The sequence below is a fragment of the Malania oleifera genome, chromosome 2, assembly GCF_029873635.1.
Source record: "Malania oleifera isolate guangnan ecotype guangnan chromosome 2, ASM2987363v1, whole genome shotgun sequence".
Classification (NCBI taxonomy): domain Eukaryota; kingdom Viridiplantae; phylum Streptophyta; class Magnoliopsida; order Santalales; family Ximeniaceae; genus Malania; species Malania oleifera.
Genome location: NC_080418.1, coordinates 135,535,251 through 135,679,429, shown reverse-complemented (window position 1 = coordinate 135,679,429; position 144,179 = coordinate 135,535,251). Strand labels below are relative to the sequence as shown.

At 36.3% G+C, this 144,179-nt stretch overlaps 3 protein-coding genes across 3 annotated transcripts; 2 read left to right on the top strand and 1 right to left on the bottom strand.

Moving 5' to 3' along the window:
- Positions 1–32,713: 32,713 nt before the first annotated feature.
- On the top strand, positions 32,714–47,505 carry LOC131149106 (cysteine desulfurase 1, chloroplastic). The gene is made up of 10 exons (XM_058099205.1): positions 32,714–33,144; positions 34,927–35,060; positions 35,290–35,449; positions 39,349–39,535; positions 40,772–40,917; positions 40,993–41,065; positions 41,181–41,244; positions 46,056–46,155; positions 46,604–46,762; positions 47,039–47,505. The coding sequence occupies exons 1-10, from the start codon at positions 32,932–32,934 to the stop codon at positions 47,207–47,209; spliced, it is 1,407 nt and encodes a 468-aa protein (XP_057955188.1). The 5' UTR covers positions 32,714–32,931; the 3' UTR covers positions 47,210–47,505.
- An 8,683-nt stretch (positions 47,506–56,188) lies between these two features.
- Positions 56,189–94,512, top strand: LOC131149579 (Holliday junction resolvase MOC1, chloroplastic). Its single transcript, XM_058100159.1, has 7 exons — positions 56,189–56,701; positions 60,893–60,998; positions 63,262–63,314; positions 66,990–67,121; positions 82,124–82,196; positions 93,525–93,794; positions 94,277–94,512. Exons 1-6 carry the CDS (start codon positions 56,297–56,299, stop codon positions 93,605–93,607), a joined length of 852 nt encoding a protein of 283 aa, XP_057956142.1. The 5' UTR covers positions 56,189–56,296; the 3' UTR covers positions 93,608–93,794; positions 94,277–94,512.
- Positions 94,513–102,206: 7,694 nt separating this feature from the next.
- LOC131149587 (uncharacterized) lies at positions 102,207–116,178 on the bottom strand. The gene is made up of 8 exons (XM_058100169.1): positions 115,954–116,178; positions 115,809–115,876; positions 107,602–107,721; positions 104,492–104,565; positions 104,337–104,394; positions 104,143–104,244; positions 103,137–103,248; positions 102,207–102,744 (listed from the first exon to the last, which is right to left on the bottom strand). Exons 1-8 carry the CDS (start codon positions 116,016–116,018, stop codon positions 102,624–102,626), a joined length of 720 nt encoding a protein of 239 aa, XP_057956152.1. The 5' UTR covers positions 116,019–116,178; the 3' UTR covers positions 102,207–102,623.
- Positions 116,179–144,179: the final 28,001 nt, after the last annotated feature.

Sequence of the window (144,179 nt, the reverse complement as noted above, 5' to 3'; positions counted from 1 at the left end):
AATATGCATAAAGTAAAGTATAAACAATAAAGCTCAAACATATTCACAAAAGAAGACACTTTAAAGGATTATGCATTCATTTTTAACATTAAAGCACATGCTCAAATATTTGCCCCTATATTTTTGCCCTTCAAGATATTTGCCCCTATGGTCATAAATATTTTGCTCAAAAATATTCTTCCCCTTTTGACATCAACAAAAAGGGTTAAGCTGAGTAGAAAATAATTTTATCATTTAAAACAGACTCAGCAAAGAGAACTCCCCTTTTTTGAAAAACTCTCCCCTTATGTGATATAGTAGTTGGGCATAAAAATTTTATAACTATTTTTAAAAATTATAGCAATGAGGCACACACAACAATTTTCATAACTAGTTATTTAAGATATTAAAATGCACATGACACACAATATTAGACCAGGATTATCCACAAACCATGGCAATTTAAACAAATCATAGGACTAGTGAAATATTTTGAGTTCAACACGCACGACATATGATAGTAAATGTAAGTTTGAGCATAAAAGCGGTCTAACTAGTTCATATGCATTTCATGAATAATCCATGAACCAGTTATGCAACACCCTTAAAAGAAATTTCATGATAAATAATTTTAAAACAAGATAGCACAAGTCATGAAGCATTTAAGCACACAAGCAAGACATAAAATATATTTCATATAAGTTCATTTCTTGCTTTTAAAAATGTATACATATATATATGTATAAAATATATCCCCTTAAAATTTTCGATAAATACTAGGGGCTTATGCTTGCTAAAAAAGAAACTTTAATTTAAACTTAAGCAAGCATTATTTTCCTGGTTAAGCATTTAAGCACAACACAAAGTACGACCAAAAAAATAAACACAACCATATAAATCCAGAGAAATTAAGTAAATTTAAAGCGAGGATCATATGGCAAATCCAACGAACTTGTGGCAAAACAATATTTTTCAAAATAAGGTTTTTAATAACATCATTACATTAAATCTTGTGTCATAAGATAAATTAAAAACATATCTAAGCCAGATGTTTGGGTGAGGATACAAGATAGAGATTTAAAGAAAAGATGCTCCCCCTATCAATTTGAATACATGCTTAGATACTGTTAGCTACTTATACTGATTCAAAGTATGAAAATTTATTAGAAGTTCAAATAGTATAAGTACCATTTTTCATTTTAAAACAAATTTTACTGGGTGTGTGTTGAACTGTTTGTATTTCACCAATAAAATCTTTCCTAGAACACACGTGTGCTAAAAATCAACAATTAAGTCATGCATGGTGTTCATGCGCCCCATGAACAATCCATATCAAATATTAATGCAATATAGATAGGATATGTTGTTCATGGTACCTAGAAGGACTTCGAACTCAAAAAGCAGAAACAATGAAAGTGAATCCATGGGTCAGGTGCTATTAATCCTTTTTCAAGAATGGGGCTTAAACTCCCCGGTATAGTCTTACGCACGCATAAGTGCATTTATGCTCAATGATGAATTTCATTTAAGCACTCTCAACAAATGTTCATCCTTCATAACAAAACTTAGCATGCAAGAGATTATAGGCATTGAGTTCTTATTCGTTTTTCCTAAAAGTGGGGCTTAAGCTCCCCCTATATATTTGTGTGTACACATACTTGTATTATAGATCAAGGATGATAGTCTTTTAAGAATGTTCCTCATATATTCATCTTTTCTAAGGATTTCAGTATGTAACAAATATCAATCATTCAGCATATAAGCATGACATATTGCATTCAATTTAATGCACGATAGCCAAATAAGGCTATACTCAGAAGTAATGCAATAGGGGTTCAAAAAGGATGGCACAACTCAAAACATAATGAGTGTGTGCAAAATGAACCCCCCCCCTAATCATGCAAATTCCTTAGTTAATGGACCATCATCAAAATATGGGACGTTCAATTTAAAAGGAATGATGCTCTACCATTTGGGTCCAGAGTGAAAGTACATAACCCAAAGAATTTGACCAAATTCATCCTAAGACACAAAATACATGTGTGCATGTCTTCAAAATATATAACGGTTTGGATTTTACATGTACTAACCCATGCAATTACTATGCATCCTAGGAAGGGAAATGTGTTGCTTATACTAATCAAAGATTGATTTCACTAATTATACTAGACAATATAAGCAGTCCTTTTAATGCAACTATATTGGTTATCTGTTAAGGCATTTTATCATATGTTCAATATAGTCTTCCTTATATGTTATTGTGCATGCATTTTTAACTGCGAATGAAAATAACTATTCATTTATCATTCACTCATCCTTTCAAAAACATATGGGCATGCAATAACTAATTATCTTGATACATGGTTTTATTTTTGGGAAAAATTCTACTGAAATTTTGACAACATTTCATCTGTAAATTGGACTTTTTCCCAATTTTTCATGTACCTAACAATTTATAATTCAGCTCAAGCATGCGAGAACCTATATCCACTATCAGCATGCAATTCACATCACTACATCTGTCATGCAAAAGGCATTCAATACAGGCATGCATTCAGTAGTTCAATCAATATATCAAATATAAACTATCCATCAGAAGATAAAATCATTACGTAAGTAATGGATAGTGGCATTTAGCTCAAAAATAGTTTATATTGAAAAATATAATCCATTCATCAAAAAATATAATCATTTAGCACAAATGGATATTTGCATTCAGTACCAACAAATCATCCAATAAATATAATAGGATAAGTACAATACAGTTTATTGCTTATTTGATGAGTTTTAAATTTTCTGCTCCCTTTTTGTTATGCAGCTAAAGAGTTTTATATTCAATCAATAGTATTTGGCATAACCAATATTTTCTAATATGGGGATAAGCCTATGAATTCCTTAAATTTAAACATTTAAGAACATTATGAGTTCAGGGTTGTATGATATACTGTACTATGATAAATTCCCTAAACCCCCATTGCTGAGTGATGGACAAAGTAGTATGCTATATTTAAAAATATTAGCACACATAACATCATTTCACGAATTAAAACCATTGTCCATTTGAAGGGGATTTTCAATCAAAATCATCCTATAGCCAAAATCAACGACTCGAGAGGCTCAGTCGACCGTATATGAGGTTCGGTTGACTGTAGTGTCCAGTTCGGTCGACTAGGGAAAAATTGAACTGAAAGTATGGTCAACCATCTTGAGGGTTTCAAAGGCGTTTTTCCAAATTCGCGCAGTTTGGTCGACCAAGTCAATTTGAACTACGAGGTTCGGTCGACCGGGCGGTTGGCATTTCCCACGTGAGGGTTTGTTCAATCAGGGCATTTCCCATATATTTTTGGTCGATCGACCGAGCGGTCAACTTGTTGACCCTGGACACTTTCATTCAACCGAAGGTCTGTGTGTATTCTGGGTTGGTCAACCGAATAGTCAACCTGCTGACCCTAGCGAGTTCGGTTGACCAAAGATTATATATAGCTTTGGGTTCGGTCGACCGAGGCGATTCAAATTGTGGATTTAAGTTCAGATTTCTATTTAAAGTCACTCGTGTTCATATATTTATAATTTCTAAGTTATAGGGGACTTTTCTTGTGATGTTTAGGGACCTAAAGTCAGTCTATAGTCTTTGAGAGTTATCCCTAAAAATCCAGCGTCAATCGACCGAAGTTTTTACAAACTTTGTTTAGCCTAGATTTTGACCCTAAAGCTATTCGAAAAACTTTGTATGATTTTAGTCTTTTCAAAAAAAGGTTTTTGGTAAAATGTGCTGGTCCCTAGGGTCTATCTACGGTCGATCTAAGCATTCATCCATACCATGCAAATGCATGCATTATTACAGATCAGAGATAAATAATTAAATGCAGTACGATTACAAAACAAATGTCTTCATCTTTGCTCTTCTATCTTTCATGGCAAATGCTAGCTGATGTGAGTTTTCTTGCTTCCATTTTCGTCTTTTGTGTGTGCATTCTGAATTGTAAACCTGTTCAAAGCACTAGACACACTCATAAGATATATGTGCTTTGTCAGCATCAAAACAGGGATCTGATTCAAAAAGTCAACACATAGTATTCCAAAACTATATACCATATTCTCATTTTCGTATACGATAAATCAACCAAATCATTTCCCAAAAAAATACCTTTTATAATTTATTCCCCTTACCTGCTTAAGGAGAAGGTGTTTGCTAGGATCCCTGAACCGATACCTGCGGCGATCAAAGTTCAAAACCGTGAAACCACTATAGACACCCCAATTTTAACTAGGCCTTTTCGAGGAGACCTTATGTCAAAACCTTCCCACACTACTTGTCGACCTCACACATCTTTGTAGGTCCCACATTGGTTGTGGACCCCACACATTCTTGTAGGTCCCATGGTGTTTATGGACCCCGCACATCCTTGTAGGTCCCACACTACTTGTGGACCCCACACATCCTTGTAGGTCCCACACTGCTTGTGAACCCCACACATCTTTGTAGGTCCTACATGGCTTGTGGGCCCCACATATCTCCATTGGGCCCCATATGTGTTGTGGGCCCCACATCTCCTGGTACGCTAGCTCAGATTCCTACATCCGATTCACGTTACCACCTGGTACGCAAGCTCAGATTCCTACATCCGATGCACGTTACCCCCTAGTATGCTAGCTCGGATTCCTACATCAGATGCACGTTACTCCCTGGTACACTAGCTCGGATTCCTACATCCGATGCACGTTACCCCCTCTCGGTACGCTAGCTCGGATTCCTACATCCGATGCACGTTACCCCATCTGGTACGCTAGCTCGGGTTTCTACATCCGATGCACGTTACCCCTTGGTACGCTAGCTCGGATTCCTACACCCGATGCACGTTACCCCCTGGTACACTAGCTTGGATTCCTACATTCGATGCACATTACCCCATCTAGTACGCTAGCTCGGATTCCTACATCCGATGCACGTTACCCCCTTTTGGTATGCTAACTCGGGTTCCTACATCCAGTGCACGTTACTCGCTCTGGTACGCTAGCTCGGATTCCTACATCCGATGCACGTTACCTCCTTTGGCATGCTTGTGCCTGCTGGCTCGGGTTCCTATAACCCTTAAATGGCTCGTGGACCCCACATTGCTTGTGGGCCCCACATATCTCCATTTGGCCCCACACGGTTAGTGGGACCCACTTCTCCTGGTACGCTAGCTCGGATTCCTACATCCGGTGCACGTTACCCCCCCTGGTACGCTAGCTCGGATTCCTACATCCGATGCACGTTACCCCCTGGTACGTTAGCTCGGATTCCTACATTCGGTGCACGTTACCCCCTCTGGTACGCTAGTTCGGATTCCTACATCCGATGCACATTACCCCCTCTGGTACGCTAGCTCAGATCCCTACGTCCGATGCACGTTACCTCTTTTGGCATGCTTGCACCTGCTAGCTCGGGTTCCTATAACCCTCAAATGGCTCGTGGACCCCATGTGGCTTGTGGGCCCCACATATCTTCATTGGGCCCCACATGTTTGGTGGGCCCCACCTCTCTTGGTACGCTAGCTCGGATTCCTACATCCGATGCACGTTACCCCCTTTGGTACGCTAGCTCGGATCCACATATCCGGTGCCTTGCTAGTTCGGGTTTTTGTAACCCTCAAAAGGCTTGTGTACCCCACATGGCGCGTGGGCCCCACACATCTCTGATGGGCTCCGCACAGCTTCTAGAACCCTCATATTATTATTATTATTATTATTATTATTATTATTATTATTATTTGTCAAAAGCAAGCATACTTTGTCCCCATATCATCACTCACCACATGTCATGTTTTCTCCCTTTATCATTCTTCCCATACTATATTCCCTTCATCATTTTTCATCACATACTTTGTCCCCATATCATCACTCACCACGTGTCATGTTTTCTCCTTTTATCATTCTTCCCATACTATATTCCCCTCATCATTCTTCATCCCACACTTTGTTCCCCCCATCATCACTCACCATATGTCATGTTTCCTCCCTTTATCATTCTTCTCATACTATATTCCCCTCATCATTCTTCATCCTATACTTTGTTCCCCCCATCATCACTCACCACATGTCATGTTATCTCCTTTTACCATTCTTCCCATGCTAATTTCCCTTCATCATTCTTCCCCTCATACTTGGTTCCCCCCATCATCACTCCCTTATGTCTTCTTTCCTATGCTAGCCCCAAGCTAAGCCTATAAATAGCCCTCTCATTCCAAGCACAAAGGGAGGAGAGTTCTTAGTGGTGGTAAGGAGAAGATTTCAAATATTAAAATTTTCTATCATGAGTTTGTGAAGCTAGTTTTTTTTTAGTAAAGATCAAGAGGTCGACTGATCCCGTTTCCTATCGGTGCTGAGTCACCCCATTTGAAGAAGGCACCCCGTAGTGCCTCAAATCAGAGCTCAAGAACAACTCTCGAGAAGACGTTGTAGAGCGGCCCTAGTAGACTCATCAACAGGAAAAGAAGATCGGAGCAGAGGAAAACGAAAGAAGATCAAGTGATCGATTGATCCCTTTTCCTACCGGTGCCGGGTCACTCCATTTGAAGAAGGTACTCCCTAATGCCTCGAGTCGGAGCTCAAGAACAACCCTCGAGAAGGCGCTGTAGACTAACCCCTGCGGATTCACAGACAGGAGAAGAAGACCGGAGGAGAAAAAGACGATAGGTAAGACCAATGAACTTTCTCTTCCTATGTTACATCTCCGCCCCCCTTTCCCGAACCGACCTTTGCTGGTTTATTGGATTCTATTTCATTTCTTATTTTATTTTAAATGGCTTCTTTTTTAACTCATAAAAAAATAATTAAAAAAAATTTATAAAAGACACAAAAATTCAAAAAAAATTGTCAAAGAAAATTCAAAAATTTTTAAGGCTTTGAAACTTATTTACATTTGAAAATTTTTGAAGAAAATCCAAAAAAGTTTCCAACATGTTTGGCAAAAGTTAGATCTGTTTCCCTACATTCAAGATTTTCAAAAATACATTCTAAAGTCATATCTTTAAAACTATGACTTTCATGATTATTGTCTAAAATTCTGTTGTATTCGGAAGAACATTGGAAAGCCCCGAAAAATCAATGGTCTCGACCAAGACCTTAAACTGGTTTTCCCCCAAACTGGTCAACGTTTGACCGGCTCACCATTCCTGAACTAGTTCACCTCGGTTTTCTCCATTTCGCTTGTATATTATTGTTGTATCCATAAAATTCACAAAAATCATGAAATTTTCAAAAATTCCAAAAATATTTTCACATTTTGATTTCAATTGATTTCATTTGTGTTATTTTGAAAGTTCGGGAAAAATCACAAAAATCATTTTCACACTTAGGAAAAATCACAAAAATATCTTTTTAGGCACAAGAAAAAAATCATTCCAATTCCGAACAAATTTCAAAAACCTCCCGAAATAGTATTTTTGATACTTTTAAAAAAAACCTATAGATTTCAAAATCCTTGGGAGCGTATTTTGTATCCTATTTTCGATTTTCCTTCCCGATGATTGCGATCAAGAGTATTGGCTCTTTGGGGTATTGGATTGACCCGGTTATGAGGGAATACCTATATAATATTTTCATTCTTTTGACTTTTGAAAGGGAGTAATCTTTAAAGACTTATTACATTTATTTCGGGATAACTCTTTATTAATCTGGTACCGTTGGTAAAAACGGGCGTGTAGGGGGTGCTAATACCTTCCCCTTACGTAACCATACTCCTAAGCCCGACTTTGGTGACGCAGATCGATTCTACCCCTAACGGGGTAGCAATCAAATGTTCTAACCACACTTCAAAAGATTAGTGGCGACTCCACCACACATCATTTTCCACAATAATTCACATTTTCAAAATACACATTCATTTTTCCCAGTTCGCAAGCCGAACCCATTTTTTAACCAGAGATTGGTTCTCTGGGCCGGGTCCGGGACGTTGCAACAACCACATTTTCCAATTCAATCAGCTCGACCCCAGAATTAAAATTATCTTAATATTCCTAGGCTCACACGCTCCCATTAACCGGTTAAATTCTAAAAACGCGAGTTCCCATATTTAAATTAAATTTCTAACATATTAGAAACACCAATATGATCAAAATATTCCCAGAAATCTAATTTAATCAAATTTCTGCAATTTAACTTAGTTCCAAAATATTTATCAAAAATTATACTTAATCAAGTCCCTACAGTTTAACTTAATCCCAAAAATATTTTCAAAAATCTAATATAATCCAATCTTGCAGTTTAATTTAATCCCCCAAATATTTCCAAAAATCTAATATAATCAAATACTACAATATAATAATTAAATACTACAATTTAATTGGTTAAATTTTTAAAACAACAAACATAATTTGTACACCTCACCTTAGCCCAGAAGTGGTGCCTAGGAAGCCCAAATCACAAATCCACTCCGATTAAAACAACGAGGATGGAAGTTAGGACCCTAATATCGTGTATGATCATCAATTTAGCTGAAGATCTGAAGAGAAATTGAGAAGAGAGAGAGAGAGAGAGAGAGAGAGTTACCTTATCCTTGGAGTGATGCCTACGACGACCCTACGACAAACCCATTCCGGTTAACTTGTTGAGAATTGAGGCCGAGACCTCGTGGCAATATTTGTTTTTTGATTCGGCTTACGGGTGGAGAATAATTTTTGAGAGAGAGAGTGAGGGAGAGAGAGAGCATGAATGGGGGTGAGAAATTAAATCCGAACTCAATTTTGGTCTCTGGAAGTTGCTAACTTCCAGATGACATATATATATATATATATATATATCATATTATTCATTTAATTAATTCAATTCAAAAATAATAATTAATTAATTATTTAATAATATTTATTTATTTTATTTTATTTTATTTTTCATTTTTATTGTTTTTTTTTTTGAATTACACTTACTTATATATTATTTTTGGGGTCGTTACATAAGCGACAAATTTTGATCATTAATTCGTTTTGGTCAATAAATAGGATCGATTCGATTTGATTACAATTTTAGTAATTTTTGGTTCATCGGTTATCAGTTCAATTAATATAAATTTTAATTCGATTAACCAAATTAAAAAAATTAATAATTAATAACAAATTGAGTTTATAAAATAAAGCTACTCTGAAGTGTTTTGATAACCATTTAGTCACTATTTTATACTTTACTAACTTTTTTAATAAAATTAACATGCATTAGCTACATAATTAAGCTGAATGATTAGTGATGGTTCAAAAAACTGTCATTGATATAAAGACTATCAATCAGTACACGATCTTTCTTACTGGACAATATATATCAGCAACAGTTCCTATCTATCCACTGGTACGACGATAGCCTTATACTGGCCCATCTGAATTGTAATCATCTTCACGAGCAACCCACCCATGCATGCACCGACATGCCTGCTGCGTATGCAGAATCTCATTTTAGCTTAACTGCGATCGATACGAACCTCGAATTCATCCACTCATACGGCTACTAGTAATCCGTATATACGCCTGGTTCACTATCAATGATAGCTCTTCCATTTTTTTTGTCCACTATGCTAAGAACAATCTCAATCCATAGCCATACATATAGATCTTTCCTTCATATTTGAAAATGGTTGCTTCTATTAGGAAAAATGAGTGAAGACCTTCAAGACCTGATTCATTGAAGAATCTAAAATTGAGTAATGCTTCCATGAAGCCTTTGCACATTAACAGTACTACGAATTTTGTCTCAAAGAAAGTACAAATTAATTAAAATCATCAGCAAATAATGAAAGTGGGACTTCCTAATTAGGGGAAAAGCTATATAATATGATGTGTAAGGGGTCTGGTCCCATTAAACCTAGGACATGCTCTTCTCATTGTATTTTATTTTCAACTCATCCTGATTCTCATTTGTGGTGTCAAGTTTTGCTTACTAGCTGGGCAATATCAGCAACTCTTAGCTTACTAGCCCTTTTGAATTGTAATCATCTTCACGAGGAACCCACCCATATAATATATATATATATATATATATGACATTTGAACGAAAGCGCGTTGTTTCTCTTTCGTGCATCCCATTCCTTTTACTGTACGTGATGAACAACTTCAAAAGATCTCTCAAATTAACTCTATTGCATTTGAGAAATCAGTCCATTAATCATTGCGGAACTTCATCACACCAACCTTGGTCTGTACATGGTCATTCCAAAAGGTATGAACTTGAAAAGGTTTAAATTTAAAGAATCTTTTCAACCAATATTCACTATATATCAATGACAGATCTTCCATTTTTTTTCTTCCACTATATTAACAACAATCTTAGCCCATGGCCAAACATGTAGATCTTTCCTTCAGATCATTTAGTTGAAATAGTTTGCTTCTAATAGGAAAAGTGAGAGAAGACCTTTAGGACCTGATTCATTGAAGAAGCTAAAAATGAGTAATGCTTCCGCGCATTAAGCCTTTGCACATTAACACTACAAACTCTGTCTCAAGGAAACTACAAATTAAAATCTTCTACGGATGATGATAGTGGGACTTCCTACTTAATTGGGGGAAAATCTACATAATATGATGTGTAAGGGGTCTGGTCCCATTAAACCTAAGACATGCTCTTCTTGTTGTATTTTATCTTTAACTCATCCAAATTCTCATTTGTGGTGCATATATCTTTGCCACTTAGGTGACCTAGAACACTAATGGGCCGGGGTAGGCATATATGTTTGTCTAGCGCACAACAATCGAGGTGATTCCTTGGCCATCTCAATCTTAGTGGGAAGGCCTAACTTTTAGGTTTGGATTATCTATAAGCTAATCTACTTGTTTTCCTGATCAACAAATGCATTATTAGTGGCAGAACTAAAACAAGACTATTAGTGACAATTTAATAAATTTGTTGCCAATACTTGACTATTAGTGACGGTTTACCAAATCGTCACTAATATTGTTGAATAATTTTTAAATATTTTTTAAATAACGAATTTTATTAGTGACGGTTTAACAAATTCATCGCTAATAATGGACTATTAGTGACAGTTCACATACACCGTCACTAATATTATACTATTCCTGAAGGTTAAATAACCGTCACTAATATGTTGTTTTACTGACGACTTCAATTCCTCACTAATACCCCACGAAATGTCACTAATATTTTTCCGGAATAGTTTCCGCGCAAAAATTAGTTTCCCGAGATGGTTTGAGCAGAAGAGCTTGTTTCAGTGATGCAAATATTAGTGATGGTTTTAGTTTCATCACTAAAAGTATATTATTGGTCACGATTTTGAAAACCGTCACTAATACTTGAACTAGTAGTGACGGATTTTGAAAATCTTCACTAATATATCATTTTTAGTGACGAAATTCAAATTTTCACTAATACTTTCGTCACTAAAAATCAATTTTTTTGTAGTGTTAATCTTTGAAAAGAAGCAATTTTAACTATTTGTCATGTTTTGAATAGAGCGTCACACAAAAATACCAAAGTTATACCTTTTGAACTTTGAAAAGGGCACAAAACTAATTTAGGTTACCTTAGAGTTTGGGGTTGTTTTGTATTTGTAAGGCTTATAGAATCTAAAAGACATATATTGGGTGATAAAGTTTCTACTTATATTTTTATTAGATATGCTATTCATAGTTCAACTTATAAATTTTTAAATATTAAAAATATTGTTATTTTTTAATCAAGTTATGCAATTTTTCATGAGAGAAATTTCCTTTTAAAACTAAAACGGTGGAAGCCAAAACTTTAGTAATAATGTTACTTTTGAATGTAACTCATCTTAGTTTAAAGAATAAAATAGATTTTGAGATTTGACTCACTCAAAAAATGAGCAGCGCAAAAGTTATCCCAAGTTTAGAAGTTATATCGTGTAATAATTAGCCCAAAAATGTCAGTTCGTCTCTTCAGGAAATGTAGATTAATTTCAAACACGCGTAAAATAAAAATAAGAAAATAAGAAAACAAATTTGCTTAACACAGTTCAAATTCAATTTCTGAGTTTTTGAGAGTTTGTGACGAAATTAAAACATAGCAAAACATAAACTACGAACATCACATGTATAAAGTTAACGACAAGAAAAGAGAAACGGTAAATAAATGATGAGAAAATCAACACAATTAATATTTCTACTCAATTATCCATCCACACAATATAATAGACGATAACAAAATTAAATAAGTAAAACAATTCTACGTTTAAACATTCAGACAAGAAATAAATCATACGTTTGAAATTTCAGACAAAAAACCAAAGATGAAAACTTTATTACTCAAATTAAACATTCAACCATAAAATCTTCAAGTAAACATCAACTAAAAAAAAATAAACTCAACCCGATCAAATAACTTAAACAAAAATAGTACAAAATCCAACAATATATTCAAATAAAAATAAATAAATTAAACTTAAACTTCAACAATGGCTTAAATAAAAATAAACTAAACTTAAACGGTGGTTTAAACAAAAATTAAACTCGAATAAAAGTTTGAATAAAAATAAATTTAAACAATATATTTAAAGAACAATAAAGTAAAGAAAAAACAAAGAAACAATGGAGAGAGAGAGAGAGAGAGAGAGAGAGAGAGAGAGAGCAAGCCAAATGTGTGAGAGAATGGTCCCAAAAATCCTTAAGTGTGGCTGCCCTCTTTCAAGCTAGCTGCCAAACCTCCTCTTGCTCACGGCTTCTCCCCCCAAAAAGCAATTCCAGTTGCTGCCCTAGCCTCCAATTAAGAACCTACGGCCAGCTCCTTTTTGCTACGCATGGGCCTCCATTCGCATGGCCCATGCATAGGTAATGCTGCCCTTTTCTAAGCCCAATTAAAGCCTGTGTTTTTATACCAGCAGCCCCACATTGAAGCAGTTCATTCCTTTAATTTGTTTTTATTTCACGGCCACATGCAATATATTACGCTCACATGCTTCCTTATATTGTGCAAGTACAGTAACTTCAAGTTTGATTTTGACCTTGATGCTGTCAGTATCTTTCAAAACTCAAAACATGAAAATTGTAGAACTTTTTCTTAACATTACACAGCATCTTGAATCATTTCAATCGGAACTCGGATGAGAGAGTTATTCCCAAATTATGAAACAATATCGAAATTATCCATAATCGCCCAATTAGCTTCGTTTTGCATTTAACACCTCCATTTGCATCATTTTGCTTCACTTCTTTAATTCCCATAATATCTTGCAATAATTAAATATAAAAAATTATAAATTTTTTAATAAAAAAGGAACAGAAATTCAAATATTATAAATTGAGCTCAATATTAAAATATTGGGCATAATTAGGCCTTTAAGTAAAATTGCAATCCTTAATTCATGATTTTAAATGCTTAATTACTCAACTTTGATGCGTAATCAAGATTGAACCTAGGAGTTAAAAAGTTAGAGTTCAAAAGGATTTTTGTCCTAACTATTTTATTTATATTTTAGAGAAAAGTCAAATTACCTTACAAGACACATGAACATTACCTGAAGCCAGTTTTTGAAAAGAGATTGTTAATAATGAGATGGAATCTCTAATTTCTAATAAAACATGGAAATTGATAGATTTACCATCACATTACAAAACCATTGGGTGCAAATAAATCCTTAAAAAGAACTCAAATCATATGAGTCAATAGACAAGTCTAAAGCTCATTTTGTAGTCAAAGACTTTAAACAAGAATAAGACCTTAATATTTTTTATACATTTTCTCTAGTTTCTAGGAGTACATCCATTACATTATAAATTGTGATTGCTGCAATTTATAATCTATAAGTTCATCAAATGGATGTAAAAACTATTTTTTTACACAGAAACCTAGATGAAGAAATTTATATGGACCAATTCGAACGCTTTATATAGTCTGACCAAGAAAATAAAGTGTACAAGTTAAATAAGCCATTTTATTACTTAAAACAAGCTGTAAAATAGGGACATGAAAATTTTGATTCCTGCATGATTGAGAATGAATTTCAAACAAATGAGTCTGATAAGTGTATCTATTATAAATCTTGAAAAGATTCACATATTATCATTAGCCTCTATATAGATGACTCACAAATTTTTTATTTAAATTTGCATGTCATAAATAAAATAAAATAAAATAAATATGCTTAAAAAGCATTTTGAAATGAAAGATTTAAGTGAGACAAATGTTATTTTAGACATGAAAATTATAAGCGCATGTGATGGTGTAACGATCCAAAACACACACACTTCTAATACCACATTTGTAACGTATCTCTGATACCATAGCGGTCACTACCTGAAACCTAGTGGGGTCCAGGGAACGCCTTTTCATAACTAAATTTAAAACCAGTAGCGGAGACAAAATAAACCTCAATTACCATATCAGAGTACTAAACTCATCATCATTATTACATAAGCATCACCCAAAAAATAATATTACATTGCAAGGTACACAAAAACATATCTAGTTCAATTTCATACAAACACTTATCCTAACTATACTATCTACACCCCACTCTGAATTAGTAGTAACGGTAGATAAAGCAATCATTTTAAAACCGTCACTAATAGTATTAGTGACGAATTTATAAGTATTAGTGACGGATTTGATCCTTCACTAATACCCTGATTTTTTGTAGTGTGTGAAATAATTATTGGGGTGAGACACCTCTCAGTAAGAAAGAATAAATTATTATCAGTGTGTGGCTAACATGAGTTTCAGTGTGAGCAGAAAACCTCTATTAATCTAACTTTAAGTGAGATAGCATTTATAAACTGCACTCACACCCATATAATTGAAAATACATATTTTCTTCTCAAAACATACTTCGACTCAATAAATAGCCATGTTTACATAAATCTACATATATGTAATTTACATAATACAACAGAATTTCCATACTGAGCATCACTCCCCATCGTTCTCAGTACAAACTTCACAACAGAATTTCCATACTGAGCATCCCTCCCCATCGTTCTCAGTACAAACTTCACAATAGAATTTCCATACTGAGCATCCCTCCACATCATTCTCAGTACAAACTTCACAACAAAACTTTCATACTGAGCATCCCTCCCCATCGTTCTTAGTGCAAACTTCACAACAGAATTTCCATATTAAGCATCCCTCCCTATCGTTCTCAATACAAACTTTACAACAGAATTTCCATACTAAGTATCCCTCCCCATCGTTCTCAGTACAATAAACTTCTCAACAATGACGTGACCAGTATATCACCGTGAAATTCACAATCCCCGCATTATTCCCAACATTTCATAAACTCAGTATAAAACCGGAATTTTCTTTATATGAAACCATAACAATTTCAATAGGTTTAATTCTACAGTAAACTAAACCATTCTCATGCCACTTAATTGAGTATTAAATTATAACATAATTGGTATAGTTTACTGAAAGTAAAGGTATGATCACCTCCACGGTTTTAGTTCAACTCAAAATATGTGTTTTACAAGAAAAAGGAGATGATCACCCTACTCCCTTGAATTTTTCCCAAATACATGTATAATAGCAAAACCATCCACACTCTCAAGTTCAATAGGTTCAATTAACAAAATAAACTGACATAATCTATTCCCTTTACCTAATACCGAAAATAGGCCTACCACATTCTCGAAACCGAGCCTACAACTTTCGGGAGATGGAACCCTAGTTTTCCTAAACTTTGCTGAGGAGAGAGCGACAATTGGAGAGGAGAAAAAGAGGATCGGGGAGCAAGAGAGAGACTCGGGAGAGCTTAGGAGAGAGAGAAACACGAGAGAGTGAGAGTAGGGAGGGGGAGAGAGATAGAGAGAGAGAGAGAGAAAGAGAGAGAGTAAATGAAAAATATAAGATCTTTACCCACTTATAGACTCCCAACCGTTTGAAACTGTTAACGGTTTCCCTGAACTTTCTGAAACTGTTGACGGTTTAGTCTTGTACCATCTTTACCCACTTATAGACTCCCAACCGTTTGAAACTGTTAACGGTTTCCCTGAACTTTCTGAAACTGTTGACGGTTTAGTCTTGTACCAAACCATCCGACTGAAATCGTCAACGGTTTTTCCTGGGCTCCTTGAAACATGCTAGGGCAGAGATGATGTATTATGATATTAGAAGTATTTATGTACAAAGAACATGCTATGATTTGGGCAGGGCGTATTCTTCGCCTGAGGGCTTGCTGAGAAAGGCGAGTACACTAGTAGCTTCAATTGTGGTTGTAGCCGCATAACGTACTAGGGCAGAGGGAACCTACTTGTATGGGCGGGTAGATTTCCCTGTCCTTAGGGCCTTTGCTGGTAATTTATTGTTGAACTGTGTGAGTACGAAATCAATCTAACACTTGAGGGCTTACTAAGTAAGGTGAGTGCCCTGGTATGCTTTAATTATGACCTTAAGATTGCCTAGGTATCAGGGCAGATGGGTGCTACTCGTATGGGCGGGTAATCACCCCTATCCTTGGGTAATCTCATGGGTTGAATATTTGCATGTGATTATTTAGGTTTAGAAAACGATTTCACTGTTACGATAATGATTTGTAAATGTATTTAAAATGATATATTTATACCTCATGTTAGCCACACGTTGTTTTAATATATATGTTTCTTCCCTTACTGAGATGTGTCTCACCCGAATATGATTATTTCTTTTCCAGGACATCCTCGAGGTCGAGCTTAGGAAGCTCTAAGGTATTTAGCATTTTTAAGGAACTTAAAGAGAAAGGGTATATGTTTGTTAATACTTGGAGATGTATATGTTTTATTTTTTATGTCTTTATGTTTTAAGTCTGTTGAGAACAGAATGGTTGTGAACATATTGAAATGTTTTGGAGATCTGTGTATGTATGGTGATGCAGGTGTTGGATGGATAGTATGGATATTATATAGGGGTAGTAAACTCTGGTATTATTGATTATGGTTTTTATATCATATGAAGATTATGTTTATGGTTTCCGTTACGTATATCATGGATCATGGATTATCAGGGATTTTATCAGGTATAATGCGTCGGACCCGGGTTTAAGGGTTCGGGGCGTTACAAGAATTATGATCTAAGCATTAGTTTAAAAATAAGTTATGAAAGGGTATTTATAGAATTTTCAAAATCTGACCGTTTTGGGGACACACTGGCCATTTTGGATTTTGTTTAATAAAAAATTAAAAATTTTCCCAAACCCGAGAGGTTCGGTCGACTAAGTAAGGCGTCGATCGACTGAACAATGCTATTTTCAAACGTTTTTTGAAGGTCGGTTGAGCATCGTTCGTTGGTCGACCGAGCATTTTTTACTCTTCGTCGTCGATTGGCTGAGCCTTAATAAATGGCCAGATAATGAACTTGGGTCGACCGAGAAAAGTGTCGGTCGACTGGCCAAAAAATGAAACTCATATTTTACAAGGATCAATCGACTGAGGGAACTCAATTGAATAACTAGTCGGTCGATAGAGCTTTGTAAATGTTGACTTTCTAACCAACGAATGGTCGGTTGACTGAGCCATGTAAGGCGTTAATCAGTCGGTTGATTGAGCACCTTGGAAATTTGAGTTTAAGCCCAAAACTTGATGCAAAAATGATTTAACCTTTCGTAAAAGTTTGGGCAATTTATGTGAAAGGTTTTTATGAAAAATTTTGGTCCCAAGAGTCTTTCTATGGTCTTTATTTGATTTCCTACGGTCAATTTACGGTCATCCTAAGCTTTCAATCACATCATGCATGAAATGAATTATTACAGACCAAATTAAACAAAATACATTACAAATAAAACAAATGTCTTTTTTTCTTTTACTTTATAGTCTTCATGGAATACGCCGAGTTGATAAGCTTGAAGTTTTTCCTGGCTTTCACTTCCCCTTATGCGTCTGTTTGAATTAAAGGTCTGTTCACATAGTAAATACGCACAAAAGATCCAAGTGATTTGTTAGCATCAAACAAAGATCGAACTCAAAAAGTCAATATTTTTTACATCTTCAATCCTATCATCTGGGTCTAAAAAGTTTAACAATCTAAGAAAGATGTTTTTTATGAGATTTTATACTCTTCCATTTGTATATAATTGAAGAAATTTGTACGATTCAAATTAGGCTATTGTATGTTAGGAGAGACAAGTCAAGTAAAGTTCTAATGCACTTGTTCATGGGTTAAGCTGAAAAATCGTGAAGGGTTTGAATCCTCTTAAAGGAAGTGAGACATCCATGTCTCAACCTAAGTGTGAATTCTTCTAGTATTTGATTTGTATTTATGTTTCTTGTTTGTATTTATACTAAATTTGTTACATACATTATCTATAGTATAGGCATAGATTATCACATGTTGTTTAGAAATAAAAAGAGTAAAATTTAATAACACCCCCTAATTTTCTAAAAATGACACTTCATTGCCTATGTTTTCAAAAATTACCAAAAAAATCCTCTAAAGTTTAATTTTTTATTGAAAAAAATGAACATTTCCTTAATTGACCATTAGTCAATAGCTAAGTTGTAAGAACCCGAACCGTAGTATATGGATTAAATTGATTAAGAGAGGGGCAAAAAGGTAATTGTGCAAACTTCGTCGACGAGACCATCATTCGTAGACAAAGGCTAGTGGCTCCTCGTCGACGAAATTCAGAGGCTTGTTGACGAGGGAATGCCAAGAGGTTCAGAAAAATTCAAAATATCCGGCTCGTCGATGAGGCCACTGTCTCGTCGATGAAGGCAATGGCGGATTCGTCAACGAGGATGCTAATTCGTCAACGAATTCACCCAAGTCAAATGGCTATAAATATCCAAAAAGGGTTGCTTCCAAGTTAAGTTTTCTTAAAAATCTCACTCTCTTTCTCTAGAACTCAAAGAGCTCTCTCTCTCTCTCTCTCTTGATTTCTTCGCCGTTTGTCGCCTGATTCTTAAATCGGACGTTATTGCAAGGATCAGGGAAGGATTCTCTACGTTTCTAGTGAATCGGAATTTTGTTTTGAGAGATTTCAGGTTTCAGGCTAAAATCGAGGTAAGGCTCGATTTTCATTTCTAATTCAGAATATGTGTAGTAGTACGAATTGTAAGCATGTATTGTACTGTGGTTTGTAGGTTTTGGAGTTTCGGTTCATAGTTTTGGAGACCGCATAGTTCGTAATTGGAATTCGGGTTAAGGTAAGGGGATTCAGTTTATATCAGTTTATTTTCAAAATCAGGATCAGTAAGCTTATAGGCTACGATCATATGTATGTTTTGGTAACTTATTTGGGGAAAACTATCGAGTGAAAATACAGGATTTTTGGGTTATAGTTTTTGAGAAAATTTAGGGATTTCAGGTATCATCTCTACTTTGTTTGGAAAACCGTTCGTTTTGTTTAAACCGTATTATTGAGATGACTGTTATCCATATTTGCATAAACTGTATACTTAAGTTGGAAAACAAAATGATTTTCTGTAAACCAAATAAGTGTGGTATGTATGGTTGTATGTAATTGTTCCAAGTATTTTGTAAAACAGCTAGTGACGGCTAATTATCGTACGCTGATATGTATAGGAGTGTGAGCTCCAAAATGATTCCAGGTTTTGTGAAATCAGCTAGTGGTGGTTAATTACCGTACGCTGAAATAGCTATGTGGCGGCTAATTACCGTACATTGCGCCATGTATCGGTGTAAAAATCGTAGGCGAAAGTGTCCGACTCTATATCTGAGGGTGTGAAATATCACTATGTATCCCGGCTAGTCACCGAGGGGTGTGAGTTATACTGTATTGGCAATGTAATCACTATGAAGTTTCGGGTTCATGGAGTAGTTGCGCGTTGGCAATATAATCGCTGTGAAACTTTAGATTCATGAAGTAGTTGCGTACTTGTGTGAGCTACATCGTATTGGCAATGTAATCGCTGTAAAGTTTCGGGTTTCATAGCGTAGTTGTGTATTAGTGTGACGACACTAACTGTATGTTTTGGGTATCGTGTGTAACTGAATGCAATTGTGAAAATACTGGAACTGTATGGAAATGTTTTTGAACTGTATTGTATTGTATAGTGTTATGTTTTACGTAAAATAACACTGGTATGCCACACACTGATATAACCTGCTTTCTTCCTTACTGAGAGGTGTCTCACCCCGAATGTACGTACAATGTTTTCAGGTCCATCAGGTAGTTGTATTTAGCATCCTAGCAATCGGAAGCAGGGGTGTCGTTAGCTGCTATTAGTGCCTGATTAGGTATGAGATTTTGTAATCGGGTTGTCGTGATGGTTTTTGTAGACACCCGAAGTATGTACGGTATTTATGGGATTGTATACCTTAGTATTGTATAGGTTCGTGTATCCTAGCTTTGTACAAACTCTGGTATGGTATGTTATACAGATAGATGAAGCATTTTCTGCTTCGTAACAGATGAGTATGGATGTATATGTGCATGTGTATAAGGAATTCGTGTACCCCACGGGGTTGGACCCTCTTATTGTATTGTATCATGTATGTTTGAATAGATACAAAGACAGGTTAGGTTACTATATTCACACCTGGGATCCATTTGTGGGTTCAGGGCGTGATAGCTTGGTATCAGAGCTAACCAGGTTACTAGGTCTTGTAGACTTGGTTAGGAGTATTGATGTGTACATACCAGAGTATAGGATGTAGGAAATGGGTAGTGTTGGTCGAGGGTTATTCTGTTGCTAGACCGGGGTTTGTCGGTGGTATTCCATGTTTTTCCTGAGATGACGGTTCCAGTAAAGGCAGGGCAAACCATTGGTGGATTCGTTTCGGTGTAACGGGGCAAGCTTAGACCCGTGAGAGTAGTAGTTGACATGGTTAGTTCTATGATTGTGTTAACTGTGTACGATATAGGAATTCTAACCAATTCCTATTATGTTTTCAGAATGGAGCCCAAGGATAATAATTTGGAGAGTGGCTCCGAGGAGACAGCAAGTGATGAGTCTCCTTCTGTGTCTCGTCATTTGGCGAGACAGGTGATCGGAGAGATTAGATGGAGTGTTAGGACACGCGAGAGCTCTCCTACTGATGCGGGGTGTACCATCAAGAGGTTCACACGTATGCACCCTCTGACATTTATGGGAGGACCTGATCGATAATGGCGCAGGACTGGGTTGAGAAGACCGAGAGGATTTTGGAAGTCCTCCATTGCACTGAGAAGCAAAAGGTCTTGTACACTACCTTCCAGCTGACTGGGGAGGCAAAACGTTGATGGACGGTGGTGAGTCTACTTGAGAGGCAGAAAGCTGGTCCATCTGGTATGATGTGGGGCCGCTTTAAAGAGTTATTTTTCAAGAGATACTTTCCGGTCTCCACTCGGGATGCGAAGGCCAATGAGTTCTCGAGCCTGACGTAGGAAACTTTGACGATGCAGAGGTATGCTGCCAAGTTTATCGAGTTGTCTCGATTTACGTCGTACTTGGTTCTGAATGAGCACGAGAAGGCTCGGAGGTTTGAGAGGGGTCTGAGGAAAGATATCCGCCGTCTTGCGTGGATGTTGCAGATCCGTGAGTTCTCTGTCCTGGTGGATAAAGCCACCATAGTTGAGACTAATCTTTGGGAAGATAAGGTGGTGCAGGATCAGGGGAAGAGGCCAGTATCTTATGGTCCTTAGGTTGGTCCTTGGCAGGGACAGTGGAAGAAGAAGAAAAGCTACAGTTCTAGTTATCAGCAAAACACTAAGCGACAGAGTTATTAGGGGGATCCATCCCCCGCACCGTGTGCCGGGTGTCAAAAGGCTTGATGGTGAATGTCAACCATTCTGGGGAAACTGCTACAACTGTGGCAAGCAGGGCCACATGTCACGGAGTTGCCGGGCACCGAGGAGAGATACACCTGCACAGAGCCAGAACCGTGGGAGTAATCAGATGCCTCGAGGGAACTACTAGGAAACCACAGCTCCGGCGAGGGTATATTCACTAACTCTAGCAGATGCAGAACACACTGGGAACGTGGTGACAGGTACCATGTTATTACTTTCGAATAAAGCTATTGTTTTATTTGATTCGAGGGCAACCCATTCGTTCATATCTACTATTTTTGTGAAGTTGTGTGGGGCTAAAACTTTTGTGATGAATGAGATGTTGTCTATGACTACACCGACTAGGAGTGTAATGATCTGTAGTAAGATGTTAGGGAACTGCCCAGTGGAAATCTAGGGGAGACTACTACCAGTGAACCTTGTAGTATACGACATGTATGGTTTTGATGTCATACTGGGGATGGATTGGCTATTCTCCAGTTTTGCAGTGATTGATTGTCGTAGGAAGGTAGTAGTGTTTAGACTTCCTGGGGAACAAGAGTATGAGTTCGTAGGATTGTGTGTGTGTTCGATGCCACATGTTTTATCTGCATTACAGGTAAGGAGGCTACTATTGGACGAGTGTCAGGGGTACCTAACTTGCGTGAAGGAACCGCCATGGGATGAGTTGAGACTCGAGAATATTCGGGTAGTAAACTAGTTTCCAGATGTGTTTCTTGATGATTTACCTGGTTTACCTCTAGATCGTGAGGTGGAGTTTGCGATAGAGTTGCTGCCTGGTAAGGCACCAATCTTTAAAGTTCTGTATTGGATGGCTCCAGCAGAACTTCAAGAGTTGAAGGAGAAGTTGCAAAAATTACTGAACTAGAATTTTATTCGATCGAGTGTTTTGGCCTGGGGAGCTCTAATTTTGTTTGTGAAGAAGAAGGATGGATCGATGCGCATGTGCCTTGATTATCGTGAGATCAACAAGGTGACGATGAAGAACCGTTACCCTTTGCCTCGTATAGATGATCTCTTTGACCAGTTGCAGGGAACGCAAATCTTTTCGAAGATCGACCTACGGTCAGGGTATAATCAAGTGAGGGTTAGATCTGAGGATGTAGCGAAGACTACTTTCCGAACCAAATACAGCTATTATAAGTTCTTGGTTATGCTGTTTGGGTTAACCAATGCGCTAACAGTGTTCATGAATCTGATGAACAGGGTGTTTCATGAGTACCTGAATCAGTACGTAGTGGTGTTCATCGATGACATCCTGGTATACTCAAGGAGTCCGGAAGAGCATGAGAATCATCTGAGGTTGGTGCTACAGATTCTGCGAGAGAAGAAGTTGTATGTTAAGCTGAAGAAGTGTGAGTTATGGTTGAATCAGGTCGCGTTCTTAGGCCATGTGGTGTCTAAGGGCGGTATCTCAGTTGATTCTAGCAAGGTTGAAGTTGTAGTTGACTAGGCAAGACCGAAGAGTGTGCAGGAGGTTTGGAGTTTTTTGGGACTTGCAGGTTACTATTGTCGGTTCGTAGAGGGTTTCTCTAAATTGTATAGGCCTCTAACACGATTTGTGACAACCCGAATAATAATGAGATTTAAATAATAAAGAAGAAGAGAAATGGAAACAGTAATAGAAGGAGGAAGTCGACTTCATCGACGAATGCAAATTTGGAAGGAATAACCGAGGGAAATTGTCAGGGCCTCGTCGACGAACACAGGGGATTCGTCGACGAGGGTATAAGAGGACCTCGTCGACGAAGACAAGATTCGTCGATGAGGAAATACCGAGAGAGGTTTTGAGCAGTCTGAATTTCGTTGACGAGGAGTGGGTTTCATCGACGAAATTGTTAAAGGACTCGTCGACGAATCCAGTCCTATAAATATCAAAAACCCGAATTTAAATGTCAAAATTTAGAAAAATTTCACTCTCTCTCTCTCCCTTCGATTCCCTCCCCTTCTTCTTTCGATTTCGGGCCGAATTTTCGTCGGATCAATGATTTGAAGCCACCATGACACTCCTGGAGAAGTTCTCTGCATATCTGCCGAAGCGGATAGTTGGTGGAACTCTGTTGAAAATCATCCCTGAGTTAAGGTAAGGCTTTTTAAACCAAATTTGATCCTACGGTAGTTATAAGAAATGATATACACGTGAAAATATTGAAGTTTAGTACTGAGAGTTTTCATTTTCAGGGTATTGATCAGGAAATCCTACAAGTGTGAGTCAAGAATTTATAGGGGCTTTTCTCAGTAGCCAGGTAAGGGAATAAACTAAAGTAGTCATTTTTCATGCAAATTATTATTATGTATGAGTAAATTTACTTTCAGAAAAGCATATATTATATTTGTATATTACGAAAGAATTGTACATTTGAGAAAATACTGCTAATATGTTGAAATTAATATATATGTATGAGATGTCAAAAACTATGATTTTAGAATACAATGTATGGTTTTATACAGCAAATGTGTGGCATGAATATTATTTTACGTGGAAAAATATCATGATATGACAATGATATGAATGGAATATGTTTTGAGAAATTAAGAAAGAATACAGTACATTATGATGTTGAAAATACATGATAAATTGATTATTTTCATAATGATATGCATATATAAAATGATTTCGGCGCGAGGCCATATTTATGTATGATTTTGGTGCGAGACCGTATTTATGAAATGTTTGGCGCGAGGCCGTATCTATGAAATGATGAAAAATGCTATAATATCATGTATTATATGTTATCAGAACCCCGGATGTTAGTTTAGTTCAATTCAAGAGCACGGTACCGTAACTTATAGATCAGATATCTATGATCATATTGGTGCTAACCACCCCACGAGGGGATGGGAGATGGATAGTCGATGTGGCTTTCAGTAGAGTATGGACGTCCACCTATCATTCCAGAATAGGGTGTGGCGGGCCCATTGTACTTACAGACATTTTTGACTCGGCAGTGGTCAGCCAACTATTGTTGGGTCCCACCTTCGGGCTGCACAACCCGTCATGGGGGGTAATACATAACATCAGCTAACTATTGATCCTATGTATGTTTTCAGTATTATCAGTTATAACAGACATTTTATGAATGATATGATTTATTAGCAAATATGAAAGTATATGACTATTCCACCATATTATGATGTATGTTTTTAGATATATGAAATGTACTGAGTATGTATAACCACAATAAATATTCATGTTGCCACACAACTATATTCAGTTTATTTTCTTTTACTGAGAAGTGTCTCACCCCAAATATTAAATGATTTTCAGGAGACCAAGAGAGATCGGCGGGTCAAGGCTGCCATTGAGCTTATTGAGTTACCCCACTAGGAGGGTAAGATTTTGCTCTAGGATCAAGATATTTTTGTTGTATGATCCTAGAGTTATTTCGATGTTTTGGAAGTTGTATATAAATACAATATTTCGATGATGTAGTAAACTCTGGTATTATGTTTTATGGTTGGATGATTGAGATTTTAAACTTACTGCTGCTCAGGTTTCCGCTATGATTGACAGGTATCCTCATTACCCACGGGTTCGGGTTGACTTTTCTACTTATTATGTTTCATTTTATAGTAAGATTTTTGAGGTCGTTACACGATCGACTAAGAAGGGGGTGAAGTTTGACTAGACTAGTGATTGCGAGTAGTGCTTTCTCAAGTTGAAGCACCGGCTGGTTACTGCTCCAGTATTGACCATTCCTTCGGGGGATGGGGGTTTTGTGATCTACCCTGAAGGGTTTGAGATGTGTGCTTATGCAACAGGGTAAGGTGGTAGTTTATGCTTCTCGGCAACTTAAGGAGTATGAGAAGAATTGCCCTACACATGATCTGAAATTGGTTGCTGTAGTTTATGCCTTAAAGATTTGGAAACACTACCTATACGGTGTTCAGTGTGAGATTTTCATTGACCACAAAAGTCCTAGGTACTTTTTCACGCAGAAGGAGCTAAATATGAGGCAGTGGCGATGGCTAGAGTTGATCAAGGATTACGATTGCACGATCAGTTATCACCCGGGGAAGGCTAATGTGGTAGTGGATGCGTTGAGTCGGAAGTCAGAACATGCAGCAGTATCTGCAGTTGTAGCTCAGCATCATGTCAGAAGGGATCTGGAAAGCCTTGGTGTGGAGTTGGTGTTTGGTGGTCATTAGGCTTTCATTTCTAGCTTGGTGATCTAGCCAACCTTGTTTGAGCATATTAAAGCCCCACAAGCTAGTGATGCGGAGTTAGCTGGGATTGTGGAGAAAATGCAACAGGGTTTGATTGTGGATTTTAACATCTCTGATAGAGGTGCCTTGAGATTTGGGACCAGGCTACTTGAGATTTGGGACCAGGCTATGTATTCCAAACGACGATGAGATCAGAAGGACGATTTTGGAGGAAGCGCATTATTATTTGTATACGGTACATCCGGGTAGTACGAAAATGTATCAGGATTTGCGTGAGTCCTTCTGGTGGAGTGGTATGAAAAGGAAGATTGCCTAGTTCATAGAGCAGTGTCTGACGTGTCAGCAGGTGAAAGCTAAACATTAGAGGCCGGTAAGGCCGTTGCAGCCTTTGCCTATTCTGGTGTGGAAATGGGAGCACATTTTTATGGACTTTGTTACCAGATTGCCGTTAGCGCTTCAAAGGTAGAATGTTATTTGGGTAATTGTGGACAGGTTGACGAAATCTGCTCACTTTGTACCGATGAAGGTTAGCTACCCTTTGAGTAGGCTAGCGGACTTGTATATGCATGAGATAGTGAGAATGCACGGAGTACTGGTGTCCATTGTTTCAGATCGGGATCCGAGATTTACTTCTCGATTTTGGAAGAGCTTGCAGGAAGCACTAGGGACAAAGCTTACTTTCAATACATCGTTTCACCCCCAGATTGATGGATAGTCGGAGAGGACAATACAGATCTTGGAGAATATGTTACGGGCTTGTGTATTAGACTTCGGTGGTAGTTGGATCCAGTTTCTGCCACTAGTGGAGTTGCCTATAACAATAGTTTCCTAGCTAGTGTAGGGATGGCACCATTCGAGGATTTGTATGGTTAGAGGTGTCGATCTCCTTTGTATTGGGATGAGGTCGGTGAACGTCAGGTTTTAGGACCTGAACTTGTGCAGCAGGTGTTTAAGAAGGTAGGTTTGATCCGAGAGAGGATTAGATTGGCTCAGAGTCAGCAAAAGAGTTACGCGGATGTTCGCCACCGTGAGTTGGAGTTTGAGGTGGGGCGTAAGGTATTCCTTAGGATTGCTCCGATGAAGGGAGTGATGAGATTTGGAAAGAAGGGCAAGCTTAGCCTAAGGTTTATCGGACCATTCGAGATTCTAGAACGAGTGGGTCCAGTAGCCTACCGGATTGTAGTTCCCCCTGCGCTCTCGAAGATCCATGATGTATTTCGTCGTATGTTATCAGTTACGAGTCTTTGGGACTTGGGGATACTTTGACATATGAGGAAGTACCTGTTCATATTATGGACTGGATGGTTCAGAAGTTGCATACCAAGGATATACCGTTAGTAAAGGTATTGTGGCAGAATCACGCGATTGAGGAAGCTTCTTGGGAATTGGAGGCAGAAATGTGCCAGAAGTATCCACAGTTGTTTTGAGTAGGAGTTGGATAGCAAGGTTGGTATGAGTATGTATGTATGTATGTAATATTCTGTTATCGTATTTGTATTGGGGTGGTTAATCTCTAGGAGAGTCCTGTGGTATTGTAAGCTCACGAGGCCACATATGTATGTGACCACGGTATTCCTCCGCCATAAGTGAGGGAATGTATGTATGTATGTATTGTATCGGGGCTGTGTATAAATGGCCGCCGTTTTCTCTAGAGTATGTATGTATGTATCATGACGGGGCTGCGTATAAATGGCCACTGTTTTCTCTAGAGTATGTATGTATGTATCATAACGGGGCTGCATATAAATGGCCGCTGTTTTCTCTAGAGTATGTATGTATGTATAATGACGGGGTTGCATATAAATGGCCTCCGTTTTCTTTAGAGTATGTACGTATTGAGAGGGGCTGCGTATAAATGGCAGCTGATTCACCTCAGAGTGTGTATGTATATAGTAGTATGAATGTGTTCATAATGAGAGATTGCAATTTTTGAGGATGAAATTTTTGTAAGGAGGGGAGGTTGTAAGAACCCGAACCGTAGTATATGGATTAAATTGATTAAGAGAGGGGTAAAAAGGTAATTGTGCAGACTTCTTCGACGAGGCCATCATTCGTCGACCGTCTTGTCGACGAAGGCAATGGCGGACTCGTCGACGAGGGCGCCAATTCGTCGACGAATTCACTCGAGTCAAAGGGCTATAAATATCCAAAAAGGGTTGCTTCCAAGCTAAGTTTACTTAAAAATCTCACTCTCTCTCTCTTGAACTCGAAGCTCTCTCTCTCTCTCTCTCTCTCTCTCTCTCTCTCTTTTGATTTCTTCGCCATTCGTCACCTGATTCGTAAATCGGACGTTACTGTGAGGATTAGGGAAGAATTCCCTACGTTTCTAGAGGATCGGAATTTCGTTTTTGAGCGATTTTGGGTTTCGAGCTAAAATCGAGGTAAGGCTCGATTTTCGTTTCCGATACAGAATATATGTAGTAGTACGAATTGTAAACATGTATTGTACTGTGGTTTGTAGGTTTTGGAGTCTCGGTTCATAGTTTTGGGGACCGTAGAGTTCGTAGTTGGAATTCGGGTTAAGGTAAGGGGATTTAGTTTATATCAGTTTATTTTCGAAATCAGGATGTAAGCTTATAGGCTACGATCGTATGTATGTTTTGGTAACTTATTTGAGGAAATCTATCGAGTGAAAATATGAGATTTTTGGGTTACAGTTTTTGGGAAAATTTGGGGATTTCGGGTATCATCTCTACTTTGTTTGGAAAATCGTTCGTTTTGTTTAAACTATATTATTGAGATGACTGTTATCCATATTTGCATAAACTGTATACTTAAGTTGGAAAACGATATGATTTGTCGTAAACCAAATAAGTGTGATTTGTATGGTTGTATGTAATTGTTCCAGGTATTTTGTAAAACAATTAGTGGCGGCTAATTACCGTACGCTAATATGTATAGGAGTGTGATCTCAAAATTGATTCTAGGCTTTGTGAAATTGGCTAGTGGTGGCTAATTACTGTACACCGAAACAGCTATATGACGGCTAATTACCGTACATTGCGCCATGTATCGGTGTGAAAACCGTGGGCGAGAGCATCCTACTCTATATTTGAGGGTGTCAAATATCACTACGTACCTCGGCTAGTCACTGAGGGGTGTGAGCTACACTGTATTGGCAATGTAATCACTATGAAGTTTCGAGTTTCATGGAGTAGTTGCGCATTGACAATGTAATCGCTGTGAAACTTTGGATTCATGGAGTAGTTGCGTACTTGTGTAGGCTACATCGTATTGGCAATGTAATCGCTGTGAAGTTTCGAGTTTCATAGCGTAGTTGCGTATTAGTGTGACGACATTGACCGTATGTTTTGGGTATCGTATATACTAGAATGCAATTGTGAAAATACTGGAACTGTATGAAACTATATGGAAATATTTTCGAATTGTATTGTATTGTATAATGTTATGTTTTGCGTAAAATAACACTGGTATGCCACACACTGATATAACCTGCTTTCTTCCTTACTGAGAGGTGTCTCACCCCGAATGTACGTACAATGTTTTCAGGTCCATCAGGTAGCTGTATTTAGCTTCCTAGCAATCGGAAGCAGGGGTTTCGTTAGCTGCTGTTAGTGCCTGATTAGGTACGAGATTTTGTAATGGGTTGTCGTGATGGTTTTTGTAGACACCCGGAGTATGTACGGTATTTATGGGATTGTATACCTTAGTATTATATGGGTTCGTGTATCTTAACTTTGTACAAACTCGGGTATGGTATGTTATACGAATAGATGAAGCATTTTCCGCTGCATAACAGATGAGTATGGATGTATATATGCAGGTGTATAGGGCATCCATGTACCCCATGGGATTGGACCCTCTTATTGTATTGTATCATGTATGTTTGGATTGATGCAAAGACAAGTTAGGTTACTATATTCACACTTGGGACCCATCTGCGGGTTCAGGGCGTGACATAAGTAATGTGAAAAAAAAAAATTGCTATAATAAAATGATATTTTAAAATGACACTTGTTTAATAAATTAAATTGAAAAAATTAATCAACATAATATTTTGAAAACTAACTAAACAACTCAAAAACTTAATCTATTCTCAAATTAACTTGTTTATCTGATAGACATCAGCATAACCCCTAAATTTTCTAAAAATGATACTTCATTGCCTATGTTTTCAAATACTATCAAAAAAATCCTCTAAAGTTTAAATTTTTATTGAAAAAATGAACATTTCCTTAATTGACCATTAGTCAATAGTTAAGTAATGTGAAAAAAGAAATTTAGTCCTATTAAAATGATATTTTAAAATGACACTTGTTTAATAAATTAAATTGAAAAAATTAATCAATAAAATATTTTGAAAACTAACTAAATAACTCAAAAACTTAATCGAATTTCAAATTAATTGGTTTATCTAATGGACATCAACATAACCTTTCTATTATTATTTCAGTTTTTTTTTTTAAAAAAATGTATGCAAAAATTACTATTAAATAATAAAAAATACTTGGTAATTATAATACTACAAAATGTTTATTAGATGTAATTTTCATAAAAAAAAATAATGGCAAAATAATCATAAAATAAATAAAAGCATAGTATTTTAAATTCAACTAACTTATCAAACATAGTATTAAAAAAGTAAACTAAAATTTTAAAAGCCAGTTTAATAAATTAAATTATAAAATTATACGTTAATTCTTCTCTATCTAATATATGAATGCTAAAAGGATAAAAAAAAACTCAAATTTATATTAATTGGTTGACCATTGTTCTAGACAATTCACCGGTTTTTCCTGATTCTATTCAAGTTGTTATGTTATTAAATATGATATTTAACCAGACCCAGAAAGGAAGCTGCAATTTGACCAATCGTCTGATCTGAGTCGATTTTTTAACTATATTTTAGTTGTTAAAGATATATTCAATCATTTAATTTTCATAAAATGTGTATAGCTAATATTTGGTAACAATATAGTTATTTAAGTATTTTTCTGAATTGCTAGTATTATTTATTTATTTAATTTTATACTTCTAATTTTTTTTAAATTAATAATTTAATTATGTTGTCATTATTATGTCAACTGATTGTCTTAGTTGATTCACTCATAAGTATAATTTTTAAAATATTTTGTAATTAACTAATCAATTTTTGTAACATAATTTATTAATTTAATGTCATTATCTTAATTTATCCCCATTAATTATTTAAAAATATTTCTTTAACTACTTAAAATTATCCCAAAATATCCTTCTAATTACCCCCTAGGCATATGGTCAGGTGATAAGTAATTACGCGCTTAAATTGTATAATTAGATGTTTTAATTCATGCATTATGAATTATATTTTTAATTAAATGCCTAATTAATCTCAATAAATTAACATAGTGTCATGTTTATAACACTTGGGTTTTATTGAGTAAATTATGAATTTTTGGTATTTTTTTTATCGTAGGGTGATTATTGGAAGCTAAAAACTGACGGTACTTCGTAATATGTGCGTAACTCTCTTATCCGATCTCTGATTCCGATGATTCAAGATGCTGTAAAAAGATAAGAAAACGCTTTACAACTTTTATGTTTTGAGTTTTGAGAATACTAGTTGCATCAAGGTCAAAATTGGACGTGAAGTTATCATACGCTGTTTTATGGACTGTTTCGGCATTACTCCGTAATCTGGGTGTAACTTTCTTATTTGAGCTTCGATCGAGACGATTCAAAATTTTGAGAAAAGTTGAAAAAGAGATCTATGAGCTTTGAGAGTTACGGACCGTAAGAAGGTCGAAATTGGGTTTGTGCGTTGGGAAATAAAAAAAGAAAAAAAGAAACAAGAAAATAAAAAAAATAAAAAAGTGGGCCGGGTCTTGATGTGACCCGGCCATGCAAGCCCAATATGTGTGTGTGTTTGCTGGAGTTAGGTGTTGGCTGGCAGTGGACAGCTGGAGTAAATCAATTGGGAAAAGAAAAGAAAATAAGGTAAGACATTTAATTAAAAGTAAGGGCTTCTTTTGGGTGAAAGAAAAATAGGAGAAAAGGAGGCCTGGAGCTGATGTAGGTGCTGGGGGGAGTCTTAGGAAGGCTGGTACGCTGGCAAGAGGGGGAGGACTGAAATTTAAAGGAAAATAAAGTAAAACAAAAAGGGAGGCTAGGGAAAAAAAAAGGGGGGATATAGTTTTTGCTTTAGTAGGTGGAGTAGGGTTTTGGAAGAACAGGAGGAAGTGGCGTGGGGGCTTGTTTCTCTTGAAGGAGTTGCGCCGCACACACACCAAGAAGCTCCTCACAGCCACTCTCTCTCTCTTCTTGTGTATTTAAATAGTTTTGTTGAATTATTAATACTTTTTTTTTTTATCATTTTTCATAAATATTTTAGTGTGTGGTTTGAGTTATTTATTGCAACAAGTATAACTGTGGATCTGGGGTTCGAAACCTACTGCTTGCACCGCATATCCGAATTTACCTCTTTCGTGTTAGCTATAGGCACAGCTGTAGTAGATGTGAGATTAGTTTGGTGCGTAAGCTCAGGACACCCAACGGTAAATATATATATATATCCTTCTAATTATGCAAATTTATGTCTATAACTACCTATTATTTTTTTTTTAAATTACTACAATTATCTTAAAATGATGTTATACTATTTAATTTTTTTTATTTTTTATATATTTTTTTAAAAATTTTAAAAATTAGAAAGTATAGTTAGGTGTGCCTAGGTATCACGGTCCGACTATTTTCATACCGTTGTGAAAGGGTCTTGTGGCGCTAACTAAAACACTCTTATTTAACTAGCCAACCTATCATTTACTAACATTTATCCAAAATACTTTCATTAACATTCAATCAAATGGCAGGGAAAACAGTAAATATTCATAAAAACAGTAACAAACAAACAGTAAATATTGAATCTATATAATTCATTAACAATACCTTACAATTATAAAGATACTGTTAGCAGAAAATTAGTGTTTACATAATGAAATTCATCCCAAGCACGAGCACGCGAGACAAGGGCAGATCAGGCACATGGGCGTGCCCATACTAGTTTTAATTAAATAAAAAATTGCGATGTCATTTCCCAAGCGCACCCTTGTTTCAGTACCATTCCTCCTTTACCTCCATTGCGAACGGAGCAAAGCGGTTTGTTCGATAACAGTCTGCTCCCTCCGTCTCTCAACCGTTCGATTATGGAAGTGATGGTTCCAGGACTACCTTCATTCAGAGTGTTAAACCCCAACGCTGCAAATCGTAGCTTCACCAGACTCCGTTTAGGGTTCCGAAAATTCTCGTCTTCTTCGTCTGCTGCATCAGCAGCTTCGACGCTCAGGCAAGACGATCCAGTTTGTGGACCCGTTTCCCTCGGCCACATTACCCGACCCGATTTTCCCATTCTCCACCAGGTGACTCCCTCTTTTGGTTCCCTTTTTGGTGATTGCTTGCTTTGCCGATAACCAAACAATCTAGAATTTTGTGATCTATGAGCTCAAAGCTCTTTAGGAAAGAAGAAAAAAAAAATGAAAATTTGAGTTTTGTATTATATTTTGTTTGGGTGTTGAAAGAAGTGAAGAAAATAAAGTAATTTTTATCTTATGTTTTATTCTTTTTTTTATTTCTGGACAAAAGGGATACGATGCAAGCCAAGCTGGCAAAGCTTTAAAGCTGGCAAAGCTTTAAAGCTGGCTGGACTGAAATTAATGGCATGCTTTTATCTGTTGTAGAAAGGAAGCACATGTATATTTTACTTACATTGTTGGGCGAGTCTGATTTAAGCCACGCTTTGACATGGGGATTTTTCAAAATTCTGGTTTTTTTAGAGTACACAAGAAAGAAAAAATGTTAGGGTGTTAGCAATTTGTAATACTTGAATCATTTTAAAAAAAATCTAGAGTCTAAACTATAGGATGAAATTTGAATTTCAATTAGAGGGTAAGACTTTGCATTCCTTTGATAACCATTTTGTTTTAATTTCAAAATATAATTGCTTTGTTAAAATGTTTCTATACCAATGAATCAGTGTCCCTTCTCTGAGTCCATGCAACATAGATTGCCGTCTTTAAGAGGTCCCACAATTACCATTCCTCAATGAAAAGATTATTATTATTGTTATTATTATTATTTTATTTTATTTGGATTACGCATCGGGTTTCCACGTGTCCGTTTTACGGTTCTCGTGACTAATCCCGCGCCCCTTGAAGCCGACCCCACAACTCCAAAGGGAGGTAAATTTCAGAAATTCAGGGGCGGAAACGATCCCGGGAGGGTTTGAACACCTGACCTCGTGAGAGGCACTCTCGCAGCCCGCACTACCACCTCAACCACACCCTGGGGGTTCAATGAAAAGATTATTAACTTAGACTTGGATATGTTTTTTTCAATTTAAGGGGAACCCTTACCCTTGTCCTGTATTTGGAATCATATGGATTTGGGCAAAATGCTCTAAAAATTGTTTGTAATTTCATTAAATCCCACACAAATCCAAATGCAGAGTTCGAAATATATTATCTCAAATGTAGGGTTAGACTGTTTTGACTTATTTTTGTAAGTTCAAGCATAATATGAGATCTCTTCAATTGACTACTTGAGTGTAAAGTCAACTCACACCATATTGACATCTTTTGCCTGACTCATGGTTGCTTTGGTGTCTCTATTTGACTCCCCTATAAGAGACAATATTCTTGTAATTGCTGATGAAGGATTAAGCACCCTTAAAATAGTAAGTATAATCTATACTTGCTTTCATGCCTATTTGCCATTGAGCTGGGACTAGGGAAGATGGACACAAAGTACATTGGCAGATTAAAATGGGTGCTTTTAATTAGGGTCAGCTTCCACCTTTGGAAAGAGACTTGGTTTGCTACATTTCTAGTCTTCTCCAAATCTCTCTTACTGGTTCCTGCTTTCCTACACCTCTTTCTTTATATCTAGCATGCAGGGACAATCCCAAGTAGGAGATAGGAAGGGCTGCATGTACATCATGCCCCTAGATCTTTAACAGGCAATCATGTTCCATAGAAACAACTTGAGGGGGTCAAACTTCAGAGTATCACTTTTTAAACTTGAGGGGTCAAAAGATGTTCTACCAACTTTGGGGTCGATTTGAGCTTCTCTCTCTCTATAAATTTTTGTGGATAGATTTTATAATTCTTGTTTAGAAACTTGTCTTTTTTCGGTATTGCTTTCAGGAAGTAAATGGCTCAAAGCTGGTCTACTTGGACAATGCTGCTACCTCCCAGAAGCCCACAACTGTTTTGAAAGCTTTGCAAAGTTATTATGAGGCCTCCAATTCAAATGTGCATCGTGGAATTCACTTTTTGAGGTCTTAAACTATTTAGTCTTAGTTATACTTATGAATTTTATAAATAGGATGTGTACTCCAAAACAAAATAGTAGAATTTAAGGACTCAATGTTTGTACTTCCATGTGATTTTTCTTCTATGCTATTTTCTGATTTTTTTTCCCAATAGGAAACTTGGGAGTTTACATTGAGTATATCTGTATATTATATTATGATTTTTACCTACATCTATTTTTTTCTATAAATATAGTGCAAAGGCAACAGATGAATATGAGCTGGCAAGGAAAAAGGTGGCTACTTTCATCAATGCATATGATTCTAAGGAGATAGTTTTCACAAAGAATGCGACCGAAGCGATCAATCTAGTAGCCTACTCTTGGGGCCTCTCAAATTTAAAACAAGATGATGAGGTAGGGTTTTGTTATCAGTTTACTTTATTTATTTAATTCATTGTTTTAAATCCACCCCACCCGACCCCACATGCACCCTCTTTGTGTGTGCATGTGTGTGTTGATATTAATAAATTTATGCTTATTTTCTGTGTGTATGCATGCATGCATTTGCTAAGATGTGCCCATAAATTTTAATAATTATGAAGAGGAGTCTTGTTTGTACTCCCTAGCCCCTTCTGACACACCTACATTTTTTGCATTTGGCCAAGATGTGCCCATAAATTTTAATAATTATTTTGACATCATTTGCATGGTGTTGGTCCCAATAGGCACCCAAGGGAGGGTTGAATTGGGTGGCCTCTTTTTTGGAAGACAATTAGTTGTTTAAGATAATTTTAAAGCAATAAATTGAGAAAACGTGGATATTGGTAGATATTGATTTAGCTCATTAAATCAAAACAACTAATTTGTATCATGCGAAACACAAAAACACCAGTTGTGTTATCGTTCATAAGTCAATAATGCACATATTACAGATAGATGAGGAGAAAGAGAGGGAGAGAGAGAGAGACGCGTTCACACACAATTTATTATAGTTTGGTCACTTGACATTCATCCACTCCCCAAGCCAACGTACTTGAGCTTTTACTAAATCCTTTTTCTTTTTTTTTTTTTAATGCAAGAGAATCACTCTTCCTGGACAATTGTCCCACTCGAGCCAACCAGGCTCACCCTCTTGACAACCTTGTCAAGTTTCATTTCTCAGGACGATCGTCCTACTCAAGCCAACAAAGCTTACTCTTTTGACACTACGTCAAGGCTTCGTGCAACTGCACTTTAGGATTGCATTCCATTTCAAAGATACCCTCCAATTTACAAAAGAAGAAGAAAAAGATAACCTCTAGCCTTTTCTAGAAATATTAGTTCAAATAAGTCAAGTTAGAGGAATTTACACAAGATATAACAACATAAGCTCACGAATCATAAATAAAATTTGAAAAATGAAGATCAGTTATACTGCAGTGTGCGCTTTTCCCAAATATATATATTTTGATTGCCTTCATGCTTCAAATGAAATCTATTGACTCTCAACCTGAGTGCCTAACAGCTTTTAAATGGGCATTAAATGATCTATGGTTGTATTTTTTTGACAGGGAGTGTAGGAATTGGACTACTTGACAAGAAAAGCTCAGGCTACCAAAAGTAGAATTTTCAATAGCCTTAGCTTGATTTGAATAGTAATCACGATTTTCATTTAGATTAATAGCTCCTTAGATTATGAAAAACATTAACAAATAGCTCATTATCGAAGAGTGTCTCATATCCACTTCTGTTGACATTTTGATCAATTTGAATTTTCAGTAGCCTTAGCTTGATTTGAAAAATAATCATGATTTTCATTCAGGTTAATAGCTCCTTAGGGTATGAAAAACATTAAACTCAAATAGCTCATTATCTATGTCTCAATATCCACTTCTGTTACTGCTTCTGCAACTGCATCTGTATGTGCATATGTCAATGCATTTGTAACCACATCAGTTACTGCTTCTGCGATTGCATCTGGATATGCATTTGTATATTCATTTGGATATGCATCTAGCAATGCTTCTCACATTGCATTCTCATATTTTCAGATTTGCTTTGTAAACTATAACAAAACACAATTCCAACTCTCTCACAACGCGCTATTTTAGTTTTGTCACACAACAAAATCCAATCGCAACACATGGCAACTACATGGTCGGCATTTGCATGCCCATGCTTTAAATAATTCTTATGACATTATTTGCATGGTGACTACATGGTTGAAATGGTCCAATATGTTATGAGACAGTTGTTTTGTTTTGATTTGTAACATCAAAAGAAATAATATAACAATATAAATGGATTTATTTATCTATTTATATGCTGACATATTCTCACTGTGCCCATCCTTTTCATTTTATTTTTCTGCATGTTGGTATTTATGTCATATCATATTTAAATCCATGGAACAGATGCATGGAATGTTGCTTTTTAAATTTTTATTTATTTTTATTTTTTATTTATAGACCTGATCCTATTATGATATTTTTTTGTTGGAAAATGGTGTCTTAAAAATTATTAGTTTTATTAATAATCCTGATCATTGGGTTGGTGATTTGGTAAATTATGCAAATATCTTAAACAATCTACTTAGCTCCCCATTAATAGAAAGTCAGTGAGAGAATGATGGTTATTTTAGGAGCTCAACAGTGTGTTCTCCTCCTTTGAGAAAGCAAGCCAAAGTCCTTTAGTTAGTAGAAGATTGAGCTTCTTATGCTTGGTACTAAGTAATAATCCTGCTTTAGAACCTCGATTCATTGCTTCTTCCCTGAGCTTCATATGAAACTTGCTTTACTGTGACGAAATCTTGCTCCCGTCAATGATATAACTTTGTTTCATCATTACAAGACCTCAAAGCCTTTTGTTTTCATCATGACTAGAGCTCAAAGCCACAATTGCAATCCGAAGTTCCAACTTTCATTCATAAACCAAATTATTGTGCAAAAAAGGGAAAAAAGACTAACGTCATGAAATAACTTCTAGAAAAGATACAAATTGAATTCCAACTTTTATATAAAAACTGAAACATAATAATAATAATAATAATAATAATAATAATAATAAATCTACTCATTATTCATCATAAATCCTAAGGCTTGCTTTCTTACTCTCTCTTGAGTAACATATGCCTGCATCCACGTGTACATAAATGCATGTATATTTGTTGGAGGCGCAGTAGGTATTCCAAATGTTTGAATCTCCAAGACTAAGCACTTCCCTGCACTCATCTGCACTTCTGCTCCAGCCCACCCCTGCCTCCACCCCACCCCCAATTATTGCTTCTAATCTTCAGTTTGCCTTTTCCACTGGGATTTTATAATTTAGATGGATTATTAGGCTTCCATTATTGTTATGAGCACCATTATTCTAATCATGGTTCTGAACTGGAAGGCCTCACAGATTCAACTTGATGTCACCCTCTGTGGTTTGTTATATTATCAACAAGGTCAGGGTAGATGGTGGGGCCTTCTTGTTCCAAACATGGTCGAATGTGTTAGTAGGCCTTAATTGCACTTTCCAATCCTCTTGGGCCACTATGATGAAGCTGGGCTTCCTTACTTCCATTAAGTTTTGAAATGTAGCTATTGTTTTCTGGCTACTCAACCTTCATGTTTCTTCTTTCAAGATTTGCATTTTGTATTTAGATTGCTCCTACTGTGCTTTTGACCTGGTTTTATTATGCAAAAAATTTTATCTTAGAAAAGAGAAAAAAGGAATGATTTGTGTCCGTCTGTAGACTGTAGTTGTATGCAATTATGGGGCCTCCCTCTCATTTCTAGGACAAGGCATGCACAGCTGCATCACAGCATCCTCCTTAGCTTCATTAAGTCTCATCTAAGTTTTTGTTGGTTCTCAAATTGTTAATAAAAAATTCATGTACTGCCAACCACCTTTGAGTTGAGATTGGTATAGGGTATATCATCCTTTCTATAAAAATAGAGCCGTTCAATTTGATGGTAGACACTAGACAATCCTTCTTTATACTTCTGACTACAGAACCAGAACTAGAACTGCTTTTGTAGTCTGCACTTGGTTGCATGGTGTCCCAAGGTACAGAGTTAACATTCTTGTATGACACTCTAGCTCGCCTCCAATTTCAATAGAACCTGTTTTGTGCAGCCCACTCTATAGAGCCAGGGGGAGCTAAAATTTCATTTTCTTCCATAACTCATTTTATTGCCACTTCTATTTTGTTTTCATAATGTGTGATAAGGTCTCTAGAAGTTCACCTAATTTGCAACTACTTTAAAATTATTCACCTGAATAGCTGGATTCTACTAGTTATGCTCTTCATATCTGTCAAGCCTTGCATCACTAATAATTTTATACAGGTTATACTCACAGTTGCTGAACATCACAGTGCTATTGTTCCTTGGCAACTGGTAGCTCAAAAGACTGGTGCTGTATTGAAGTTTGTGAGTTTGACCGAAGACGAAGTTCCAGATACAGAAAAGTTGAGAGAAATGCTTTCTAGGAAGACAAAACTAGTAGTTGTTCATCATGTTTCAAATATGCTTGGTAGGTGAATTCCTCTTTCTTAAGTTTCTTGGTGTTGACCATTTTTGTGTTCTTTCTTTGACATAGCATTTACAATTTATTTCACTGTCTTCAGGAATTTATCACCATTTGCACCACTGCTTATATGAGTGATACCAACTGCCCATTTTGGACAGCTTTCAATTGGAAGGGACTCCATGGTCCATAGTGCAAAATTAGTTGTAGGGTAGCTTTCAACAACTTGGTTGCCTCATTTTGAAATTGTATTCTTGCTTCCATTGTAGCGAGACAATCCCACATATCTTGCATTATTCTTTTTTCTTGGCGCATTTGGAACAAGCTCACAGAGTTATTGGTGTTCTTTTTCAAAAAGGGGAGGGAGTCCTTCATCAATAAAATGTTGATTTTTACTTTATAAATTTAAGGGTCATGATCTTTAGGTAAGGATGGGGAGATCCATTGGAAATGTGCTACTTTTGCTGTTGTGTAGTATGCTTGTTTGGAGCAGAATTCTAGAATTTTCAATGGGAGAACAATGTCAACCAATTTTGTGTGAAATGGAGTTAATTTATTTGACTTAGAAATGCTTTTGGTCTGTTCAAAGGAGCAGGCTGGCTTTGTTACATTATCAGTTTGTTTTTCTTTTTGCGACAACCCAATTTTAAGTGGGAAGCAATTGCATGTACTCTGGCCCGAAGGATTCTAACACTTCCGCACCACTGGTCCGCTAGTAAGCCATTTTTGCCATCAATTGCTGTCAGTCTCCATGGTTTACGAACAGTTGCGATTGCAATAAGGCTATTAGGTCACCCCTGCCCTGGTAGGTTACCACTGCAAAGCCATCATAATGTAAACACTTCTTTTTTCTTTTCTTTTTGTTTCATAGATGTTTGTCAACAAAGGTACATATCCAAAAACATGTTTAGTACATTTTTAAAAACAAATAGTTTTCTGCTTTTCTTATATACTCATGATCTTGCCCCTAGGCAGAGATTAAGCTGCATGCACATAGAAGATTTTCCCAGTTAGAAACCCACCAACCTATTGGTTTTGGATATGAGTGTCCATGTTTTTGTGTGCACTTATCCATGTTTTTGTTTTTTGCCCTTCTGTTTTTTCTGTTTTGTTTTTTGTTTTTTGTTTTGTGTATTTTGTTTTTTGTTTTTTTCCATTTGTGAGAGACGTATCATTTATAGCCTTGGAATAAAGGCAGAAAACATAATTATTATTCAATCTTGAAACTTTTATTTTTTGTAGCTTCTATTCTTCCTATTGAAGAGATTGTGCTCTGGGCACATAATGTTGGGGCAAAAGTGCTAGTTGATGCTTGTCAAAGTGTACCGCATATGGTGGTTGATGTGCAAAGACTCGATGCTGATTTTCTAGTTGCTTCCTCTCACAAGGTTAGGTTTTTCCATTTATTCTAACACTAATCCTTATGGGCAAGTATTTGAAGTTAAGGAATAAACATGCTTCAGATGTGTGGGCCTACAGGCATTGGATTTTTATATGGTAAGAGCGAGTTATTATCTGCCATGCCTCCTTTCTTAGGTAATGCTATTTTTTTTACTTGTGTGCAAAGTTGATTATGTTTTTCTATGACTTTATTGAAGTCAAGACATGGTTTTGTCACGTGCTGGAAAATTTTCTTGCAAATCAAATCCAGGTGGTGGTGAAATGATCTCTGATGTATTCTTGGAGCACTCCACTTTTGCTGAACCTCCATCCAGGTTGGTTAACTTGTTACTTCTTGACCAAGATTCATTCTTATCGTGAAAATGAAAGGAAAAAAAGAGCAGTGGCAGACGTGTGCAATTTTACTTGCATTAGGTTTATGTACTCGGTTGAGTTGGAGAGAGATTCAGAATAGGTGCAGTCCTTGGAAGATTTTCAAAACTAGAAAGTTGACAACACATTTATCTGAACCCATAATTGTAAGCAGATATGTCTTCCTCAAATATTAGGATTTCATGTGAAAATCATTGGTTAAAAGGGGTAGAGTGATTTCCCTTAGTGTGAAAGATGTGGGAGACGTGGTTAGAAAATGAGTGATGCCTGTGGAGCTCATAGGAAATTGGAGGAAACTCATGGGCATCAACCCATGTATATTCTAACCAAGGTTTTAAAGTTCAATTTCTACTAGAATTTTGCGTTTACAAAGATGACAGAAATTTTGATAGAAATTTTATGTCTTCAATTTTAAATGATGGAAAGTACTGTAAGACACAGAAATTTTTGACAAGTTTTAGGAACTTCTAATAGACATAATAATACAAGATTTAGAACCAAAATATATTGTAAATAAAATACATCAGTGACAAAAAAAAAAGAGTGTGTGTGTGTGTGTGTGTGCACACGTAGGTTGTGATATTGGTGTAAATAAAATTCATAATTCATTTAAATATCAATTCTTGTGCAAATACAACTAACTTAGACTTAAAAGGTTGGATAAAATGTTTTAGGAAATGCTTGAATTCAGTTTTGCATAAAATTTGGTCTCAAAAGTCTCGATTGGCTAGTACTATTATCCTTCTTGTAAATCATTAGTTTCAATAAAAGAGAAGAGTTGTAAAGTGGAAACAAATTTAAATTGGAACATTTTTCAACATCAAATTTAAGTTAAAGAAAATTTTGTTTCTTAGTCAAATTATTGTAAAATTTTGTTGAGACATGATAAATCTTGGATAATTTTGTAATTTTTAATTGAAATTTGTAAGATGGAAATTGACTGCTGTTCCAATTTTGAGGGTGATGGGAAGTGGAAATTTTCAACAAAAATTTTGATTGTTTGATGAAAATTTAGGACCATGATTTTAAGCAATAAAACTAATACTCAAACATGCCCATAACCCTTATTCAATTCAACAATATAAAAAATCCCATCCATTCTCAATGATCCATAGTGATGTCTGAGGACCTTCACATGTCAAAAGTATTATTGGGACTCGCTGGTTTATTTTATTTGAAGATGATCACACTAGGATCACTTGGGTGTTTCTCATGAAAGAAAAATTAGAGGTTGGGCAAATCTTCAAAAACTTCAACACTATGATTCAAACCCAATTCCATACCAAAATACAAATCTTTAGGACTGATAATGCAAAGGAATACTTCAAACACATTCTTGGGACTCGCTGGTTTATTTTATTTGAAGATGATCACACTAGGATCACTTGGGTGTTTCTCATGAAAGAAAAATTAGAGGTTGGGCAAATCTTCAAAAACTTCAACACTATGATTCAAACCCAATTCCATACCAAAATACAAATCTTTAGGACTGATAATGCAAAGGAATACTTCAAACACATTCTTGAAGATTACCTACAAAGTCCAGGCATTATACACCAAAGTTCATGTGTCGATACTCCTCAACAAAATGGAGTAGCGGAAAGGAAAAATAGACACATTCTAGAGGTTGGTAGATCACTTATGTTTTCCACTCATGTCCCAAATCACTTCTGGGGGGAAGCCATACTCACAGCAACTTATCTCATTAACCGAATGCCTTCCCGTGTCTTAATCTTCCAAACACCTTGTCAACTTCTTCTTAACTCTTATCCCAACAACCAAATTGTCTCAACAATACCACTCAAAGTATTTGGGTGCTCCGTGTTTGTCCATGTCCACCAATAACACAAAAGTAAACTCAACCCCAAAGCACTCAAGTGTATATTCCTTGGTTACTCTCCAAACCAAAAAGGGTACAAATGCTATTCCTCGGTTACAAAAAGACTATACACTTCCATGGATGTTTCTTTCTTTGAACATCAACCTTACTAACTGCACTATCATAATTGAAACGAGAAATAGAAAAAGAAATTTTTGTAGACTGATTGTTTGCCTTGTCCTAATCTACCTTGTGAGTTTGTTGTTCCGGAAGATCACCAACCTTGAGGATATAGAGCCCTGAGCACATCTTAGCATTGCCAATCGTCTTCCCCGAATTCAAGTCCTGAAATTCACATGAGTTAGGGAATAATTTAGTAACACAGTTAAGCTCTTGAGTGAGTTTGCTAATAGAATGGACCTGAGGGCTAATTTAGTAACCTGGTTGATCAATTTTTGCAAAAGTTTCATTTGTTCTTTGCTGAATAGACTGTGTTCTGGCTGTGTGTGGTTCTCGTCACAGGAGGCCTGATGTCCATGGCTTTCTCTGTTGTTGAATGGACCTAGGGCTTCCAATTGGTGGGTTTTCCATGAATCTTCCAGCAGGTCTCCTTGGTGTGACCAGTCTTGCGGCAGTGATCGCACCAAGTTCATCCTTTTTTGGGTCTGTTGTTTCCAGCTTGATGTTGAGGCCCTTGAACCGACAGTGCAGATCTTTCAGGGCTGTGAGCCGTAGTTGGTGGTCCCATCATCACTTTCTTTCGACTCTCTTCCATGTGAACTTCTGAAAACGCCTCTCGAATACTAGGTAGCGGTTTCGACCTCATGATTCTTCCTCGAACTTCATCAAGGTCCTTGTTGAGGCCTAACAGAAACTTATAGAGTCTTTTCTTTTCAATGATTTTCCATTATTTGATTCCATCTTCTGGGCAGTTCTAATCGTATTCTTTAAACATGTCTAATTGCTACCAATTCCGTGTGAGAGTGTTGAAGTATTGAGTGACTGTGAGATCTCCTTGGCGTAGATCGTGAAGAATACTTTCAGCAGCGAACAGTTCGGATGAGTTATCAAAGCTAGAATATGTTTCTTTGGCTGCGTCCCAGATGTCTTTTGCGGTCACATACAATAGGAATTATTTTCCTATTTCGTTTGTCTTTGAGTTGCTAAGCCAGGACATCACCATGTTGTTCTCTAACTTCCATGTTCTGTACTTCGGATCTTCTTTACTTGGTGGGGCTGCTACTCCGGTGAGGTAGTTGTCTCTTCCCTTTCCGCAAAAGAACATCATTACTGATTGTGACCACTGAAGATAATTCCTGCCATTGAGTTTGTGCCCTGTAATGGGCAGAAGATTGCCATCTGATCCTCCATTGCTGCCTGTGGCTGAGGTTTCAGGATGGAAGCTGACTTTGTAGAAGGATTGACTTTGCCGAGCCATTGTCATCCCGTATTTTGTCATCTATCTGCGGTTCAGATGTGACTCTGATACCATGTTGCTTCTAGAGAAGAAAATAGTTCTCTTATTTCATAATGATAAATGTACAGCCTGTATATAATGGAAGGAAGAAAAGTTCCTTTCACTATATTCAGTAACAAGATACTAATTATCATAAAATGAGTAAACTAGCCAAATATAGGAAACTCCAAAATAGGAAACATCTGAAACAAACTAATAGAGATATCAGGAATTTTCCAGAATCTCTTTATTCCTAAATTGACGTTGTCAACTAATAATAAAATCAGAATTGCTGCAGCGGTATCCCTGAAAATCAGGGATCAGGTATTTCCACACTTTTTTATTATCATTTTGATTTTTGTTGATATTTTCTAGGGGGTTCCCCCTCCATTTTGACATTTGATCCTCGTTTCCTTTCCTTCATGCATTATTTTTTGCACGTTGATATCCTTCCCTATATTCTGTGCAAGTGAGATATATTTTCATCTTTTCTTCACCCCCTCTTCTAATTTTTTCCCAATTTTTGTTTGGAGATTCCCTTCGGAAATACTTCCTGGCTAAGTTGTAATTACTATATATATTATGTGAGCCAACATTTGTTCCACTAAATATCTCCGTTTTGTGATCCACTGTTTGGCCTGGTTCATCTCGTCTCAAGTAGTCCAATAACAGCATTCTGCTGTATGTCTACTATTTTTAGTCAAAAATATACAAGATTGGAAAAGAATAATTTATATGTGGTTACTGTGCCCTAAATTTAGATACTATCTCTTCATGGTCACACATAAAAGTGTTGATACCCTAAAGATTTAATTTAATGTTAAATTAAATTTCAATTTTAACTGTGAAATTTAATTTGCAATATAGGTACATTTTTGAGATTTTTATTCTGTAAGTTTTTAAAATCCAACAGTCAATTCCAATTTCCCAATCCAAGCACTCTTGTACAAGTATCTTTTGTCTGGGTTTGGTGTTACCTGCAACTTATAAATGTATTCATTTTGAATTCTGTCCATTTTTATATTACAGCTCATTTGTCAAATCATGTACTGTTTTTTTTCTCTGACCCCGAACTCATGTCTTGAAAATATTAATATACAGTATGCATCATGCATCTTTTGTCATTGTATTTTTGAGAAATACTGGAGGGGAAGGAAGTGTAAGTAGTTTTTTTTTCCCCTAGTTTCTAATGGAATTTGAGTTTTCTGAGTTACACCTTATCCAAGTGCATAGTGAATAGAGACTCTCCTTCCATCCTACTTTTTGAGTCATTTAGGAGAGTGAGGAAGCATAAATTACTCTAATTCTAGTGGAATTTGAGTTCTCTTTGGTACCCTATAGGCAAGCATAAGATGAAAAGGACCTCTCCCTCTCCGCCCAAGAAAATATTACTGTTGCCTTGATCCTTGTGTTACTGAATATATGTGCTATGTTCTAATTTATGTGTACTGTTTTGCATCCATTTTCAACTGGATCAGGTTTGAGGCTGGAACACCAGCAATTGGGGAAACAATTGGATTGGGAGCAGCAATTGATTATCTATCTGGAATTGGCATGCAAAAGATTCATAATTATGAAGTGAGTTGCTTTTTCCTGCCATTTGCTTCCCATTTTTCACTTATCATTTGAACACGCAGACTTTTGCCTCATATATCAGGGGGTTGAATCTGTACAACATGTTGTTGAATACATGCTTGAGTTGCATTGAAGTTGTAAGAGCATTTAGCCCTCTATGTTGGCTGTTATCTTAGAGTTCAGATAAGTTCAAAATGTTGATCTCAAGAAAAATCAACTTATTTAAAATTTCTGCTAGTATAAAAAGTTGGAACCCAATATATGGCAGTTATTCTTAGGTGGCTGCAATCCAAGGAAGGCATCCACTGTAAGTTGTTGAAAGTTACATTTCTGAGAAGCTTTAGGCGCATTCTCTTATTTAACATGGTGGGTCTTGGCAGGATTAATGTTAATTTTGGGAGGTCAATCGTAGTTATATCTTTACCAAAATCAATTGCTTCTATTTTTCCAGCTAGAGCTAGCAAATTATCTATACGAAGGCCTCAGTTCAATACAGAATATTCGCATCTATGGCCCAGTACCTTCACAAAGTGTCCGACGTGCTCCTCTGTGTTCTTTCAATGTTGAGAATATTCACCCAACAGATATTGCTACTTTTCTTGACCAACAGGTATAGAAAAACTGGGCTGTTATTAATTTCGGTTGATTTTGGCAAGTTTATTCTCTTAAATTTTAAATATATGTTTACCCTGAAAACTTGGAGCTCGGATTTTGAATTTGAATGAACTACATTTTGTCCAAACCTGTGCCAATCTGAGGTATAAAATCCAGCTTCCAAGTACAACCTTTGTATAAAGTAGCTGCTGTTGATAAAAAAGACTTGGAATAATTAAGGAGAGAGCTGAGAGGTGTTGTTGAAAACTAACACCCCTTGTTTTTTTATCAGCATGGGGTGGCTGTTCGATCTGGCCACCATTGTGCACAGCCTCTGCATCGCCACCTGGGAATAAGTGCAAGCGCAAGGGCTAGCCTGCATTTCTATAACACCAAAGAGGATATTGATGACTTCATACAAGCACTAGATGATACAGTCAGTTTCTTTGCTTCTTTCAAATAGGCTTTTACATATTTACTCTCTTTGAAATGGTATTTGATCTTGTATTGCTTGTAAAATAAATTATGTTCTAATTATATTTTAGTTTGCAAAAAAAATGTTTCTCTTTTTTATTTTGTTTGGGTGGTTTTGTGCTGGAGCTTTGCATTTTTTGCTGAAAAAGCTTAATTGGTATCGAGTGCACAACAGCAATGAAGCTAAATTTTGTCTTGAGAGAAAAAAATGGCTTTGTTGGCTGTTTACTTCATATAATCTTTCGACTTTTTTGAAAATGTAATTTTAATGACAGCTTATTTTTAGGCTTGGCTTGGGGGTTGGAATCATATAATGGAAAATTTTCGCCTTTTTTTTTTTTTTTTTCGTTGAGAATGAAGTATTCTTAACAAAATATGGAAATCTTATTTTTCATATTTTAGTGGATGTTTCATGGGAACTTTATAGGATCTTATTTTTGGGATTGGGTTGCTTCAACTAATGGGCCATTTGGACATCAACATCCCCATAATAGATAGTACTAGGGCAAAAAATATTGACCTCCCTAGAGGTTAGACAAAAAAAAAACTAACCTCTTAAATTTTCAAAAATTTTAGGGACCTATCCTAAGTTTTCAAGAATTTCAAGGACATCTGCTGAGATTTGTTTTGTGTCTTTTTAGCAAACTTTATGAGAGGTTAGTGGCACTTTTTAAGGTTTGGGAGAGGTCGATATTTTAGGGGGAGGGGTGTCTTTTGCCCTAATAGTTATATATATATTTTTAATAAAATTTAAAATATTAATTTATTTTTTGAACTTTTTAAAACTTAAAACATAATTGAGTTGCGAAAAGTAATATTTGGTTTTTATCTAAATTATCAAACAATTATAAGAGACTGTTTTTTTTTTAATATTTCAAAGCTTATACAAGAAATTCAAAATTCAAAAAATCATAAAAGATGTTATTTATTTTTTGTAAAATTAGAGCTTAATTTGATTTTCTTTTGAAAAAAATTATAAATAAAAATAAAAATATTTTTTTACACAATTAAGCAATCGTTTAAACAACTTATAGAAATTTTCTTTCATATTTTTTGGAGAAAAGTATTCATTTGAAACTTCTTTAAAAGTAATTTGAGAATACTTATTATAAGCATATTTTTAAATAAATATTTTTTAAAAAATATATAATTCAAGAAAATATTTATTTATATATATATTAAAAAAAAGTAGTTTTGGGAGATGCTTTTTCAATCAAGTACTTTTTTAAGTATAAATCAAATACTACTACTTATTAATATAAGTACTTAATTCAAGTAATTTTTATAATACGTTCTTACTTTTTAAGATGCATCAAATGGGGGCTAAATGGGTCTTCATGTAACATATATGAGTACGGATTTCGAGATATGAGTACGGATTTCGAGATTTCGATTTGATTTTTGTGAATTTACAAAAAAAAAAACAAAATTAATATATATTTTTTACTAAATTTAAAGTCAAAATTGCATTCTCTGAAATGCACTATTAGTGTTTGTTGTTCAGAAAAAAAAAAAAGTTAATAAAAATTGAATTTTAAATTACAAAAATTAAATTGACTTTGTGAAAACTCAATGCACTTCGAGCCAATTTAAAATTAAAATTGTAAAAATAATATTTGGAGAACACAATTACAGCATATGGATTCCCATGCCATTCTTTGTAAACTGCCTATCATTATTTTTGTTTCAATAATAAAAAAAAGGATATATTTTATTAAAAAATTATTCTCATGTTTGGAAGTTGAAGTAGAGACGTTAGATTTGGATTTATTTGAATTTAAGTTAAATATGTTATAAATTTATATTATTTTTTATTTAAATATATAGATATACAAATTCAAAACTTTTAAAATTTGGTCCTAAATATAAACGCTGTTTTCATCATATTTTCATTTTATTTCCATTCACTGCTCTGCTATGTAAGTTCCCAATAGTATCCATGCATGGAAATTATGGTAGAGCAATTTACATTCACATATTCAATACAAAAACCTACCAAGAATATGCACAAAATTAAATTCATATGTTAAAATTGTTACCACAAATTTTAACCATTATGCTATATTATTACAATAAAAACAAACATCACTTTCATTTTTAATTTATTTTATTATCAATGTGATAATAATAATTAGGAGAAAAGATACTAACCTCCCTTTAAATTTGGCAAAAAAATACTGACCTCTTATGAGATTTTAAAAATTTTAAAGATCTCTCTTGAGATTTAAAGAATTAAAAAAAAAAAAAAACCTCCCTTAAGGTTTGTCAAAAAAATACAAACTTTAATTGCACAACTCTTCCTCCCTTCTTCATTTGCCTCTCATTAGCCATCTCGAGCCTCACTACTCTTCCTCCTTTTTGTGGTAGTCTCTCCTCTCCAGCCGCAGAACTCGTCCTCCCTTCTTCGTTCGCCTCTCCTTGTGCTCGTTATCTACTGGAGCTTTTGCGAAGTCCTTCACACAACACTTCCTCCCCCTAGAATCCCTTCTTTGTTTGCCTCTCTGTTTGGTCATCTTCAACTCCTCATCGCACAACAATTGGGAGCCAATCCATTCATCATTGTAGCCAACAAAGCTGATACTTCACTACTTGTTTTTAAAGAAAACAACAATTGTTTATGTTTTTATGTTTTAATATATGTGGATGACATATTAAGCACTGGATCAAGTTTGGCTACCGTCAATTGAGTAATTCATTGCTTAAAAGAATCATTTGCTATCAAAGACTTTGACCCTCTTAACTTTTTCCTTGGTGTAGAAGCACTTAGATGCAGGGAAGGTATTTATCTCACTCAGCGCAAATATATAGTGGATTTGCTCAAAAAGAGCAACATGGATAAGACAAAACCATGCAATAGCCCAATGGCTTCCACTTGCAATCTTACTTCAACAGATGGCAAATCGTGTGCTGATGCAAACCTTTACAAAAGTATTGTCGGCAACATGCAATACCTTGCATTTACACGACCTGATTTGGGTTTTGCAATTCATAAAGTCAACACGGTTATGCATAATCCTCTTGAATCACACTGACAAGCCATAAAGCGAATACCTCACTAAGTTAAATATTCGATTTCAATAAACTTGCTAATCTCTAAAGCTGCAGACTTCAAACTCCATGCATTCTCAGACTTAAATTGGGTAGCAGATAGGGATAATAGAAGATCCGTGGGTGCTAATTGTATTTATCAGGGTCCTAACTTGATCTCTTGGAGCTGTAAACAGCAGCCAACAGTGGCTCGTAGCAACACTGAGGCTGAATACAAGGCATTGGCAAACACAACAGCCGAGCTAATGTGGATCAAGTCAATTCTAACTAAACTCGGAATTTCTATTCAACAACCACCTATTCTTGGGTGCGACAACATTGGTGTCACTTATCTCACATCCAAACTTGGGTTTCATGCAAGAACGAAACACATAGAGATCGATTTTCATTTTGTTCAAGATCAAGTCCACTGCAAATAATTAATAGTTCAATTCATCTCTAGTCATGATCATTAGCTGATGCACTAACAAAACCATTACCGCCAAAGAAGTTCCGAGATGTTCATTCCAATCTGAATGTTCATGATCTCCCCTTCAAATTGAGGGGGGCGTGTAGAAAATCAAGTGAGTTCAATTGAAATCACTATTGAAGATTAGGAGAATTGATCCTGCCATACGGTCAATGAATACCAAAATACTTATTGAAGTTTAGGGATGAGGAGATATGATTCAGAGGACTTCAAACTTAAATTTGAATTTGAATTTGAATATTAGGAAATTAGTTGTAAATTTGTGTATACATATATTGCATGTAAGCTACAAGCAAATTAATGAGAAATACATAAATCTTTCAAACACTTTCTCTTTTCTATTTATTTGCAAATCTCTAGTATTTTCCTTGCCTATTCTATTGCAAATCTTGGAATAATCTAACAGAAGTCACATTAATTTGAATTTAATGGCGCCCAAGGGTTTGAGCTTAATGCAACACTACACACACAGAGTGCTCTCAAAATGGAGACATAAAAGTGTTCATTTCTTCTGCTAAAGAGCATTAGCAGAGAAGATGTGTTACTAGTAATTTGTAAATGAAACTCACTAGTTGACTGTTAATGAGTAAACAAAAAATGATAGCTATGACGTAAATGCATCACAATTCGTATAAATTTTTTAACTTTTAATACATTAATGCGCTCTGTTTCGAAAGTATTGGGTTCTACTCAAAGGTTCTTTTACACTATGTTAGTATATAAATTAAATAGCATTTAACATTCTTTAAATCAAAAGCATGATTACTGCACATGAAATACAAAGAGTTGCCCCCATGGGCATGGTGTGGTGGAAAGACATCAGCACGTAAGAAGGAGTATCAGGGGTTCAATTTCAAGTAGATACACTCACAGAACCAGCGGTATCTGTGGATGGTGAGAATTTACTCTGTAAGCCAGCTGAGACCGTGGATGGTGAGAGTTCTCTATAAGCCAGCGAGGACCGTAGATGGTAATGGAGATGTGTCCCGGGGGTCAGGTTGGCCGAACGTCCAATTGATGCACGAAAGCTGTGTCCGCATGCCGGACTTTACCTGATCAGCGAGACCTAAGGGGAGGACATTGATCCATAGGTTTGGTGCCAAACCAGGTGGTTCAAAAGGCTTGTTGGGGACTGGAGTTCTTATGTAATAAAAAAAAAAAAAATACAAAGAGTTAATATTGTTCCTATGAAAAAAAAATAAATTGTGTATACAAAATTAAATTTCATCTTATCTATACAAAATATATATTCTTTTAGAAACTAATATTTTTTTAAATCAAAATACCCTATATAAGCCTAATACATAATAATTTGTTATGTCTACACGCTTTTCTCATGTTTAACCAAAATTTCAAATAGATAACAATAGCATACTAATGAGAATAGTTATTAAAAATAAACAAGTACCCCTATGCATATCCAATTGGATAATAGAATTAATGCTCTGCGAAATGTCATAGAACGATGTTTTGGAGTTTTAACAGATTTTCAATACTTTAATAAAGGCCTACATATAGCATTAGGAAACAAAAGTATAATGTAATTACATGTTGTGTTGTACATACTTTTATTAGAATGAATACTAGTCAAGATGACTTATTTGAGGAATTTGGAGAAGAAGATGTGGTTATTGGAGAATGAACAAATGTAAATGCCCCTCGACTTGAATATGATACTACCCTATCACAGCTATGCATCATGGCTCGTAAACATGATGAAATTGCTCGGAAGATGTGGGATGATTATAGTAATGAACATCATGATTTTGAATGATCGGTGTAACTTTATTGTAATAGAAAACTGCGTGATTTCTACTTTTTGTAATTGATTGATTATTCTAATTTGTAAGAATTAATAGACTTATGGTGATTTTTTCTTTCAATGAATCAATAAGTAAAAATATTTTACTCATCATTAACATTTGATTTTTCTTAATTTTTAATTATATTAAAATATTTCTTAATTTTAATAATATTTAATATAAAGAGAAGTGCAATGAAAAATGGATTTCCTTCATTTTTTTTTTCTTTTCCTTTACTCAAACAAATGAACAAGTGTAAATAACATAATAAGGGAGGTCATTGTCTTTTTCCGTTATTATAATTCTAGAAGGTAAATAAAAAAATTTGAAAGTAAACAATCAAATAGATCTTTTATTTTTAATTTTAGGTTAAAAAATGAGAACAACATCCAGACAGGTTTTTAGTTTTTGTTTTCAGTTTTAATGATAGAATCAAATACAACAACAAAACCAAGCCTTAGTCTCATTAAGTGGGGTCGGTTATATGAATCCTAATCCACCAATTTATGCGATCATGGACCATTTCTTTTGATAGATTCAAAGATATTAAATCCTTACTCACTATCTCCTCCCAAGTTATTTTAGGTCTACCCCTACTCCTTCTACTACCCCCCACAGTAACTAAGTCACTCTTCCTCACAGGTGCACTATAAGGCCTACGTTGCAAGTATCCATACCATTTGAGTCGTCCCTCCCTTATCTTATCTTCTATAGGAACTACACCTAACTTACCACGAATATGTTCATTCCTTAATTTATCTTTCAATGTTATACCACTCATCCATCTAAGCATCCTCATCTCGGCAACTTTTACTTTTTGGATATTATGTTTCTTCGTCGCCCAACATTCTGATCCATATAGCATAGCTGGTCTTATAGCTGTCCTATAAAACTTTCCTTTCAATTTTAAGGGTATTCTACGATCACATAAAACACTTGAAGCACTTCTCCATTTTACCCAACCTGCTTTAACTCTATGCATTACATCATCTTCAATTTCTCCTTCAACTTGCATTATAGATCCACGGTATCAAAATCTACAAGTGCTATTTATTTCTTCATCATCAAGTTTAACTTTGTCTCCAATATTCCTCCTATTATTACTAAAATTACATTTCATATATTATGTTTTATTTCTACTTATCTTAAAGCCTCTAGATTCCAAAGCTTCTTTCCATAATTCTAACTCAGCCTCTACTCCATCCCTAGTTTCGTCAATTAATACAATATCATTTGCAAACAACATACACCATGGAACCTCCTTTTGAATACTCTTAGTTAATTGGTCCATCACTAAAGCAAAAAGATAAGGACTCAAAGCAGATCCTTGATATATACCTATGGTAATTGGAAATTCTCTAGTTTCTCCATCTATAGTATTTACACTAGTCATGACTCCATCGTACATATCCTTAATGACATCGGTATACCTACAACATACACCCTTTTTTTTTTAAAGCCCACTATTGAACTTCCCTAGGTATCCTATCATATGCTTTCTCAAGGTCAATAAATATCATATGCAAGTCCCTCTTCTTTTCCCTAAACTTTTCCATTAATCTTCTTAAAAGATAAATAGCTTTTGTGGTAGATCTCCTAGGCATAAAACCAAATTGATTTTCTGAGATCTTCGTTTCTAACCTTAATCTTTGTTCAACTACTCTTTCCCATAGTTTCATCGTATGACTCATAAGTTTAATTCCACGATAGTTATTACAATTTTGAATATCTCATTTATTTTTGTATATAGGTATTAAAGTGCCTCCATTCATCTGGCATTTTCTTAGTTTTTACAATTGTATTAAATAAATTAGTTAACCATATAATTCCGTTATCACCCAAGCATTTCCAAACTTCAATTGGGATGTTATCTGGTCCCATAGCTTTCCCATTTTTCATCTTTTTTAGTGCAAACTTAACTTCGTTAACTCTAATTTTGCGAATAAATCTTATATTTTTAGTCTTTTCCTCATTTGACGATTCTAAATTTAAGCCTTCTATTTGGTTTTCATTAAACAACTTACTAAAGTAACTTCCCCATCTTTCTTTAATATCTTCGTCCTTAACCAAGACAACATCATCCTCACTTTTTATACATTTTACATTTCCTAAGTCCTTGTTCTTCCTTTCTCTAGCTTTAACAAGTTTAAATATATCTCTTTCCCCTTTTTTTGTACCTAATCTATCATACAAACTATTAAATGATCTATGTTTAGCTTCACTAACGGGCCTTTTTGCATCTTTTTTTGCCTCCTTATATTTTTCAAAGTTATCTCTGTTTCTACATTTTTGCCACGTTTTATACCAAATTCTTTTTGTCTTTATGATTTTTTGTACATCTTTATCCCACCACCAACTTTTTTTGCTATTTGAGAATCTTTTCCTTGATTCGCGTAAAATCTATTTTGCTATCTTTTTAATAGAGCTAGCTAATCTATTCCAAATAGTATTTGAATCTATCTCATCCTCTAAGATCCAATCCCCATCTTTGATTATTTTATCTTTAAATTTTATTATATTTTCTCCTTTTAGGTTCCACCATCTAGTTCTCCTACACTGGTTTATCTTTTTTCTTCCATTTTTTAATGCATATATCTAACACTAACACTCTATGTTGTGTGGTTAGACTTTCACCTGAAATAACTTTACAATCCTTGCATGATAAACAATCTACCCTCCTAGTTAAAAAAAAATCTATTTGACTTCTATTTTGCTCACTTTTAAAGGTTATTAAGTGTTCTTCTCTCTTCTTAAAGCAAGTATTCATTATACTAAAATCATATGACATAGCAAAGTCTAAGATCATCTCCTCAGACTCATTTTTGTCTCCATATCCATATCCTTTATGTATCTTTTCATAATTTTTATTATCTCTTCCAACGTGTCCATTTAGATCTCCTCCTATAAATATTTTCTCAGTCCCTAGTATACCTTATATAATACTATCCATATCTTCCCAAAATTGTCTCTTAAGATTTTCTGCTAAGCCAACTTGAGGAGCATAAGCACTAATGATATTTATTATCTTTTGTCCTAATACCATTTTGATTTTTATAATTCTATCCCTTACTCTAGTTACATCCACAACGCCATCTTTTAAGTTTTTGTTTATAATAATGCCTGCTCCATTCTTATGTTTTTCTTTTCTAGTGTACCAAAGTTTAAATCGTGATTTATCGATTTCTCTAACTTTCTCCCCACCCACTTAGTTTCTTGAAGGCAAATTATGTTAATTTTTCTTCTAATTATTGTATCCACAATTTCCATGCTTTTACCCATAAGTTGTTTTTTTTTTATTTTTTATTTTTAGTTTCATTCATGATTTCCAATTTTCAAATATTTAGCAGTAATACCAAATAATTTCTAAAATTTCTAATTTCTTGTCAAATTTTAGGTAACGTACTAAATTTTATTTAATTATTTATTTTTCATATTTAAACAAATGCTAGAATTAAGTTAAATTTATTGAAGTTGAGTATAAAAATCTTGATTTAAATAATGGAATAAAAAATTATGGTGCTTGAAAAATGCATCGCTAGAGTTATATTTTGAGAAATAATAATCTTTTAAATTTCGAATGTTCTACTCGGAGAATTTTTAAAATTGAATTGTTTTTGTTTTTAAATGAAAATTGTGGGGTTTAACGTTCGAAGGTTTAGCTCGACTGTTAAAAAGAAGAGCAGAGGCCACGCAGGAGCAGTGAGGATGTGCTCCTTCTCTCTCCGTACTGTTAGCGCATGTGTATTTGTTCATTTTGATGGAACTCCATCAAATCAAACCGCGGCATCTGTCATTTCCAACCTATTATATGAACTCCATATCCGCCAAGCTTGGAGCAAAACTCGTCTCCACTTCCGCTAAATTTAGGGGTATCTGTTCATCTTCCCTAAATTTGGAGAACACCCAGAAGCCAGTTCGCAGACTCACTGGCAGAAACAGTGGTTCGTTGGGTAGTGTTAGGGTTTCCGAGGCACAGCTTAAGGAAAACTGGTTAGAATCTCTATCTTGCCCATTTCCATTTCCGGGGGAGGAAGTGCGCTCGTGTGGTGAAGAAGACGAGCCCCGAAGTAATGTTGAAACAGAATGGGTAATTGGCATTGATCCAGATCTTTCTGGGGCGTTGGCGCTCTTGAAGAGCGATGAGTCAGGGTGTTCCGCTCAGGTAATGGCCGCTTGGTTTTTCGGCTTTGTTTTATTGAATTGTATTATTTTTTGTTACTTTTTTTGATAATGCTGCTGCTGCTGTTGTTATTACTTAGAAAATTAGCGTTTGTATGGATAATTTTTGAGTTTGAAATTCCTGTGACTAGTAACTAGGAAAACTATATATCAATGTGACATCTTTATTATCTTCGTCATTGCATTTTGAAGCCCTCATCGCGTAGGTGAATGGATCTTTTATTTATTATTATTTTTTGGTGGGAAAAGAAGATTTATTAAAGTGGGAGGAGAAAACAACGAGGAGGACAATGTATCCTCCTAAACAGCAACACAAAGGGGAGGATAGACCATGGTTTTAAATAACGGCCGTTACGTAGCGTAACGGCCGATACGTAACGTAAATTAAGGGCTCCGAAACCGATACGGGCCGATAATGCCGTTCGGAAAAAATTCATAGCCGTAACGGTCCGTAACGGCCGTTACCCCTACGTTACACTCCGTAACAGTCAGTTACGGACCATTACATGCCGACAACTTGCAGAATCTCTTTCTGTTGCGCAGCGTTCCTTTCCCCCTTTCTCGAGTCCCAAGCACCCATCTAACATTCAATCTACCTAAATCTAACATTCAAAGAGCGAAAAAACTTACTTGCAGTTTTGTTGGCCGAGCCGCCGAAGCTATAAGAAGGCTTCACGCCTTCACTCCTTCGAAGCCTGAGTTGATCTACTCATCTTCGTAGCCTTCGTTTCCTAAATCCTGAACCTAACTAAGTTCTTCGAAGCTCGAGAGTGGCCGAAGGCAGCTTCATCCGCCAGTCGTTGCACTCGCCGCCACCAGCCAGCCCTCTGCCAGTCGTCGCACTCGCCGCCACCAACCAGCCCTCCGCCAGTCGTCGCACGAAGCTTCGAGGCTCCTCCATCCTTTGAGTCGCCTCCCCTCTCTCGGTCTCACTCAGAGTCTCAGACTCTCTGCCTCTCTGGCCTCTGCTCATCTCGCGTATGAGATAAGCTTTATTTCAGTAACACTCAACACCCACAGCCACATCTTAAACATTTTATTATGTTTTTTTTTAATTATAATTTATTGTAAGTTATGTTTGTTAAATTGAATTAAAAAAAAAGGAGTAATTTAATAGAGTAAAAAGCTTTAAAATTTCAGATTCATTTAATATGCAAATTGGTTCCTAAACAATTTAAGCATGTCATATTCAGTTTTGATTAACATACTTTTATTCATTCTTTACGTATTCTTTCTTTCCTTTTGGTTTCATTGCATATAAAATATATATTATTTTAAAATAAATGACTATGACATGGCATTCCAAAAATATGGAGTGGACAATTTCTCATGTTCTATTTCTATGCTATTTTATATTTGTGAGTAAAACAACATTTTGCATAATTTGATGAACGTCATTTTCCTTATATCCCTACATCTCAGGCTTAGCCCCTTACTTCCCTCCACTATTCCAGTTTTTTGGAACCCAATCTTATCCGTACTAACCCCCCTCCGTTATCTCCTGCACTTCAGTCTTCCCCAATTACTTAGTCCTACTCTAATCCATGTGTTATTTGTACTAATCCAATCTAAGAGTCTTTGCAAGATACTGATTCCATTGCAGGTCCCTCTTCGCTCACTCCGGCCTCTAGCCCGCTCTCTCCAATGGCATAGTCAGCTCCTCCTAAGGCACAGATGGCTCCTCCTGCTCCTGCTCCTGCTCCTGCTTCAGCCAACCTGCTTGGTTCTCATCCCATGCTCACGCGTGCTAAGGATGGTATTTTTAAGACTCGCCATCCTACAAATCTTGGTGTCTTGCGCTCCTTTGGCCTTCTTTCAACTCTACTTGTCTCCGCTAAGCCTAAAGGCTTCAAATCTGCTGATAAGAATCCTTCCTAACTTGTGCCATGAATTAAGAAGTTCGGACTCTGCAAAATAATCACACTTGGATTTTGGTCCCTCACCCTGCCCACACCAACATTATGGGCTCCAAATGGGTGTTCCGGACCAAATATCTTCTTAATGATTCCATTGAAAGACTCAAGGCTCGTCTTGTTGCCAAAGGTTACACCCAGGTCCCTGGTCTTGACTACACTAATATTTTCAGCCCTGTTATCAAGGCTACTACTGTTCGTGTTGTACTTTCTCTTGCGATAACCAACCAATGGCCCCTTCGCCAACTTGACGTCAAGAATGTTTTCCTCAATGGTACTCTCACTGAAAATGTCTATATGGAGCAACTCCTAGCCACATTGATCCTTGTTTCCCTAATCATGTCTGTCAATTGAGGAAAGCTCTCTATGGCCTCAAGCAAGCTCCTCGTGACTGGTTTCAGCATTTCAGCTCTTTTCTTCTCTAACTTGGGTTTACTTGCAGTCGTGCTGACACATCTTTATTTGATTTTCATAAGCATTTTGCAGTTATTTATTTACTTCTTTATGTTGATAACATCATTATTACTGGGAACAACAAGTCTCAGATTTGAATTTTAAGGGATAAAGCCAAGTAAAGTGGGAGTAATCATCAAGGAAGATAAAATAATACATAAAAACCGAATTTGATTTGACAAGGGAGGGACCCCAAATATCGCAATGAACGAGGTCTAAAACTGAGGAGGACCTACGTTCATTATGTGAATAGGGCAAGCGATGATTTTTCGCAAGTTGACAAGTGATGCATAATTGAGAAGAAGGCAATATAAAGGTAAGATAAAGATGGCCTTTTTTATTTAATGAAGAGATTAGAGAATGATTTACATGTCCAAGGCGAGCATGCCATAAATCATAAGAAGTGAGTAATGTTTTATTTTTAAGAATAGAAATAAAGATCAAGTTGCCACGCTCTAGCACATATAAGCCGTTATCCCTCTTACCAATTGCTACCACCCTTCCTGTTTGACGATTCTGAATAGAAAAAAGATCATTAGTAAAAGTAACAGCCAAAGGGAAATCAGATGTTAATTTACTAATTGAAAGTAAATTTTTGGTGAGATGTGGAACAACTAAGACATCTAATAAATGAACATGAGGAGCAGGGGAAAGACAACCTGTATGAGTAATAATTTAGGATGCATCATTTCCCACAATTACAGAGTCCTTTCAATTGTCACACATGTTAATGAAAAGTGAAAAATATAATTCTTCTGTCTATAGTAGTTTGAAACCAATGTAAAATTTACCACCTTACTAAAGAATGTTAGTAATTTTAACTAAAGGATTCAAAATATTTTAAAATTATTTTCAGGAAGGATTATATATGCATATACCAATATAAGTAAGGCTGCTTTCCACTCACCCGCTATCCTACCCGCTGCTGCTATTTGAAACCTTGGATCGAGCCCTAGCTTACTTATCTCCTTTACTCAATCTAAGCCCTTCTTCTGTCTCCATTCTATTTGATCTGAGCCTAGCTTTGCTCGACGTCCATGGCAGAAACACAAGCTCTAATTTCCCAAAAGATTAGTCTATTATTTGGGTTTGAGCGCTTAACTGTGTTTGGTATTTGGAATCTTTGGTAGGGATATAAGGAAACCAAATAGGTAGGGACTTTGAGACACGAAGATCGAGAGACTTGAGTTGCTACAGATAGACATGAAAGTTGACACAAGGGTTTAAGGCTGGTAAGGCTTCATGCGTATCTGCCTGCTAGGAGTACCAGAAAAGCATGGAATCCATGCATCTTTTTAAGTTATCATGCTTATCCTTATTAGGTCATGGGAAAGTTTGGTCTGGTTCTAGCTATGCTAGGACACATAACTATATCACTTTTTTCTGCCCATGAATATGTTTCTTAGTTTATTTAGCTTCAAAGTCTTTGCACTTCCTGTTTTATGCATGCATTTAGTTGCAGGAGATCTTTGCTGAACATATGATCCCCTTGATCCATTGCTTATAATACCTTTTGGCTGCTTAAGCCTTATTTTGCTCAGTCTTAATTATATCCTAATAATATGGTTACTTTTTGACCATGCATATTTGTATGGAGTCCTAGAAAATACTAAGTAGTGACATCTTGCTTATCAAGAATGACACTTATCTTGGCATTGTTGGGGTGTATAGGATTTTGCTACCTTTGAAACACATTTCAAGGATTTCATTACATTGCCTTCAATTGTACATGTTCTGTACTTTTTATATCAAATTAAAAAATAATTTGTTTCACAAGTTGTACAGTGGTTTTCTTCCTGTCTTGGTAGGTATTTGATTCTCCTCATTTACAAGTGCTAGTTGGAAAACGAGTTCGAAAGCGTTTAGATGCCAAGTCAATTGTTCATTTGCTTCAAAGTTTCAATGCACCAATTGGTATGATATATTTCCATTGCTTTCAAGGGTTTCTCATAGTTTAGTTCTTACATTTTTTACTGTTTGACTTGTGCTTGGGCTGTGGGTTGGATGAATGCCTATTGCCATATTCATGGACAATGTAGGAATATTGTTATAGCATCCTAGTGGTACCTACTTTCTAGTTCTTCCATAAAAAATAGTTCAGAAATGAAGCAATTAAATATTCTGGAAAAATTCTAGGACTGCTTGGCTGTAATTTTTTCTCTTTTTCCATTGTGCAAGACTAGGCATGCACACTTTTTTGCATGGAAGTATATGGTAACTAAATATTTAACACTATCATAAAAACCAAGAAAATGCCAACTGAATGGAGGAAAAACACTTTGATACCTATGTACAAAAACAAAGGTGATATTCAAAATTGTAATAATTATCATGGAATTAAACATACGAGTCATAAGATGAAACTATGAGGAAGGATAATTGAACAAAGAATTAGATTAGAAATGAGGGTCTCAAAGAAACAGTTTGGTTTTATCCCTAGGAGATCGACTGCAAAATCTATTTATCTTTTAAGAAGATATATGGAAAGGCTTAGGAAAAAGAATAAGGACTTACATATGGTTTTTATTGACCTCAAGAAAGCCTATGATAGGATATCTAGAGGAGTTATACAGTGGATTTTAGAAATGGAGGAAGTATGCTGTAGTTATATTGACATAATTGAGGAAATGTATGGTAGAGTAACGACTAGTGTTAAGACTGCAGGTGGAGAGTCTAGAGAATTTTCAGTCACAATAGATATACATCAAGGATTTTCTTTGAGCCCTTATCTTTTTGCTGTAGTGATTGATGAACTTACTAGGAGTATTGAAAATGAGATCCTATGGTGTATGTTGTTTGTAGATGATATTGTTTTGACTGATGGAAGTAAGGGTGCAATAGAATGTAAGTTAGAATTATGGGGCAAAGCTTTAGAATCTAGGGGCTTTAGGACAAGTAGAAATAAGACAAAATATATAGCCATGGTAGGAGGAATATTGAAGAAAAGTTTAAACTTGATGGCTAAGAAACCAATAGCACTAGTAGATTTTGATACCTTGGATCTTTTATTTAAGCAGTGAGAATAATTAAAGAGAATGTAAATACTGTAGAGTTAAAGCAAATTGGGCAAAATGTAAGAGTGTTATAGGTGTGCTGTGTGATTGTAGAATACCCTTTAATTTAAAAGGAAAGTTCTATAGGGATGCTTAAAGACCAGCCATGCTATATGGGTCAAAATGTTGGGCAATTAAGAAACACCATATTCAAAAAGTAGAAGTTGTCAAAATGTGAATGCTAAGGTGGTTGTGTGATGTAACATTGAAGGACAAATTAAGGACCAAGTATATTCACGACAAGTTAGGCGTAACATCGGTAGAAGATGAGATAAGGGAGGAAGCAACTTATATGGTTTGGGCATTGCAACACAGGTCAAATAATTCACTATTGAAGAGGAGTGAACTAGTTACCCTTACTCTGGTAAGAGAAGGGGTAGGGATAGACCTAAAATAACATGGAATGAGAAAGTAAGGAAGGATTTAATAGCGCTATTAAGCTATCCGAGAAAAATTTCCTCAAACAAGTTAATTGGGGGGAAAGGATTCATGTAGCCGACCCCACCTGGTAGGACTTAAGGCTTAATTTGTGGTTTGTTGTTGTTGTTATAACATGTGAGGTGAAAAATACTTGCAGTACATGATTTGACATCATCCCTTTGGGGAATGTGCCATGTTTTTTACTCAGCCACAAAACTTGTGGTACTTGCTTCCATGTGGATGACTAAATCACCAACTTATTGGGGGAAAAAAACCTGGATTTGTCCTTAGCAACATTAGTAGTACTGTCCAAGGAAAATATTTTACTGGAGAGTGCGAGATGGGAGACAGTAATGGATGTTATTGGTAAATTTGTGTGTTTGAGTCGGATGCCTTATGTGCATGGTGTATTTCTGTCACTTTAATAATAGAGGAAAAAATTATGCCATGTTCTTGCAGCTCTTGACCTTGGCATGTATTCAAGCTTTCATCCCGAGGAAATATAATTAGCAACATGATGACAAGTGAGACTTAAACTGGATCTGGATTATACTATTTTCATCTTGTCATAATTCTGAAATCAAATATCTTGTTTGATCATGATAGCCATTTGCTTTTTGTTTTTAATTGTCCTAAATTTTTGTCATCCAATCACGTTTTTTCCTAGAAGATCTCTGTGCTGAAGTGAATTTTTGTTACTCCAGGAACTACTGCTTATATAGAGCAATCAATCCCTTTTCCACAAGATGGGAAACAGGTTAGTGGAGTCCCTTTTGGCAGCAGGAAATTATTTCTTCTGTTATGGTCTATTGCAGTTGTACAGAAAAAAATATTTTCATATTTTTCATTATCATGGATTCTAAGTTGAATGCTGATGTTTTGTTTCTTTCAACTTTTAAACATTACATTACCTTGATTTTTTTTTGTGGTATAAGAATTTTTTGTAAACAGATTCTTATTCAACTTTCAGGAGCAAACTTACTCATAATCATTAAGTTCTTTCTTCTTGATGGAAGTTCAACATTTCCATGAATGATTTTCTTGTATCAATTTTCTCCTTGTGTATGTGTTTTTTTTTTTCTTTAGTTGTCTTATTTTACCTCCTTGCATCTGAAGTTTTCATCATGGTGCTTTCTTTTCTACTATATTGTTTAATAAAGTTTAGTTTTTAGAAACCAGGATTAGATTAACAACTTGGAATATAGGGACACTTACGAACAAAAGTATGGAAATAGTGGAAATAATGTTTAAAAAGAAAATTAATTAAATCTGCCTTCAAGAGATGAAATGGGTTGGGTAGAAAGCTAGAGAAATTGAAAATCAGGATTTAAACTTTGGTGCACTAGAAAAGAGAAACACAAAAACAGGGTGGAAATTATTGTAGACAAAGACCTAAAAGAGAATGTAGTAGATGTTGAAAGAATAGGAGATAGGATCATTAAAATTAGGATAGCTCTAGGCCTAGAGATAGTAAATGTCATTAGTGCGTATGCTCCCCAAATAGGTTTAGCAGAAAATCTTAAAAGATAATTTTGGGCTAGTGATACAATCATAGATTTTGCCATGTCTTACGATTTGGTTGTGTTGAATACTTGCTCTATGAAAAAGGGAAAGAACACTTAATAACTTTCAAGATTGGACTTAATAAAAGTCAAATAGGTTTCTTCTTAACTTGAAAGGGGGATCGTCTATCTTGTAAGGATTGTAAAGCTATTCTGGGTAAAAGTTTAAGTACACAACATAGAGTCCTCATACTAGATATGCACACTAAAAAATGGAAGAGAAAGAGTAACATAAATCAACACAAGAGGACTAGGTGGTGGAGCTTAAAGGGAGATAAAATAGTAAAATTTAAAGATAAAATGATCATAGAGTGTGATTGGATAGTTGGGGGTAAGTTAGATGCAAATATTGTTTGGAATAAAATGAAAAACTCTATCGTAAGGATATACCAAAAGAGGTTTTAGGTGAATCCAAAGGTAGACACTCATGTAGTAAATAAAGTTGGTGGTGGGATGAAGAAGTCCAAAAAGCCGTTAAGACAAAAAGAAAACATTTATAAACTTGCTAGAGTTAGAGAAAGAAAATGCAAAAATTTAGGTGATGTAAAATGTATAAAGGACGAGAATGATAATGTCTTAACTAGAGAAGAGGACATAAAAGAGAGGTGGCAAAGATACTTTGATAAGTTGTTTAAAGAAAACTAAAATGAAAGATTGAGCTTAGAAGTGACAAATAAAGAGAAGACAAAAAATAGGAGATTTATTTGCAAAATTAGAGTTTTTGAAGTTAAGATGCCGCTAAAAAAGATGAAAAATGGAAAATTTATATGGTCAGATAAAATATCAATTGAAGCTTGGTTAACTAATCTACTCAACATTATTATAAAAACAAAGAAAATGCCAAAGGAATGGAGGAAAAGTATGTTAATATGTACATTAACACATTTATATAAAAACAAAGGCGATATTCAAAACTATAATAGCTATCGTGGAATTAAGATTCTGAGCCATATGATGAAATTATAGGAAAGAGTAATTAAATGTAGAATAAGACTAGAAACAAGGATTTCAGAAAATCAATTTGGTTTTATGCCTGAGAGTGGGAGATCAACAAAAAAAAGCTATTTATCTTTTATAAAGTTTATGGAAAAAAAGAGGGACTTGCATATGGTTTTTGTTGATGTAGAGAAAGCATATGATAGAGTACCTAGGGAAGTTCTTTGGTGGGTCTTCGAAAAGAAGGGGGTATGCAGTAGATTCGCAAAGGTAATTAAGGATATGTATGATTAGTGACTAGTGTTAGGATTGTAGGAGGGGAATCTAAAGATTTTCCAATCACAATAGATGTTCATTAAGATTCTACTTTGAGTTCTTATCTTTTTACTTTAGTGATAGTGAAACTTACTAGGAATATCCAAAATGAGATCCCTTGGTATATGTTGTTTGCAAATGATATTGTGTTGATTGATGATTGTAAAAGTGGGGCGTAATCTAAGCTAGAACTTTGGAGAACCGCATTAAAGTCTAAAGGTTTTAGGATAAGTAGGAATAAGACAGAATATATGAAATATAATTTCAATAATATAAGGAGTATTAATGGAGAGAAGATTAAACTTGATAATCAAAAAATTAATTGCACTAATAGATTTAGATATCTTGGATCTATTATGCAAGCCGAAGGGGAAATTGAATAAGATGCAATTCATAGAATTAAAACAGGTTGGGTAAAATAGAGGAGTGTGTCAAGTGTGTTGTGTGATCGTGGAATACCTTAAAAGAAGGAATGTTTGATAAGACAGCTATAAGGCCGGCTATGCTTTATGGTTCCAAATGTTTGACAACTAAGAAATGAGCATATACGCAATAATTAGACATAACACCAGTTGAAGACAAGATAAGGGAGGGGAAGGTTAGATGGTTTGGGCATTTGAAACGTAGGCTTAGTAGAGGACATGTGAGAAGGAGTAAGTTAGTTATTGTTTCTAGCATGAAAAAGGGCTTGGAATAGGCATAAAATAACTTGGAATGAGGTAGTGAGGAAGGATTTAAAATTCCTTAATCTATTAGAGGAAAACACTCTCGATCGGGTGAATTGGCGGAAAAGGATTCATGTAACCGACCTCACCTAGTGTGACTTATGGCTTATTGTTGTTGTTGTTGTATGAGAGGCGATACTATCCATATAGAATCTGTTTCTGCCCATTTATCTACATCTTAATACTTTTTTGTTTTTAAGCATCTGTGATGTTTGTAAACATGACATTCTGTGACATTTTAATCTGTTTCACGTTTGTATAGAAGCATTTTAGTGCGCCTTTCTGCTATATCCTCCAACTTGTGCCCTTTTCCATCATGTTAACCTTTTTGTGTTTGACTTTGACATAATACATTTGTTGTCCAACTTGTGCCCCTTTCCATCATGTTAACCTTTTTGTGTTTGACTTTGACATAATACATTTGTTGTTCTTAACCAGCGACAAGCCTCTAAAATATTTAAGTTACAATACAATTTAGAAAATATAATTGCGGGATTGTCTTCTGTCATGGATTGGGTTGCCATTGATAGACCATATCTTAATCTGCATTTACATTCTGAAATAACATGGGAGATTGGCCATGGATCTTCAATAAGTTGTCAGTGTCAAATAGAATGTCTATAATTGGTTGGATGGTACTATGGAAGCCTAGTCTTGTTATAAGTAGCAATCTAAATAATTTGGCAATTAACTTTGAAGAAGGCTCTACTAATTTTTATGTCATGGATGTACACCTGGAGAGCAGCTCTGCACACTTTAATCCTAATATTTATAGCATTTTATTTAATTATTCTGATTAGCTTTTATTTTTCTAGTTTTGTTATTTTGAATTGCAGCAATGATATTGCAAATCACCAGACTTCATACTGAATATTTTCTTCTTATGCAATTAAGGGATGGTGGAGTGGCGGATTTGGTTATGGGCTATGGATTGGGATCCTAGTTGCTTCTGGATTTTCTGTTGTTCCAGTGCCATCGTTCACGTGGAAGAATGAGTTTGAACTCTCTGGAGGTCCATCAAGCAAGGTCTGTCTGACCTGTGCACATATACAAGCATGAACCCTAAATAATGATATACATGCTTTTGTTTTGAAATTCCCTTTATTTTGAATTCAAAATAAACTTGATTGTTAGTGCAATGTTAATTTTGATTAAATTTCATCCATCAAGTATCAATACATATTTTTTCAAGTATACTCTTAGGATGTTACATTAATTGAAAATGTAAGTGCAGATTGGTTGCCTTCAAATATCCATTCTAGTTATTGTCCAGCCAGAAAAATCTCCTTTTCTGGTGGTGATATTATTATTCCCGCCACATATTGCATAATATCTCCCAAAAATAATACTTGCAATCTTCTGTGAACACTAGCAATTCTCTTTAGGGCGTTTGTCTGTACAAGTTACAGAAGAAAAATCCTATGATAAATAGCCAAGTGGCCATCGCTTTTTCACTTGGACCTTATGTGTGGGTCAATGTGCATTCTATATAGCAGAAAAATCAATTGTTCTAATGAATGCATGCCAACTGAAAAACAAACAAAAAAGAAAAAGAGAGATGGGCGATTGGGGACTCGAAAATTATTAGGAAGAGGTTCATCTTGGCCTGGACAATGAGGCCAAGTCTGCATTGTGCCTCAAGACACCTTTTATAACTAACATGCACATGAATCAAACATGTGTTAGTTTGCTGCATGCATGGTCTTAAATTCCACTAAATTGTTGAATTTACACCACCCTTGAATCAAATTGGCAGTTCATTTCTGTCTTATGAAATTTCTGTGGAAATCCCCTACAAATCATCCAAAATATATCAAAATCTCAAAATTTCAGCAAAAGGTGAAATTGTAACTCTAAATAAAATTTTCTCAAAATTAAAATTTGAGATTTGAAATCCAAATTGAAATTTCTCTCTTAATTAATCTTATTTTCGTAGTGAAACTAAAGATTCTTGCAAAAGGATATGAATGATTGGTTTCATATTTTTGAAATTTTCTGGAAAATTAAAGTTTGACATTAGCTACAACATTTTATTTGGCCATTTGTATCTAAAAAATTCATCAAAATTAAAATTTGAGATTTGAAATCCAAATTGAAAATTTTCTCTTAATTAATCTTAGTTTCGTAGTGAAACTAAGATTCTTGCAAGAAGGATATGAATGATCACTTTCAAATTTTTTAAATTTTCTGGAAAATTAAAGTTCGATATTAGCTACAACATTTTATTTGGTCATTTATATCTAAATTATCTGTATTGTATAACAAATAATTATTTTAATAACATATGAATTTCATTTACTTTAATTGAACTTATTCGATATGATTATTATAGTACAGTTATTGCACCTTATATAATACATAGGTGATTATATTTGATTTATAATATTTTTCTTCTAAATGTTGCATTATTATGTTTATTGACAATTTCTAAAGTTTCATTAAAGAATTCCATGCTTTATTAGTAATTTCCCTTTTTTCTTTATAAAAATTGAAATAGAAATCGAAATTTCCATAAAATTCTGTATTTTTGTAGCCTTGAAATATCAATCAAAATCAAAATTTAACACCTTGGCTGCATGATTGCATGTGTGGGTGACTGGTTTGCATGCGCATGTCTTTTTATTTGGTGCAAAAGTGCAAAAAATGTGGGTTCTATTAGTCTTCTATCTAGATTTTGCCTAGACCAAACGAGTAGAGTGCGGTAGCACCAGTATACCTGATGAATGAACTTGCATATACAAGATTTTTCACCATAAACTTCTACCTGTTTGCCAATAGTTTTCACTAGTTTGTGGGATCTATTTAGGCTCATAAATGTGCTGTCTGAAAGTTGAGAAAAATAATGTGGAACACATTGATAGGTTAACTGTCCAATGTGGATAGACTCTGTGAATTACGGTGTTATCCCAAGAGGGGGGGGGGGTGAATTGGGTATTTTAAAATTATTTAAGTTCATTTTACTGCTTAATCTCTATTTCAATGTTTAACAAAATAATCACAGAGGTCTGAAATTAATTCAAATAATTTTCTCAATAAACTCAATTATACCCAATTAATTATCAAGTTCTTGCAATATTAATCAACATACAAACATGCAAAAACTGATAATGAAATGTAGGCGGAAATTAAAAAGTTAAGGGAAGAGAGAAGACAAACACGATTTTATGAGGTTCAGCCAACCCAGCCTACGTCCTCGCCTTGAGCAACCCACTCAAGTATTCCACTAAATCCCTGCTCCTTTAACCGGGACGGAGCTTCCCTTACAATCCGCTGCTTACAAGAGGTACAACTTCCTCCTACTCCACTGCTTACAAGAGATACAACTTTCTCCTCAAACCCGGTTCACAGCCTGAACCGTGATTACAATATAGAAGTTACAATTCTACAAAACTCAATATTGCTTTTAACCAAGCTAGTGAGTACAATAGAAAATTCTAACACATATTCATATGCTAAAACTTGAAGCTCAATATGAATGTAACGATGAAATCGTTATATGAATGATATGCTTCCCTTTAATCAATATTTCCCAAAAATAGATTTCTTAAAAATAAGAACTTTGGAGATCTTAGGGTTTATTTTCAAATAACTTTAAGCAAGATTCGACAACAAGATCCTTTGAAATAATGTTAAATAATGCTCGGATTTATATTCCTAGTATCAAACAATTTGTTAATATCGAATCTTTAAATAAATATGACTTTGAATATTTTGCAAAGATTTAAACAATACTTTAAAAATATTCCTCAAAAATATGTTCCAAGAAGCTCTTAGAATTTCCAATCAAATACCCAAATACAAATCTTTGAACAAAAAACTAGTTTTAAAATATCTCAAAGATTTAGTTATTTCAAAAATAACTTTCTCAACTATTTATTCAATCAATCAATATACAATACCGAAATATTGATTTATGCTCTCAAGAAATATATTAAAATAATGAATGTGGGAAACAAAAAAATCGGATTTAAATGCTCAAAATACTCAAACCTCAATACCATCGTTGATTTCAGAATACATGCGTGAATATCGTTATTATCAACATAGCAAACGCCCAAAAACAGATGTGAATCAGTTGGAGTGCGGGTAGTAGTTCAGCAATATGTTCAAATCTCTCAATCTTATGCAAAGAGTGAGGCACTAGGGTTTAGAGGTTGTTTTTATAAGTAATCTCGGCCTTAGGTTAAGTCTTGATTGTTGGATCAATTAGATTAAGTAAATAATCCGTATGTTTTCTCGCTAAAGTTCAGAATTTTAAAGTTTCCGTAGGTTCAGTCGACTGACCTCTCGGGTTCAGTCATCTGATGTTCCTTAAAGCATTGAAAATTTTAGTCTGGACACAGGGTCAGACAACTGAACTGTAGGTTCAGTCTTCTGAGGGTGTTCTTCCTGTTTTGTGTTTCAACAGATAATTCTTCAGATAACTGAACTAAATCTTCAGTCTTCTGAGAAAATTTTTCAGACGTCTGAAGTAAAATTTCAGTCGCCTGAGGTTGCATCTTCAGACTTCTGAGGGTACACCTCAGTTGTCTGGGCAGATCAACTTCAGAAATTCCATTTTAGTATTCAAAATCATTTGTACTCTCTTGCTTTGATCTCTTATAAAATATTTTCCGGGGTTCAAAATTAGGTTTCTAAGTCCATGTTTAACCCTAGAAGATTTTCATGAGATGCATGTGTAGGATATATTTTAAGCTTCTAGCTTTATCATATAAAATATGCAAATACAATCAATTCTAAATACCCATTCCCATGACGATTTTGAACTTGACACTTGCATCTTCATTCTTCTACTCTTTTAGTTCCATGTATTGTGGCAGGTTGTATATGCTTTAATTCTCGTGGCTTCCATGACTTCCTCACCTTCCGTACATGCTAAAGAATGTTCCTGCTTACCATCTCAATGCACAGATCAAATAGCAAGTGATTTGTCATTATCAAAACAAGATTGGATTCATAGAGTCAACGGACCCTCTTAAAGATTTTTCTTTTCTTTTTCTTTTTCTCTTTTTTAACAAACGCTTCTACAAGGAATTGATGAAATAGTTGCTGCTACCAAAGCCAAATCAAGAGTGAAAGAGCAACAAAAACAAGTTTTTGCATCCAAGGATGCTGGAAATGTCCAGGATGTTGAATGAGCTCAAGGGAACACAAGCCCAAAAGAATCTGCCGATCAACAATGCAAGTTTAGAAAGGATAGAGTGAGGACGTTAGCTACGCATTGCAATCATAAAGTTGAATTTCAAATAAGGAAATATTCAAAAATGATTACTTATAAAGGAGAAGATATGGAAAAAAAGGCAATTGAGGTGCAAGAAATCAAAGGAAAACATGATAATTTGAAGATTTCTAGTCAAGTGAAAAGGAAAACTTGACATTTGGAAGTCCTAGATAAGCAAACAGGAGCTTACACTGAGTGATGGTGAGTTGTCTCACATGAAGGCAAATCATTTCTAAGAAAGGGGGAATGGTGCAAATTTGCAATCTTTTTTATTTAATTTTCTGTTTATGTAAAGTGTTGTTATTTTATGGGTGCTAGGCATATTTCTGTAATTTCTGAATTTTGAGGTTTATTTTGGTTAAATTAGCTTTCGGGGAGCACAGGCAGAGGGGGTGTCATTTTGTAATATTCATGGGGCATTTTTGTCACGGGAGTTATTTTGGTGGGATGTAAGAAGATAAGTTGTTTTTAGAGTGGATTAAGCCCAAAACAGGAGTTAGGAAGCCCCAGGGTTGGTATAAATAGGGTCTTTAATCACTTCTCTAGGAGGTTTTTGCATTTGTCTTTGAGAAGATTTTCCTGCAGGCCACTGCTCCAGACCAGCTAGTGTTGTGAAGATTAGGAGGCTTGGGTTTTGAGGATTTGAACAGCAGTGCATAGCAGACCCTCCATCACTGCTAAGGGTGCAAGAGGTTAGTCGTCAGCATAAAGCCACAGTTACTGTTCTAACACAATGCCAAACAGGTATTGATCTGAGGATTAAGTTGCTTTTCTGCCTAGAAACTGCCCTATTTGCTCAATTGAAATTCGCAGCCGTAATCTCTCTATTATTTTGAGGATTCAGTAGTTATTTGAGTCAAAGAGGGTTGCTAAAATACTATACCGAAATCTGTCTTTATTTGTGAATTTTTTCTTCTACTCCTAAACCTATTTGCATCACACTGAATCGACAAAGTCCAAAAAATAAGGCTAAACAACACATCTCCTCATGATCATCCCTTTCTTACTCCTTGCAAAACCTCTGTACCATATCAGCAAAAAGTGTCTACATTTTGTGGCAGCACCACTTCCTCATTAAAACTGAGAACAGATTGGCCCTAAATTGCTAAGCCACCCAACAATGGAGAAACAAATGCTAAGTTGCTAACTAATTTCCCTCAGTTTTAAACATAATAAAAAATATCTTGATAGCATTAGAAGGCCTACTCAAGTGCAACAGGTCATTAGTTTTTTTTTAATAGCAAGCAACAAAATCATTAGTATTAAGCCTATTAAGAGCCAGATTCCACATGAATACCTTGATCTTGAAAGGAACCATAGCTTGACAAATAAGATTATAAGGAAATTTTCTTTCATGTGTTCACTATTTTACAATTGTTTGAGAGGGCACTAGGTTTTAAAAATCAATTTGGGAAAGAATGATTGAGAGATTTTTTTGAGTCCTGGGTGGGGGAGAAAAATGATCATTTGGTCAGCAGAAGATTGCTTCTACAGTTTGTAGGTCTAAAGAGGAGGTTTTGGTCTTGGGAGTTTGGTGTTCAAAATGCCCCAACCATTTCAACGTAAACCATGGTTGCTTCAAATAATCTTGTGCCATAAGGAGTCAACCTTCAAGGGGAATCTCCATAACCATTTTTAAATCAAAGAAAATTTTCAGACACGACATTCCTGACCCAAACCCCCTTCAAACTTAGGTCTTGTAACCTTATCCCAACTTAGGAGATGATCCCTCTTATCTTCCCTATACTTAATCTATTATTGGTTTTTATACCCATTTATAAAATTAAATAATATTGATATATCTACTTAATATTTTTCACCTGAAACAAACTTACTAGTTTCGATAAAGAGGGGAAACAAGTAGATCTTGAGGGAAAAAAATTGCACTTCAATCTTAAATGCAACACAGCACACAATGAGATAGTTTCATCTCTTTGGGATGTCTAGACACCCCGTAAAGTTGCACTTTTAGGATGATAAATGTGCAGCATGATAACACCTACATAATTTTTTAAGTTAACAGCATACACATTGCATGATCACCAACCAATTTAGAAATACAAAAAAAACATGACACCCCCTTCAAATAAACAAATCTCACATTAAATAAACAGAGTTCTGATCACTTGTTTGATGTACCATCAAAAAGTCAAAAAAGAACTCAAAGGTGGATCAAAATATAAATTGGATACATCTATCATAAAAAGAACAACATGAAACCCTTTTAGATTCTAATTATCAATTTAAGCATTATTTTTGACGTCTGAATGTGCTGAACCTTGATTATGAATATCTAAAGATATTTGAAGATTCTTGATTTTGGTAGCATTTAGAAAGTTAGCAATTTAACATCATGAGAGTCGTGTGATATTTTTTCCTTTGATTTTCTTTCTACTCAAGTTTGCCAGCACATTCCATGTTTCCTTTACCCATGGACACAGCTCCTGGATTTCAAGACACACTATCACATTCAGATTCCAACTAACTTGTGTTGCTATTTTTGGCTTATACAATCATGCTATGTCATCCATGCATCCATAGTTTTTTGCCTTCATATGTTTGCCCCTTGAGGCTTCGATCCACTCATTTATACATTCATGCACTCCATTCATTGGCTCAGTCAAAACATTCAACATTAATTTAGAGCATAGGCATACATTAGTGAGAGACATTCACAGGCTTACCTAAAGGAATGATAGGATATCTATTAGAGGGTTTGACAAATGTATAGTCTCTGCCTTAGTAATGTTTTCATTTAGTCATGAGGTGTGGACCTTTCTTGTTTTGCATCCCATCTTCTTTGCATGTGTTGTACACAAAAAGTGGAAAAATATTTTGCTACCTTAAAGTAGCAAAGGAACCCTGATGAGTTTGGCAAAAGTAAATTTTCAATACATACTTCTAGTGGCCAACAAGTATTTATAAGATTCCCAAGTTCTTAAACCTCTAAAATACATCATCTATCGAGGCAAAGACCAAGGAAATATATATCATGTTTGGGAAAAAAATTGGTAGGTTATGATTGAATAACTGTCTTCTCAAGGTATATAAATCTCTTGCCCATGTGCCCAACTCCATTCACTGTTAGAACATTGAATGACCAATTTGTTAACATGAAACATACATGAAAATTGTTTGGAGCATTTCCTTGGACTATGAGGGGTTATTGCCATAATGCTTTGCCTTTTTTTTTTTTGACAAATGAGAAATCCCCCTAGAAATATAGTAAAAGATATAAATAAGCAGAAAAAGAAGGAACAAAATCACAACACTAAAGCCTGCAACAAATTCTGAAATTCAACTGAAGTAAGGCGTTACCTGAAGCAATTACTTTTAGTGCCTTGCACCAAGCCCCCACTGTTAAAACCTCAACTCACCAAAGTTTACATGCTATTATTTTAACCATCTAGCAGCATGCTGGGTGCACCATGCGGCAGGGAATGCTGGTGGGTGGTGTTTGCACCTTAGATCTTCTTACCAGGGTGGAGAAGGCTGAGATGAAGCCATTTAGGAGTGTAAGAAATTATCACTGGAATGTGTGTGAAAGCGTATTATTTCATTGGCAAGTAGCATAATGGTTCCTTTTTGTTTGTAAGAGTTAAGACCACCTGTTTCTTGAGGGTGAGTAAATGTACCAAGAGCTTCATGAGCTGTAACTTGATTTTCTGTTGAGGGGACATTTGGAATTTCCATCAAGCCCTCCTCATTTTGAGGGACATGTTAGTTTGTTTTATCAAAGCTAATGACTGCATTTCATCTTTGTTTGTCACATCAACATCTTTCATGGGCTTTGAAACTAGCTTCTTCTTCTTGTCATCATTTTTGACATAGAACGAGTAGGTATTGGCATGCTCATCATGGACCGCACTTTGATCTCTTTGCCAAAATGACCAAGTAGAATATGGCATGTTTCCATCAATACCATATCACACCAAATTGATTATTAAGAGAACCCAATTGAAAAATTGATCTTGCATCTTGTTGTCATGAATTCTTCCTTCCCTTTATTGGACCAAAGAATGCGATATGGCTGCAGGTGTTCCTCCACTTCAGGCTTCTTTTTTTCCACCACTACTTCAGCCAACAGATTTTTGCAGCTGTTTTCAACTACTAGTTTACAAAGCTTTCTTCCTGCTGTGCATGTTGTTCTAAAACAAGTCTTCTACAGCCAATCGTCCTTCATCTGAATATTTTCGTCATCTGTCATGCGCTCTTCTTTAGAGGTTGCTATTGCCATATTAATCATTTTGTCATCCAAGATCTTCCTTGTAAGTTGCAATAACCAAGGGTTTCCTTGACATCAAAATAATTTATAGGCAACAGTAACACTAGGACCATCCGCCTTTATTAAGGATAGACAGATTCTAGATGCTGTACTTGTGGCAAATGAGGTGGTGGAGGATGTGAGAAGAAGAGGGAGGGTAGGGGTGGCAAAATGAGTTAACATACCAGGTTTGGGCAGATTGTAAATGGGTCGGAGTTAAACGGGTTGGGTTCGGGTTGACCCGTTTATTAATAGGTCACTGGTATGTAAACCCAAATCCTCCCGTTTAATAAACAGGTTACCCGTTTAAAAATCTAATTTATTTATTTTAGATTTTTTAAAACATTATATATATATATATATATATATATAACATAATTTAAAAAAAAAAAACATTCCTTGCTCTTTCACAGCAAACCCATAAACGCTCCTCAACAAGCCCCCATTTCACAGCAAGCCCATAAAAGCATAAATCCCAGCCGGTAGAAATTAGGGTGAGGGCTGGCTGAAGGTGGGAGCAAAAAGCATTCTTTAAGATCTGATTCGGGGTCATCAGCTTCAATGTGGAATTTCTTCATTGCTTGCAACAATCAACATCTCCTGTTGCTGTTAGTCGAAGGCCGAACAGCCGGAATAGGGTTTCAGGTTTGGGGGAATTGGGGAAATGGGAAATGAGGGTTAGGGACGGATAGGAAGATGGTGTGCGGCGTATGGCTGGAAGATGGCAGAACATGGAAGTTGGATTGTTGGAACTGGAAGAGGAAGATGGCATGTGGGTGCGGGTGCGGCGTGCTGGGCAGTGGATAGAAATTAGAGATTTAGGGTAGAACTTGGAACTGGAAGAGGAAGATGGCGTGCAGGCTGCGGCGTGCTGGGAAGGGGTAGAAATTAGGGTTATTTGGTAATGTGTATATATAGGCAAATAAACGGGTCACCCTACCCGAACCTGCCTAGTCAATAAACAGGTTGGGTCCGGGTTGGCCCGTTTATAAATAGGTTGGCTTGTATTAAACCCTAACCTGGTTTAAATGGGCAGGTCACGGGTCACCCATTGGGTTTTGACCCGTTTTGCCACCCCTAAGGGAGGGGTGTTCTACTCAAATTAGACTTTGAAAAAGCTTATGATATGGTTAGTTGGGGGTTCTTGTATAATGTGTTGGCCTTGAAGGGTTTCCGTGGGAATTGGAGGAAATGGATAAAACAGTGCTTGTCCACAATGCAATGTTAGTTAGAGTAAATGGTCAACCACAGGAGTGGTTTCAGGGCTCATGGGGTTTGATACAAGGGAATCCTCTTTCCTCATTTTTCTTACCTTAGTAGTGGATGTGGTGAGTAGAATGATCAATCATTCCTAGGGTCGCAATGCCATTCAGGATCTCTAAGGGTGGGGTAGTGGGTATAAACTTAGGTTTGATGGAGAGGGTTTGGCTGATTTTGCAGGCTGCACAGTTTTGGAGTGGTCTCTTACTTATTTGGGTCTTCCCCTTGGTGGTAATCCTAGTTATATTTTGTTTTGGGACCCAATAGTGGAGAGACTCGGGAATAGTTTGGGTGAGTGGGAAATAGTTTACTTGTCTTTATCACCTTCATAAATGCTACTTTTACGAGTATACTTGTATATTTTCTTTCTCTTTTCAACATTCCAGTTGAGGTTGCAGCGACCTTGGAGAGGATTATGAGGGATTTTTAATGGTCAGGATTTGGGGAATGTAAGAAAAATCATCTAGTTAGCGGGATACTATTAGAAGACCCAAGTCTAAAGGGGGTTTGGGGCTTGGGAATATGGATTCTAAAAACATTTCACTAGTTGGAAAATGACTTTGGAGGTTGACTCCCTTTGGCACATGTAATTAGAAGTAAATATGATCGGTATTCAAATGGATGAGATACCAAAGGAAGCTGTTGTGCTTCTCATGCTAGTCCTTGGAAATTCATCAAACAGCCCATTTATTCTATGCTCTTACTCATTTTCAAGTTGGTAATGGAAACAACATTTGTTTTTAGGAAGATATGTAGGGGGTGAGGTTTTGTTGGAGTCTTTAGTCCCCCGTCTTTTTAGTTGTTTAGGTTACACAATTCTCCAATTATTGATATCAAGAATTTGGAAGGGGGTTCTTTTTCTTGGGACTTCCTCTTTTCAGGAATCTCAATGAGAGAGAAGTTGATGATTTACTATTTTATTGGGAGTGCTGGAGCTTTTTTCACCCATGGTGAGAGATGACTCGAGGAATTGGGTAGAGGATTCCTCTTATTTTTTCAATTAAATCTTTTTTTCTCTCAACTTATGAAATCCTCAAGTCTCTGTACTTTTCCTATGAATAATTTTATTTGGAAGGCTAAGGTTCCTTTCAAAACTAAAGGTTTCATTTGGACTGTGGTACTTTATCGGCTAAATACCAATGATTTCTTGCAGAAAAGGGGGCCTCACAAAGCTATAGTCCAAATATATGTATCATGTGCCATGACTCAAATGAAACTATCAACCATTTGTTTCTATAGGATAGCTAAGCGGCTCTGGTTTTTGTTGTTTTCAATCTTTGGTGAGGCTGTGGTTTTCCCAAGGACAGTTGAACCATTTAGAATCATTGCTCTCCTTTGGACTCTTTGGACAGAGAGGAATGCAAGGCTTTTTAATGGCAAATCAAACCCTCCTTGCATCCTTTGGGATAGAGTGGTTTTCCTTGCGTCTTGTTGGGCTCATTCTTTTGGGTTTTTTTGAGGTTTACTTTTGTCAGATCTACAAAGGAACTCGAGGGGAGTATTATTGTAATCCTTTTGGTTTTCTTATTTCTTTAGGAGGATCCCTTTTCCTCCATCTTGATGTAAATTCTTCTCTTGTTAATGAACATCTTTTTCTATAAAAAATAAATGTAAGTGGGCAACCATATTTAAGGATTGAAACTTGAATAAAATACTCATGGGTAGATCCAAGAAACAAAACCAACGGACTTGTCAGAAAAGTAAACCAACAGACTTGTTAGAAAAGTTGAAGAGGATTTACTAAAAATGAGATAAGCTTAACAATCCCAAATGAAGCAGCAAACAGGCAAACCAGCCAAGGAAGGAACTACTCTGATACCAATTTGATGCAAATGTATGTTGGAATAGAGAAAAATTCATGACTAAAGACTGAAGTTTCAGAATAATATTTTAGCAATCTTCTGTTAAACAACTACTGAATCCTCAGAATAATAAAGAGATTACTGATGTGAATTTCAGTCCAGAAAATACGGCAATCTCTAGGAACAAGAGCAGCTTAATACTCAGATCAGTACTTGTTCTGGCACTATTTCAAAACAGTAACAGCGGCAATCTACTAGCCTCTCGTGCTGTTAGCAGCAATGGAGAGATTGGTAGGCACTGCTGGGTCGAATCCTCAAAAATCAAGCCTCCAAATCTTCACAACTCTTGCTGGTCTGGAGCTGAGCTCTGCAGAGGAATCTTCTAAAAATAAAAAAATGCCAAAAATCTCCTGGAAAATTGGCTGAAAGCTCCTACTTGTATGAGCCACAAGGCTCCCGAGAGAAGCTTACTCCCATTTTGCACTTAACCCCTTTAGAAACACCGAATCTTCTAATGCCCCACCAAAAATGAAACCCATCATAAAAGTACCACCCAAATATCACAAAATGAATCCCTCCCCCCACCCTCCCCTAAAAAAGCTTATTTAATCAAAATAAGCCCCAAATTTCAGAAAATACATAAATATGCCTAGCACCCATAAATAAACTGCACTTGATATGAACCGAAAATTAAATGAAAAATGCAAGATTGCATCGGACAGGAAAGCAAAGATTTTTAATGGCTCATTTTTTTATGGGATAGGGTTGTTTTCCTTGCTTCCTTTTAGGTTCATTCTTTGGGCTTTTTTTGGGGAGTTTTGTTGTCTAATCTTTCAAAGGGGTTGGAGGAGGGGAGCCTTATTGTAACTTTTTTTCTTTTTTTTCCTGTTCTTTAGGAGGATAACTAGACTTATAGGCCAAAAAATAAGCAACATTAACAGACCTTTCCTCTTAGGCACCAAGTGATAAAAATAGAGTTAATTCTCTTACCGAAGATACTATCAAAATGGTCTCTTCAAAATCTTCATTAGATCCCCCTTACCCACATCCCAACAATCCCTAATAGAAAGCTGCGGTCCACCCATCTGGGCCCAGCTTATCCCTGTCCATCCCAGAGGACATAACCATATTCACTCTCCTCAAAAAGCCGTTCCAACCATACTTATCTCTAGAAATCAGACTCCATTCTAACTCCTCATGCATAGACCTACACCCATCCTCCTTCGCACAAATTAGGGAAAAAAAAATTGTAATCTCATTAACTATGAAACTAGAATGCGTACTAACCTCACCACCCTCAAATTTCTATTTCCCTAATCAAGTAATCATATTCTTTCTTCTCTTGCCATTAGCCAGCCTATGAAAAAATTTTGAATTACAACCGCCCTTCGTAACCCATTTAAATTTAATTTTTTTTGTTTCCAAAATCCTCATTTCAATAAAAATAGCCTCCCCGAACCTCATTTTTCAACATCTGTTAGTCCAATGAAATGAATGCTCACCTTCTCCTGCATTGTAGGGTTGCTACTCACAGTTGGAGTGCCCCTTTTTCTTGCTTTGGTGAAGACTGGGTGCCTTCGGCTGTGGGTAAATTTTTGCTCCTGAGTTTTTTGGCTTTGGAAAGAGTAGGAAGGGAAAGGTGCTAGGGCAGCACCATGTTTGCTATTTTCTGGATGTTATGGGTCGAGAGAAATGCAAGAACCTTCAATGATCGCGTAACCTCCTCACTTTTGTTGGGGGATAAAGTGATCATTTTACCCTCTATTAGGGTCCACTAATTCAGGTTCTTTAGGAGTTTCCCCGATCTTGTTAGGGATTGGGTGGCAGTGCTTCTGTAATTACTTTTGTAATTTTTAGCTGTATTTGTAATTTTTTGGCTGTATTTTACACTCTTCTTGGGAGGACATCTTGTTCTCCTTTCATTGATCCATCTGGTTCTGTTGGTAACATAATTCTTTTTCTTATTGAAAAAAAAAATAAAAAATCCCTTTTTTCTTCTTTCCTATCCAATCGATTGAGCTCATCAAGAATGCTCTTCTTCTTAGCCCTAATATCCTCAAAAACTTTGATATACCACTTCTTAAATCCTTGTTATATGATGCCTGTGATTTTTCATAACATAAAACCTTCCCACCCCTTCTCAAGTTCCTCACTCCAATCACTCCTAACCAAGGACAGAAAAGACTTATGGCCAAGCCATATATTTTCGAACCTGAACAGAGAACCCCAATTAATTTTGCGAGACTCTAATAAATAGGGAAATGATCCTGTAGTAGTCTAGACAAATCACCTTAGAGAGATCAGAAAACTCCTCCTCCCGCTCACTACAAAACAAAAACCTATCTAACTCACTAGCAACTGATCTGAACTGACCAATAAAATAAAGCATTACCTAAAGGAATCCCTTAGCTCACAATCATTATATTGGTCCAAACATTTTTAAACAAATTGGTAATTCTTGTGACTGGGTTTGTTATAAATATGATATTTATAACACATAGTACCCATAGATTCCCCCCCTCCCTCCCCCACCCCCCCTTCTGAAACTAGAATTTTGAGTGGAAGTCTAATAGAGCACCTAATTTGGGGAAAAAACTTTAAATTCCATACTATCTATTACCTTAGCATATGGTCTGTTATTGTAAGTGAGTTGGGGAATTTGTTGATATATACAACAACAACAACAACAACAAAACCAAGCCTTAGTCCCATTAGGTGGGGTCGGCTATATGAATCATTTCCGGCCAATTGTTGATATATTTGGATCATAATTGAAAAGATTTTTATTGACAAAAGATTTTGCAATCTATCCTAACATTGTTGGAGATAGAGGTGGTGCAATGCCCTATGTGCTTATATTTGTGTGCATGTACTTGTATTTTTTTTCTCTGGTGCAACCAAGAAACATCAGACAACCCTTGCCATATGAGAAAAGTTAGCAAAGTCAGTTAGACTACTGCATGTCATGCATGTGTAGATATAGTAAATTTTAGTGATAGATGTGTGCACCTAGAGTATTTTGAAATGTTTGGATAATGAATTGAAGGATACCTTTGTCTAATGCAATGCTTTGCTCACTCACGTTTTTTATATATGGTATAGTGATAGCTTGTGCTTTGAAAAACATAACGAAACAACTTCTTTTTTTTCTGGATATTCTAATGTTTCATTGATGTTATTTAAGTAAGGGCTGCTATTTTGGGGATTTGAGCAAAAATGAGGTTGTAAGAGTTGGTTCTTGATGTGAAAATTACAAATTGTCAATAAGATGCCACTGCTGACCTTTTCTCTTTTTTGTATAATCGTATTAAAAGTAAGCTGAGTTGAGCTAAGGCTCTCAAAATATATGTTTTTGCATTAGGGATTGTATAAATCAACTGGATTGCTTCGTGTGAGCTCCTATCTAAGTGGACTTTTAAGTTTCTTGTTTCTTGCTGGTCAAATGGATTCTTTAATTTATTATTATTTTGGCTTTTGGCAGGATGATAGCAGGAAAGTAGCATCCATGTTATTTCCGTCTCTAAGCCCCCTATTTAAACGGAAGAAAGATCATGGTATTCATTTTCTACTTAGTCACATGCCTCTCATCTGCTTCTCTGTTGACTTCTTAGGCTGCGCTGAATTCTTTTGGTTATTTTTTACACTTTTTGCTTTTCTTATTTTGTTTGCCCTAGGGTTTCTCAGACTTTATGAAGGAGATGCCTCTTCTCCTGATTGTACATTCTTATTCTATCTAATGAATTTCTTTTTCTATCAAAAAAAAAAAAATCGGAAGTTTCATTGGTGTTCCCTTTGGGAAATCTGCAAATCTGCTGTATCAAGGTTTCCTTAATTTAGTGACTGCATCATGGACCAAGCAAGTCTGGTGGATTGGAGAATAGTACTAAAATTATAAATTTATGATGCCTCTCATGAAGCTTGGTGCTATGTCCTTGTAGAAAAGAAACAGCCCTTTGAGTCCTGTGGCCCCTGTCAAAGAACAGTCTCTCAAGCCACTCATTAAATGAAACACTATGGTGGTGCAAGTGAGGTCGTCTTCGCGCAAACTCAACAAATCCTCCATCCACTGGACAGCACAGTTACTCATTTATTCCTCTAATTTATCCGTCCATAGTACTTAAACATGAAACCACTGTATTGTCAATTTCTCTATGGATCTCTATCCGTAATCCCTTGATAAAAATAATTTATATATCTTTGCCTCCAACTAATCTCTTCCCATATCTTAATTGATCCTTAGCCTTGTGATGCAGTTGATGGACATACTTCTTTCTTTTCTCTTCAAGAAGTTTTAATATGTTGACTTCTAGATTGCAGAATAATCCCTTCTCAGATTTTTTAAATCCTTCTGTGGTAGTAAAGTCCATGTGAGCAAAACTTTCAAGTTGAAGGTACTCTTACCATTTATTTAGCTGCCTATGAACCTCTCCTCCAACCACATCAATTTTTTCATTCTCATTTTTCTATGCACTTAAGGGTACACTCAAACAAGAAAGACACAGATTAGTCATAGGAAAGCCTCTCTATAGTGGAGGTAGGGCTGTGTTCATCACGTCCTCCCCAAGAACCCCTGATATGGCTTGAGAGCTTGATGTGCTGGATGTTATATTCTTTTCTTTCTTTATAAATCTTTCCTATAGTCTTTTAACAATAAAGTCCCTTGGGGTTTTACAAGGAAAAAATAAGGACCTTATTTAGTGGCCAAATGTTTGACTTGAGCCTACTTTGCTAAGAGGAGAAAGAGAAAGGGAAGGCAGATGACAGACAACAATTCTTCCCACCAGCTAATCTGCAGATACACACTTACTTCAGAAAATTCTTTCATCTATCTCCTGACTGATGATTTTAATTTCCCTTTTTCAATAGAAAACTGTGTCCTATCACTTAAAGAACCTGACCTACCAAGCAGGTTGATGCTGATAAACCTATAGCGCTTGTGCAATTTTCAGTGATTTTTTAAGAGGAGGGAGTAAATTGCTCCTGTAGCTATTGTTAAGGAGGGGCATGTTCCAGTTAAAATAAAAGATTTTTTCTTCTTTTTCTTTTCAGCAAAACCCCAATAATATGGGGGGGGACTTTGTTAAATTATCTTTTCTTTTCCTTTCTTTGTTTTTGAGTTATTGTTTTGTGGGTGGGAAGTGGGTGGAGGCATAATCATTTGGTTTTTCATCTTTAAGATAAGGTCAATGTCCTTTTTCTCCAGATAATTAGAGTGGATGTATACAGAAGGCCACCAAGAGGGTACCAAGTGCCAACCCATGTACAACAAATCATTTACAGGACAAAAAATCAACAAAGTCAGTATTGTCCTCTGCATGTTCATCACTCTCAGCACTACACCAAAATATATAAACAATTTAGCCCTCTATCAGTGATTTTCTTTCCATATAATTCCATACCCTTAAATTCTCTCCTTTCCTGTACTCAGATCCATATCCACAGTAGAGGAAAATGTGTCGAACTGTTTCTAAATTCTCCTTGCACAGGTAAGCATGAATTTTTCAGAATCCAACAAAGTTATCTCAAGTTAAAACTGTCCCCTGCTTTGCCTCTGATGCCAGGAAAGACACCTTGCTTGGACCGATTTGGCTTCCATATCACCCTCCAGAGGATATGCTTCTGTCTCAGTCCCTCCACCCTGAAAATCTTGAGATTTAACAGTGAATGTGCTTCCACTGTTCATCCTCCAGCTCACTGTCTTCTCCTTGAGCTGTGAAGTCATATCAGGGAAATCATGAAAAATTGAGAAAAATGTCAGCTCCCACTCTTGTGCCTGCCTTCCAAAATTTGCATTTCAAAGGGTTCCACTGTCATGATGAAGAAACAAGATGACACCCAGCTACTTTATCCAATGTTGAAGCACACACCATCATTTCTTGCAACAAAGCTATGCAATTCATGGAGAAGTTACAGAGAACCATCATTGAAATCTAGTATGGGTCTGATGGGAATGTTGTCTGGAAAGTAGAGAACCACGTGGAATAGGGGTGTGAAATTCACAGGATAAGAAGGGTTTAGAAGATGTTTTCCTTCAAATGGACCTTATCATATGCAGTGGAGAATTATTTTTGGAAAGATGGTGTGAGCATCAACCTTTAAAATTTATCTTTATAAATGGCTTTCCAACCTCCTGGCTGGCGAACAAGGGATGGGGAGGAGAGACATGTAGTAAACTGAGAGATTACATAAAAATGATCTCTATGAGAGTGAGCATTCCCTACATTAATAATTACTTCATCTTCCAACCAGCTAGCTTCTTTTCATGCTTCTCAACTATAGGATCCCTCAAGGATTTCTCCTTAAATTTGGCCAAGTACATCAAAGGAAGTTTCCCCACCTTACACCCCAAAATCTCTAAGAGAGAACAACCATCCAATCCCCCTTCCCCTCAACTCCCAACTAGAATGAGTTTGCTCTTAAGTAAACCTTAAGAATTTCCTCTGCATCTGCCCTGCACAAAATGATGATATCATCTGCAAATAATAAATGGGAGATCATGCTATTCTTGTCCTCTATCCCAACAATCAAGAGATCAATCTATAAAGCTCTTGTTAACATCTTGCTAAGCACTTGCATGATAAGGATGAACATCAAAGGAGCATGGATTCCTTGCCTCGATGCTTCCATTGACATGAAGAATCTTGTTGAGCACAAGGTCCCATAAGGAGGGCCTTCTTTTGTTGGCTCCCAAGTTCAAGCTTCTGTGGAAGTTGCATATGGCTCTTTGATCTTTGATTGTGTAAGGATTGTGAAGTTAGCCCAGGTGAAAGCTTAACCACACAACAGAAAGTTTTAGTGTTAGATATATGTATTAAAAAATGGAAGAGAAAAAGGATAAAATAAACCAGTGTAAGGGAACTAGGTGGTGGAACCTAAAGGGAGAAAATATAATAAAATTTAAAGATAAAATAGTCAAAGATGGCAATTGGACTATAGAGAATGGTATAGACACAAACACTCTTTGGAGTAGGATAGCTAGCTTTATTAAAAAGATAGCAAGAGAGGATTTTTGGTGAATCAAGAGGAAGATTGAATTTGGTATAAAACATGGCAAAAATGTAGAAGCATGGAAAACTTTGAAAAGTATAAAGAGGTGAGAAAGATGCAAAAAAGGTTGTTAGTGAAGTTAAACATAAATCATTTAATAATTTGTATGCTAGATTAGATACAAAATGGGAAAGAGATTTTTAAAGTCGCTAAAGCTAGAGAAAGAAAGAGCAAAGATTTAGGAAATGTAAAATGTATAAAAAGTGAGGATGATGTTGTTTTGGTTATGGAAGAAGACATGAAAGAAGGATGTCGAAGTTACTTTAGTAAGCTATTTAATGAAAACCAAGTAGAAGGCTTAAACTTAGAATTGACAAATGAGGAATAGATTAAAAATATGAGATTTATTCACAAGATTAGAGTTAACATGGTTAAGTTTGTACTAAAAAAGATGAAAAATGGAAAATCTATAGGACCAAATAACATACCAATTGAAGTTTGGAAATGCTTAGGTGATAATAGAATTATATGGTTAACTAATTTATTTTACAAAATTATAAAAATTAAGAAAATGCTAGAAGAATGGAGGAAAAATACTATAATACCTATATACAAAAATAAAGGAGATATTCAAAATTGTAATAACTATTATGGAATTAAACTTATGAGTTATACAATGAAACTGTGGGAAAGGGTAGTTGAACAATGATTAAGGCTGGAAACGAAGGTCTCAGAAGATCAATTTGGTTTTATGTCTGGAGGATCTACTACAAAAGCTATATATCTTTTAAGAAGATTAATGGAAAAATTTAGGGAAGAGAAGAGGGACTTGCATATGGTATTTATTGACTTAGAGAAAGCGTATGATAGGATACCAATGAGAGTTCTATCGTGAGTTTTAGAAAAAAAGAGTGTATGTAGTAGGTATACTAATGTCATTAAGGATATGTATGACTAGTGTTAGGACTATAGGTGGAGAAACTAGAAAGTTTTCAATCACAATAGGTGTACATCAAGGATCTGCTTTGAGCCCTTATCTTTTTGCGTTAGTGATGGATGAACTGAGTAGGAGTGACCAAAATGAGGTTCCGTGGTGTATGTTATTTGCAAATGATATTGTCTTGATTGATGAAATTAGGGGTGGAGTAGAATCTAAGTTAGAATTATGGAGAGAAACTTTAGAATTTAGAGGCTTTAGAATAAGTAGAAATAAGACAGAATATATAAAATGTAATTTCAGTAATAGTAGGAGGAACATTGGAGACAAAGTTAAACTTGATGTGAAGAAATCAATAGCACTAGTGGATTTTGATACCTTGTATCTATTATGCAAGATGAAGGAGAAGTTAAAGTTGTAATACATAGAGTTAAAGCAGGTTGGGTAAAATGGAGAAGTGCTTTGAGTGTGCTTTGTGATCATAGAATACTCTTAAAATTAAAAGAGAAGTTTTATAGGACGGCTATAAGATCAGCTATGCTATATGGATTAGAATGTTGGGCGATGAAGAAACAAAATATCCAAAATGTAAAATTTTCCAAGATGAGAATGCTTAGATGGATGAGTGGCATAACGCTAAAAGATAAATTAAGAAATGAACATTTTCGTGGTAAGTTAGGTGTAACTCTTGTAGAAGATAAGAAAAACGAGGGACGATTTAGATGGTTTGTGCACTTGCAATGTAGGCCACATAGTGCACCAGTGAGGAAGAGTGAATTAGTTACTATGAGGGGCAGTAGAAGCAGTAGTGGTAGACCTAAAAGAACTTGGAATGAGATAGTGAGGTAAGGACTTTATAGCCCTGAATTTGTCAAAGGAAATTGTCTATGATCACATAAATTGGAAGAAAAGGATTCATGTAGTCAACCCCACTTAGTGGGACTTAAGGTTTGGTTTTTTTTTTTTGTTGTTTCAATCTCCACCCCATTGAAGAAGTTAAACTCCAATATACTTTGCTACTTTATGGAGATTCTTGTTTTTTATGACTTTCTCACCATCTTTAAACTAAAGATCCTTGATTATTGGCGCCACGAGATTTCTTCAATCTCAATTGTATTGAATGACTCTTTTTGACATTTATTCTTCTCTCTTTATCTTCCATAGACAAATCTCCTTCTTCCTAACATCCAGCAGGTTTATCTCCATATAAGTTACTCCTTTTCATAAACAGTTTGTTTGCAGCCATGTAGCTAGCATAGCCCTCTGCTTGAAAGCCATTTCACTAGTCCCTTAGGGGGGCTGTTTGGTATAACTGTCAAAAAATTAGAGAAACAAAAACCATAAATGAAAACCAAAAATTAGAAACAGAAACTAAAAACTAGAAACCAGCAACCTGTTTGGTTAGCATTTATAAAGCTAATACAATTAAAAACTTAACTAAAGAATTGCTCATTTTCATCTTTAAATCAAATAATATTATAAAAATATGATTAAAATGATAAGATTACAAATCATACGCATAAAAAATTACTATAATAACAATAAAGTTTATTATACTTATTTTACTTTAATTGTTCTACTTTCAAATTTTACTTTACAATAAAAAATTTATTGGGAGAAAGCCAGAGAAATTGATAAATCGGGATTTAAACTTTGGTACACTGGAAAAGAAAAACGTAAGAATGGAGTAGAAATTATTGTAGACAAAAACTTAAAAATAGTGTTGTTGGTGTAAACAGAGCAGGGGATAGAATTATATAAATCAAGATAGTATTAGGCCAAGAGATAATAAATATCATTAGTGCTTATGCTCCTCAAGTAGACTTAGCAAAAAATCTTAAGAGACAATTTTGGGAGGATATGGATAGTATTATACAAGTCATATAAGGGACTGAGAAATATTCATAGTATAAGATCTGAATGGACACGTTGGAAGGGATAATAAAAGTTATGAGAGGATATGGGTATGGAGACCAAAATGAGTCCGGGGAGATGATCTTAGACTGAGCTATATCATATGATTTTATTATTGCGAATACGTGCTTTAAGAAGAGAGAAGAACACTTAATAACCTTTAAAAGTGGGCAAAATAGAATTCAAATAGTTTTTTTTTTTCTTTTTTTTTAACTAGGAGGGTAGATCGTTTATCATGCAAGGATTGTAAAGTTATTCTAGGTGAAAGCCTAATCACACAACATAGAGTCTTAGTGTTAGATATATGTATTAGAAAATGGAAAAAAAAAAGGATAAAATACACCAGTGTAAAAGAATTGGGTGGTGGAACCTAAAGGGAGAAAATATAATAAAATTTAAAGATAAAATGATCAAAGATGGGGATTAGACTATAGAGGATGAGATAGATACAAATACTCTTTGGAGTAGATTAGCTAGCTCTATTAAAAAGATAGTAAAAGAGATTTTAGGTGAATCAAGGGGAAAATTATCAAATAGTAAAGAAAGTTGGTGGTTGGATAAAGATGTCTAAAAAGCCATAAATACAAAAAGAATTTGGTATAAACCGTGACAAAAATTTAGAAACATGGATAACTTAAGTATAAAGAGGCTTGAAAAAGATGCAAAAAAGACCGTTAGTGAAGCTAAACACAGATCATTTATTAGTTTGTGTGATAAATTAGATACAAAAGAAGGAGAAAGAGATATATTTAAACTTGCTAAAGCTAGAGAAAGGAAGAGTAAGGAATTAGGAAATGTAAAATGTATAAAAAGTGAGGATGATGTTGTCTTGGTTAAGGAAGAAGACATAAAAGATAGATGGCAAAGTTAATTTAGTAAGTTATTTAATGAAAACCAAATAAAAGACTTAGAATTAAAAAATGAGGAAAAAACTAAAAATATGAGATTTATTTGCAAAATTAGAGTTAATGAAGTTACATTTGCACTAAAAAAGATAAGAAATGGAAAAGGTATAGTACCAGATAACATCCCAATTGAAGTTTGGAAATGCTTAGGTGATAACGGAATTATATGGTTAACTAATTTATTTAACACAATTATAAAAACTAAGAAAATGTCAGATGAATGGAGGAAAAGAACTTTAATACCTATATACAAAAATAAAGGAGGTATTTAAAATTGTAATAACTAGTTTGGAATTAAACTTATGAGTCATACGATGAAATAGTGGGAAAGGGTAGTAGAATAAAGATTAAGGCTAGAAACGAAGGTCTTAGAAAATCAATTTGGTTTTATGCTTAGGAGATCTACCATAGAAGCTATATATCTTAAGAAGATTAATGGAAAAGTTTAGGGAAAAGAAAGGGGACTTGCATATGGTATTTATTGACTTAGAGAAAGCATATAATAGGGCACCTAGGGAAGTTCTATGGTGGGTTTTAGGAAAAAAAAGGTGTATGTAGTAGGTATACTGATGTCATTAAGGACATGTACAATAGAGTAATGACTAGTGTAAGCACTATAGATAGAGAAACTAAAGAATTTTCAATCACCATAGGTGTTCGTCAAGGATTTGCTTTAAGCCCTTATCTTTTTGCTTTAATGATGGACCAACTGACAAAGAACATTGAAAATGAGGTTCATGGTGTATGTTGTTTGCAGATGATATTGTATTAATTGATGAAACTAGGGGACAGAGTAGAGGCTAAGTTAGAATTATGGAGAGAAGCTTTGGATTCTAAAGGCTTTAATATAAGTAGAAATAAGACAGAATATAGGAAATGTAATTTCAGTAATGATCAGAGGAATATTGGAGACAAAGTTAAACTTGATGATGAAGAAATAAATAACACTTGTAGTTTTTGATACTTTGGATCTATTATGCAAGCTAAAGCAGAAATTGAAGATGATGTGATGCATAGAGTTAAAGCAAGTTGGGTATAATGGAGAAGTGCTTCAAGTGTGCTTTGTGTCGTAGAATACCCTTAAAATTAAAAGGGAAGTTTTATAGGATGGTATAAGATTAGGTATGATATATGGATCAGAATGTTGGGCGATGAAGAAACAAAATATCCAAAATGTAAAATATTCCGAGATGAGAATGCTTAAATGGATGAGTGGTATAACACTGGAAGATAAATTAAGGAATGAACATATTCACAATAAGTTAGGTGTAGCTCCTATAGAAGATAAGATAAGGGAGGGACAACTCAGATGGTTTGGGCACTTGCAACAGAGGTCACATAGTACGCCAGTAAGGAAGAGCAAGTTAGTTATTGTGAGGGGTAGTAGAAGGGGTAGGGATAGACCTAAAATAACTTGGAATGAGATAGTGAATGAGGATTTAATAGCCCTGAAATTTGTTAAAAGAAATGGTCCATGATCGCATAAATTTGTGGAAAAAGATTCATATTAGTGGGACTTAAGGCTTGGTTTTGTTGTTGTTGTAATAAAAATTTTATTGGACATGACAATTGAAAAATAGTAAAAGTATTTTGTAATTAACTTCATTACTATTTTTTGAAGTTTATGTTTCTTTTTATTTTATTTATATTTAAATTCATATGATCATTTAATTTTGATTTTAATTTAAAAGTGTATAAAATAAATTAATTCAAAAAATCTATTTATGGATAAAAAATTTCTGGCAATAGGTTGGCAAAATAACTGAAAACCATAAAATTTGGAATTTGGTTTTTAGTTTTTTTGGCAAACTAAAAACCAACAACAGAAACAAAAAATTGACAACATAAACAAACGTTTTTATAATTTGTTTCTTCACTGTAAAGAAATAGAAATAGAAAATAGAAAACAACAATGATGCCAAATAAACCCTTTGTGTGTAAGTCCTGTTTTTAACTGCATATTCTTTTATCAAAAAAGGGATAGTTAAAATAAGCCCAACAAGATAGACTGGTGATCCGACATAGTTTCTGACATGGTTCGTAGCCACCATGGGCAGCTGTTCCACCCCATCCTTAACAGAAATATACTGATTCTAGAAAGATAGAGCTGATCCTGATAGTTTGACCGAATAACACGCTCCACCCCACCAAAAAAAAGAAAAATCAAGGAACACTCATGAACTCCAAATCCTTTCAAGCAGGCTTCTTTGAAATTATCTCCTCTTTAAGAAAGGTGGTTAAGATCTTGAAAAATGCTAATAAACCAATATACATAAGTGTGTGTGCTTGAAAAAAAAATTCACGGTCATTAGACCTGCTTCCCATTATGTAACATCTGCTTCTCCTGCTTCTTGCTACACCCATTACCACTATGCTACACTACTCGCTACCGCTATTTAAAACCATGGACTCCTGTCTCCTTCAAAAACTTAGGGCTGAGCTTTCTCCTCTTTGTCAAGTCCTTCAACACAAGTTTGCATAGATCATCCAAGCAACACAAGATTTTCCACCAACCCTTTCCTTTGAAACCTGCAAAGAAGATGATTGATAACGTTCCTCCCCTATTGGCTTCCATAAGCACAAACATACTCCCATTGGAGTTGCCTTTGGTCAACAAAAGGAGACATCTAGCATTCTTCCTTAACTTTCTCTACTATTGACCCTCACCTTTTGTGAGCCAAAGATCATTCCAAGCCTTCAACACGCATTTGAACTCCTCAATGTCCAAGTAAACAAAATTCTCCTTTTCCTTGTGCACTCTGCACTCTAGTCAGATCTTCCTTCTCTACCATCCAGCACAAAATCAAAAGACTTCCTTTGAATCACAACAGATCTCCTATTATCATATCTCCAAGCCATTGCTAAGGTCTATCTTCAACAGTTAAACTGATGGCCGCCCCCAAAAATAATGTTGGGGATGGTGTTTTGCCAAAACACTTCACCACAATGAGTGAATAAAAAGGATAACAAAACTCAATGCCTTCTGGGGGCTTGAGATTAGTTGCTTGTGGCAGCCATGAATTTGATGGTGGTAAGAGCAAGAGTAAAAAGGGGTCAGAGAAATAATGTGTATTTCCTTTAAAGAAAGAAAACGTTGTGAGAATGAGTGAATAAAAAGGATAACAAAACTCATTGCCTTCTGGGGGCTTGAGATTAGTTGCTCCTGGCAGCCATGAATTTGATGGTGGTAAGAGCAAGAGTAAAAAGGGGTCAGAGAAATAATGTGTATTTCCTTTAAAGAAAGAAAACGTTGTGAGATGACCTTCCCTTCAGAAATTTTTTTAAAAACTTAAGCCTCCTTTTGGTTGGGGTTCTTTTGTTTTTAAATGTAGTTTTCCAATGTCCCTTTGTCTGGTATCACAGGACACTGTTTGAACAAAATATTTTCCAATGGGGAGGAGAAAATAACTTCACAAAAGAAAATATGTAATTCTTTCTCCAAGCTAACCAAGAAAAATCAACGATGATTCCTTTTTTCCTTCAAAAATAGTTCTCTTTTCCCTTAAAAAATATTCTGTCCAAACAAGTGAAGCCATAGGAAGAAATTTGCTGTTAAAAATTCGTTTTCTCCTTTAGTATGGCAACAATCAAAGGAAAATAGAAAAATTATTTTTTCCTAGATGAAGTGCAGAGATCAGATACCCTTCTCCTCCCACTGTAATATGACAAATGAGCAAAACAGAAACAAACAAGAATTACAAAAATGATCTCGCAAAAAGCATACATCCATGTAGCTTTGGCAGTTTTCATCTGCGTGGAATTAGAATATTTAGCAATAGGCTAAAATCTGTATGACATGGATAGAGTTTGATGTGTCCTTATTGCTAGTTCTGGCGAATGGAGCCTCATTCAGTGGCGTCTTACATGTTTCAACCTACCAACTATGAAAACTATACATCAGTAGTGAAAAATTCAATGATATATATGTATATATATATAGGTATGTTCTGACTAAACCAAAAATTTTTCTTATTTATTTCACTTTCATGTGGGTGGAAACACTGAAAAATAATTTATTTTTCTGGTTTTCAAATTGCTCCAAAATTTATTGGTTCACTTAAAATGTAATTTGTTGTGTTTCCTTTACCATATGTCTTTTAATTAGCTTAAGCTATCGTTGAATTTTCTGATACTTGCAGGGCGAGCTGAGGCTTTACTCATTGCTGCTTATGGTAAAGGCCTCAAGATGAAGCTAGACTCTTCATGCATCTCAGAGGATTGATAACTCAAGAATCCTAAATTGCCCCAGGATCCCACTCTTCTACCACGTCCAGCTTTTAATGCTGCCAGGTGTTCTTTGTCCTTGGAAGTTGATGTGGTGAGAAGGAAATAGGTTGATGAAGCTGTTTTACAAGATCAACTGTTTGAATTCATAGTTGTTCTTTGAGAGTAATCACTCGTTGAGACTGGTAAGACTCATTCTTCTCTGGTGTTTACTATATATTTTTGAGGATGATTATCTCATTATCTACGCCATTTTAGTTTTGTATGTATTTGTAACAGAGGAACAAACTTTAAATGAAAGATTGAGTTGAATAGAATATTTGCTTTTGCAATTTATAGATGAACCTTAATATGTGTGTTTTATGTATTGATGTTAGTTTTTAGTGCCTCTAGATTGTGGCCGTGTAGCATGCAATGGTCAAAAATGTGTGCCTAATCCAGTCTAATCCAAAAATTATATATTAAAATGAATATAAAAATCTTTTGCTGACATCATTTAAATGCTTTAAATTCACTGTTGATAAGTTCATATAGTGAGGCCATAGTTTACATTTGGGACACATTATTTTTCAATTCAAAATGAATTTTAGAAAGATATCATTCTATATTTGTAATTATTATGATTATGATTATTATTATTATTATTATTGGTTCCTTTCTTGGACAGGAAGCAGATAGCGTAGAGGTCAGGTAGTTACTGAACTTGGATGGCAGCAGCCTGCAACTAATCGTACCCCTGAGGATATAATGTTCAATAAATTTCAACCAATTTATGTGGATGGTATGTTTGTTTTCTAGCTGTTTCATTAATTTAAATGGAAAAAGAGACCTATACAGCTGACTTATTCTTTAAAATGGGAGCACCCACCCCACAGAAGATAAAATAGAAAGCCAATTAGTTCATTTATGTGTATTATAGTGAGAGACTTCAGTTTCCGTAGTGTGACTAGAAAATATCTTCTGAGCTATATTATGGTAGTCCAAACGAGTCCGCAAATTGCAAACCGATGTGCTTCCACTGGTGTATGAACGCCAACATCCACGCACTAGTTTTCGATTCCTTAATATTTCAAGTTTTCAACAGAGGTGGAGTTCATTTGAACTGTGATGCTTCAAAGATGCAAATATTATTACAAGGTGCCTTTTGCCATAGAAATTTCATTTTCCAGGTAAAAAGAACTTGAAATTTCATAAACGACAGCATCAGAGTGCTGTTGTAAACCAAAAGAGATGATACACTGTTTAGAAATTAATCCTTTTTTTTTTTTTTTAATTTTGGAAGTTCCTATGTTTGTGAGAAGAGCAAACAAATGTTTCAAAGCAAGGATGATATGATGATGCCCTGTACCTTTGACTTCCGTTAAAGAAACTGTATTTTTTGCTCGATCGATTGGGCCATCCATCAATTGACAGGGAGTTCACTTATGTTTGAAGCTAACAGAAACCATTTCCATTTTTTCAATTTTGCATATGCATCTTCTGGTTAGCTTCAAATGTTGATCATGGTATCCATACATAGAACACAACTTGCAAGCCTCAAGTACACTGTAAGCAGTCAGTAGCAAGCAAGCATGAAGGTGGTAAATTGTGTTGAACTTCATCAACATTTACAAGTGCTAGTGAGGGAGGCAATATAGGTTATAAATATAATGACATGATCTTACTGGCTTCTCCTAAATTTGAACCTCTCTCAAAACATCAAAATGCTGCTTCATGGGTCATACTTTAAAAAGTAGCTTGACAAATTGTTGTATATTTACATGATGACCTAGCACAGATACCATACAAGAAAAAGGGGCATGAGCAAGTGACCATAGGCTAGAATAAGGCCTTGGACTAGCTTTACAGGGACATTTTAAATGCATATTGGGTTCATAAATTAAAAAATAAAATAAAATTTGAAGGGCATTTGGGATATTAATCAACAGCAGCATATATGGCAAGTCTTGCTAAAATCAAAAAAGATATATACACTACCTTCAAAAAGATGATATTCTACTACCTTAAAAACTCAAATGCCCCACTAAATAGCATTAACAACGATTGAACATGATAATAAGTACTTCGCAGTGACAGACGAAAATCTTGATAGATAACTTAATGATTATTATACTGTCAAACATGCATACTATCTGCATAAAATTATCAAACGAATAAATAAAAAAATGTACAGCAGTATGTGAAGTCTGGTTAAGGTGGGGCTCCTAATTTGATAACCCCCTCTGTGCCTCTTAGTTTTTTAGAAAGGATTTGAAGTGCAGGCCGGGTCAAGCGACCCAAACGCTATTCCAAACTAGACTCTTTGTGGACATTTCAATTTGGGTTAATTTGATAGATCAAGTTCTTTGATTAGTCTTCGTTAGAATTTTGTGGATTTACAATGGAATTTTATAAAGTCTGAACTAAATTAATTCAAACATTTCAGGGGCATTATGACAAAGTCTTATGATAAGTGACCATCATATTTATTGTTGGACCCAATTAATCAAGTTATGAGAATTAATGATGCGCCTACCTTGTTGGTGCAAAGCACTATATATAATTTTCTTCCATCAGTATTTAAACAACAAATAGAGGTCTTGTCCTTGTTCTAATGTTTGTGTGGTTCCTGTGAAGTCGCACATAAGGCAAAGGAGAGACGATATTAAACTCTTTGTAGATACATTTAGTATGCTCGAATCAGAACAATGGAGTCTATGGTGCAACATTCGCGTATTCCATGTTCTTATTAATAGTTTTAAGTTCATGTGTCTATGATTGGTTTAGGAAAATTATTGTTATGGTTCAAAAAATTTTATCAATTGGAACCCCAAATTTTTCATAGTTGTGTGCGTGAATCAGACTTGCTCATCAATTCCTTCTTGATTCTTTTGCTTTGCTTCTTTACTCTTATTTGTATTCATTTGATCATAACATAAACATGAAACTTGCATGGATGTGTTTATGTTGAGAATTTTATTTATGAGTTTGTCTTACATTGGAAAAATTGAGTGGATGATGGGTGCTTATATACATGGTTGGGTCCAAGACCCAATAGGTTTAAGTTTTTGGGTCAAGTTGATATTTACCCATGCATATCAAGCCCGCCTATGGGCTCCTCCGATGCTAACAATTTAGCTCTCGGACATATTTGAATCTTGAACAAGGTTGGCCTTGGGCTGTGGAGATTATCCCATGGAAGTTCTTTTTTATTTTTTTATTTTTATTCTTGCAATGTGGTTCTTAATTTGTTGAGATCTTTTAACAAAAGACAAAATTTGGAGTGGCTCAGCCACGAGGAAGCAACTTCTTGAGAAATTTTGGGCGGAAAATCACATTTTCAAAGGTTATTTCATAAAATTGGTCTTGGACTTTTTTATGGTTGAATGAAAAAAGAGCAAAAATCATCCAGAAGAAAAAAAAAATAGAGAATGGTGGAAGAAAGAATCATATCTTGAATTCAAGGAACTTCATAGATAAGATGGCAAACAGTGATCTTGGGGCGTGCACGGGCCATGTGAAATTTGTATACAGTGGTGATTTAAGGAAAATAGTGGTGATTTTTGTATACACCTAACGTAGTAATGGTAGAGATATTTTGAATAAAACAAAGCATATATTGTCATGTTGCTCGATATGAAAGATTTTGATAATACCTTTTTTGTTTTAAGTATATAAAGTCATTGTAATAAATCTTGAGACATTCTTGCCTTATCTTAGAGACCTAGATTGAGAGCTTTTTTGACAAGTTTAATAATGCAATCATGTTCATTCTATGTAGTACCAATGTTGAAGATTTAACTCCTAAGGTGTTTTCAGGAACTTGTAACTAGCATGAGTTTAGTTAAATCCTTTTGATGTATTGAGTTAGTGGGAATATCGTCAAATTATATTCAAATTGTGTTTAAATAGTTTTATTGTTCTCAAGAATTATGTGGATTGATAATTTTGATTATTGTTTATTATATTATATGGCTTTTGTGTCAAACATATGCAATTTTTATAGATAATGTAAGAATAAGATAAGAAAAATACTGCAGATTAGAAAATCTTTTAAGGCACGTTACTATGTCGTTTTCCTTAAAACGTTATTTGCCCTCATTAGATCAATGTGTATTGAGTCAGCAAATACATTTTCAGGATACAATGAAGTCCAGAATATAATCTGATATCAGTTTGCGTTATACACGAACGAAAATTGATCATAAACACTCTTAAAATAATATGAACAAATTTTCTGGAATTCTATTTCTGCAATTAATAGAATCAGATTTGAAAAAGATATAATTTGTGGAAACTTTATGTAAGAAAAAGAATGAGAGAATGATGAATTTTTTGTATATTTCATGGAGTAAACTGTCTTTATATAGACAAAATTATGCCTTTTTCGAAGGGTTGCATCGATTTAAATCGCGAAGCAGATTCGACCTGGTCGCACCCGGCGTTGACCTGGTCGAGTCCTAGTCGAGACTCCCGAGAATTCATGTTCAGTCGATGGTACCGTCGATTAAGTCGCACTTAGTCTCCTGGTCGCCCCACTTGATCTTAAAAAATATAAGATTAAGTTTAAGTCATCCGATCATGATCAATGGTCACGATCTTGCAACGATGCAAGCGTGCTAAGTACTAAGTGCTTGTGCGCCAACTAAATGCACCACTAGCGCCCCACAGCCCACGTCATGCGCCAACTTTAAAAGATTATTTCACCTTATCATTTATTAATAACATTTCATTTTCCATTTTTTTCCAATGAGGGACAAACCCACATAACAATAAATAGTCCTCATGAATGATTTAGAAAATTCATAAATAGAAGACTTTTGAAAACCCATAAAATCATATATTTTAGAAAATATTTCAACAGATAATGAAATTATTAGGGACATTTTTTTTTTTTGGTCTAGTCTCATGTGATTTTGTATAAAGACATTTTTTGTTTAATCTTGATGAGCTTTTTTGAAACTTGAGTATCTTGTAAAGATGTTTGAATTGTTTGCAAAACATGCATGTTAATCACAGTTAGCCATAATGTTTTGACCACATTTCCATATTGTGTATGGTAGTCATAAGTTTATTTATGTTTTGATTTTGTAACACTAGTATTCTTTTAGATAGAATATTTATGTTGGATGCAAATAATTTCGTTCTAGAGCTATATGTATCTTCACGAGATTGTGTTTTGACCTATATGATGTTAGTGTCTCTATTAAATATGACCATTTTCATGGTTGTGTTAAAAATTCCACTTGTAAGTTTGTCCCACATTGAAAAAAGTGAGTGGATGATGTGTGCTTATATACTTGGTTGGGCCCAAGACCCAAAAGATTTAAACTTTTAGGTCAAGTTGGTGCTCACCCATGTCTATCAAGGACACCTATGAACTCCTCTAGTGTAACAAGTGGTATCAGAGATGATGGTTCGTAACTTTGGGTGAGCAACTTGCTTGGAAGATGGATCCGAATGAGGTCAAGACTTAGGAGGTAGGATTAATTTGTTCGTAGGCTCACATGGAATACAATCCGAGACACGTAAGGTGTGGCGGTAAAGCCCACTTGAGTAACTGTTGGAGAATTAGTCTAATGAGGGAGAAGATGACTTCCGTTTAAGGGGGAGCAGTTGAATCTTACAAGTGAGGAAGAGATTGTTGAGAATTTCACTTGTAAGTTTGTCCCACATTGGAAAAAAGTGAGTTAAGTTGGTGCTCACCTATGTGTATCAAGTACACTTATGGACTCCTCCGGTATAATAAGTTGGATATTATGGGCACGTTAGTAATGAAGTCCAGGGTGACACTTCCCCACGGTCTAGACTTTACAGATAGAGGCTCTAATAGTCCTGCAATCTTCTTTTGCTCCACCTTGTCTTGTTTGCAAGTGAGACAAGTCTGGGTATAATCAACCACATCATCACGCAAATGTGGCCAATAATACCTTTATTTCAGTAATGTTAAAGTGTGCTATCATCCCAGATGTTTGGCCCACCTGGTCGGTATCATGACACCCTCTTAGTAGTGTCTTTCTCAAATATCCAGCTCATGGCACAAAGAGTCAGTTACCAAGAGTCATTAGCAATTCGTCTTCAATCTCATTATAAAAATTTTATAATTGAATAATATTCCCTCTGGTTCAACATTGGTTATTGTTGCTGCATGTTTGTGATTAAGTCTGAAGAATTTTCATTTACTTTATAGAACATTAGCTAAGTATTCCAAATGGGAGATTATTAGAATTTTGTGGACTGATACAATCAAATTTATAAAACTCAAACTAAGCAAATCTCAAATACTTTAGGAGTTCTATTACATATTTGATATTGGGCACATTGCACCAAATATGAGAATCAAAGATTTGTAGGTTTTGTTCGCACAAGATACTCATGATGGGTAAAGTTTCCTAAGGCTAATATTTAAGTAATAAAGAAACATCATATCTTGACCGTAATTTTATACGGTTCTTCAATAAATCACACATAAAATAAATAAAAGTTTAATTTACTTTGCACTAGACTAATGAAGTGGCTACAATTCATGTGGCTACAATTGATCTAGAAAAATAGTCGTCGTTGTTTTCAAAACTTTGTGGGTCTACTAAATTAATCAAGCATAAAAAAAAAAAAATAGGCAACATATTGTGCCTAAAATTAAAAACAAAAACAAAAACATTTACACATTTTAGACTTTACAGAGTGACAAAGTTGGATTTAGGTGAGGGATTGTAGTACTACTAAGGGGTTGAATAAAGGGAGTACAAAGTTGTACTTGCGCTTTGAAAAAGAAATATAGTTAAAACCCATCCCAAAGCACACGTACAGTTGGGGGATAGTGGTAATAGTACATTGGAGGATGGGAGAGAGAAGTACCGGCTATGCTTCATGAATCCTTAACTCCTTATACTATATATAAGGAGGAAACAGAGTGCCCATTTCTCAAATTGCAGAATGGTCGAAGCCTCGAAGGTGAAGCGTGAAGGTGGAGAGGAGTCGCCCCACGGGGTCGCCCTGAGATCACATGAAATTAAGCAGCGTGTATTACTCTCCGTTTTATGTGTTCTCAGGTCGCCCCCGTCGGACTTTCTCCTCTGTTTTGTTCTCCTCTGTTCTGGAGTTGCCATTGAATTTCTAAAGCTTTGGGTATGCTCTGTTCTGGAGTTGCCATTGAATTTCTAAAGCTTTGGGGCCTACTTCTTTGATATGCTATCTGATTTCATTCTTATCGTGAGTCAGATCTTGTTCCCAGGCTATTTATTGACTTGTACGAGTTAGATACCAGTAGTTATTCTTTAATTATTATTTTGCTATCTTGAAAGTTATTAGCAGCATAAGATATACTCAGAAAGAGGAATACAAGTATTCTCTAATCTCTAAGACATAAAATCAAGAGAGAGCCCCCCCCCCTCCTTTTTTTTTTTTATGAACTTGACCTTTTAGGCTCCTGGACACTAAAATTCTTATTTTAAAAATTAAAAAACATATATTTTGCATTTTTTCTTACATATATGCATATTTATTATGTACAATTAAAAATAAAATTTATTTTAATTTTAATGTGATTAAAGTAACTTGCTTTTGTTTCAGATGTGAATCGACAGAAGAAGGATTTATTTGGTTTGTGGAATGAAATTGAGTTAAAAAAAGGGGAAAATGGAACAAACATTTGAATAAAAAAAATTTGATCAAATTGATTTTTTGAATTTATACTTTTTGCAATTATTTGAAAATGTAGAATGTAAATGAAATTACTTTCTGAAACTAAATGAATTTTTATTTTTATTTTTTGTCTTTTTAAATATAAAATTTTCAAAACTAAAAGATAAGACAATATTTTTGTGTTTTGCTAAAAAACTAGAAAAGAAAATAAAATTATTTTCCAAAGATGAACCATACCTTTAGCATTGATGTGCTCCATTGTCTAGAGTTACCTACAATTCTTACTTGTTTTTCAAGTCTCAAAATACTAAAATTTTCATGTGTTATATTTCGTTCAACTCTGAAGATACTAAAACTTTTGTGTCATATTTTACAAGGATGATGCTGTGGAACAATTGTTTCCTCGGATGCTAGAGGAGTTGGTACTTGGGTTTGGGCCTATTGCCCAACACAAACTTAGAAATTGACGATTATTGGTAGGACTCGGCTTGTCTTCTAAATTGACGATTCGAATTCTACTCAAGTTGAATTATACCAAGAGTATTTTAAAGACTCAAGTTCAACTTGGTAATAGTACTAGAGTTGGGCTTCGAGCATTTTTCAAGTTTTTTAATTTTATTATTTTATATTATATAATTCTAGTAATATATATTTTTATAAATATATTTAATATTATATGTACATTATATATTTTTATGCATGTGTTTAGCATTAATTCATAATCGAGTCAAGCTCAAGTATAAGAATTTGTAGCCAATTTGAGTTCAAGTTTTAACAACTTTGAGATTGATTGAGTTTGAGTAAAATTTTGAGCTTAACATTTTTAATCAAGTCAAATTCAAGTATTTATTGTGTCAACTCGACTCCAATACATCCCAGAAGATTAATAGTGTAGTTGCCATGTGAAAATAATTTTTATTTTTCATTTTGATTTCCTAAAGAATTACCAAACAATAAAAAAAGCCCGAGAGAGAGAAGAATAGCACATCTTGTATAAAATGATGAATGGGTCATCTCTCAAATTTCCATACAACATCAAGATAATAAAGTGAAGTTAGTATAACCAAGAATAAGAGACTAAAATGTAATTCAGGCATCCTTAGACTTGCCTTTCTTCCAAATCACTAAACAATGTACTTGCAGAACAAAACTGATACGGGCAATCACCGGGGCAATTGCATATCAAACTCCAAACACCACAGAAGCCATTCTTGCCTATTTGTTCTAAATGCATCCTCAGCTTTGAACCCGGTCTTTCCAGTACTGCATCTTACGTTCGGCCACTCTGTCGTCAGAAGGAGATCAATCATCTGCCATGAACTCACAAGGTTCTATTGCTCTTCACTATAAGCTAAAGCTCCTAATGGATGGGCAGAAAATATTTGATACTCCTATTGAAGAGTGATCTCAAAAATAACCCCTTCAAGATTTCCAACAACAGATCGGGTCCCAGGCACCTCATTTACCCGCATTCCGTGCCGAACAGCTTCATCAAGAACCTTCACATCCATCCTGCATGGAAAGAACCTTAATCATGTAAAAAATACACATATTAGGAAGAAAACTCCTTGTCAGCATACCTATGATAAGGGGAATGAAGAATCTATGACAGTCTCTCTGGAATCACAACAGACATTGAAGGATCAATTTGATTAGGATGAAAAAGGCAATGATGAAATGTCAAGAATTTTGAAGTACAGTAAAACACTGAACTTTCATCGGATGACACCAAAGCAAGGTAATCCAAATAGTTGAGTTGGGGAAACAGGGTTGTGCACAAATTAAATCATTAATGCTTAAGCCGTAGTATGTTAGTTTCTCCATTCTGGGATTTCCTATTGCCACCACTGCTCCTCGATCAGGAGGTGTGAAGAAAATCTTACATTTGTGAATTGAGTACTTACATCTTAGCTCGAGATACATAGGCTAGTATGAATTTGCATTGACCTTGTCCCCGGGTGCGGAGAAGCTCTCCCACAGTACCAAAAAGCAAAGGAACACTGGATTGTTGGAAGCTTAGATATTGTCAAAGATTTTTATCATTCAAATTTTCCTTTGAAGTTTTCAATATTGTCACCCAAACAAAGAAAAATGAAAAGGAAAAAGAGGATCGCAGATATCAAAAAACCAAGCATAATATGTGAGTCTTCCTTCCCATATCTACATTCCAAAGCAACAATGACTGGCAAATGTTTGACTTAATGTATCAGAAACCCTATTTTGTGCAAACCCAGTTTCTTAGCTCAGTTGGATCATTAAAAATAAATAAAAAATAAATAAAAAACAATTAGTATGAAGAACAAGCAACAAAAGATACAATTTCTAAGGTATGACCCTGCCCAGTTCTTTTAAAAAAAAAAAAGCAGATTTAATTTCAATTTCCACAGCTACAAACACAATTTTTAACAGGAATGGAGTACCAAAAACCAGGACGAACTAACAATGCACAATCAGCCAATAGTACGATTCTGCTCTATCAAAACCAACCAAACATGTTCACCCCACACTATGCTAGCAACTCATGATGATGATGATGATGATGCTGATGTCAACAAAAACAATTGGTTTATTTTTAAAATTTAGGACAAAACTAACCTATGCATTACAAAAACTTAATATTCTAAACTATTATTAAGAATATCAAAATTCAATTTAAATTCTATGAATAACAAGAGAGATTAATTTTGAACACTGAACGAAAATGGAATGACTTCATTCTCAACAATGCAATGCCCCCCTTAGAAATGGACATGAGCTTGCAGGGTGATTTTTTCTGCAGGTTCCACTTTTATTTAGTCTATTACGGATCAAAATAATGACAGACATTTGTAGATCATTTTACTATAACGGTGTAACCATCAATCTGAATATCGCTTGAAAGTTGAAAGATAAAGAATACAAGTAGGATATATATGTCAGCCCCAAGAACCAGATCAAATCCCCTTGGGTGCTTTTGTAAAATTTGGTTGATGTGATCTGAGTTTCCCCATTCTAGCCTCTCAACTTCCAATCCTGGAGATAAATGTCATGAATTTAAAAAACAAAAATGAAAGACATTGCCTAACAAAAAATGTGTCTTCACTTTTTAAATTAAATTTCCTTACCAGCACAAGACTTAGAATACTCAGAAGATGATTGGAGCTCAATATTTTTCTTGAGGATCTGATAATGTAGGAAAAACATACAGTTACTACACAAGAACACTAGATACAAAATGTTTCAAGTGTTCAAGCAATGAGATTCAACCACAGGACCTTGCCTTGATTACTTCTTCATTATGATCAGTCAAAACAACTTCACAGCAAAATCTGCTGCTGAGAATTCCAGTGACACCTGTGATTCAAATGCCAGTAATCGTTTCAATGGCATTTTGGCCATTTTAGTTTTTCAAAATTTCTGAATTTCTTGTTCATTTACAAACTAGAACCCATGCCAGGGAGGGGGAGAAGACCCTTTTTTTCGGAAAATGAGGAAGAGATGATGATAATTTCATTTTTTTTTCTTGATTTCTGATTTTGTCATTCAGGCTTAAATCTAAAACCAATGAAGCTAAAACGAGAATTATTTTTTAGAACTAATGAATTGATGTTAAGGACATTTTTCCATTTTGATGTCTCGCACATCCTATCCTTGGTCACACCAAATGAACAACAGGATAGGCTAAGAGCTATAGTATCATTTTTACCTCCCACACCAAACGTGGTATGGGATTATTATTCTATCCGATCCAGTTCTGTAGCATTAGCTCACTGCATCAAATGCACCCAAAAAAGCTAGGCCTAGAAGCCACATCTAGCAAAAACTAGATTGTCACATGAATTGCATCTCTCATATGAAAAATAAAAAATAAACCAAGATATGAAAAAAAAAAATGAATTGAAACAAAACATGCTCACATTCATGACCCACCATGCCCCACTCCCTTATTATGTTACACATACATGGTGGTTAGAGTGCAGTTTTTACCAATGCTAGAGATAAAAATAAGTTGATTCAAAACAATGTTTGCCACTTAAAGTGGGATGTAAGAAAGGAGCACTCCTACAGTGTCATGCAATGGCAAACGCCTGTCAATTGAAGAGTAAGTTCTACAAGTGAGTGGTAACATCAATTTGATAGGGTGCTGAGCAGTCAACAGACATTCAGATAGCATGTTCATAAAAGTGGATTTGAGAAGTGTGATGGGGAAAATGACATGTAAGCAGTGTATAATTTCATGAAAAGATAGGGACAAAGGTAGGCATTACTTGAGTCGAGACATAACAAGATACTTTGTGGTCATGTGCAACAAATTTTAAAAACTCACACAAGCCTGAAGGAATAATTTGACTCGAAAGTGGAAGACCAAAAAGGATGAGTTACAAGTATTCAGAAAAGGACGTGTTCTGTAAATATACCTCCAACAAAAAATATGTTCTAGAAGTATATGACTTGGGCTGGGGAAGACCAGAAAGGATAAGGTACATGTTTTGAGTAAAGAATATAAAGATGCATTCAAGTATGACCTCCCATAAATTATGATCTACATTTTGTGCGACAACAACAAAGATTCAATTGGTGACACAAAATAGTGGGAACAACAGCAGTCAAAGTTTTATTTTTCAGTTTCAACTAAAATTTTGAGGCTTAAAAATATGGAAATTTCAATATTTCAATTTCACTTTTATTTAAAAAAGATGGAAAGTAGAAGTGAAACAAGGAATTTTTTAGGAAATTTTAACAACTGTTAATAGATATAACACTGCAAAATTTAGAACTAAATTTTATGTAAAAAAACAATGACAAGCACGTGTGTGCAATAACAGTAAGACAAGAACCCAAATATTTATTAAAAATATTCAAATACAACTAACATAGAAACAAATATTCGTATAAAGTTTTGTCGTTAATATCTAAGATCATTTTTGCATTAAATTTTAGAATTCATAAAGATATCATTCCTATCCTTCTTGTAAAATTTTTATAATCCAAAATCAGTGGAGGATTTATTGACTATTTCGTTTACAGTTTTTGGCAGGAGTAGTGATGGTTTGGCTTCGTGGATGTGGAAGTTTTTTGCTATTCTATGGGGTATCTGGTGGTAAACAAATGCTCATATATTTACAAAGAAAAAGATGACTTGATATTTGCTATGGGATATGATTCAGTATATGACCTTTCATGGGATGTGTTGTTTGGATTTACAACATGACTGCATGGTTGTGTTATTTTGATTGTATTTTTATCTTCTTTTCTTTTCTCTTTTATTCTTCTTAATAGGATTTACGCTCCATTTTGTATATTCTTCCTTCACTAACAAACTCTTTTCTTTTTCTATCAAAAAAATCATCTTCATTATCAATAGATAAGAGAAATTATTAAGACAGAAATTTCAACTTCAAGGGTTTTCAACCTCAAATTTCAATTTCAAGGAAATTTTGTTCCATAGACAAATTTTTTTATGAATTTAACTGAAATTTCAAGTTTGCAATAAATTTCACCATTTCGAATGATTTGCGAGACTTTCAATGGAAATTCTGCAAGAAATTAATCACGATTTCAATTTCAATAATGGTGCAAAGTGGAAATTGTAACAGAAATTTTGACAAATTGTGGAAATTTAAGACCATGACAACATTATGGAGCTTAGTTTAATATTTTTATCACATGCAAGAAAACATATATTTCTCATAGAAAAATAAGAATTCTAATTAAAGGAGAAAGAATGTATAAAAAGGAGCATTAGAATCTTCCCAAGAAGAGGAGAGGAAAAAAAAATTACAATCAAATAACAGAATAATCCAATGACACTGTAGATTCGAATAACACACCCCCTTAAACCAACCTGCTGTCAAAGCCCATAAGGGGACCATGTATTGAATCCTAACCCAGAGCAGACACCAAGTCATCTTCCCGGTAAAAATACAAGCAATCTATTCCAACCCAATATCCTACAAACCAACAAAAAAATTCACACCCCCACAAAGTTGATCCGTCTCTATTCGAACCAAATCATGAAATGGAAATAGCCAAATGAATCCTCCATTGACTCTAGGCAAACTTTGTACTCAGAAAAAAAAAACAAAAAACTTATTACAGATCCTCCTTGAGAAAGAAAAATGCAAGAAAATATGAGAGGCAGATTCTCAACTATCAAACAAAGAATGCACACATCCAGTGAAAAAGCCTCAGAAAGAAAAATGAAAGCTCTGGATTATTTGTTTATATACAGGAAAGAATTTAGATCCCAGCTTCTTGTACATCCATCCATTAAGCATTTTTATTTTGTTATATATCCACTCATTATGCAATATTGATACTCCAGTTTCCAAGATCGGTAAAATTGATAGCAGAAAAGGAAATTTAAAAGCCTCTTATGCCAGCACTTACCAACACCGGAGCCTAACTCAATAACCGAACATCCACGAAACATCTTTGTGTTCTTTGAAATATAATCATTCAACAGCATGGCACCAGGCCAAACCAACTGCCCTGTCAGATCAAAATCAGCTGCTCACAAGTAGTTAGTATATAGTGTAGAATAGTATATCAATGGACTAGAAAAGACAAGATAAAGCACTGAGTAGAAGTTGGAAGAGAAAAAACTTGAAGGAATATGTTGCCACATGGAAAAAAAATACAAAGCCTGATCAGCAGGCACAAACAAAAAGTCCCAGCTGATCCCAAATCCAACCATTACAATCATTCATTAGATCTAACATTCTTAGACTCTTAAACATTTTTTTAAAAAAAAAAAATCAACAACTTGCTTTATATCAAGCTGGATGTTCTCAAAAACTCTCATGTTCCTAGCCTTCCAAATGGCCGCCAAATCCGCTGCTAAAGCTAAGGCAGAAATGGAACTCTCAAGAATCTGGTTAAATTCATTAGAACACTTTGCAGTAAATCTCAGAATAAAACTTACAACTGAAAAATAAATGATTTCTGGATTAATTTTTTCCACAGAAAAGTAAGCATGCAGAAGCAGTTCTCAAACCCATTGAACCAGCTTATCAAAAGCAGAAAGTCTATTGAGCAAGGCCAGCTGAAATAAAAGCATGCATTGAGACATTTTTTTTAAACCAACTAGAACCCCTCCATTGGACCATGGAAGCTTTATCCCTCAGAAAATTCAAAGCAGTTCCAAGAGTGAACACACCTGAAGCATCAACCCTCCAGTAAACTTTAGGAATCACACATAGATCAGGAGCAAGCTCAACTGAGTTTTATAATTAAAAAACCTGAATAATAGGAGGAGAACTAGGTCTCAGCCAACAATTATCATTCAGCACTAAGTCAGCAACTTTAGTTCTTTCTGCAGTCCAAAGTCCAGCACTACCATGCACCACAATACTGGAAAATAGACCCAACCGGATGCCAATTATTGAAAAACAGCAAAGTGCCATTTCCATTTCCCACTAAGCATTAAATACGAGGAAATACTACTCCCCTTGTGCTCAAAATTTCCCTCCAAGACCAAGTGCAGAACTCAGGAATCTTAAGAGCCCAAACACTCTTTCCTCTGAACTTGAAAGAATAGGCCAAATGACCCAAAAGAAACATTTGGAAGCAAAATTATTCCAACAGTTCTGAAAATTGCAGCTTTATTCCATCTCACAACCAATTTATATCCAAACCCACTTTCTCAAAAGGCTTACAAACATCAAACATTTAACTTTACAGCCAGCGGTGCTCCAGTCATTAACTTTCCACAAAGTTGGAAGAAATTCTTTACAAGATAAATATAAGCATATAATATTCAAGTATATTAACTGAAAAAGGTAATAAGCCCTAAGGCAGTCAAAACTATTCCAGATGGTGGGTTCTGATGAGTATGGAATTCTTAAGATTCTAGAGAGCCCAAATTATAAACCACATGGTTATTCAAAATAGGTATTCAGCTACCCACCCTATCAAACATTCTTCAACTATTCTTTTTTCAAAGCTTCGAATATATGGCACAAAGTCACAAACACATGGGTGAATACAAGTTTATATGTTTCTATCAAGCATATAAGTTGATTTGCTCCTAGGTGTATAAAAGTACAGTAATGGTCTGACCATTCTTACAGGTATAACTGTGAGCATGGAGGTCTTCCACCCACCAATTTTATATTAGCTTAAATTATTGAGATTTATTCACTGGTGCATTATTTTTTGTTGGCATTAATGGGTGAAGATACTGGAGCCTTGTCTCCCATTATGGCATGACAGTGGAGTGCATTGATGACAATGGAAAATAATGGAGCTTTTGTTTGCATGCATTAGTGAAAGATACTACTTGATAATGGAGGCCTCACACAGCTTCTCCCATACAGATTTATATATATTATGCATGGGATGATGGAGAGTATGGGGCACACCCACACTGCAGGAGGTGCAAGGGTGTGTGGCAGTGCTGTGCGTGAGTGGTAGTGTATGGGACGCACGCACATGCAGCAGGAAAGGATGGACTGCAGTGCTGTGCGTGGGTGTGTGGCAGTGAAGGTCACTCTGCAATCTCTCATTAAAAGGCATCCCGAAGAAGAAGAAAATGGACTTCTGGCTTAGCTTTGTTGTGCATTTTTTTTTCTCTGAGTGTTATAAAAAAGGGTCTAAAAGGGGTTTTGGGATTTTGAGTGAGATAGCGACAAATGCTCCTGTAATTATTTCAGTTCCATAGTGAATCATTCTCGCTGCTCTCCTCTCGTGGACGTAGGCAAATTGCCGAACCACGTTAAATCTATGTCACTTTCTTGTCTTTGTTTTTCTCGCACTATTTTATTTCTCCATATCAGCATTTTATTTCAACAATAACACTCCCTGTTCTACTGCGATTTATAAAAAAATATACCTATATGAAATATTCAGTAAAATTATCTTCTCGCATACTTATATTGTTGCTATGATCATCCATTTCTAAACAAATCCAGTGCATTGATTTAGAATGTTATGTACCTAAATATTCCTTTTATCTAGAAGAATGAGATTAGCTGGGTAAACTAACTTGGAATCAAACTACAGATTTCTTCACATATGTGATAAGTCCCACGTTTTATTTTTAAATTATTAATTTGGGCACAGTTAATGATTAAATAAAACAACTAATCTTAATTGATTCACACAATTTTTAGCATGTTTTCTAAATGTTTTTCTTTTGCCCTTCTCTCCATTTGCTGATACTGCTCCTTTCTTATTCTTTTGAGAAGGAATATTGGAAATGCAAAGCTAAATGAAGTGTATGCAACCATAATACAAGAACCCACAGTAGCCATATGCATACCACACACATTTCTGGGCACACAATATTACGAATTGAAGATTCCCAGTCTTCAGTTCCAGCTCAGACTCCAGCGCTCCCTAGCTCACACCAGAAACCTGAAGGAATGGACCCCACATGAATGGCTTCAACAAATCTGTTATTCCTTTTTGCTCGAGATTCTCTCATTTTGTTATTCCTTCTCCCTAGTTATCTAGCTCATGGTGTACAGTTCTAATAATAAGAAAACATGACGAATTCTGGAAGTCCTTTTATCACCTCATCACCTTCCTCTATTTTCTATACTGATCTTTCTTCTTCCAGTGCTCTCTTTTGTTTCAATTTGTTTCATGGTATCAAAGCCAGATTGGTCTTAATGGCTCGAACTGACTCTACCAATTCCGATCAAGACACCAATCAAAACCAAAACAAAAACACCAATTCAACAGCCTCAAACCATCCCTCAAACCATCTTGATCCATCACAGCCCAGCAGCCCATACTTCATCAGCACTAACGACCACACTGGAGCTTTACTCGTCACGCAAGTGTTGGATTCCAGCAATTATCATCCTTGGGCAAGATCAATGAAGCGTGCCTTGCGTATTAAGAACAAGCTGGGTTTCATCGATGGCAGCATTTGTGAGCCAACTGATCCAGACAATCCCTTGATGGATCATTGGCTTTGATGCAATGACATTGTTATTACTTGGCTGCAAAACTCCATGTCGGTTGACATCAAATGCAGCACCCTGTATGCAGAAACGGCACATCAGTTGTGGGTTGAGCTTGAGCATCGTCTAGCGCAGCAAAATGCCCCAAGGATTTATGAAATCAAACAAGGGATAGCTGCCTTGATGCAGCAACAAGATTCGGTGAGTTGTTACTTCTCCAAGCTAAAAACACTTCTCGATGAACCATGAATCCATCCCTAACTGTAGCTGTGGTGGCTTGAAAGCAGTAATCAAAAATCAACAAAGGGACTGGGTAATGAAATTCCTAATGGGACTCAATGACTCCTACAAAGGTTTGGAGGCACATATATTGCTTATTAAACCTTTTCCCAATTTGAATGAAGTTTACTCAATCATCCAACAGGAAGAGAAGCGTAGAGAGATATCCTCTGACCCTTCTCCCACTGAACCCCTCGCTCTCCTGGCCAAGGATAGCACCAGACAGCTCACACCTCAAAATAGCTCTCAAAGACGTGACAAATACTACTGTTCTCATTGCAAAATTCATGGTCACTCTCTAGAAAGGTGTTTCAAGGCCAACCCCAGCAAACCAATGTGCAATCACTGCCATATTCCTGGACATACTATAGAGAAATGTTATAAACTTCACGGCTATCCTCTAGGGCACAAACTTCATGGTAGGATTCCACCTATTGGCTCGTATGCTCATCAAGTTTCAGCATCTCCTCTACCTGTTCCAAAACAAGGAACTCATGCAGGTCAAAGCACTATAACCCAAGAGCAATACCAGCAACTGATGGCCATGCTCCAGCAGACCAGTCAAGCCTCGGTTCATTCTGTTCAAACTGCTATTGCTACTCCTCATGATGCACACATTCCTCAGTTCTCTGGTATACCTCTATGTCTCTCAGCTTACACCACCAAGCCCAAAGATATTTCAACTATTCCCTGGATAATTGACATAGGTGCAAGAGATCATATGATCTGTGCAACCTGCTTCTTTACTTCCATAACAGCTCAGGTCTCCTACTCAGTAACCTTGCCTAATGGAGAAGCTGTTTATGTGACCCATATTGGTACAATGAGACCAACAAAAGATCTTATTCTTCACAATGTCCTGTGTGTTCCATCTTTTTCCTTTAATCTCATCTCTGCCCAAAAATTGGCTCACACCTTGAAGTGTTGTCTCATTTTCTTATCTAAAAATTGTTTTGTTCAGGACCTTTTGACTTGGCGCACGACTGGAATGGGTGAGGTGAAGAATGGGTTATACCATTTGCTGCGGAATGAAGTCTCTGCAGCACCTTTGACTCAAGCCCTGTCCAAAGTCACTAACATACCACCAAAAGCAGCTGCCATTACAAACAGCTAGAGCCTGGACCTTTGGCACTATCGCCTAGGACACCCTTCATAAGTAAAATTAGATTTTCTTAAACTTGAACCTGTATGCAAAACTTCACTAAATGCTAAGCCTTGCTTTGTTTGTCCCTTAGCCAAGCTTCACAAGCTTCCTTTTCCCTGTAGTCAACACAAATCTGAACATCGTTTTGAACTCATTCATTGTGATCTTTGAGGGCCATGTAATGAAGTTTCTTATGATGGTTTCCGATACTTTCTTACTATAGTTGATGACTTCAACAGGTGCACCTGGGTATATCTTTTGAAATTTAAATTTGATGCAAGTTCCACCTTAAAAGGATTTTGTGCCCTGATAGAAACTCAATTTGCAACCAAAATCAAAACCATTCGAAGTGACAATGGAGGGGAGTTTGATCTGAAACAATTTTATCATGAGAAGGGCATCATTCACCAAAGAACTTGTGTCGAGACCCCTAAACAAAATGCCACAGTTGAAAGAAAACACCAGCACATCTTAAATGTTGCAAGAGCTTTGAGATTCCAAAGTGGACTTGCTATCAAATATTGGAGTGACTGTGTGCTGACAGCAGTCTACCTCATTAACCAAACCCCATCTGTGATCTTAAAGTCCAAAAGTCCTTTTGAACTCCTTTTTAAAGCCAAGCCTGCATATGCCCACCTCAGAGTCTTCGGTTGCTTAGCCTTTGCCTCAACTCTTTCAAATAACAGACACAAGTTTGATGCTCAAGCTAGAAAGTGTATTTTCTTGGGATACCCCTTTGGGGTAAAAGGATACAAACTGTTGGACCTCCAAACTAAAAGAATCTTCATCTCAAGGAATGTCGTTTTTCATGAAGACATTTTCCCCTTCCAATCTAGAGAAGCCACTTCTATCCCTACCACTCAGCTTCCCTTTCCTCAACCTACTATTATGGACTTCTCCTATGCAGACTCTCCTACACCAACTAAAGCCACTGTAGAACCTAACAGCCCACAAAATACACCAACTCAGCCTTCAACATCACCTCAACCTCCTGGTGAGACCTCAGACCACACTATAGGCAGCCCTCATCTCCCAAGGAGATCTACTAGAACCAAGAGGCCACCATCCCACCTTGAACACTTCATCTGTCAGCAAGCTAGCTCCGCTAGCTCTCTCACCCATTCACAAGAGTCCAACAAGGAACGAGGTTCTGCAGCTCTAGGTAGTCCTTCTCCTCTCTGTGCCACTTTATCTTATCATAACATTTCACCTAAACACAAAACTTTTGTCACCTCAATCACTAAAAACACTGAACCTCATTCATATCATGATGCTGTTGAGAATCCTAATTGTGAGAAAGCTATGTAGATTGAGATTGCAGCTCTTGAACAGAATAAAACCTAGGTTATCACTGATCTTCCTCCTGGTAAGCAGGCCATCGGATGCAAATGGGTTTACAAGATAAAATACAATGCTAATGGGACCATTGAATGATACAAGGCCAGATTGGTCTACAAGGGATACACACAAGAAGAAGGCATAGACTATCATGAAACTTTCTCCCTGGTAGCTAAGATAGTATCTGTCAGAGCCTTACTAGCATTGGCAACAATCAAAGGCTTGCATTTACATCAATTCGAAGTCAACAATGCCTTCCTTCATGGTGATCTTGATGAAGAAGTATACATGAAGTTGCCACCTAATTATCCCACATCAGATCAAACAAAGGTCTGCAAGCTGCTTAAAAGTTTATATGGCCTTAAAAAAGCCTCGAGGCAATGGTATGCCAAACTGTCCTCCTTCATCATCTAGCATGGTTACACTCAATCTAAGAAAGATTATAGCTTGTTTACTCGAATGTATAATGGTTCCTTCACTGCCATGTTGATGACATAATTATGGCCAGCAATGACAGGAGATCTATTGAAGAACTTAAGGGAGCTTTGAGTGAAAAGTTTAAAATCAAAGATCTTGGGCAACTCAAATACTTTCATATCATCAAAGTTGCACGATCAGCAAAGGGAATTCATCTTTGTTAATGAAAATATGCATTGGACATTCTATCAAATACGGGAACCATTGGGGCTACAATTGCTAAAATCCCCTTGGATCAAAATCTCAAGTTGTCAAGAGATGAGGGAGAACCTATTGGAGATCCCACCATTTAAAGAAGACTCATTGGCCGCTTAATGTACGTAACCATCACTCGACCAGACCTCTCTTATTCTGTCCAACTTCTCAACCAATTCATGGGAAATCCACGAGTCCCTTATCTAAATGCAGCACACAAGGTTCTTAGATATATTAAGATGGCACCAGGTCAAGGACTCTTCTATCCATCAGATTCCAGTTTACAGCTGAAGGCTTATAGTGACAGTGATTAGGGTTCATGTCCTGATAGCCGAAAGTCCATAACCGGCTACTATGTTTTTCTTGGTTCTTCTTTGATCTCTTGGAGGTCCAAAAAGCAAAACACCGTCTCCAGGTCTTCTGCAGAGGCAAAGTACAGAGCCATGGCAATGGTATGCTGCGAATTGACTTGGATCCTTTACCTTTTGAATGATCTCCAAGTGCCTCATCCTCAACCAGCCACTATCTTATGTGATAACCAAGCTACCTTACACATTGCTGCAAACCCAGTATTTCATGAACGCACAAAGCACATTGAGCTAGATTGTCATCTTATTCGCGAAAAAATTCAAGATGGTAGTCTAATTACTCACCATGTCAAGAGCAACTCGCAAATGGCAAATATGTTCACCAAACCTATAACCTCTTCCTTATTTTATTCTCACCTGTCCATGATGGGAGCATCTACACTCCATCTTGCGGGGGCTATTACGAATTGAAGATGCCCAGTCTTCAATTCCAGCTCAGACTCCAGCTCAGCTCCCTAGCTCACACCAGAAACCTGAAGGAAGGGACCCCACGTGAATGGCTTCAACAAATCTGTTATTCCTTTTTTGTTGTTATCCCTTTTTCTTTTTTTTTTTGCTTGGTCAGTTATTTTGTTTGCTCGAGATTCTCTCATTCTGTTATTCCTTCTCCCTATTTATCTTGCTCATGGTGTACAGTTCTAATAATAAGAAAACAGGACGAATTCTGGAAGTCCTTTTATCACCTCATCACCTTCCTCTGTTTTCTGTACTGATCTTTCTTCTTCCAGTGCTCTCTTTTGTTATAATTTGTTTCACACAACTAGTAAACTTCTATATAAAAAGTATTACAATCAAAGATATCAGCAATTAGAGCAAATGGATTTGTTTTTTTTTTTTTTTTTGCAAAATTTTTGAAAAAAAATAATTCCAGAAAAGGGGACTCACTTGAAGCTGATTGGAGACAAAGGAGCTGAATAACTTGCGACCCGAACGTAAATGTAGTGAGCTGATAGCTGCACATTACATCAAAATTAGACAGCGAAGGGAGAGCAATTATTTCAGAGAGAGAGAAAGAGAGAGAGAGAGATACTCGTCGTTGATGAAGAAAGATTCGTCCAAGCAAACAGTATCATCTTCTGCTTCTACCGTTCCCATCTGTTTCTGTGAGGACAAGGGTTTATCCTCCTCGATACGATTTCTTGGCTGCTGAAGCAAAGTGAACAAGCAGAAAATAAAATCAATCCAGATTAAGGAATGGGATTGGCTTATTCCAGTTTCTCTGTTTGGCTTAATGCTAGGTATTTTTAACTTTTTATTCCCCCTTTCAATAGGAATCTTAATCCGAGTTTTTTACCAAAATATTAAAAATAAAACAAAAACAAAAACCACAAAAATAGAGAAAATGTGGAAAAATTACAAAAATATATCCAATCAATTTTTCAAAAGTCAGTTTAGATTTAAAAATAGAAATAAAAATGTCAGCATCATGTCCTTGTCAGCCGCATATAAAAGGCAAAAATAACAGGGGGCTGGGGATAGCGCTAACGCTAGTCAACACTCGGTAACTGAGGAGAGAGGGGGAAGGGCATTAATGGGTGTCAAGGGGAATTAAAAGATTGAAAAAAGAAAAAAAAAAAGGAGGTAGGGGAGATGCTACAGGGAAATAAAAAATTAAAAAAATAAAAAATAAAAGTTGCATGCATATAAAAATTGAAAATTAAATTATAATAATTAATAAATTTAATTGTTGTTATTATTTTGTCATATAAAATTAGTTATTTTTTTATTCAAAATTCATAATACATAAATTTTCTTTTATTTTTTAATTGGTAATTTTCATTTATTTAATAAATAAATAAACATAAATCAAAAGCAATTTCACTATATTTCTATTCATTTTTTACAAAAATATTAAAAACAACTTATGTTTATTTATTTATTAAATAAATTAAAACTACTAATAAAAAATTAAAAGAAAACTCATGTATTAAAAGAAACGTCGCTAATATTTTTTCGAGATAGTTTTTGCGCGAAAAGTGATTTCTCGAATTGGTTTGAGCAAGAAAATTGGTTTTTAGCAACAATAGTACTGTACATCGAACCATACCCGACATCGAAAAATGCGGATCGTACCCGACATCGAAAAATGTGAACCGTACATTGAACCGTACTCAACATTGGAAAATGTGAACCGCACATCAAACCGTGTCGGGTATCAGGGAAGCATGCACCGTACATCGAATTGTACCTCGACATCGAGAAAAGTAAACCGTGCATCAAACCGTACTCGACATCGAGAAGCATGAACCGCACATCTAACCGTACCCGGTATTGGGAAACATGCACTGTACATCAAACTGTACCCTGACATCAAAAAAAGTGAACCGTACATCGAACCTTATCCGACATCAGGAAGCGTGCACCGTACATCAAATCATACCCACATTGGAAATGTGCACCGCAATTTGAATCGCACATCGCGAACGTGCACCGCACATCGAACTATACCTGACATTGAGAAACACGTATCATACATCGAATCAAAAATTGACATCAGGAAACGTGAGCCATACATTGAATCTACCCGGCATCGAAATGTGTGCACCGTATATCGAGAAATGTGCATCATACATCAAATCGTATTTGAAATCGAGAAATACGCACCGATGTAAAAAAACATGAATCGAATATCGAACTGTACCTTGATATCGGGAAACGTGAACCGCACATTGAATCATTCCCGACATCAGGTTAAGCGCACTGTACATCAAACCATACCCGAGAAAATATTAGCGACGTTTCTTTTAATACATAAATTTTCTTTTAATTTTGTGTTGGTCGTTTAATATATTTAATAAATAAATAAACATAGGTTGTTTTTAATATTTTTGTAAAAAATGAGTAGAAATATAGTGAAATTGCTTTTGACTTATGTTTATTTATTAAATAAATTAAAACTATCAATAAAAAATTATATTTATTAATTATTATAATTTAATTTTCAATTTTTGCATGCATGCAACTTTTCTTTTTTTTTCCCTCATGCCATTCTCCCCTCTCCCCTCTCTTCGGCTGCTGAGCGGCGTCTCCCCCACCCCCCACCCCTTTTTTTTTCTTTTAATTCCCCTTGACACCCATTAATGCCCTTCCCCCTCTCCCTCCTCTTTCCCCTCTCTCCGAGGTTTCCGAGCGCTGACGCGCGTCAATGCTGTCCCCCAACCCCCCTTTTTTTCTTTTAAATGTAGCTAACAAAGACATGATGCTAACATTTTTTTTTTATTTGAAAGCCCAAACTGACTTTTGGAAAGTCAGCTGGATATATTTTGTAAATTTTCCCCATTTTCTCTATTTTTGTGTCTTTTTTTTTTTTTATATTTTGGTAAAAAAACTCATCATAATTCGGATATGTCTATTCGGGAATACACAAAATTTAGGTGGCACTTACTTCGCAATTGAAACCGAAACAGGAATTAGAAATGAAATGCACTAAAATCGAAAATGGTTTTCCATTTTGTTCAACTTATAATTAAAATTAAAATCTTAATATATAGTTGGTAGATGCAAACAAAAGAACTCGAATCAATGTAATTTTTCAATCATGTCCAAACATGTCATAAAATTTTATTTAATTTAAAAAATAAATTAATAATATGATAAATGTAATCATAATGTAAAACAATTATATTTATCCTATGTTTGAAGAAGTCTTTAATTTAAATTTATATTGGATTTGGATAAAATAAAATATAAAATTAAATTGAAATTTATCTAAATTCATCCAAATTCAAATCCAAAATTCATACTCCCAAATGCAACATAAGGTCAAAGACATTAACCTGACCTCCCATTTAGGTTTGATAAAAAGATAAGGACGTCCCTAAAAGTTTCAAAAATCTCAAAAGATGTGTGATCTTAAGAATTCCAAGGACCTCCCCTAAGATTAATCAAAAAGACACAAACCTAAGGGTGGCAAAACGAGTCATGACCCGCCCATTTAAACAGGGTCGGATTTATGAAAGTAACCCATTTATAAATGGATTAACCCGGGTTTGGGGTGGGTCACCCGCCAGGTGACCCGTTGATTTGCTTGCCTGAAGGTTTCAAAAATCTCAAAAGATGTGAGATTTTAAGAATTCCAAGGACCTCCCTTAAGATTGATAAAAAAGACACAAACCTAGGGGTGGCAAAACAAGTCATGACTCGATGGGTCACTCGTGACCTGCCCATTTAAAACGGGATCGAATTTATGAAAGTCAAACCATTTATAAAAGGATCAACCCGGGTTTGGGGCGAGACACCCACCTGGTGACCCGTTGATTTGCTTGCCTATTTGTCACACACACATAAAACCCTATCCCTAAATTCCCAATCCCCATATGCGTATGCAGCGTATCGTGCCGCCTCCAGAGTCCAAATCCAGGACCACTACCAGTCACCTGCATGGTTGAACTCCACTGCCGCCGGTGCCGTCCACCCTTGGCCCTTGCCCGTCTCCACCTAACTATCTGCCCAGCAGTCAGCAAACCATGGTCGGCAAGGTCCCTTCACTCCCTTGCATGTTTGGTGATCGCAGGTCTTCGAGACTGCATTTCTTCTTCTTCTTCTCACCATGGTCAGCGAGGTCCCTTCACAGCTTCACTCCCTTGCCCGTCTGGCAGTCGTAGTTCTTCAAGACTATAGTTCTTCTTCTTCTTCTCACCATGGTCGGTGAGTTCCCTTCATAGATTCACTCCCTTGCTTGTTTGGCGGTCGCAGTTCTTTGAGACTGCAATTCTTCGAGTTTTTTCCCGTTTTATTATTAAAAATAAATAAAATATTAAATAATACTCTTCTTGGGAAAAAAATTTCCAAACTAATGCTTACGTAATCTCGCAGCTTGATGCTACGAGATTTAAACTGATGGGCGACTGGGAAGGTGACGCGTGGCACGGAGCTGAGCAAATCTCACAGCTTGGTGCTGCGAGATTTAAAGCGACCAGCGAACGGGAAGGTGACGTGTGGCAGGGGGCTCAACAAATCTCGCAGCACCAAGTTGCGAGATTTAAAGTTCCATTGTTTGGGAAGACGATGCGTGGCAGAAATCTCGCAACTTGGTGCTGCGAGATTTGTCTCTGAAATGGCGCGGTGTGTGACGTTATGATTTGCATGCGTTAATCAAATATTTTCATATCCTGCAGACTGACATAGTCATTGAGGCAGACCAAATCTTGTTCAATCCTGCGATCCACCAATTGATGAGTGTTGCACTGGACCTCGTCCACGAGGACGGTCGACGGATCCTAGCACAAGGAGGTCGACCTGATGTACCAACACGAGGAGGTCGACCGGCTCCAGTACGAGGAGGACGACATGCCTCCTCTAGTTGTCCAGTGACTCCCATCTCCTCGCCACCGGTTGTACAGGTGGAGTACGTGTTCGGCCTGTTAGCACCGTATGCGCCTTCCACTGCAGCTGATATTGCCGGACCGTCGAGTAGACCAGCTAACGCCCCATCTGACTCTGCTACTACCCCATCGATGTCATTTTTGTTGGACGATCTTTTTGATAGGGAGGAGGTCGATGCACACGCTATGCCGCCTCGTTCTTATCCCGAGACATCATATCAATTCTTACCGCGTGCGCTCCGCATGAATGATGATTATACAGTACCTCTTGGCGGAGATGATCCACATCTAGGACGACGGGACAGGACACCTGATGCAGATGACTAGTAGGGAGAGGGCAGACGCAGACGGCAGCCACCACGACCCTGGAGACGACCTCGCTGCGGCACGGAGTAGTTTAGCATTATTTTCATTGCATTTCATTTGTATGTATATCATTGATTATTTTGATTTCATTTGTATAGTATTGATTATTTTTATTTCTTTTGTATGTATCATTGATTATTTTCATTTCACTTGTATAATATTTGACTATTTTCATTTCATTTGTATAGTCATGTGTCTCGTGCACACTTCATACTCTTGAAGTTTATTTATATAATTTTTCAAATTAAATTGAGATGAATAAAATAACTTTTATTTAACTAAACAGTGAAAGATTCGACCTTTGCTCCAAAGAATTAAATATTGTCAAATGTAAAAAATGACACATAACAGTTATATATATGTTGCAACATGCAAAGTGCGGAAACCTTTACCCAAAATGACAATGGATAGCAAATTTTTGTTATTTTAAGTTTGAATGGTATCACAACATCTACAAGTGTCTGAAATTGTTAGAGGTCATAATAATCACTTTAATTTCATAGAATTGGTACCACCCTATTATTTTGCTAAGTGTATTTAGATCACTTAAGTACTACTTGTTGATTGGTTTGTACACTAATTATAAATTCAGTTTGAATTTATCTTGACAATATAAAACAAATAATAATGTGATCTTCTTATGAGTTTATGACAAATAATATATAAAAAATTATTTTCAAAATAATAGGAGTATGAGCTATATATATATATTAGATCGAGTGAAGTATGATTTTTAAGGATTTTACCCACTTAGATAAGTCGAAATAATTTTTTTTCATTTTTATTTAACTACGTCCAATTTAGTAAGTAAAATTAGATTCGTGATTATCTATCAATATCTTCTAATTTCTTTTTTTAAAATATTTGTAAATATCACGTTCTTTTGATTAATACTCTAATTTTACGATAATAGTTTGTTATTATGAATAAATTAGTTTGTATCGGTTGATTGGTTCACTTTTTTAGTCTTGTTGAAGACCATTAATAACATAGTAACTTTTGTAAAGTCAGTGAAATTTTAGTTTACATTTTTTTAATACTATATTTGATACATTACTTGACTCTAAAAATATTAAATTATATTTTATTTATTTTATAATGTGTTTAATTGTTAATTTTAAATATTACATCCAATAAACATTTTGCAGCATTATAATTACTAGGCTTTTCTATAACTTGTTGAGAAATTTTATTTTTTCCAATTATATTTTTAAAAAATTTTGAAATAATATAAATTATTTTGTCATACTTATATAATTAGTTGACCAAAAGCATCAAAGCAATCAATTCGAAATTTTTGTTCAGTCCCTAATTCACTTATTTGACTTTAATCATTTTATTAATCATATGTTTTTTTTTTACTAAATTAATGTCATTTTAAAATATCATTCTATTAAGGACAAATTTTGTTATTCCACATGTACTTAATAGTTAACTAACAAAATATTCATTCCGTCAATAAAATTAAATTATAAGAAATTTTTTAGTATTTTTTTGAAAATTTAGGGGTTAGAGTCATATTTTGAATTTTTTTTTTAATTTTATCCAAATTTTTATGACAAAATACTTGTTACAAATCAATAATTTCTTTTATGTGAGGATTTTTTTATATTATTGATCAGGTTGCATTTGGCAATAATTAATTATTGGATAATTACTTTTCTTATAATTGAATGTATACAAACACTTCCATAATAAAATAAATGTTTGTAATTAATAAAAACTTTTTAATATCACAATAATATATTATTTAAATTTAAATTTGTAAAGAGTAAATACAGTCGGTAAATCTCGCAGGACTAACCTGCAAGATTTACTCAGTGCCACGCGTCACCACCCTGTTGGGCTGAGCCTTTAAATCTCGCAGCTTCATGCTGCGAGATTTTCTCTGCAACTGTGCCACGCATCAACTTCTCACTCGCTGGGCTTTTAAATCTCGCAACTTGGTGTTGCGAGATTACGTGAGCATCAGTTTGGGAAATTTTTTCCCAATAAGAGTATTATTTAATATTTTATTTCTTTTTAATAATAAAACAGGAAAAAACTCACAATTCTTCTTCTTCTTCTTCAAACTGATTTTGATTTTGATTTAAACCCCTTCTTCTTCTTATTCTTCTTCCTCAGCCTGTCAGACGTGAACCGAGAGAGACAATTTGTTCTGTTATGGCTTTAAACATTTTAAATAATTAAATTATTTATTTTAAATGGGTAACCCGACCGGACCATTTATTAAACAGGCGGATTAGAGTTTACATGGTTGTGACTTGTTTAATCACGACTCGTTTATGACTTGCTCGGACCCAACTCATGAACCTGTTTTTCCCCCCTACACAAACCTTTCTTTATATTTTACAAAAGAGACAAGTCTTTTAAAATGAGATTTGTGTCCTTTTAGCAAATTTCAGTAGAAGTTTGTAACATTTTCAAAATCTGAAAGAAAGACAATGGAATTTTTGAAACTTTAGGGGAGATTCTATCTTTTTTGCCAAATCTCTGGGAAAGTCAATATTTTTCGCCCTTGTATTTAATTGTATAATAATTAATTTTTATTAATGTTGGCATCATTATCATCATGTACTTTATTTTAATAGTATGAGACACTTGCATTTCACGTGATGTCATGTTTTATTTGAATTATTTTAAATTCAAAACACATGAAAAAATTCATAACTTTATTTTCATCAACAAAAGTAAGTAAAAATCATGTGGTATATGATTAATACAAAAAAGAACATGCACTTCTTCATTAACAAATATTTTATATATCGTTTCACTTCCCTTACAAAAAATAATATATCATTCGAGTTTTTCTTTCAACATTATTTGATAAGCATACTTCAAATTCAAGAGACAAAAAAATATAATAAAATAAAAAATGAACTTCTTTTTTATTTGATGCGATTTGTCTATACTTAGTGTTGCTTATCATGTTTTGTCAAAAAGTTATTTGTATCTTAACAAAGGATATACGCATTTATATCCTCTTGGAGCAAGGAAAAAAAAATTGAAACATAGATAAAGTTGTAAGATTCAATTTGATAGAATGAAACAAAAGATTACAAGAATGAAAAAGTCCAATTAATTATTTGAATTATTCCCTAGGTGGCTTCTTTTGATTTAGAACTTTACAAAATGGATCTAAAAACAACGTTTTTAAATGGACATCTAGTTAAGGAAGTGCATATGGAGCAACCCAAGCATTTTGAGGAATCCAGAAAAAAGCACCTAGTGTGCAAATTGAAGAAGTCCTCAAAACGATTGAATTGCTCCTTATACACATCCTCAACTAGATGTTTATTTATAAAAGTTGTTTTAACATCTATCTGATGAAACTCTAAATCAAAATAAGCCACCAAGGCCATCAAACTACGAAAATGAATCCTTCTTGGATACCGAAGAGAAGGTTTCCTTGTGATCAATTTCATTCCATTAATTGTAGCCTTTTGTTACCAATCTAGCCATAAATGTTTCTATTTCACTTATGGAATCATGCTTGGTTTTGAAAATCCATTTACATCCAACTACTTTACATCCACTAGTTAACGCCACCAAGTCTTAGACTTGGTTGTGATCCATAGATACCGATTCATCCTGCATGGCATCCATTGACTGAGAGGCTTAAGGAATATTCATAGTTTCTTGAAAATAAGTTGAATTATCATCAACCCCTATGTTATATTCATGTTCTAATATATACAACTTAAAATCATTTGAAATTGGCTTTCTAACTCTTTGAGATCTCCTCAAAGGAGGATCAGCGATCTCTGGACTTCGGCCTCCATCATCAATTGACTACGTGATTGTTTGAAATGTGACTCATATTTAGAGCGGATCATATGTACCAAAAAGAGCAACGTGAAGTGAGGGACAACTGCATAAGAAGAGTTTTTAAGCAATACGTAGAAGGACTCTTACTCAGCACAAAATCGTCGACAGTTTGGCTAAACAGTTGACGGTTTTCGTCTGCGCAGATTACATGATTTGAATTTGGGAGCTTGTAGATTGGGCTTATCTTGTAGGAACCCAAACCCAGAAAACAAAATAAAATAAATAAGGAAGAGAAAAATAAAGGAAAAAGAAGGAAATTGGTTTGGTAGGACCCAAACCGTTGATGGTTTCACTGAGCTGGGAAAAAACCGTTGACGGTCTTAGTCAACTGAGGAGGTCAACTACCAAATCGTTGATGATTTTGTTAGGGCTGAGAAAATCGTCGACGATTTTCCCGTGAATCTACTTACTTAAGGGCTAAGCAACACATTTTAAAACATAACTCAAAATCCTTCTATTTCTCTAAAGTGGCTATTTGGACTCTCTCTCTCTTTCTCTCTCTCTATTCTCACTCTCTCGTGACTCTTTCTCTCCTGTAGGCTCACCCGGATCCTGTGATCACTCTCTGATCACTTTCCTCTCCTTTCTCGGCTTGTCGGTTTGTTTGGCAACGGGATCGAAAAGCTAGGGTTTCCCATTTTTCGAATGGAATCAAAGTCTTTTTAGGAACAGGTAAGGGGATTAAGTTAAGTTAGTTTTTTATCAAGTTTGAACCGATTAAAATGTGTTATATGTATGTATACTTATGATTTCAAAGGTTATTTCGAAAACCGGCCATTCAAAATGGACTTTACAAATATAGGATATATGATACGGTATTTTGAATAAAATGAACAGTTAAAAGTTTGCTTATAAACTAATATATTATTAGGTGCTTGTTGGTTATTTATGGTGGGTGAATAATCTATATGGGTTATTGTATAACCGAATTTGGGTGTGGTTGTGAAAATATTGATCTGTTTGTAAAAATACATTGTTTGTGAAACATACTAGAACTGTTGATGTAAAATACTTGGTTTTAATTGACGGCTGAGGGCCAAGGTTTCAATTGACGACCAAGGGCTGGGGTTTTAATTGATGGTCGAGGACTGGGGTTTTATTTAACGGCCGAAGGCCAGATTTTATTTGACAGCTGAGGTATGGGTTTTATGTGATGGCCGAGAGCCGAGTTCTATTTGATGGCTGAGAGCCGAGTTGTATTTGACGACTGAGGGCCGGGTTTTATTTGGTGGCGATATGCCGGGATTGTAAAGTGGCAGGTTTTATACAAAATGAGTTTTATACTACAACTTTTATTATTTAAATTGCATGATATGGTTTAAGAACCCTGAGGACCAGTTGTATTGAGAGTACGGTATCGTTGCTAAGGAATTACTATCTGGCCATGTGTGCCCGCATTGTAGTGAGAAGTGTAGGGTGGTTTTAGCCGATTGGCCTACGTAGAGGTTGTACCTTCCCTAGGGTTTGGACTAGGAAGTGGTAAGGCAATCGGACTTGCAACTGGGTTGTGGATGCTTGTAGACGTATTAGCAAATGGTTACTTTGACTTTATCTGGATTGATCCCCCAGGGCTAAGTCTAGCCTTTAGGCCGCACAACCCTTCACGAGGGTTAAGCATGTCGTTAGTCCCAAGGAGTGCCTTTTATGTATATCTATTGATTTACGTAAATGGTGTTATTTGTTTACTGAACTAGATTATACTATGGAAATGAAAAGGGTATTTTCAACTATACAGAGTGAGTATAATGTATAAATGCTATTTTCAGTTAAATGAAGAATGGGGTGTTTTTTGTATACGCTAAAAATCATGCTGGTCACACACTAATATTAACTTAATTGTCCTTATTGAGAAGTGTCTGATAACCTCCCCGGTAGGGTCTAGGAGCTGGGACCTGGATCCGTGGTCCTAGGCATGCTCGTGCCATGTGGCCAGGTCTCCCACAATGATAGCAGACATCTCTCCCAGTTCGGCACTCTCCCAGATGTCTCCTCCCACACGTCTGACACACAAGGTAGGTCCGCACACCCTGATTCTCACAAGGTCCCGTCATCTACCTCTAACCTCCCCTATAACGGTCTCCTATCCATGGGGCCCGACTAGAACCCGCCTGAAAACCCTGAGGTGGGCCTTTTTCTCTAACTCTGAGCTGCAATGCCTCTCTGCATGCCACTCTCAATAACCGCAACTCTATCCACAACCTCTGAAAATGTCTGAGCCCGAAAACCAATAACCTGCTCAAATAAATTTTATCTCAAACCTTCTTCAAACTTCCTCGCCTTCTTTTCCTTTTCTAGTGCCAAATGTGGGGTAAATCGAGATAACTTAATAAATCGAGCTGCGTACTATGATACTGTCATTTTCCCCTGAGCTAAGTGCATGAACTATGCTGCCTTTGTGCTTCAGACGATAGCAGGGATATATCTCTGGAAGAACAGCTCCTTGAATCGACTCCACATCACTAGCATAGGATCCGGTCTCTGCTCCTCAATCAACCTCGATGATCTCCACCAACATTTTGCCTCTCCTGTTAGTTTAAATGTCGCAAATACTACCTTTTGTCCGTCTGTAAATGGAAGCACTACCAATGTCTTCTCAATGTTTTGGACCTAATTTTCAGCTATAATCGGGTAAGCTCCTCCAGCAAAAGATAGGGGCTTCATCCGCGTAAACTGATCGATCATACAACTATACTCCCCTGAGCTCCTAGCCATCTTAGCCATCACCTGCTGGGTGACGCTGCTCAATACTGCATCAGTATCTTTACCTCCCATACTGGAAGATCCTACTCCATCACCTCTAGCATTCGTACCACTGCTCCCCAGATCCATCTTGAAAAGTCAAAGAACTCATTTTAAGGACCTTATCTCCAATACAGATTAATTTATTTCATTCAATTGAAATCTCATATTCACTATTAACTACCCTCTTCGATCTTACTTCAAAATTCAATCCTGCAACCTAGACACACGACCTGACAATAGTTTACTATGACTTTCCTGAAATTGTCACCCTAGGAAAGACACAGAAACCACCATGAAAATCTTGTACCTAGACCGTAAAACAAACCTCAAATCCTTTCCTATACTCTGGTATTGCTTTCCGCTGCACTCTAAAGTCTACAGAACCTAGCAACCCAAGCTCTGATACCAAATTGTAACGACCTGCTTTTTTATGCCATTTTTTTCCCCACATATGTTAACTGTAAAATTTCACTACTCTGATACCCTTTAATATAAATCAAACCATCATCACGGTCCAGATAGGAACTGTGGAATCTGAGACATAATAAACTACCTGTGTAGCGGAAAGCAAAATACATACAACCACGTCAATATAAATAATACCAGAGTGTTAAAATTTTTCCCAACATATGCATACATGACCATTCTCAAAATACCCTCATATGAACCTAGGGACTACTCAAAAATGACTTACCAAAAACACTCACCCTACAGACAAGGCAGTATTGTAGTCCACTTTATCTGCGAGCCTGATTTGCTTGTCTAACTGGATCACCTAAAAAATGTTAAATCACTGGAATGAGACAACGCTTAGTAAGACGAAATAAGCTATTGCTAGTGTGTGGCAGATGAATTTACATAATTATAAAATTTGGTTTAGAAGTACTGCAAATAACTAAGTCTAAGAAAACACATATAAATAATGTACAGTATAACTCATACCTATATTACTTAACATAAACTATTTTTCTGAATTTTCTATTCATAATACTTCTAATATTCATAGGTATGTCTACGGTTTCTGTAAATTTGGATATATATATATATATATATATATATATATAGATATATATAATAACTAAGAAAATTCCCTAGATGGATAACTGAAAGTCATGATTTAACCCCTCATAATAGGGTTGTGTGGCCTGAAGGCGGGACCTATCACTGGTTGGCCAACCAGGATAATTCAACTGAACTCCGAAAGTCAGATCGGCTCCTCAACCCTAACTAACGAGGAGCCTGTCCACAACATAAACACGATCGACTGTTGAAAATTCACATAAATTCACATACTATCTGAGTTATGTGGTTGCACTTTGAACTAAAAATAGCTACAGTACTGTGCTTTGCTGATTGAATCTGGTCCATTAGGGTCTGATTCTATATATGTAACTGATATTTCTATATTACTGTTTTACCATGATTTTGAAATAACCATAACACCGTAAAACTGATCTAAATAATTTGAAAATCTGAGTACTGACTGAATATTTAATATTTGTATATTTGAATATCTGTCTGAATATCTAAGTATCTAGGTGTTATGGTTTTGAATTCATAGTATTCTAAAAATGCTGAAAATATATGTTTCTGTACGTATATTGTAAATTGGTATTCAGTAACTGCTATAATATATGTTTCTGTGCAAATACTGTAAATCATGTTATGCTGAAAGCTGTATAAATACCATACTGATCTGATAATAACTCATGCCACACAACTAAATAAATCCATATTCTGAAATCTATATTTTCCAATAATAAAATAATTTATGAACTGTATACTGGTTTTAAATATATATATATATATATATATAAAATTTAATTCCTTTAAATAGTTGTAAATCACATCTCAAAATACATATACTTCACTAATAATAATTTCTAAATTTAGCATATTTCCCTTACTCGACTATCTGAGCACTAATTGCTATTTACACTCTCACGCATGCGGCATTTATCATTTCAACATCCTGAGATAATACACATACAATTTCCCAATCAAATAACTGAATTCACTTAAATAATTATCACATACATATTTTCCCAAATTCACATATGCAAAATTTCTAGACTATACACCATGCATCATTTTACCTGGGTTCCTGAAATACCACCCACTGGGGTTCCCAAAACACCCTATTCCTAAAAATATAATACCTTGATTTTACTTCACAAAACTCCAGTATATTCTCATATAATACAAAATCTAAGCTCAAATGAACTTGGTAATACTGGAAATACTCAAATAATCCATTTACCCTGGTTTTGGGACAGTTCCCAAACTTCTCAAATCAACATTTCGCTCCAACTATGTTATAGAGAATTTTCCCAGGATCACCGTAGTAGCTTTTGATCGTCGAACCAGGGAGAGACGGAGTCGAAAATCTAGAGAGAAGGCAGAGAAACCATGTAGAGAGAGAGAGATAAAAACTGATAAAATGAATTTCTTTCGTTAAAAATCTATTTTGGGCTTTATATAGAGTGCTGTCCACGTGGCCTCATCGACGACTCCAAGAAATAGTCTCGTCGACGAATGCCTACTTCTCGTCGACAAGATTCAGGTCCTAAAAACGGTCCTCTCTGCAACTTCTCGTTGACAAGACGAATGTCCCCGTTGACGAGCCCAATAGTCTGCTCGTCGACGAGCACTTCTACACTCGTCGACGAGGCCTCCTTTCTTTTATTATTTAATTACCATAATTCTGTGGGTCTCTACAACTCTGGTTTGAGAGTGTTTGGATGTCCAGCCTATGTGCATGTTTCTAGTGAGGAGAGATTGAAGCTTGATGCAAAGTCTAGACTATGCATCTTTATGGGATATCAGAAAGGGGTAAAAGGGTTTATGTTGTGGGATCTGAAGGAAAACAAAGTGGTGATTAGTAGAAATGTGGTTTTTGATGAGAAAGTCATATTGTAGCATACTTAGGAAGAAGAAAAGAAATAGATGCCAAAAAACTGCAACAATAATGAGCATGTGGTGCAGGTGGAGTTAGAGACTCAAGGTAGAGATGACAATGTTCAGAACGCAAAGAGTTTTAGGTTGCAAATGGGGGTATAGAAAGAATGAAGCGGTATCAGAAAAAGAATGAGAGAAGTTCAAAGCTCGGCTAATAGCAAAGGGTTACTCACAGAGGAAAGAGGTTGATTATGATGAGATCTTCTCCCCTATGGTTAGACACACTTCTATCAAAATAGTGTTGGGATTGGTGGCAAATTTTGATATGAATTTAGAGCAAATGGACGTAAAGATAACGTTTCTCCATGGTGATTTCAAGGAGCTGATTTACATGGTACATCCAAAAGGGTTCAGTAAACTTGGACCAGAACATTTGGTCTGTTAACTGAGGAAATCACATTATGAGTTGAAGTAGTCTCTGACTAGTAGTACAAGCGATTTGACTCCTACATGATTCAGATTGGCTACAAGAGATGTGAGTATGATTGCTGCGTTTATGTGAAGAGCGTTGATGATGGTTCATTCACTTTTCTGTTACTTTACGTGGATGACATGTTGATTGCTGCGAGGAGTATGAGTGAGGTCAACAATTTGAAAATCTTGTTAAGCAAAAAGTTTGACAAGAAAGATTTGGGTGCGGCCAAGAAGATTCTTGGGATGGAGACTCGCAAGGACAGAGTTTCCAGGAGATTGTGGTTATCTCAGTGGTGCTATGTTGAGAAGATAGTGAAGAGATTTAACATGGATAATGCAAAACTGGCGAGTACACTATTGGTGAATCAGTTTAGGTTGTCTACCGCCCAGTGCCCGAAGATAGATGATTTTGTGACATGTCAAAGGTCCCATATGCTAGTGTAGTAGGAGTGCTTGATGTATGCTATGGTTTGTACAATATCGGATCTGGAACAAGCTATCAGTGTGGCGAGCAAGTTTCTTTCGAATTTGGGTAGACAACATTGGAATGTAGTCAAATGGATTTTCATATACTTGAGGGGTACTACAGACTATGGTATCAAGTTCAACAGGCAATAGGGTGATCCTTCAGTGGTAGGTTACTTGAATGCAGACTATGCAGGGGACTTGGATGACAGGAAGCTTATCATATGACATGTATTCACCCTTGTGGGAGGGGCTATTTGTTGGAGATACATGGTTTAGTCACTTGTTACACTATCTACTACTGAATTAGAGTATATGGTAGTCATTGAGGTTGCCAAGGAAGCATTGTGGCTTACAGGATTGGTTAAGGAGTTGGGTATTCAGCAAGGTGGAGTTTAATTGCATTGTGATAGTGAGAGTGTATTATTTGGCAAAGAACCAGGTGTATCATGCGAGGACCAAGTAAATAGATGTGAGGTTTCACAGAATCAGGGAATTGGTTGCTTCTGGTGAACTACTGCATGAGAAAGTTCATGTAAGAACCCGAACCGTGATATATGGGTTTAAATAATTAAGAGAGGGGTAAAATTGGAATTTGAACAAGCTTCGTCGACGAAGGCCTTGTAGTTCTCATTGACGAAGTTCAGAGGCTTGTTGACGAGGAGAAGCCGAGAAATTTCAAAAAATTGGGAATCTCAGGCTCGTCGACGAGGTCACCATTTCGTCGACGAGGTCACCGTTTCGTCGACGAGCTATCTATATGACCTCGTCGACTAGGGCACCATTTCGTCGATGAGGACGGCTGAGTCAAAGGGCTATAAATATCCTTTCTCTTTGCTTCCAAGCTAAGAAAACTAAATTCTCTCTCTCTCTCTCTCTCTAGAACTCATCCTACACTTCCTCTCTCTAAATTTCTTCACCGCTCGTCGCGAGAATCATTAATTCGAAGTTACCACAGGGATCATGGAAGGATTCTCTACAAGTTCTACGGATCGGATTTTCGGTTCGACCATTTTCATGTTTTGGCGAAAAATCGAGATAAGGCTCAGTTTTCTTTTCTGATTCGGTAGTTTTGTAGGGAACAGTTTTGTGAGTATATTCTATACTGTGATTTGTAGGTTTTGGAACTCGGTTCGCTGTTTAGGAGCCTTAGAGTTCGGAAATTTTCATTCGGGGAAAAGGTAAGGGGAATTGTGTTTATATCAGTTATTTTTGAAATCGGACTCAATGGAACTGTGGTCCACAGTCCTGTGTGTGTTTTGACTACTCATTTGGGGGAATCTAGTGGAGAAAACTATGGGTTTTTCATGATTACAGCTTTGGGAAAAAGGAAGCGATGGGCTGCATCCCTAGTTTTGTTGAAAACCGAACATATATGTTGATTTATACTATGTTATAGGGATGGTCGTGCCTTGACTTGTTTTGAACTGTACATGTTTGGAAAACCATGATTTTAGATTACCAAATGGGTGTGGTTTGTTTGGTTATATAAGCATGCATGTTTATGTTGTGTTTGGTTAAAATGCTAGTAGGAACCAGGTACTGAGAGTGTCCGATTCTATATCCAAGGGCATATGAAATCGCTAATCATAGGTTGGTAGAGTATCCGGCTCTATATCCGAGGGTGTGAGCCTATCCTAGCTGATCATCGAAGGGTGTGGATCCACCAGTTTAGTGCCGGTACGATGCCATGGGAGTCGGGGACTAGCCATGTACTGGTGGCGTCGTGTTTTGAGGGTTGGCTATGGGCCAATGCCATATGTCATGGGTCGGCTTCAGGCTGATGGGTGTGACGACACCGGGGTTTTGCTGATCATATGTGTGTGTGTGTGTGTGTGTGCACTGTTGTGATATTAGTACTGAAACTACATTTAATTGCGTGTATGTTGCATCATAATAACACTCAAATGTCACACATCGATATAACCTGAATTCTTCCTTACTGAGAGGTGTCTCACCCCTACTGTACGTACATATTTTTCAAGTCCTTCAAGTAACCAGAACTAGCGTCTTTGTGTCGGGAGCGTAGTGGCCGGTGTACTGCGGGTAGCGCTTGGGTAAGTGCTAGGACTTGTATTTTGTGGGTTGCCGTTTTGAGATATGTTGGGCACCCGTTTGTACATTATTTGATGGACCCTTGGTTCTATCCTTGTATAGACTCTGGTATGGTACTTTATGTATACAAAATGACCGTATTTCCGTTGCGTATATTCTGTTGTGATTGGATGTGTAGAGGCTGCCTGAGAACCCCATGGGCTCGAACCCTCATCCTCCGTCTTGTATCTTTAGATGTTTTGTTGGATATAGGGACATGTTAGGTTACTTATTCACACCTGAGACCCATCTGCGAGTTCGGGGCGTGACAACTTGGTATCAGAGCTAACCAGGTTGTTAGGTCTTGTAGATTTGGTTAGGCTTAGCTGTGAGTACATACCAGAGTATAGGATGTTAGATATGGGTAAAGTTGGTTGAGGGTTGTTCCGTTGCTAGACCGGACTTGTCGGCGGTATTCCGTGTGTTTCTTGGAATGACGATTTTAGTAAAAGTAGGGCAAACCATTGATGACTTTTATGTCAGTGTGATAGGAAAGACCTGGACTTGGCAGGGTGTAGTTAACACGATTAGTTATAGATCATTATGTTAATTGTACGTGTTGTAGGGATACTGACAGATTCCTATTGTAACGACCCGAAGAATAATGGTATTTAAATAATAAAAGAAAGGGAAATGGAAACCAGAAACAGAAGGAGGCAGTCGACTTCGTCGACGATGTTGCATTTTGGAAAGGATAATCCCAAGAAATTTTTAAGCTCCTCGTCGATGAATACAGGGGACTCGTCGACGAGGGTATAATAGGAGCTCGTCGACGAGGATAGGATTCGTCGACGAACTTTCTACAGGACTTGTCAATGAGGTGACGTGTCTCGTCGATGAGGAAATGCTGAGAGGGGTTCTAGGCAGTCTAAATTTCATCGACAAGGAGTGGGTTTCGTCGACGATATTATTAAAGGACTCGTCGACGAGATGACGTGGCTCGTCGACGAATCTAGCCCTATAAATAGTGAAAAACTCGGATTTTTTATGGAAATCTTGCGCAGATACCCTCTCTCTCTCATCCTTCGGTTCTTCCCCCTTCTCTCTTCAATTTCGGGTCGAATTTCCACTAGTTTGAGGATCTGAAGCCACCACAACGCTACTAGGAAAGTTCTCTGCAAGTCTACCGGAGCGAATCGTCAGTCGAGCTGAGTTGGAAACCATCCCAAATCCAGGGTAAGACTTTCTACTCAGTATTTGTTTATTTGAGAGTTGTAGGAAGTGATATACGTGTAGAAATACTGAACTTTATTTCTGGGGAATGCTGTTTCCAGGGTGTTGAACGGGGAACCCTACGGGTACGGGACAGATTTTCTTAGGAGCTTTTCAGGAATCAGGTAAGGGGATAAACTAAGCTAGTTATTTTATGAAAATGTATTATATTATTAGAGCATCTGATTTCTAGGAAATAAATATATTTATATATGATTTATATTTGGAAAATACTGTTGAAAATGATGGTATGTTGGATATATGAAAAACCTATTTCATGTGGCATGAGTAGAAATGATAATGAAATACTGTTTTCTGGGAATGTATTAATGATATGGATATTTATAATGGAAAATTGGCATACGGGCCGAGATTTTGATATATTCGCCGGCGTACGGGGCGAGCTATGTGTATGATTTGCCAGCGTACGGGCCGAGCTATGTCTATGATTTGCCAGTGTACGGGCTGAGCTATGGATATGTTTGCTGGCGTACGAGCCGAGCTATGGAAATGATTTGCCAGCGTACGGGCTGGGCTATGATTTGCCGGTGTACGGGCCGAGCTATGGTAAAATGTGAAATACCGGCGTACGGGCCGATGATTTTCATGATATACGTATATATGCAAAATGATATGATTGATTTGAAAATTAATGATATGAAATATCCATATATCAAGGTTTCAATATATGTTATATGGTATTAGAACTTGGTTGGCTTAGTCTAGGTTAGCACTTGCATGGTACCGTTGCTATGTGTCCATGACCTTCGTGATCATGATATTTGTGTTAACACCGCTGTATGGAGTGGCGTGAAATTAGATGGTTGATGTGGTTTTTAAGAAGTGTGTGAGCGCCCCTGGTATACGGACCAGGTCAGGCAGACCCATTAGACTTACAGACTATACTTTTGACTTGGCAGTGGTCGGCCAATCATTGTCAGGTCCCGCCTTCGGGCCACACAACCTAGTCATGTGGGGGTAATACATGACAACAGCCAGCTAACCTACCAAGAATGTTTTTATATTATTATTATATGAGATGAAATATGTTTATGAAAATTCAGTATGTTCTGCCATGTTTTGATGATATATATGTTTTCCTGGATTTGACAAAACAGTTACTGAATATGTTCTGTATGGTATATTTGTAACATAGAATGCTCATGTTACCGCACACTAGTATTAGTTTATTTATCTTACTGAGAGGTGTCTCACCTCAAAAATTTTATAAACTTTTCAGGAGCCCCTGATAGGAGAGTGTGAAAAGCCCCACTGATCTAGTGCTGTTTATTTACCCTCTTTGAAGGGTAAGTTTTTAGTAGGGACAGTTGGATTTTGTGGGAAATGTCCCTAGATCTTATTTTTGGGATGTATATACTGAAATATAGTGGATATAATGACTCTGGTATTTATGGCAATGTGATGGATGTTTTCGTATTTATAATGTTGTGATTGTATGTTTCCTACTGCTTAGGCTTCCGTTATGTGTGCTGATGTATCCCTGGTACCCATGGGTCCAGGTGAATTATGATCTGTTGAGTTGAGTTTTGTGATTTTGTAATATAGAAAAAAAAATGTGGAAATTAAGTAAGTCGTCACACCTATTATGTTACAAAATAGAGCCTAAGGATAATGACCTGGGAAGTGGCTCTGAGAAGACTGCGTGTGATACCCCATGGATGAAAGACTTAAAAGATTAGATGTTACTACCCATATCAACAAGGTGCACCTTTCTTTTCGGGAGCTTTCCCATAAGAACTCCACGGTTAAGTGTGCTTGCCTTGGAGCAATATTGGGATGGGTGACCTCTTGAGAAGTTTTCTCAGGAAGTGTGTGAGTGAGGACAAAATACACTAAAAAGGACGTGTGTTGGTTTGTGGGGCCAGTCATTAGTTCGATAAGGCCCGCCCCCTGTTGTCTAGTCTAAGTGGAGACGCAGTGCTCCCTGGCAAACCTAGGTTCGGGCATTACAAATGGTATTAGAGCCAACACCCAGCCGGAAGTGTGATGAGATTCACATCGCCTGAGTTTGGAAATGTGGATTCGCAACGAGGATGTTGCATTCTATAAGTGGGAGAGAATGTGATACCCCATGGATGAAAGACTTAAAAGATTAGATGTTACTACCCATATCAACAAGGTGCACCTTTCTTTTCGGGAGCTGTCCCATAAGAACTCCACGGTTAAGCATGCTTGCCTTTGAGCAATATTGGGATGGGTGACCTCCTGGGAAGTTTTCTCAGGAAGTGTATAAGTGAGGATGGAACACACTGAAAAAGACACGTGTTGGTTTGTGGGACCAGTCATTAGTACGATAAGGCCCGCCCCCTGTTGTCTGGTCCAGGTGGAGGACCCTGGCAGACCCAGGTTGGGGCGTTACACTGCTAGTGATGAGTCTCCTTCTGTGCCTCGAGATTTGATGAGGCAGGTTTTACGGGAGATCAGGCGGAGTGTGAGGAGACGCGAACGCTCTCCTACTGTTGCAGGGTGCACCATTAAAAGGTTCATGCGCATGTATCCTTCGACATTCTCTGGGGGACCTTACCCAACGATAGCAGAGGACTGGGTAGAGAAGACTGAGAGGATCTTGGAGAACCTGCACTTCATGGATAGGCAGTGAGTCTTCTATAGCACCTTCCAGTTATTTGGGGAGGCGGGTCGATGGTGGATTGCAGTGAATCTGTTGGAGAAGCAGGGGGTAGTCCCGAGGAGATGACGTGGAGCTGTTTTAAGAAAGTGTTCTTTGATAGATACTTTCTGGCTTCAGTACGTGCTGCGAAGGCGGATGAGTTTTCTGCTTTGACTCAGGGAAGTATGACGGTGCAGGGGTATGCGATTCGGTATATAGAACTATCTTAGTTTGCGCCGTGTTTAATCTCGACCGAGTATGAGAAGACTTGGGGATTCAAGAAGGGGCTGAGGAAGGACATCCACAGATTGGTAGGTATGCTTTAGATTCATGAGTTCTCGGTGTTGGTGGATAAAGCCACAGTGATTAAGACAGGTATTCGAGAGGACGAGGTGGATCAGGAGCTGAAGAAGAGGCCAGCACCTTCTGGTTCTTAATCAGGATCTCGTCAGGGATCGTGGAAGAAGAGGAACAAGGGCTCAGGTTACCATTAGGATACCGAGCGCCAGGGTTCTCAGGGGAGCCAGACTAGTGATCGTTGTACCAGATGCCATAGATGGCAGGAGGGTGAGTGTCGGTCATTTGGGGGTAACTATTACAACTGTGGCCAGCCATGTCACATGTTTCGGGATTGTCGGGCACCAAAGCGAGACGTGCTTGCAACTAGTGTGAACCGAGGGAGCAATCAGATACCTCGGGGAACCGTTCAGGCGAATACAGCTCCGGCTAGAGTATACTCTCTTACTCTAGTGGATGCTGAACATGCAGGGAACGTAGTGACAAGTACCTTATTATTGTTTTCAAATAAGGCTTCTATTTTGTTTGATTCGGGTGCAACCCATTCTTTTATATCTGTGAGTTTTGTTAGACGGTGTGTGGTTGAGACCCAAGACATGAACGAGGTGTTATCTGTTACTACGCCATCTGGGAGTGTATCATTTTGTAGGAAGATGTTGGAAGACTACCCAGTGGTAATCCAGGGGACGCTGTTACTAGCGAATCTTGTGGTATACGACATGTCAAGGTTCGATGTTATTCTGGGGATGGATTGGTTGTTCTCCAGTTATGCTGTGATCGATTGTTTTAGGAAGGTAGTAGTTTTCAGACCTCTTGGGGAGCAGAAGTACGAATTTGTGGGATTGTGTGTGCGTCCAGCACCACATATTCTGTCGGCATTACAGGCGAGGAGGTTGCTCTTGGATGGGTGTCAGGGGTACCTAACTTGTGTAAAGGAACCACCGCGAGATGAGTTGAGGCTGGAGGATATTCGGGTAGTCAGCGAGTTCCTGGATGTGTTTCCAGATGATTTACCCGGTCTACCTCCGGATCGTGAGGTGGAGTTTGTGATAGAGTTGCTTCCTAGTAAGACACCGATCTCTAAAGCTCCGTACTAGATGGCTCCAGCAGAACTTTGGGAGTTAAAGGAGTAGTTATAGGAATTACTGAACAGGGATTTCATTCGACCTAGTGTTTTGCCCTAGGGAGCTCCAATATTGTTTGTGAAGAAGAAGGACGGGTCGATGTGTATGTGCATTGATTACCGTGAGATTAATAAGGTGACGGTGAAGAACCGTTACCCGTTGTCTCGTATTGATGATCTCTTTGACTAGCTGCAGGGGACGCAAGTCTTTTCAAAGATCAACCCATGGCCAGGGTATCATTATGTGAGGGTTAGATCTGAGGATGCGGCGAAGACGGCTTTCCGAACCAGATACGGCCAGTACGAGTTCTTAGTCATGCCTTTTGGGTTGACGAATGCTCTGGCGGTATTTATGGATCTTACGAACATGGTTTTCCATAAGTACTTGGATCGGTTCGTAGTGGTATTCATTGACGATATTCTGGTATACTCGAGGAGTTCAGAAGAGCATGAGAGTTATCTAAGGTTAGTATTACAGATTATGCGGGAGAAGAAGTTGTATGCTAAACTGAAGAAGTGTGAATTCTGGTTAAGTCAGATTGCATTCTTAGGCTATGTGATGACTGGTGACGGTATATCAGTTGATCCTAGTAAGATTGAAGTTGTGGTCGACTGGGCCAAGCCGAAGAATGTGTAGGAGGTTCGGAGTTTTCTGGGATTGGTAGGTTATTATTGTCGGTTCATGGAGAGGTTTTCTAAACTGTCTAGACCTCTGACACGATTGACCAGGAAAGGGGTGAAGTTTGAGTCGACCAGCGATTGCGAGTAGTGTTTTTAGGAGTTGAAGCACCGCCTGGTTACTGTTCCAATTTTGACCATTCCTTCGGGGGATGGTAGTTTTGTGATTTATAGCGACGCATCTCTAAAAGGTTTGAGATGTGTGCTTATGCAGCAGGGTAAGGTAGTAGCATATGTTTCTCGGTAATTAAAGGAATACGAGAAGAATTACCCTACGCATGATCTGGAGTTGGCTGCTGTTGTATATGCATTGAAGATCTAGCGACACTATTTGTACGATGTGCAGTGTGAGATCTTCATTGATCATAAGAGCCTCAGGTATTTCTTCACGCAAAAAGAGTTGAATATGAGGTAGAGATGGTGGCTTGAGTTGATTAAGGACTACGATTGCACCATCAGTTATCACCCGGGGAAAGCTAATGTGGTGGTTGATGCATTGAGTCGGAAGTCGGAACCTATGGATGTATCTGCAGTTGTAGCTCAGCATCATATCAGACAAGATCTGGAAAGTATTGGCGTGGAGTTGGTGTCTAGTGATCATCAGGCTTTCATTGCTAGCTTGGTGATCCAGCCGACCTTGTTTGAGCGTATTAAAGTTGCGCAGGCTAGTGATGCGGAGTTGGTGGAGGTTATGGAAAAGGTACAGCAGGGATTGGCTACAGAGTTTAACGTCTCTGAATGAGGTGTGTTGAGGTTTGGGACCAGACTATATGTTTTGAACGATGATGAGATCAGAAGGACGATTCTGGAAGAAGCGCATCGTTCTCTATACACGGTACATCCTGGTAGTACAAAGATGTATCGGGACTTGCGCGAGACCTTTTGGTGGTCTGGTATAAAGAGGCAGATTGCTCAATTCGTGGAGCAGTTTCTGACGTGTCAGCAGGTGAAAGCTGAACATCAGAGGCCGGCAAGGCCGTTGTAGCCTTTTCCTATTCCGGTGTGGAAATGGGAGCCACCAGATTGCCACCAGCACTTCACGAGCAGAATGCCATTTCGGTGATCTTGGACAGATTGACGAAATCTGCTCATTTCATACTGATGAAGGTTGGATATCCTTTGAGTAGGCTAGTTGATATGTATATGCATGAGATTGTGAGAATGCACGGGGTACCGATGTCCATTGTATCAGATCGAAATCCAAGGTTTACTTCTCAATTCTAGACGAGGTTGCAGGAGGCACTAGGGACGAAGCTTACTTTCAGTACAACATTCCACCCCCAGACTGATGGACACTTGGAGAGGATGATACAGACCTTGGAAGATATGTTGTGAGCTTGTGTGTTAGACTTCGGTGGTAATTGGATACAGTTTATGCCACTAGTGGAGTTCGTTTATAATAACAGCTTCCAGGCTAGTATCGGGATGACACCTTTCGAGGCTTTGTATGATCGGAGGTGTCGATCTCCTTTGTGTTGGGATGAGGTTAGTGAACGTCAGGTTTTAGAACCTAAACTCATGCAGCAGGTGTCTGAGAAGGTGGGTTTGATCCGGGAGAGGATTAGATCAGCTGAGAGTCAACAGAAAAGTTACGTAGATGTTCGCCGCCGTGAGTTGGATGAGATTTGGGAAGAAGGGCAAGTTGAGCCCGAGGTACATCGGACCATTCGAGATTCTTGAGAGAGTGGGTTCGGTAGCCTATAGGATTGCATTACCCCCAGCACTCTCGAGGGTCCACGATGTGTTTCACGTATCCATGTTGAGGAGGTACGTGCTAGACCCATCACATATTATCAGTTATGATGAGTTGGAAATTGGAGATACTTTAGTATATGAGGAGATACCTATTCAAGTTCTGGACCATAAAGTTCAGAAACTTCGTACTAAAGAGATACCATTAGTGAAGGTATTGTGGCAAAACCACGAGATTGAGGAAGCTTCTTGTGAACTGGAAACGGAAATACACCGGAAGTATCCACAGTTGTTTTGAGTACTTGTATGTTATCCTACTTTGGGTTGGGATAGGTGGTTAGTCGTCGGGAGTGTGTATATTGTGAACTCCTGAGACAGGTGTATATGTAACCACGGTATTCCTCCGCTATAATTGAGGGTGTGTGAGTATGTGTATGATGAGACTGCGCTGTAGTAGTCGCTAGTTTTTCTTTGAGTCGCGTGTATGTGTTCAGTTACATGTATGAATTCATAAATGAGAGATGACAAATTTTGAGGATGAAATTTTTGTAAGGAGGGGAGACTATAAGAACCCGAACCTTGATATATGGGTTTAAATAATTAAGAAAGGGGTAAAATTCGAATTTGAACAAGTTTCGTTGACGAGCCAGAGTTCGTCGACGAAGGCTTTGTAGTTCTCATCGACGAAGTTCAGAGGCTCGTTGACGAGGAGAAACCGAGAGATTTCGGGAAACCAAGAATCTCAGGCTCGTCAAAGAGGTCACCGTTTTGTCGATGAGCTGTCTATATGACCTCATTGACGAGGACACCATTTCGTCGATGAGGACGGCCGAGTCAGAGGGTTATAAATATCCTTTCTCTTTGCTTCCAAGCTAAGAAAACTAAATTCTTTCTCTTTCTCTCTAGAACTCATCCTACACTTCCTCTCTCTAAATTTCTTCGCCGATCGTCACGAGAATCGTTAATCCGAAGTTATCACGAGGATCGTGGAAGGATTCTCTACAAGTTCTACGGATTGGATTTTCAGTTCGGCCATTTTCGGGTTTTGGCGGAAAATCGAGGTAAGACTCGGTTTTCTTTTATGATTTGGTAGTTTTGTAGGGAACAGTCTTGTGAGTATATTCTGTACTGTGATTTGTAGGTTTTGGAACTTGGTTCACTATTTAGGAGCCTTAGAGTTCGGGAATTTTCATTCGGGGAAAAGGTAAGGGGAATTATGTTAATATCAGTTATTTTTGAAATCGGAATCGGTGGAACTATGGTCCATAGTCTTGTGTGTGTTTTGACTACTCATTTGGGGGAATCTAATGGGAAAAACTATGGGTTTTTCATGATTACAGTTTTGGGAAAAAGGGGGCGACGGGCTTCATCCCTGGGTTTGTTGAAAACCGAACATATATGTTGATTTATACTGTGTTATAGGGATGGTCGTGCCTTGACTTGTTTTAAACTGTAGGTGTTTGGAAAACCATGATTTTAGATTACCAAATGGGTGTGGTTTGTTTGATTATATGAGCATGCATGTTTATGTTGTGTTTGGTTAAAATGCTAGTAGGAACGTGGTTCTGAATTTGTTCCAGGTACTGAGAGTGTCCGACTCTATATCCGAGGGCGTATGAAATCGCTAGCCATAGGTTGGTAGAGTGTTCGACTCTATATCCGAGGGTGTGAGCCTATCCCGGCTGATCACCGAAGGGTGTGGATCCACCAGTTTAGCACCAGTACGATGCCATGGGAGTTGGCGACTAGCCATGTGCCGGTGGTGCTGTGTTTAGCGGGTTGGCTATGGGCCAACGCCGTATGTCACGGGCCGGCTTCTAGCCGATGGGTGTGACGACACCGGGGTTTTGCTGATCATATGTGTGTGCATGTATGCACTGTTGTGAAATTAGTACTAGAACTGCATTTAACTATGTGTATATTGCATCATGATAATACTCAAATGCCACACACCGATATAACTTATATTCTTCCTTATTGAGAGGTGTTTCACCCCTACTATACGTACATATTTTTCAGGTCCTTCGAGTAACCGGAACTAGCGTCCTTGTGTCGGGAGCGTAGTGGCCGGTGTAGTGCGGGTAGCGCTTGGGTAAGTGTTAGGACTTGTATTTTGTGGGTTGCCATTTTGAGATATGTTGGGCACCCGTTTGTACGTTATTTGATGGACCCTTGGTTCTATCCTTGTATAGACTTTGGTATGGTACTGTATGTATATAGAATGATCGTATTTCCGCTGTGTATATTCTATTGTGATTGGATGTGTATAGGGTGTTTGGGAATCCCACGTGGTCAGACCTTCATCCTTTGTACTGTATCTTTGGATGTTTTGTTGGATATAGGGACATGTTAGGTTACTTATTCACACCTGGGACCCATTTGCGGGTTCGGGGCGTGACAGTTCACACTTATGAGAATGCAACAGATATGTTGACAAAGTTTGTTACCACGGACAAGTTCAAGTAGTGCTTGGACTTGATTAACGTCTCTAGCTGTTAGATGGGAGGCGTCCCAGCCTATTGTCCTTAGTGGAGCTGCGTGTTATGTTTTTGGTTTTCTCTTAAGTGGTAAATATTCATCGAAGTGGAAATTGTTGGAGTATGTGGCTCATATTTAGTGGAACACATATACAAAGAAAGCATGTTGAGAAAAAATAAGGAAGATGGGTTACATGAAGAAATAGTCGGCATTTTAGCCTTAGGAAGAAACCATCGATGTTTTGTCTGAGCTATCGACAGTTTCAATCTCAGTAAGAAACCATCGACGATTTTGATCGGCGCTGGTTTTAAACTTTGTACGTGTAGAGTTAGCATATATACAATGTTGTAACCTTGATTTTGATAGATAGTGAATTTCAGCCGCTACTTGCTTCCGTAAACATAGGCACATTGCCGAACCACGCTAATTCTTATATCATTATTTATTTGCTTTCCTTATTATTTGTCTGATTGTGTTTTCGTATTATTCATTGTTAGTTGCTACATTACACGATCCGATTGAGTTTGTTTCCGCTGCATATTAATTTACACAATATTTTTGCATTTCTTATATGCATTTATTAAAAGTTAAATATCAAAAGAGTATTAATAAACCTTTAATATATTTTGCGCGAACATCATATATATATATATTAATTTGTATTTGAAGCATCAAATATTAGCAAATTTAAAACAAATTTTTAAATGCAATTTTACATGGTACTACTTAAATTTTAAAATAATAAAAATATTTATCTTTTATTTTTTTTAAATATTTTTTATTCAAAAGAAATATAAGTGGGAAGAACAAACAAGTGTTGGAGTGTCTTTAAATCAAAACGAATCAATATAGTAAGACATTCAAACTCAACAGAATAAAAAATTTTGATCTTATAACTCGTTTCAAACTTGTTCATAATCGAAATAGTTAAACTTGAACTTTTATTTGGTTATAAA

What these genes read in the sequence shown, in the direction of transcription:
- LOC131149106 (XM_058099205.1), top strand. Translation starts at nt 32,932, where the DNA reads ATGGAAGTGATGGTTCCAGGACTACCTTCATTCAGAGTGTTAAACCCC. An exon ending in TCATGTTTCAAATATGCTTG is followed by an intron (nt 39,536 to 40,771) that starts GTAGGTGAATTC and finishes TATTTTTTGTAG; the next exon opens with CTTCTATTCTTCCTATTGAA. An exon ending in TGCCATGCCTCCTTTCTTAG is followed by an intron (nt 41,066 to 41,180) that starts GTAATGCTATTT and finishes AATCAAATCCAG; the next exon opens with GTGGTGGTGAAATGATCTCT.
- LOC131149579 (XM_058100159.1), top strand. Translation starts at nt 56,297, where the DNA reads ATGGAACTCCATCAAATCAAACCGCGGCATCTGTCATTTCCAACCTAT. An exon ending in AGTCAGGGTGTTCCGCTCAG is followed by an intron (nt 56,702 to 60,892) that starts GTAATGGCCGCT and finishes CTGTCTTGGTAG; the next exon opens with GTATTTGATTCTCCTCATTT. An exon ending in TTCCACAAGATGGGAAACAG is followed by an intron (nt 63,315 to 66,989) that starts GTTAGTGGAGTC and finishes TATGCAATTAAG; the next exon opens with GGATGGTGGAGTGGCGGATT.
- LOC131149587 (XM_058100169.1), bottom strand. Translation starts at nt 116,018, where the DNA reads ATGGGAACGGTAGAAGCAGAAGATGATACTGTTTGCTTGGACGAATCT. An exon ending in TTGTCTCCAATCAGCTTCAA is followed by an intron (nt 107,722 to 115,808) that starts GTGAGTCCCCTT and finishes ACTTGTGAGCAG; the next exon opens with CTGATTTTGATCTGACAGGG. An exon ending in ATAATGAAGAAGTAATCAAG is followed by an intron (nt 104,395 to 104,491) that starts GCAAGGTCCTGT and finishes CTACATTATCAG; the next exon opens with ATCCTCAAGAAAAATATTGA.